General features: G+C 48.3%; 19 protein-coding genes and 1 long non-coding RNA gene across 26 annotated transcripts; 11 read left to right on the forward strand and 9 right to left on the reverse strand.

Moving 5' to 3' along the window:
- Window positions 1-4785: 4785 nt before the first annotated feature.
- LOC129592479 (uncharacterized) lies at window positions 4786-7014 on the forward strand. 2 transcript variants are annotated; one of them, XM_055488526.1, is made up of 2 exons: window positions 4786-5106; window positions 6486-7014. In XM_055488526.1, the coding sequence occupies exon 2, from the start codon at window positions 6490-6492 to the stop codon at window positions 6919-6921; it is 432 nt and encodes a 143-aa protein (XP_055344501.1). In that variant the 5' UTR covers window positions 4786-5106; window positions 6486-6489; the 3' UTR covers window positions 6922-7014. The 2 variants fall into 2 exon arrangements, with proteins under 2 accessions (XP_055344501.1, XP_055344500.1); XM_055488525.1 differs by having other exon boundaries at window positions 4786-4989.
- Window positions 7015-20658: 13644 nt separating this feature from the next.
- On the forward strand, window positions 20659-25226 carry LOC129592486 (eukaryotic peptide chain release factor subunit 1-like). Its single transcript, XM_055488531.1, has 7 exons — window positions 20659-21378; window positions 21983-22122; window positions 22348-22486; window positions 22549-22739; window positions 23131-23260; window positions 23668-23888; window positions 24542-25226. Exons 1-7 carry the CDS (start codon window positions 21108-21110, stop codon window positions 24782-24784), a joined length of 1335 nt encoding a protein of 444 aa, XP_055344506.1. The 5' UTR covers window positions 20659-21107; the 3' UTR covers window positions 24785-25226.
- A 5-nt stretch (window positions 25227-25231) lies between these two features.
- On the reverse strand, window positions 25232-27170 carry LOC129592490 (uncharacterized). 2 transcript variants are annotated; one of them, XM_055488535.1, is made up of 3 exons: window positions 26561-27170; window positions 26079-26477; window positions 25232-25626 (listed from the first exon to the last, which is right to left on the reverse strand). In XM_055488535.1, exon 2 carries the CDS (start codon window positions 26470-26472, stop codon window positions 26083-26085), a length of 390 nt encoding a protein of 129 aa, XP_055344510.1. In that variant the 5' UTR covers window positions 26473-26477; window positions 26561-27170; the 3' UTR covers window positions 25232-25626; window positions 26079-26082. The 2 variants fall into 2 exon arrangements, with proteins under 2 accessions (XP_055344510.1, XP_055344511.1); XM_055488536.1 differs by lacking the exon at window positions 26561-27170 and having other exon boundaries at window positions 25232-25702; window positions 26079-26538.
- On the forward strand, window positions 26685-28985 carry LOC129592487 (uncharacterized). Its single transcript, XM_055488532.1, has 2 exons — window positions 26685-28005; window positions 28512-28985. Exons 1-2 carry the CDS (start codon window positions 26898-26900, stop codon window positions 28685-28687), a joined length of 1284 nt encoding a protein of 427 aa, XP_055344507.1. The 5' UTR covers window positions 26685-26897; the 3' UTR covers window positions 28688-28985.
- LOC129592488 (uncharacterized) lies at window positions 28972-31762 on the reverse strand. Of its 2 annotated transcripts, none has more exons than XM_055488533.1 (5): window positions 31580-31762; window positions 31153-31400; window positions 30683-30893; window positions 29493-29810; window positions 28972-29426 (listed from the first exon to the last, which is right to left on the reverse strand). In XM_055488533.1, exons 2-5 carry the CDS (start codon window positions 31249-31251, stop codon window positions 29332-29334), a joined length of 723 nt encoding a protein of 240 aa, XP_055344508.1. In that variant the 5' UTR covers window positions 31252-31400; window positions 31580-31762; the 3' UTR covers window positions 28972-29331. The 2 variants fall into 2 exon arrangements, with proteins under 2 accessions (XP_055344508.1, XP_055344509.1); XM_055488534.1 differs by having other exon boundaries at window positions 31462-31581.
- On the forward strand, window positions 30457-32049 carry LOC129592491 (uncharacterized). Its single transcript, XR_008690981.1, has 3 exons — window positions 30457-30918; window positions 31125-31413; window positions 31477-32049. It is a non-coding gene; the product is annotated as an uncharacterized LOC129592491 (long non-coding RNA).
- A 1316-nt stretch (window positions 32050-33365) lies between these two features.
- On the forward strand, window positions 33366-39087 carry LOC129592432 (uncharacterized). 3 transcript variants are annotated; one of them, XM_055488471.1, is made up of 4 exons: window positions 33366-34309; window positions 34370-34623; window positions 34789-35409; window positions 35777-36274. In XM_055488471.1, the coding sequence occupies exons 1-4, from the start codon at window positions 33638-33640 to the stop codon at window positions 36063-36065; spliced, it is 1836 nt and encodes a 611-aa protein (XP_055344446.1). In that variant the 5' UTR covers window positions 33366-33637; the 3' UTR covers window positions 36066-36274. The 3 variants fall into 3 exon arrangements, with proteins under 3 accessions (XP_055344446.1, XP_055344445.1, XP_055344444.1); XM_055488470.1 differs by lacking the exon at window positions 35777-36274 and adding an exon at window positions 38576-39087 and having other exon boundaries at window positions 33366-34623; XM_055488469.1 differs by having other exon boundaries at window positions 33366-34623.
- Window positions 38914-41184, forward strand: LOC129592378 (uncharacterized). The gene is made up of 4 exons (XM_055488397.1): window positions 38914-39264; window positions 39320-39579; window positions 39642-40283; window positions 40581-41184. Exons 1-4 carry the CDS (start codon window positions 38914-38916, stop codon window positions 40894-40896), a joined length of 1569 nt encoding a protein of 522 aa, XP_055344372.1. The 3' UTR covers window positions 40897-41184.
- Window positions 41185-56822: 15638 nt separating this feature from the next.
- LOC129592464 (kelch-like protein 18) lies at window positions 56823-59614 on the reverse strand. The gene is made up of 6 exons (XM_055488509.1): window positions 59143-59614; window positions 58767-59055; window positions 58374-58665; window positions 57723-58288; window positions 57431-57514; window positions 56823-57340 (listed from the first exon to the last, which is right to left on the reverse strand). The coding sequence occupies exons 1-4, from the start codon at window positions 59454-59456 to the stop codon at window positions 57846-57848; spliced, it is 1338 nt and encodes a 445-aa protein (XP_055344484.1). The 5' UTR covers window positions 59457-59614; the 3' UTR covers window positions 56823-57340; window positions 57431-57514; window positions 57723-57845.
- Window positions 59615-60044: 430 nt separating this feature from the next.
- On the forward strand, window positions 60045-62806 carry LOC129592379 (uncharacterized). The gene is made up of 3 exons (XM_055488398.1): window positions 60045-61005; window positions 61256-62101; window positions 62594-62806. The coding sequence occupies exons 1-3, from the start codon at window positions 60349-60351 to the stop codon at window positions 62804-62806; spliced, it is 1716 nt and encodes a 571-aa protein (XP_055344373.1). The 5' UTR covers window positions 60045-60348.
- A 2854-nt stretch (window positions 62807-65660) lies between these two features.
- On the reverse strand, window positions 65661-69858 carry LOC129592455 (plasminogen activator inhibitor 1-like). The gene is made up of 3 exons (XM_055488500.1): window positions 69731-69858; window positions 66510-67664; window positions 65661-66157 (listed from the first exon to the last, which is right to left on the reverse strand). Exons 1-3 carry the CDS (start codon window positions 69846-69848, stop codon window positions 65982-65984), a joined length of 1449 nt encoding a protein of 482 aa, XP_055344475.1. The 5' UTR covers window positions 69849-69858; the 3' UTR covers window positions 65661-65981.
- A 117-nt stretch (window positions 69859-69975) lies between these two features.
- Window positions 69976-73959, forward strand: LOC129592416 (uncharacterized). Its single transcript, XM_055488442.1, has 3 exons — window positions 69976-71234; window positions 72156-72800; window positions 73321-73959. Exons 1-3 carry the CDS (start codon window positions 70282-70284, stop codon window positions 73559-73561), a joined length of 1839 nt encoding a protein of 612 aa, XP_055344417.1. The 5' UTR covers window positions 69976-70281; the 3' UTR covers window positions 73562-73959.
- LOC129592417 (uncharacterized lipoprotein YgeR-like) lies at window positions 73809-74545 on the reverse strand. The gene is made up of 2 exons (XM_055488443.1): window positions 74374-74545; window positions 73809-74272 (listed from the first exon to the last, which is right to left on the reverse strand). The coding sequence occupies exons 1-2, from the start codon at window positions 74422-74424 to the stop codon at window positions 74060-74062; spliced, it is 264 nt and encodes an 87-aa protein (XP_055344418.1). The 5' UTR covers window positions 74425-74545; the 3' UTR covers window positions 73809-74059.
- A 1153-nt stretch (window positions 74546-75698) lies between these two features.
- On the forward strand, window positions 75699-80002 carry LOC129592438 (uncharacterized). The gene is made up of 3 exons (XM_055488478.1): window positions 75699-76998; window positions 78265-78915; window positions 79428-80002. Exons 1-3 carry the CDS (start codon window positions 76004-76006, stop codon window positions 79687-79689), a joined length of 1908 nt encoding a protein of 635 aa, XP_055344453.1. The 5' UTR covers window positions 75699-76003; the 3' UTR covers window positions 79690-80002.
- On the reverse strand, window positions 79967-82265 carry LOC129592440 (hatching enzyme 1.2-like). The gene is made up of 7 exons (XM_055488480.1): window positions 82034-82265; window positions 81929-81975; window positions 81785-81869; window positions 81583-81706; window positions 81271-81368; window positions 81065-81187; window positions 79967-80785 (listed from the first exon to the last, which is right to left on the reverse strand). Exons 1-7 carry the CDS (start codon window positions 82164-82166, stop codon window positions 80340-80342), a joined length of 1056 nt encoding a protein of 351 aa, XP_055344455.1. The 5' UTR covers window positions 82167-82265; the 3' UTR covers window positions 79967-80339.
- Window positions 82266-82723: 458 nt separating this feature from the next.
- Window positions 82724-83881, forward strand: LOC129592441 (uncharacterized). The gene is made up of 3 exons (XM_055488481.1): window positions 82724-83249; window positions 83303-83518; window positions 83583-83881. The coding sequence occupies exons 1-3, from the start codon at window positions 82820-82822 to the stop codon at window positions 83624-83626; spliced, it is 690 nt and encodes a 229-aa protein (XP_055344456.1). The 5' UTR covers window positions 82724-82819; the 3' UTR covers window positions 83627-83881.
- A 92-nt stretch (window positions 83882-83973) lies between these two features.
- LOC129592439 (uncharacterized) lies at window positions 83974-89481 on the reverse strand. Its single transcript, XM_055488479.1, has 9 exons — window positions 88568-89481; window positions 86197-86274; window positions 86036-86089; window positions 85779-85841; window positions 85258-85429; window positions 84961-85199; window positions 84739-84902; window positions 84444-84672; window positions 83974-84378 (listed from the first exon to the last, which is right to left on the reverse strand). The coding sequence occupies exons 1-9, from the start codon at window positions 89012-89014 to the stop codon at window positions 84370-84372; spliced, it is 1455 nt and encodes a 484-aa protein (XP_055344454.1). The 5' UTR covers window positions 89015-89481; the 3' UTR covers window positions 83974-84369.
- A 6176-nt stretch (window positions 89482-95657) lies between these two features.
- LOC129592355 (alpha/beta hydrolase domain-containing protein 17C-like) lies at window positions 95658-103299 on the reverse strand. Of its 2 annotated transcripts, none has more exons than XM_055488366.1 (5): window positions 102799-103299; window positions 99822-100123; window positions 97609-97982; window positions 97291-97544; window positions 95658-96255 (listed from the first exon to the last, which is right to left on the reverse strand). In XM_055488366.1, the coding sequence occupies exons 2-5, from the start codon at window positions 99997-99999 to the stop codon at window positions 95988-95990; spliced, it is 1074 nt and encodes a 357-aa protein (XP_055344341.1). In that variant the 5' UTR covers window positions 100000-100123; window positions 102799-103299; the 3' UTR covers window positions 95658-95987. The 2 variants fall into 2 exon arrangements, with proteins under 2 accessions (XP_055344341.1, XP_055344342.1); XM_055488367.1 differs by lacking the exon at window positions 102799-103299 and adding an exon at window positions 100756-101271.
- A 250-nt stretch (window positions 103300-103549) lies between these two features.
- On the forward strand, window positions 103550-108153 carry LOC129592354 (transmembrane anterior posterior transformation protein 1-like). The gene is made up of 9 exons (XM_055488365.1): window positions 103550-104363; window positions 104507-104634; window positions 105083-105424; window positions 105481-105631; window positions 105691-105788; window positions 105846-105996; window positions 106662-106834; window positions 106896-107041; window positions 107512-108153. The coding sequence occupies exons 1-9, from the start codon at window positions 103721-103723 to the stop codon at window positions 107891-107893; spliced, it is 2214 nt and encodes a 737-aa protein (XP_055344340.1). The 5' UTR covers window positions 103550-103720; the 3' UTR covers window positions 107894-108153.
- A 2610-nt stretch (window positions 108154-110763) lies between these two features.
- On the reverse strand, window positions 110764-111348 carry LOC129592381 (uncharacterized). Its single transcript, XM_055488399.1, has one exon. It carries the CDS (start codon window positions 111346-111348, stop codon window positions 110764-110766), a length of 585 nt encoding a protein of 194 aa, XP_055344374.1.
- Between the last annotated feature and the right edge of the window lie 4520 nt (window positions 111349-115868).

Consider the following 115868-nt stretch of genomic DNA (forward strand, 5'->3'; position numbering starts at 1 on the left):
ATTGAGGCGCCGCGCGAACGCCTTAAGAAGGCGGTGTGATGATTTTTTTACTTTGTTTTGTTGTCGAGTCACCGTACACATAAAAACCGAGATCAGGATGACCGATTTTTCACGTCTTATTTATATTAAAAACGATGCTCTTAAAGGATCTCAAGTGGAGTTGCTTATACAGCGTGTGAGCGGAGAAGCGGCTAAAGTCTTTCAAAGGATTTCAACGTATTGCGCCGTGGTGCAGGGGTACTGCCTACGCGGATCTAACGACGTAGCCGGGGGTCGGTTCCCCCATCGGCGCCTTTTTCAGCCGTATCTCGGTTTCCAGTGGACAGCGGCCTGGTTTTAAGCGCTTCCAGGGAGCAAATCGACTGTTCCGGTTGGAAAAGGGATGCGAGGTCACGAAGCAGCTAAGATTACGATTACCAGAAGCGAGAAACACCAGTTCACTGTGCGGCCAGATCGCAGGCCTAATTTATTAGACGGCGTCCCGTACGAACGGCAGAAGAACCATAACTAAAATCAGTTCAGAAACAGAAATAAAAGCGCCAGCCGATAATGCGAACTACACAATAAGATACACCAAACAAAAATAAAATTGTCATTTATAATAGCACAGAATCTGATGTTTTTACTGTGTTTAAGCAGAGAGAATCAGTGTTGCTTTAATGCGAGGCAGTGCTGCCTGTGTACAGGAAACGTTCTGTATCGGTAAGAGGTTGGACGAAGTGTATTACGTACTGAACTGATTTACTGCGTGATTTTCGGTTTCACCAATGTATACTTATGTTAAAAATGGATTTAAAGGTACCTTTGTTATTTAATTGATGGATTTGACCTGAATAACAGACGGACTCAGTACCAGGCGGGATGAATCCATATGGAGCCTCCGGCCCGCTTCATGTCGAGTCCCGGGCGGGATAGATAGGCCAACGAGCGGAGTCGGAGACTATCCTAGTCTCCGACTCCGCTCGTTGGCCTATCTATGAAGCGTGTGAGGAGCCGGGACTTTTAAAACGAGCCAAACTATCCCGAAAGTCGGGTTTCTTCCGATAACGGCTGTTCACGTCACGGATACCATGACGAAGAAAGGGTACTGGTCTTTTTGAACATATCCACAAGTAGGCCGAGATGTACGCAGAAACAAGCTACCCTTTTCGACTTGTCGAAAACATTCTGCTCATGACCAACACAGGCGCAGAAGAACGGTTGTTGTCGCCAGGGGAAGACGGACTACAACACCTGAAATCGTTAAGAATTCCTCGGAATAAACGCAGATATTGGCCGTCATAGGCTATAACGGCCAATATCTGCATTCATTCCGAGGAATTTTTAATTGCAATTGTTTTTAGCTATAACTTATAGCTAAAAACGGCGATGTATATACAGTAAAACCTCTCTATAAAATACAGGTACGGTTCCATCAGTTTCGTATGTTATACCGGGGTGTATTTTATAAAGGAAAACTGCCCCCAGGGGCGCTGCTATAATTTGGGGTGGGTGGCGTCGAAATACACGTATTTTATAAATGCAACATAAGGCAGTAGCAAGAATCTGTAGTACATTACGAATTTGTATTACATACGAGTATATTAAAAATACAAACTTCGTTTTGACTTTATCATAAAATCTCATTAGTACTTGAAGACTGGTAAAATAAAACTATTCTGTTGAGATGTACTTCTGCAAATAGTAATTACCATTTACACATACAACGTTAATGTTGCTCCATATTAGTTCAGGATGTTGAGATAACATCGCATTGCATCCGGCTACCTGTATGCAGCTGTATTTATCCGGAGCTGAATGTTGTTCATAGGTTCTTTGCACTAGTTAAACTGCATTCGGTTCCGCGGAAAGTGTATGTAAGGCTTATAAAGAGGTGAATGTTATAAAGAGAATCTCCCCTATTTATAACATGCGAGCCAATTCGGTTCCTTACAGGTTGTATGCTATAGAGAAGTGTATTTAATAAAGAAGTGTATGTAACGAGAGGTTTTACTGTAAGCAAAAATAGTCTATGTGTATTGTGTGCGCAAAAACGAATGTTTTCGTGCATGAATGTACTTACACTTGTACACCAAGTTGGCATCGACGTGCAATTACCTATACAATGTACCGAGTCAGCGGGATCGCTTACTTACTTCCCTGAAAACGAGCGTTGGCTAGCTGTGTCGCTTGTCTGCGCAGTTTTGTAGTTGACAGTTGCGTTTGTCAATTGTCTTGCTTAGTGAACCGGCGCCGAAGCCACTCCAAAGATGCAAAGTTAGGCCTTCTTCTGAGAATGTTGGCAATATATCGTACCCGACACTCGACAGGCTTTTTTTGCTTTTTGCATACTTGCTGTATATAAATCGTAGTTTGTTTTAAGAAATTGTCAACATCCATGGTTAGTTGATGTCATTTTCCAAGCTTTCCACACGCATTAAGCCATCTTCCCCCTGTTTCGGTAATTCTCCTTTTGTGTTGAACAAATCAACAGAATGCGTTCCAAAGGATTAATTATCTGCACCTTTAATAAGTATCAAGTCACAAGTACAAACTTAGTACTGAAAAACACTTCCTCAATGCTATCCTGATCGGGAATTGTACCCATTACACAAATCGCATTCCCCGTTGTACCTGGATAGAGAGTCGCTGTCTAAAAAGGTCTTTCGCACGTTTCTGGCCTGTGGCGGTGGCGATGCCGCTTCCAACCTTCTCCACAAGCCTTTTTGTTCCATCTCCCCACGGTCCGTAAATTTCGAGTGCTGCCGCCATGAAATTGTACCGTGGCTGCAGTCAGCTGTGTTTCGTCAGTTTCGCTCTTTCGGCGTGTTCAGCTGCGGCCCCGGCATTCACTGAGGTGCGATCGATATACGAGGCAGCAAGTGTGTCCACGCAAGTCACGTCGACAGCCAGCGGCTTTCTGCGTTCCCATGGTACGAGTGTGATAACATCCGGCCTTTTGCGATCCTTCACTGAAAGACCTTTCGGCTCCATTCTGGCTGGGAAACCGGATGTCTTTAGTCCTCGGGTGAGCTCAAAGATGAATTATTTTGTTTGTTATAAAGTCGGCCTATGTATCCTTGCGAACCAGAGCATGGATGTTCACAAGGACATATAAATAAGCAGACTATATAATAACCGTTTTCATAAAAGACCCAATCATCTACATTACTACATAATATATACTCGTACAAGAGTATGCAGTTACATAATATGTACCTGGGATACACACCTCTGGGACTTATTTGTGGAACTCGGCCGGAAAACGATACGAGTATGGATGGATATCGATCGCTCTCCCGGCTCCTCACAAATCCCAGGTACGCCGCGCGCGGCAGGATGCCCGTATGCATGTTACGGCTGGGTAGGGCCTCTGCGAGATACACCGCCGTAACTGGACATTCCGCCGCCTTCCGTTTACACCCAAATTCGCTTCAACACCGTGGATTATCGTCCTACAGCCATAACTCCGAAACCGGATGCTGCGCGCGTAAATGTATTTACGAACGTGAATTAGGCAAATTCATGGCCGCATATGACATTACTACTCTACAGTGGACTTCATAAATGTGGTTACACTTAAAGCCGATAGCGCTATGCATACGGGTGGCTATGTGTAACCACATTTATGAAGTCCACTGTACTGTACATCATGCCACATCGCACAAGGAATGTGACTGTATATCTGGCATCTTTGTAAACGATATTAAAACGATGGCTCTTAAAGCATCTCAATTGCAATTGCTTATACAGATCTGTACAGCGCTTCCAGGGAGCAAACGACTGTTTCAGGTTGGATGAGGATGCGAGGTCACGAGAAACTGTAAGCGTTTCCACGATCTGGCCGCATACTGAACCGATGTTTCTCCAGAATTTCGAGAAACACCGGTTCACTATGCGGCCAGATCGCAGGCTTAGTTTATTAGAACAACGTCGCGTACGAACGGAATATATAAGAAACAAAACTAAAATCATGCAGGTTGAGGAACAGAATGGCCAGTGGCTTATGATGAAGTGGGTCGGCATGGCACGACGACATTAGTGGCGAGTTTAGTCGGGGATTAAAGACAGCCGGCTTCCCAGTCAGAATGCAAGCGAAAGGCCTGCCGGTTACAGCTGTCAAAAGACCGGATGTAATCACGCTAGTACGCTATCCTGGACACGCGGTAAACCTTCGGCCGCGTGGATGTTACCGGCGCATTATGTAGTATCTTTAGCGTACTGTTGTGTGTTCGACCGGAAGTCACTTGATTACCTACAGACTGTCTGTACGTCGTACATATACATACAGCGCCAATAGCCGGATTGTATAAATGAAATTGAAGTCGAAATGGCTCCAGTGTAGCACCATTAGCCAAATTATGTAGCGCGCTCTTTTAATCAGCGCTGTGGTTTCTGCAGTGTTTCATGGTTTTGTACTTTGTACAGTCTGTAGTGCGGTGTAATGGCATTAGCCGAAGCGTAAAACGTTTTCTGGAAATGAAATTGCAGGTCAGACAGACGACCAGTTTCTGTTGTTTCATGCCGCGTTAAAACAATCGTAGCAGTACAGATATAGTTATGAGGCTTGGGTATTAATAGTTCTCAATATGTACAAGGCGAGCTTCGCTCAACAAATATCATCAAATGAAGAATTTGTCCCAATCAACGTGGGAAGGGACATGTGCACAAAACACTCATAGCATTACCACGCATAAATCTCCAAACTTAAACGTTAAAGGCGTGTGTTATGCTTAGTGCGTTTCCTTGGCGATGGCAGTTGTTGGTTAGTCTCGTTGCAGTAGTGCTCCTGGTTAGAAGTATCGGTACACGCTGTACTGTATATCTATAATCTACTTGTGCAGCAACCACTGTAGTTGTCGTCACTGACGAACTCTACATCTCCAGGCTTTCCCAAACAGCGACCGTGCAGTTTCCATCGTGCCGTGCTGGAGATCCATGTGCCATACTAATCATTCGGCAGATATCTGACGATGCTGACGTGCAGATGGAGGAGCCAGCCGAGTGTCGGTCAGTGGCTAGCATTTTTCTCGCTCCTGCCTGCGCAGCTGCACCTGACTGCGGGATGTCCTCGTACGCAGCGGCCGCCGTCAGTCAACGCCCAGCAGCGACCAGCGGGGCCTGACTGTGAGTATTCCCGTTTAATGCTTTTAACGTCCGCACACATTCAGGGCAGAGGCCAGTTCGAGGCAGCAGACACTCGCAAGAGTCACAACAACAACAACAATTCTCCAGAATACACAGCATTTCAGGTCATGCTTTAAACAAGAATACCGCAGCGTATTTAACGCCATAACTCTTTCAACTCACCATGTCAGTAGCGTGTGCCTGTTCAACTATACGGGTTAACTTGGCTGCAGTTCAGCTGGCCCAGCCTGAGTGATTCCTGCCCTATAGGAAGCCGACACGACCGACACAACTCTCGTTGTCCTCAGCAAGAATTTTATCAAGAAGACACTTTAGTCGCATTTCCATAGTCCAGCAGTATACTCGTATACTGCTGCTGAAAACAACCTGCTGACCGACAGATTACGCACCGACCATTGGCTTTTCTAACATTGCTCGGCGTGACCTTTTGCACAAATAATTTCCGCCCGACATGAGCTTGCTTAATGGTCTGGTTTCTGCGTTTTTTCTGCTTTCCGAGTACTTTTCTTTAGTTTCTTAGTGTTTGTTAGGTCATTTGGTTCGCTTGGACTTCTTAGGTACTGTCTTACTGGTTAGGTTCTTTCTTATATTTTTTTTCTTAGGTTATCTTACGTTACTTTGATTCAATTCGTATGTTATTCTATGGTTTCTCATACTTAGTTTTTCTTATCTATGTCAACAGATTGTCGTCAGCAAATTTGTCCTTTAGCAGCCTGTCAATCATCGAATAACGGAAAATGAATATCAGGCACAGTATCTGTATTGTACTGATACTTACACGGTACACGCGATGCTATTGTACAAAATTAATGTCAAAGCGCAACCCGGGGCAAGACGTATTATCGCAATATCACTGAAAGCATTAATATGCCGAATATCAGTAGTATACCAAATAAGCATAATACTTTACAAGTATCGGTCGCGCTAGCGCGCGACCAGTTCTGTTCGAGGTATGGAAAAATGAAAGAAATACAAAATACACTTCGTACAGCAATAAAAAAGATTTTGAGAAATATTTCAGATAAAAGACCCCAGCGAGGCCAGCTACGAAAATATTTTAAACATGTGGAAATGCGGACAGTTTTCAAGCTTTCCGGTTAAATTCGACCAGTTTTATAAAAACTGACAACCTCCGTAACTTTTCTTTGCCTTTATCACGGTTCTTTTTCCCGTTTTTAATGTATATGTATATGTATATGTATATGTATATGTATATGTATATGTATATGTATATGTATATGTATATGTATATGTATATGTATATGTATATGTATATGTATATGTATATGTATATGTATATGTATATGTATATGTATATGTACGGTATATGCAATAATTACGCGTTTAATTATCACCAGGTATATGCTGCTGCCGTTGATTACGCGCCGCGGCGATGTACTGGCCCCGCTGGACACCTATTACCTGACCGTCAGCGAGGGCGATTACGTGGCGGTCCCGTGCCACATCCGGCTGCCGCTCCCGGAAGGCATCATCCTCAATCTGCGCAACCACGTGATGTGGGTCCACAACGGGTGGATCGTCCGCTGTCCCGCGCAGGTGCCCTACGGGGCACTGATGCCGTCCACCATCAGATCGTCGCGGGACGTCAGAGCCGACTACGAATGGGCCACGAACCGCCCCGGACAGCTCGTCTACGCTCGATTACGCTTGCGGGCCGTCACCCGGGACGATGAGGGGTACGTCCAGTGCCTGTTCCGGCCGCACCAGGGGATACATGAGTGGATTGTGCAGACGACGGTGCTGCAGGTGTTGCCCAAGAATAGCACGCAGTAGCGTCAGGGTACGCAGACGTTGACTAATTGTTATATATATGGGCCGATGCTGTTTGTGGCGCTGGAGGCAGTGCGGGGGGCGGGGGTGCTGCTGAGCTCGGTGACGCCCGGACTGGGTTGGGTGATGTTGGATTGGGGTGCGGAGGGACGCGGCTGGAGGTGGGCGACGGGGGGAGGCACAATTGGGCGCGGAGAAGGTGCTGCTGTTTAATCGGATCAACGCGCCACGGGAACGCCTCAAGAAGGCGGTGGGATGATTTTTCTACTTTGTTGTTTCGTGATGGAACAGTTTGAGGTCACTTGCATAAATAAAAACTACAGATCAAGATCACCGGGTTTTTTCGATGTTTTCTTGTTGTTGGTCTGGATCAACTCCATAAATACCAAATAAAAGAAACCACATAAAAATACAAATGACGTTCAAATACAATAATACAAAAAAATAAGAAAGCAAAAGCAGATTAAATGGAAGGGAAAACATGATGATGACCGGCGCGCGAGTTGGCTGCTTTGTGATTTATACATGGGTTCAGCGCATTCCGCACGTACATTCAGCCCGTTTGGCAGGATTCGATTCCGCCGATTTACGATTGTATTGGTTACAGTGACAGGTGTCATTGTTTATTGTACAGCAGGCAGGAAACCCATTAAAAGCTACCTGGCTAAATAACAGGCATCATAATGAAATCAGAGCAATTAGAGCAAAACCCATTAACATACACACGATTGACACGAAGAACTAAGAAATGAAGGCAATCAAGGAATGGTAGCATGCTTCAGTGCACTACGAAAAACAGCAAGCAAACTGCTACTGAGAATGTCGTTTCCGGCCTGGGTTAACTGGTTCCTAACTTTGTTCAGCCTCCACGCCAACGTGGACTTCCCTGTCCTTCGATGAAGGTCCTGTTTCCGCTTCGAAGGCTGTACGGTTTGGAATCGTGCTTTACGACGATCATTTCGATGAGATAACGGGGCACTCGGAACTCCTCCGGGTGACAGAATTTTGTAAAGCCAAGTTACTTCCTGATGTTTCCATCGTTCAAACAGTGGCGTAATCCCGTACTGTTGCATCAATTGCGTAGCGGATGTGTCGGCATAATTGGCAATAGCTCGAACGGCTTTTCTTATCTTTCACACTGTTCATGAGGGTGATTCCATGATAAGCACTTTTTTGAACCTTTTTAATTTTGGTCGGCCCATTTCAAATGCTCGTCAATTATCACCCCCAAGTGCTGCACTGATTTTTCCGGTTCAACTTTATGCCCATTCAATTCCACCGACACAATAATACTAACATTACTCAAATGTGGTAATTTTTATTTCAAACCGAACGCGTACACGGTTTAGAACAGCTAAATAAACAAGAGCTCATTAAACATTTCCGCTCTCTCTGCGGTGCCCAAAACAGAGGCGGCGTTGCCGCGTTGTATCTCAAGAGACAGTCGCTGCCGAAGAAATTCGTGGGAGCGGACTTCTCCTGAATGGGTCCGTAAACGCTTTCCAAGTTCTTTGATGATAGCGATGGCTGACGGTCCCCACGGGCCCATTGTTTCAAAAGCGATGGGCGCGAAAATGTAACGAGCAACCAAATAAGCATATAGATTGGTCTTCTTTTCCTCTGCCTGGACGGCGGCGGATCCCGCGTTTGCGGATGTAAACTTGATGTGACTGTATCAACACACGTGACATCCCATGCCAGACACATGCCCCTCTGCCACGCAAATGTTGTGCATCCATCTGGGCGTCTGCCACTTGTATTAGAAGTGCCGCGAGGCTCTAGTTTTGCTGGGATTCCGGCTGATACGAATGCGCGGCAAACGAGACTGTTAAGTGCACCATGCCCATGCCGTGGATGCCGGCCTGCGGAAAAGGAACAGGAGAGACCGTGATGGGCATAGCAGTCGACAGGCTTGTAACACTTCGCGCAGTTGTGCGGTTCGCAGATCTTGGCGCCAAGTCTAAGTCCGACGGAGATTTTTAGCGCGTCATCGTCGAGCAGGTTACCGATATGGGCCGACGGCAAAGCTTAAGCCAAATACCGGCTTCCGGTCTCGACTGAGCGAGTAGACGCGCCTTGTTAACCTCATCGTGGCGGAATACTTCTAACAAGGTAGCAAGAGACACGTTGCACAACGGGAGGTCCCACGCTTTCTGTGACTTTCAAAAATCTGGTGAAGGCAGTTCTGTCAACCGGGCATTGGTCTTCCAAATTTTTAGCGCTGCAGAGACATCGACGGACGACGGCCGGTCGGTTCGGAAGCAGTAATGACACCAGGTCGGCAACGGAGTGAATCGAAGCCAGAAAGGCTGTGAGTGCTAATTCCTCCGAGCGACGTAAGCCAATACAACCTCTGCTAACCGGAAGGCTTGCCTGCCGCCAGCTGGGATAGTCATCGTGATTGGTTCGCACATTGCACAACTGTTGGAAACAGGCACGCAGGACTTCGTCGATTTTATACAATTGCTCCGGGTATTTCCAGGCGTTGCTACATCTCAGCATATAGACGATCTTTGGTGCCCCAAGGCAGTGCCGTAGAAGAAAAAGCGCGTGGTGGCGCGGGACCAGCTGCATCCGTTCACACACCGCAGTTAATGATTGCGCTTTCTCAGCATACAAGGGGGCGATCGCGGCGTCCAAAACGGGAGCTCCAAGCAAAGTCAGACTGGAGCTGGACATGACACGGACTCCGGACATGACACAGACTCCGAGCAAGCGAGGTAAACATTGCTTACCTCGCTTGCTCGATGTCCTTCAGTTGAAGGCGTTACACACTGTTGATTGCGTTGGGAAGCGGAGAACATCCCGGCTTTCCTAGTGCGATCCAACTAGGGTCGCCGGGAGATCCGCCGGTTCCGCTCGGGGGCGTCCTATGCCGGGCATTTGGGAGGAGGTTTAACACCAAAGAAAGCTAGCTGCACCGGTACCATGCCTTTTCCAGGCTTATCAGTCACTTTTCCCCTACTCTACCGAGTAGTGGACGACTGGCTGATACGCCTGGAAAAATTTGACCGTAGACTAAATGCAGGTATTGACAGTTACCCAAACAGACGACGATTTAAGTATATATGCAGAACGGCCGTCGATTGCGGTTATATATACTGTATGCCAGCATTCTAAGAAGAATGCCCCTGCATGTTAATTTGGAGTGGCTTGATCTGTGGAGACAGCATATTTCTGTACCAATATACGTTTTCCTAGCTTTCCGGTGTCGGGTCACTTCGCAAGGCAGTTAAAAAACAGACGTAAACGACTAAACTGCGCACACAAGCGATTTGGCCGTAGATGATGCCAAATTATTCGTGTACATTTTCTTTTATTCGGGCAATAGCCTATTAACAGAACAGCAAGCCTGCGCTGGTAGATACTAATTAAAGATTCCAAATTTACACATTGAAGAAACAACCAAAATCATTGCACAAAGTGTACATTGCACAAAGTACATGCACAAAAACTTTCGCTCTCGCGCACACCAAAACCGGATTTGCATTATTTTATGGCACTGCAAAAGCAAATGAGTTGTATACATGGATTTTAAAACAGTTTATGCGCGCAACATCCGGCGACTGGGAATTATGGCCATACATGAGGCTATTCCAAAACGTTAAATGCACCAAAAGGCTCATTGTTAACCGACCTTACTTAAATTTTGCAGTACATACGTACATAATGTATAAGCATGAAGATTATTGATCCAGTGCTGACTGGTCCAGCACTTTTTGCAAATTTGATCCTCGAAAATTTTTGAAGTTTGCAAACAGGTCAGGGCGCTAAAGCAGTGGATCACCGGCACGAACGACCTTCACGCTTATGTGCATTTCCTTTAAAAATTTCATGAAGAACGACCCATAATCAATGAGACCTTTGGTATACCCAAATTCGTTTAAACGCTTGGGAATTTGTCTTACAGTCGATACTCCGCAACCGGATATTGCGCGCGCAAAATAAATGTATTTCAAGCAATGTAAAAAAGCATTGACTACATGATGCCGGAACACAATGCAAAATGGTGTGCCGGAGTGTGCGAAAGCGGAAGTTTAGCGTGTATGTACCGAAATTTGGTGCCATGTACCGGGTCACTTCGAGAAGTAACAACTTCGGTAAGCGTTACCGGCAGCATCTTTAGGAAACCTGCTGACAAATTCTGCCCTGAGAATCGCTGTTGGGCTACGCCTTAATTGGAGCAGCTATCGTCACTCCGCACCGTTGCATCTGCGGGGACTGGGTGGACGCCCGAGGCTACAATGGCCTCAGCTGCAAGAAAAGTCGATGAAGGAAGCCCAGACACATCAGCTTGAATGCTGTCTGTAAACGGGCATTCGCATCAGCCGGAATTGAAACAAAGCTTGAACCAGTGGGCTTAGGTCGAACGAATGGCCAACGCCCGGATGGCGTTACGTTAGCACCACGCAGGAAAGATGAAGAATGCTGACGTGGGATGTCACCTGCGTCTGTACGGTGGCATTATCGCATATCGTGGCAACATCCGTGCGAGCTGGAGCAGCGGCGGCAAAGGCTGAACAGGATATGGTAACCAAGCACTGCAGAACATCACCCCGGACTACCTGTTCAGCGCTTTGGGCTTTGAAACGCTAGGACCAAACGGAACCGGAAGCTTCCCGTCTGCTGACGGAAGTGGTAGAATGGTACGGCCAGAAACGGCCAGGGTCAAAAAGAGGGAGGGAAAAATAAAGGGAGGGATTTTGAGCGGTCGAAAAGAGGGAGGGAAAACTGAAGGAAGGGATTTTGAGCGGTCAGAAAAGGAAGGGAATTTGAGCGATCCTAAAATTTGAAGCTGTTTAGAGCGAGCAAAACAGAATTTCCAAGCACTACCTCCGGAAGCTGTTGTAAGATCTAGATACAAAGTACAATGGTGATTTCCCACTTCACACCAAATCATGTCATATTTTCTCAGCATGCTTGAGATTGGATGCTATATGGAATCGTTGGAACGTTTTTATGTTCAAAGTTCAAACTTCTTCTTACCTAAAACTAAAAATGAAATTTTGCCGTTGTGATTAATATAGCGTGTTCCTTTCTTTATTACCATAACTGTGCGATGATTATTAATAAAAGCGAAAAAGTCACTGCAAACTAAAATTCCTAAACATTCGTTGTAGTTACATGCTTAATTACTGAAGTTCCTCTAGATATTAGAAGCAATTTGTGTCCTTTAAATTTTTTAAAATGAAAGATTGTACTTTCTAAAAAGGTCTAAAAAGAAATCTACTCACTTCGATAGTTAAGCATTCAATTAATTTTTAAATCAGAATCTGGTTTTTATATTTTTTTTCGAATAAATTTTGTATCTAAGTCATATATGTAGTTTCCATGTTTTATACGTAAAATTAATTTCGTAATTTGCACCCTAATTCTCGATATATTGTCTTAGTTTGGCGATCAGATTCCAAATTTACGCCGGATTTTCACGCGTTAAGATTTGGACCGGTTTGGCCATTGAACAAGTATTTCAATTTTTTCTATTGCAGTCAGTAAAACAGAAGACGACTCAGGAAAGAAAACGTGAATGAAAGCAGCTAAAACGCATATCCTAAAACACAGCTAGCCGTGCTGTGTGTTTCCGCATAGGTACATCCAGATTCATTACATTTTGGCAACTCTTAACTCTGCAGTGTGCACATTAAAACTTGTACTTATGCAATAAACTTGACTGCAACGTTCTTGGATTTAATTAAATATATATCAACCTTTATTGAGTTCCGTTTGCTGTTATGCGGCAAAAAACCCCTATTACAAATTAGGGGAAAAGGCACGCATAACCTATTCTTTTTTAAAGGTTTTGTAAACAAAACTCGCGCAACGGAAGCATCAATAAGGTAAAGACCGCTTGCTCTCCTCTACATTACACATGAATCTTTTTTTTGGTAGTTTTAGAGAAGGAGCTATAGAATACAGAGATTATAAGAGTATATTATGTGGAAAGGACGATCACAATACAATTATGCGGGGTGTATGGCAAGCAACAATGCAACACACACCAACCACATATAAAATGAGCAAAATTAATAAACACACATCCATGCACCGTTCTTCGATGGAGACCGGGAGCGTCTTTGGGTGGTTTGCGCTTGGTGGTTACGTCGGCTGCACACTGTTACCGAGAAGCGAGTAGGGATAAAACGAGTCAGTGTGAAAGCGAGAGAGACGTAGAACAGAGAGAGTCAGTCAAAGATTCGACGGCAGTGGAATTACGGTGAGTGTAAACGCACTAGCTGATTACGACAAACATAAGGTTCGATTTAACTTTCGCACACTCTCCAATGTAGCAACGAAACCGATTTTTCCAACATTACATCGAAGTTTCTTCATAAACTTATGAAAACGTGAAAGTTTTTCAGATTTCACTATAAGACTATTTGTCAGACACCAAAATATGACTTCAGTTAAGTTTTGAAAAAAACTGAAATTTCAAAAAAATATGGAATATTAATTATTAAAATTATTTTGCACTACTACTTATACAGTGAAAAGCTTAGTCGGGCCAGGTGGGAGCCACAGTTTATCGGATCGTTTATTAAATAACGCATAACTACAACAAACAGCAATTTTAGCCATTTTCTTACAGATTAAAGATGAAGTACTAGTGTTACAGCCAGATATTTGTTTTAATAAACAGGTTAAATTATGGCTCGTCCTTTTGGGAATCATTCCCAATGATCCCACGGCAATGTGATGTTGTTTAACAGTCCACCCTAATGCCGCGAGATCGTTTTCAAGGGAAGCGTATCGTGTATTTTTCCTTAAATCAGCATTGCGAAAACTTTTAACAGTTTCAAAAGGTATTGTTACTTCGACAAGATCAATACGTTTCAAAGATCTATTAATTACAGTGAGATCAGGGAAGACCTTAGTTACAAGAATATCTGAAGGAATAGTATCAACATGCGAGGAATAACAGTCAGGCGCTAGATCGCAAAAGACTTCGGTGTTTTTGTCGGTGTCCTTGATTGCAGCGGTTAGACCATCAACCAGCGCTTTAACAACACTATTATGTCTCCATGTGAAACGGGCAGACTGTAATGAAACTTGACAGCCATTAAGAATATGTCCAAGTGTGCCCGCTGCCTGATCACATAAGGAACACAAAGGAGACACCAATTTGCCCCATTTATGGAGATTAGTAAAAGAAGGGGCAACATTCAGCCGGGCTTGGGAAAGAAATGAGCATGTGCTGCGAGGGAGATCGAATTTCAAGGAAGACCAATAATTATCAGCGTCTTCCTCATTAGCAACACGCAGCCAGGCACCTTGTTGTACAAGACTGGCCACGTGTTGCTCTCGCTTCAAAGTAATGATGGAATAAACATGGGAGGTTACACTGTCTTTGGCGGCGGCACGGGCATTGTTTATTGCGGTGTTACTGCCATCACTGGCCACAACAGCGGCACGGGCGTTCTGAGCTTCGGACTGGATTACTGGGGCAAATTGGTGCATAAGATTAGAAGGCGATTGTAACACTTCATCGGCAGCACACTGTACTACTGGGTCAGCACTGGAGATTAAACAGTCAACAATCAGCCCACTTCTGGCTTGATAAGCAATATTTTTAATTGATTTGAAATTAGCGCCTTGTGGCAAAAAAAGCGAATCAGTATTCGCACACTGAGGAAGACGAAGCCATTTTTTCAAAAATTTATTAGTTAAACTTTGCAATTTATCGATCGCTGCAGTATTTAGGTCATGCACAGTCAGAAGGAAACGCACTGATTGAACAATATAGTTATTGTAAATCCATAGCTTATATTCATCGCGCAAAGAAAGCTGGTCAGTTTTTAAAAGCAGATCCATTAAACAATTGTTAATGCTTTTTTGCGCGTTTCGACGTTGGTTATTAGAGAAGACATATGAGCCGAGAAATTTCATTGGCTCCGATTTAATATTGCGCATAGCAGTTCCGTTAATGAAAAATTCATAGTCAGAGGCAACACCGCCCGTCAGAGAAAAAGATCTGCATTTCGAAACTTTCAAGAAAAGGCCCATATTAACCATTCGCACATTTACATCACGCAAAAGTTTATCCATAGACCGCTTATTATTTGTTATTAAAGTCAAATCGTCAGCAAAAGCGAGCGCAACAACTTTTTCATCATCGATCTCAATGCCGCAATTGTTATTTTGTTTCAGATATTCGAGCACAGGGTTAAAACAAAGCAAGAACAGAATGCAGCTCATTGAATCTCCCTGAAATAGGATCAGTAATAAAATCGTTGTTTTGAACTTTCACAGATAAGCCATCATAATAAGCCAGAATATACTTTATGTAAGATGCACTGATTCCATAACGAGAGAGAACATCCTTTAATAGCTCGTGCCTTACTGAACCATAGGCATTCGCGATGTCCAGCCATGCTACATGTAAAGCGCGTTTCAGTTTACGTTGCTTCTCAATAATGTGTTGTAATTTTAAAGAGTGTTGCCCACAGCCGTTCATGCACTCGATAAAGCCTTTTTGCACTGAAACATCAATAATGTTATTCTTTTGAACAAACGAAAGGATCCGGTTGGAAATGACTGTATGCAAAATTTTAGCACAACAACTAGTCAGAGTATTTGGCCGGTAGTTAGAACAATCAGCGGCGTCGCCAGTTTTATACAAAAGAACGGTGCGACCGACTTTCCACGAAGTTGGTGGATTAGCAGACGATACGATTTTATTGTACATACTAGCTAAAAAATTATGTAACACTGGAAAGTTTTTAAAAATACCATAGCCGAGTCCATCGAGACCGGAGCCAGTGCGCCCTGATTTTTTAAGCAGTGCCCTGCTCACTTCCCTGCCCAGAATTGGAGATTCGTTAAAAGGAACACACACCTCTGGCATTTTAATTTCATTCAGCCAAGACAGATCGAGCGCTTCGAGATTATCCGGATTGTACGTCTGCCTGAAATGCGATTCGATCTCGGTTTTATTTAGGCAATTTGAATTAATACCTGAGGATTTCGAAAACTTTTCTTTTATAAAGTCAAACCGATTTTTAAGAAAAAACTTTTCATTAGACTGAATTTCAGAAGCTTTCTTTAGTTCAGCAATCTGATTACATAACCTTTTATTGAGGACGCGGAGATGCTGTAGAGCGAACAAATCCTCTTCAGGTAACTGAAAACCACGTGCCTGCAGTCGCCTACGTTTGCGAACAATTTTGGTGATACGGCCAGTTATTTTAAATTTTTCGTCAAGTAACTCACGAGGAACAGATCGCTTCAAAATTTTATCAAAAAAATTTGTTTTCGAAACAGTCTTACAGTTAAGAATTTTAATAAGATAACTGGCAAGAGACCAGGTTAACAATTCAATATTATCCGATGCAGAAATATGACCCAGTAGTTCAGCATTCTTAAGCCGAGAAGTAATATCGCCCAGAAAGTTTTCAAACCTGACGGAAACTTCAGGAGAGAGCGATTCCCAATCAGGCATAAGGATTTTAGGACGGGAACAATTTTCCTGGCAAATCTGGGCAATACTTGGTGCACGATCGTCATTAGAAATGATTCCGGACAATAAATGATACAAATTATCTACATTTTCAACGGTATAGTTAACAGTGCGGCTATTTGTGGAAGTCATTTTTTTTAAAAATAATAATTCGCTAATACAAATAATAATAATAATATGATCGGATGGTCACGAACGGGAGAGCAAGGGTGATTGGGTGGAATATTGGCAAATTTCCGTCGGAAACGCCGAATATTGGGCAATCACACGTTGAACGATGAAGTTAAGCAGTCTAACCGAAAGCGAGCAGCACGGTGCGAGCGATGGTCAAGATTGAGTCTAGCTTGGCTTCGGTCTTCTAGTGCTAGTCTACAGCGGTGCACTTTCCTAGAATAATATTTGGAAATATTTGGAAATATTTCGAAATATTTGGAAATATCTGGAAATATTTGGAAATATCTGGAAATATTTAGAAATATTTAGGCATGTTACCATGGTAGCGGAAGCTCTGGCGGCGATCTGGGGGATCCATGTTTAATGTCACCGGGTATTTCAGTTCGACTCACCATGTTGTGTCGCATAGGAATCACAAAGAAAATCGTCGGCGACCCTAAAGTTATGGGCACTCTCCGTTACAGAAACTCAAATGTCAGCAAGAAGAAACGTGGGTTCGCTTCGCCCGTCCTCTTGATAGAAGAAAAGCCTCGCTTTGCTTGCGTACTTGATTACAAAATGAACTAAGGGGCGCGTGCGCTAAGCATCTTCGGTAGCGATTACGAATCCGATTAAGACATTTTCTCCAGAAAAGTTCTTAATCGCTCGGGTTTTTAATCGGTTTATTAATCGATTTAACACCACAGGTGCGCCAAACCGATTAACAAATCAAGCGATACGAAAATTTCAAGGAGTCAAATAGAAAATTCGGCAATATGGACCCCCAAAAAGCACCCCGGATCAGTATCCCTAGTTAGGCTGTCAGACATCGTAACTGCTAGCGAAACAACCTCAGACTAACCGCTAACCGATTAAGGCGAGGTAATTGTTTTGCCTTCATTTTCAGAGGAGATACAATAGCTACAGTTTCCCAGGTAGAACAAAATGCTCTTTAAAATGAATGTTTTTTCGAAAGTCGAAGATCCAAATAAAAGCACAACTGTGTAAAAGATCAAAAGGTACCGTGGGTCTAAAACGACGCTCGGGTCCAGTAGTACGTTCGATTCACTTAACTGCCATCTCCTCTCAAACCGAACCGCAAACAACCGCACGCGGGCTGCGTGTCTGCGTTGCGCTGCTACCGCGCGCAGACTGCGATTTGATGAACGCTTTATGCAACCTGCAGGTCTGCGCCGATGCAGAGGACCATTTTCGAAAAACAAAAACCCATATTTACTAGAATTAAAGTTTGGACAGTTCTACGCGCCTTATAATCCATTGCCGCAATGGAATTGGCTGTTCTTGGTACCGTTGGAAAGACAAAATTATTTTACATACTGGGTTTTTTTGGTTTTGGAATTGAGCCATTCGAATTCCAACGATCAGTGGTTTTCTCAGTTAGGGGAATTAGTTTAATGTTTAAAAATTTATATCTTTACTGTTTTTTACACAAGATTTTTTCAAAATAAATCCAATATGTAAAATAATTATACGTTATATTTAGAAACAGCAAACTTGAAGTTGCCCCATTGGGTGCTTCAGCGCAGCTTTTTTTGGGGCACATACAACATAATATTCTATATCCCGTTTGCACTTTTAGGCTTCATTTTAAAAACTTATATGTTAAAAAGTGCAATTTATAAGGTTTATAATGAATCTTTGCACTTCGAGAACAGACCAACCAAAGGCGCACAACAAATTTTCAAAGTTGTCAGTAAAATTGGCATTTTGCAAACAATTACATCCCGTTAATACTTTTACCGATTAAGAAAATTCCGAAAATTTCTTAATCGCTTTTGCTCAACCGGTTGCGATTAAGATTTTGTGCAACCGGAAGTGTTTCGGATTGTCCAATAGACGCATTCGGGAGGTGCGGTCGCTTGAGTCAGGATGAAAAAGCATTAATCGGATCGGTTTCTTAATCGGTTTTGGAGCTTACAATTAGCGCACACTGCCCTAAATGTAGTTTAAACAGTTAAAAAACTAAATGTAGTTAAAAATGTAGTTAAAAAACGTAGTTAAAAATGTTGTAGTAGTTAAAAAACATTAAACCTAAATGTAGTTAAAAAACATTTCACGGTAACATATAGCATCCAATCTCAAGCATGCTGAGAGAATGTGACATGATTTTGTGTGTAAAGTGGAAGATTACCAGTATATCTAGATCTTACATCTTACAACCGCTTCCGGAGGTAGTGCTTGGAAATTCTGTTTTGCTCGCTCTGAACAACTTCAAATTTTAGGGTCGCTCAAAATCCCTTCCTTTTCTGACCACACAAAATCCCTTCCTTTAGTTTTCCCTCCCTCTTTTCGACTGCTCAAAATCCCTCCCTTTATTTTTCCCTCCCTTTTTTTGACCCTGGCCGCAAGAAACTGGCGAGGCACGAGCACCGGAATACCTACGCCAGCGTATCACCATAGAAATCCAGCGCGGGAACGCGGCCTCCGTTCAGGGACCAGCTCCACCGGGAGCAAGTTTAGATCAGTTGTTCTCTGTTCTTAGACCTCGCGAGGCTGTTTTCTGCTGATTGAGTGTACTGCGTTGTGATGTTAATTGTTTTCTTCTGTAAGCTAAAGCGCAACACATCGAAACTAAACGTTCTCCTGCATAAAAGTCTGTTTACAACTTCGATATAATGAAATTCTGTTGTGCCAATACTGTTTCGTCATATTCTGCAGTAGAGCCCTGCAACGGACTGGGAAATCCGATCCACTCGAACCCACTCCGATTTTCGGACCGGATTGGACGGATTTCAATCTGGAAAATTCGGAGTCGGAGTGGTTTCGGAGTTTTTGTGCACCTGATCGGATCGGGTTCGGATGCAAACGAGACTCCGAATAATCCGTAATTAAATAAATATTATTAATTAATTTTGATTGAATTTCACCGGCCTTCAAAACAAAAATTTTCGCCAGCGTCGCGCTTCGCGCGATGCTTCCATTTGCGCTTAATTTATTTGCACCGAAGTATCTGCTTTTGTTTAGTAGACTGTTGTTAATTCTCTTTCATTTCCTTTTATTAATTCTCCTGACACTTTTGAATATTTAGAGTGTTTTGCGATTGTTATGATGTCGTTATTTGTTATCGCCTTATCAAATAATTTTAGTATAACTACTACAGTACGTTAAATGGACCACATGTGTTGTGCAGCTCAGTCAGTTTCACTAGGCACCGGCTTCCCATTTTTATTTGCAGCGTTTGTAATTGGATTAATCCTGGAGATTAAGATATAATTTATAAATATTAATATTATATACGTTTAACTATTATATAATTATATACGTTTAACAGTAATATTATATACGTTTAACTAAACTTACTCTAAGGTCCTAAAGAATACATGAAACTACCAATTATTTTAGTTCCGGAGTCCGGACGTGTAGAAACATCCCTTCCTTTAATTTTCTCTCCCTTTTTTTGACCCAGGCTAATATGTGGGTAATCCGTGGGATGAACCGTATACAACAAAAAGATCTGATACAGATTCCCGACAGTGAGGATAGATAACTAACCTCCCCAGATGCTTCGACACTGTAGTGCTGAAAAACTAAATTTATCTAAAACATTCTTGTATATGCTAATCCTCCAGCGTACCCTTTATTATGCCCAAGAAAATTGTACTTCTGAATTCTGAAGTCTTTTTGCTACCGAAAACATGGCATTAAAAATTTTTTAATGTAGGGATGTGTAATAAAATCAAGTAATACGTGTTCTTTTCGAAAATTTTTCGGATCGGATCGGAGTGGGTTCGGATTGGCCAAAAATATTTTCGGATCGGATTGGTCGGAGTACGATTTTTAGAATTCGGAGTCGGACTGGGTTCGGATAAAATTTTTTAAGTTCGGATCGGACTGGACGCAGTTTCGTACTCCGTTGCAGGGCACTATTCTGCAGTTCACAGATTCTGTGAATGTACTGTACTGTAATGAAAAATGGGAATGGCAACGCCCACCAGCACATTAAGTACCGTACGGTAAAAATTGCAAAGCCAACCAACAAAATTTGAAGAATCAACGCAGCACCGCCCCACTGTCGATGGATTGGACAAAGCAGCTTAGTCAGCCAATCAGCGCGCCTGACCGCGATTAATTGCGGCGACAGCCAGACGAGCGATGTGCATCGTGTCATCTGTTTCACAGAATAGATTTTTCTTCGATTCTGTCACAATTTCATCATCTCGGGATTCTGAAGAGGTTTTTCCGTATTTTGTACAGATAGAATTTATTGTAGCGAGTTTTTTTCATGATCCCTGCGGATTACGGTGACATAACGTGAGACGGAACGCGTGTCGTGCGTCAAGGAAACAAGCTAGACTGCTACGTAGAGTACGGCGTTTGTGCATGTTCTGACACGTTTAACTGACTGCAGCGGAGACCCGATATCCTCTCTCTTTTTATCCCGAGTGATAGCCAAATCTTTTAGCAGTTTTGAATAGAAGATTTTATTGATAATATATTCTGTCAGTGTGCGCTGGGGTGTCTGCGGATCGCGGAGACCGCTGGAGGAAGAAAGAGGTCCTTGGTTGGGTTCGCTGCGCGTCTGCGCTGTGGATTTGATATTATTTGATTGAAAAGAGGAATTATGGCGACGGCGGGCGCGGGCGACGACAGCTCGGACCGGAACGTAGAGATGTGGAAGATCCGGCGGCTGATCAAGAGTCTGGAGGCGGCGCGCGGCAACGGCACGAGCATGATCTCCCTGATCATCCCGCCCAAGGACCAGATCTCGCGCGTGGGCAAAATGCTGGCCGACGAGTTCGGCACGGCCTCCAACATCAAGAGCCGCGTCAACCGCTTGTCCGTCCTCGGCGCCATCACCAGTGTGCAGCAGCGACTCAAGCTCTACAACAAAGGTAGTCTGTTGGAATGCTAGTCACGCGTTCCGCAGAAAATTCAATTTAATTGACTTGTGGATCGTTTTAAATTGATATAGAATTATGTAATAGATGAAGCTATTATTATCATTAATTTATGGCCATTGAAATTTGAAATATCTTAATTTTGATTTTTAAAATTGACAAATTATAATAAATTGTAGGTTGATTGTGAGTGTAAACTGGTTTAATTGATTAAAATTATGGAAATTGGTTTATATTATTAACTTGATCTATGTGTCATGTGGCGATTAATTTTAAATTGTTAAATGAAAATTGATAGAAATATTGTGAAAATAATTCAGTAGGAAAATTGGTTTAAGCTGTGATTTTTGAATTATGATGTCATAATTATGTGTAAATTTCAGTGTTTATGGAAATAATTCCATGCGTATTTTTGTACAGGGAGGATGGATACAGTCTATAATATAGACTCTATATTATTATTTAAAATAATCATGCTGTAATAAAGGAAGCATTAGCTGAAAAAATGGCGACGGAATCAGCTTGCGAAATCATCGATTTTGAATTTTGTTGTTTTGATGTGCATTTTTGATGGTGTGTAAGTGTGTGTTGGGTGCAGTGCCGACGAACGGGTTGGTGATATACTGCGGGACGATCGTGACGGACGAGGGCAAGGAGAAGAAGGTCAACATTGACTTCGAGCCCTTCAAGGCCATCAACACCTCGCTCTACCTCTGCGACAACAAATTCCACACCGAAGTATGCACAGTTCTTCAACTATTGATTTATTTTTGCTGTATTATTTTTTAATATTATTTTATTTTATTGTTGATGAGAATATTAATGCGGATAATATTTTATTTGGTTATTAATGCGAATATAAATGCGGATAATATTTATTTTATTATTAATTCGAAAAAGACCCGTGTAATAATTTATTTGGCTGCGAAATACGAATATTAATGCATAATTGTTGTTGGATAGGCACTCCAGGCGTTGCTGGCGGACGACACGAAATTCGGGTTCATCGTGATGGACGGGAACGGGGCGCTGTTCGGGACGCTGCAGGGCAACACGCGCGACATCCTCGCGCAGTTCACCGTCGACCTGCCCAAGAAGCACGGTGCGTCCGCTTAATGTGCATCGCGTGCGACACAGTTAAATGAATGCTGGTCCCGGTTGCAGGGCGCGGCGGGCAGTCGGCGCTGCGGTTCGCGCGGCTGCGCGTGGAGAAGCGGCACAACTACGTGCGCAAGGTGGCCGAGACCGCCGTCACCTGCTTCATCGCCAACGACCGCGTCAACGTCGCCGGCCTGGTGCTGGCGGGGAGCGCCGACTTCAAGACCGAGCTGGCGCAGTCCGACATGTTCGACCAGGTTAGCGCCGTCTCTGATTATTTAAATTATTATCAAAATTATTTTAAGGGTTTTTGAATTATTCCCAAATTTTTTAGTGATTTTTCTAACTATTTTTTTGCATTATTATTAATTATTATTTTTATTATTAATTTTAGGAGGCGAAAATGATTCAGTTAAATGCGGATTTATTATTATACGATGGAAATTAATTGTTAAAATAAAAAGAACAAATAGTGGTAAGGGTTATTATTTCTCCAGGTTGTTTGTATATAACCTAAGAATTATTGGGAAAATAAAATTTAAAAAGATTCGTTTGGTAAATGCACGTTTAATGTGAAAAATGGCCGGAAATTGTGGGAATTGTCAATTTTGTGTGAGTGAAACCGGTTGGTTGTTTTTATGTGTGCAGCGACTGCAAGCGAAGATCGTGAAGACGGTGGACATTTCGTACGGCGGCGAGCAGGGCTTCAACCAGGCCATCGAGCTGTCGGCCGACTGCCTGGCCAGCGTCAAGTTCGTCCAGGAGAAGAAGCTCATCGGTGCGTATAACTGTTAACTGTATCTGCCAACGGCTGTTGCTCTTCCGCTTCGCTTCGGCATAAATTGATTTTGCGTTGACACGTTGTCATGATGTCAGCGCCGCTTCTGGCTGATATCATTCTCGATGACATCTGACATCATAACATTCTGATGTCATTGAGGTCCTATCCAAGCCAGAAACAAAGCACAAAGAAAACGGCAAATTATTTATCGACAATTCCTGTTGATGAATAATCAGAAAATCAATTAATTTTAGTAATTAAATCGATAATTAATTCAGTAGTTAAATCAGTTAATTCAGTAATCAGTTAACTGATAATTAATTTACTGTGGATTTCGGTTAACGTTGAAACAAATAAAATGTAGAATAATGAATGAGTTGTTAATGTCGGTTGCACATGTGCAGGGAAGTTCTTCGACGAGGTGTCGCAGGACACGGGTAAGGTGTGCTTCGGCGTGGACGACACGGTCAAGTGTCTGGAGTCGGGCGCGGTGGAGACGCTCATCTGCTGGGAGAATCTGGACATCATGCGCTACGTCCTGCGCAACACCAACACCGGCGAGAAGAAGATCGTCTACCTCCGGCCCAACCAGACCCAGGACAAGAGCAACCTCACCGACAAAGACGTAAGTCAGGCGGCGAAATTCCTCCTCAATTCACCGTTTTCAATCAGGCATTTCCAGTGGTTTAAAAAAAGTTTTCTTGCAATTTTTATTTAATTAATTTTTGTACAGAAAAATTGACCAGATTGAATAAAGTTAGTATTAATTTTGTTTCTGTTTCTTCGTTTATAACACAAACATATTCGGAAAATATTCGGAAAATATTTCGGAAAAATATTTGGAAAATACCAGTTTAAATTTTGTTTTTAAATTTCCAGTATCATGCAAATTACTCGTATGAATCGCGCTTGGTGAGCAGTGGAAACGGGTCGTAAGGCAATTGCTGTTTTTTTTAAAAAAATTATTTAAATAATTTAAATGCAGGACTTGATCAATTAAATGTCCAGTGGATGGAATATATATTGGAATAATTAATTAATGTTGAAAATAAAGATTGCGGTAAGTATTCATGTAGTTTTGATTTTCTAGCACAAATCATAAACGAGAATAATTTTTTAAAATTCATTTACAATTGCATTTTTTCCGAAATAAATTTTCTAGCTACATACGAGTCGTTTATTTGGAAAAAAGCTTAACGCTGTGTGAAGTGGACTGGCTCATGGTGGCGGTTGTTAACTGGTTGGGGATGCTGGCGTGATGTGCGGTGCGTGTTGCAGACGGGTACGGAGCTGGAGGAGGAGGAGAAGATGGCGCTGCTGGAGTGGCTGGCCAACGAGTACAAGAACTTTGGCGCGACGCTGGAGATCGTCACCGACAAGTCGCCGGAGGGCTCGCAGTTCGTGCGCGGCTTCGGCGGCATCGGCGGCATGCTGCGCTACCAGGTGGAGCTGCAGCACTTCGACACCAGCCTCCTCGACGACTACGCCGCCGAGCACGACTTCGATCTGGACGACTACTAAATTAATTAACAATTTCGACGGAAGCGCTGCATGGGCTCGGGCCGCCGTACCGTTCTTTTCTTCCCGCGTTCGTTGCGTTAGTGTTTTTCTACATTTCTTTTTGAAGCTAATTATTGAAGGAATTTTACGCGAGACCGCACATGTGTCCGTTCATTGACTGATTGCAACGACTAACAACAGACTGGATTTCTGATGATTTATGACAAATTATTTATCGTAGAATTTATTTGTATATTTTTATTGTTTATTTATCATTCTCGCGGGTATTTTATTTGCTACTAATCTGGATGATTTATTGTCAGTTGTTTACTTATTATTTAACCGCAGTTTTTTTAAAATTATTTTATCTAAACTCTTTTTAAATTGCCACTTATTTCTGGATGATTGATTGATTTCATTTTGATGACTGATTTATTTTTTTTATATAATTTTCTACATATTCCGCAGTTGACGCTTTACATATTATTTTCGTACAGGCAGACTCCATTTTTGCAGTACGTTCAAAATATTTTCACGCAACAGAGCAGTCCAAACTAGGGAAAAAATCCCAGTGCTGCATTCTCAAAAAAAAACAGCACGTATTGTACGCTAAATTAGTAAAAAATAGTAGGCAAAAATTGCACTGGAAACAATTTTATCTGGCGTTCCTCCGCGAGATGTACGAACATTGTCCAGGGCTTCCCATGGCCGTGTGGCGCTTCACAGCGCTAATCCCGCAGCCGAAAGCATCCAGGAGGGGAAAACATCCGCAACAACACGGCCCGCGCGTTGAATCTCGCGGGCGGCCACATTTTGGCCTTCCCCAGGGGAATTTATTTCTCCATCGCCACATTATCAAGGACCTATCGAACAAATGACAGGCTTGATATTTCCAGCTCCAAATCAAATCATTTCCAAATCAAACCGGGCTTCCACAAACTGAAACGCTTTGAAATTAAGACAAACTAAATTATTCAAATAATTCTACATGGAGAAACACCTGACAAAATTAAATTCCGATATTTCCAGTAAAAATTACAACGGGAATTCTAACTGTTGAAAAATACGACGGATCAATAATTATAATTGTTAATTCCTTGTTGATATCACAGAAAAACTATTCGAAAAAATAAACGGATAAAACCTGAAAAATTCATTTTCTAAAAAATTGGCGATTTATTTTCGGTTTTCCAGCCAGTTTCTTTCCGAAACAGAAATATTTCAAAAACAGCCCAAGCTGCCGACATTGGAACTGTTAAAAAAATATTCTCGCAATCAACTATATCGGTATATCCATCGCAACGTGATTGCTTACCTAATCAAGACGCGGTGGAAGACTTCTTTGGAGCTGGTTTGTTGGCAGCAGCTTTGACTTTTCGCTGCTGCTTGCTGCGCTTGCGTCGCCAGCCGCCCAGCGTCCCGCGCTTCACCCCCACCACCACCTCCGCCTTCCGATTGCTGATGTCGGGGTTCTCCTGGAAAAAGGCCTCCAGCTCCCGCTCCTTCTCCGGCGTGATGATGGTGGCGCGGCCGCGCGGGTGCGCCGTCTTCTGCAGACCCGTTGACTGATCGTAATGCTGCATCACGCGTCCCACCCACGATTTGTGCTTCCCGCACAGTTCCCCCACCTTCGAATAACTCTTGAACTGCGCATACAGCCGATAAACCGTCTTCACGAGATCGGGATCAATTGCTTTACCGCGGGGCATCTTAACTGCGACAAACGTTTTGAACAAATAAAAATCCTGCAGTAAAAATTACATCTGTTTGCAAAATTTGGCAGACGAGTTTGCTCACGTTTGAAGTGTACAGGGAGCGGGCCACTTGCGTACAGACAGTAGTGCACGTCCAACGCGGCGGATACTTGAAATTGTGGGAGCCTGCCCGGATCCCTGTACTTCTCTTGCAGTGCAAACGTTAACTCAACGGATGCACATTTTCATTTCTATTTTTTATGTGAATGCTTTTCAAATATCTTTTGTGGTCTGTCTTAGACGAAAGATGCCACGAGGCAAACAGATTGATTCTGATCTTGTGAGAAGTGTGTTCCGGATGTACGCGCAGTTTCGAAGTTGCGCGCAGGTGGCTGAGCTGTGTGGAAACTGGAAAATCGGGGATTGCTCACGGTAAATCAATGCCCTGGAATCCTGCAAAGTCTCGTCATCGGACTGCTGATGCGAAGGACAGAGAGGAAACTTGTTGTGGCTGTTTTCCAATCTTCGCTTCTTTCCGCCTTCAAAACAGCGCGGGAGACGAGAAACCAAGGGAAAACATGGACAAGCATCCCGATGTGGCTGTAAAGATTTTCCAAGCCGTGGCGCAAGCGCAACCGCCCAGCGCCAGCAGCAACCTGATCGTCTGCCCCTACTCCATTCAGCACGTGTTATTCGCCCTGCTGCTCGGCGCCCGCGATCAACTGCGCCAGGATCTTCTAGCCCTGCTGTGTCCCGACGGGCGCAGCATTGAAGACGTCAGCGCGGCGTTATCCTGCGTCGCGGGTGACGCGGCGTTCAGCCAAGTCAACGCGGTCTTGTACAGCCAGCGCCTCACGCTGAAACAGTCGTTCAAAGACGCGATGCTCAACAAATCCGATGTGGTGTTTTTACCCGTGGATTTTGAGAACGCAACCGCCGCCCGGGCGGCGTATGCGGAGTTTCTGAATAAATACGCCAGTAGCGAAATGGCCGACCGCCTGCCGGTGGACAGTATGAGCAGCGTTCTTGATAATTGGCAAACCAGTCTGGTTATAATCAATCTGCTGACGTTCTCCGCGCCGTGGGCGCTGCAGTTTGAAGAGAAGGACACCCGCGACGGCGTGTTTACCTGCCTGGACGGCAGTCAGAAGACAGTCCCGTTTTTGATATCCGGGAATACGACGTGGACGTCGTTTAACGTGATGAAGAAGACCGCGGCGACGGATCCGCAGATGGTGATTATGGAGGCCGGTGAAAAGCGGTACAGCGTCATGTGTATTCTACCGGCGGCCGCGGGCGGGAAGGCACTGCGGCAGCTGGAGGAGAGTCTTAGTGTGGAGATGCTGCGCGGGTGGCGGCGGCAGAGTATACGCTATGGCATGGCGCTGTCCTTGCCGAAATTCCGGATTACGTGCGAGGTGGAACTGCGACGCGGTATGGAGGCGTTGGGGCTGGGTGAACTGAACAACACCGCCACCGGGTTTTCGGACATGTTCGAGGAGTGCCCGCTGCAGGGCGTCACCGAGTTCCGCCACAATATCGTGTTCGGTGAGTAGTTGTACCGGGTTTTTTCAAATTGATTTTCGATTTCATATTTTGGATTACCTATAATTTTTGAACAAAATTTTTAAATTATTTTTAGAATTATGTTCGGTGAGTGGCTCAGTTAACAAGGGTTTTTTTTTAAACTGATTGTTAATTTTTTCGTACTTATTTGTTTGATTTTGATTTGATTTTATTATTTTCGATTTTGTTTTTTAGCTTTTTGAATGATCTTAAGAACTTGTACATATTTTTGTGCGGTGATCGTTTTTTGTGAATAAATTTCGCCTCGTACTTACTACATACTTTTGGGGTGGATTTAATGCGTTTTTTGAATAATTTGAATTTTTTGGGGGTTGATTTTCCTTGAGCAAGATTCTTTTCAGACTATTTTTGTGAGAAATAAGTTGAATTAGGATGATTTTGTGAGGTTGAGAATTTTTTTAATATTTTGGGAATTGCTGTCGTACTGGGTAGGATTTAACGGGATTTAACGTTATACGTTATGGTAGAGGTGGACGAGCTGGGCGTGCGGTCGAGCGTGGCCACCATGTTTTCGGCCGAGTTCCTGTGCGTGCCGAGCCCGGCGTTCGAGGCCAACCGGCCCTTCCTGCTGCTGGTCTGGCACAACCAGCTCGACGTGCCGCTCTTCATCGGCCGCATCGCCGATCCCGCGCTGACCACCTGAAGAAATGCCGGCTGTCGGAGCGTGACGTTTGTGTTCATACAGATATATGTGCAATGATCGTCTGTGTATGAGTTCTATTTGTTGAAATGTTGTTAGATTGTTGTAAAGTGGTGTTCTGACTGTTTTCTTAGGCGCGATTATTCATCCGACTCATGAATTTGTATTGCGGTCTTGATAGACGCTTTTTTACGCTTTTACAAGTAAAGTCAGTACGATACTTATATAAATACGTTATACGAGGTACACGTATCTGTATAATGTATTTACGAAAGACGGACGATGAATTCAATGGCATTAAAATTACTTTCCATTTTATTTACAAAGCACAAACCGGAAGACTGAACTAGAACATTAGCAGAAGGCTGTTACAAGGAAGTCTCAGTGAATCAACGTCATTTCTGCCGGCTAAATTAAAAAAGTAATTAAGTTGATCCTCATGTCGTTGTAATATCAAATTATGCCATCTATTCGTAACAAGCGTATTATTATAAATCAATTATTAAAACACTTCAAGTAACTGTGCACGTATTAATATTTTCGATTTCAGACCACTTACTGACAATAAAATGGAATTAACAAAAATATAACCGGAAAAATACATTGGCCACTATTGGTCATCGAGCGGGTTCATCGGCGAGTGTCTCCTAACCGCCGCCCCACATGTGCACGCGACCGGCCAGTCCCATCTCCTCCGGGACGCCGACGTCGTCCAGCGGGCTGTGGGTGTCGATGCGCGTCACTAAATACACAAGAAAGCATAAGAAAACATAAGAAAAACTGAAGTTGACCCAGCGAATGTCCTTACCGACTTCCGTGGGGTGGTCGGCCACGAGGGATATCTCCGGCTGCCGCACACACCGCACCTCCACGACGTACAGTCCGGCGCGCTTAATACACACCCCCTCGAAGCTGGCCACCGACGGCTTCAGCGCCCCCTGCGAGCGCAACGAGACGACGCGCGGCCCGCCCACCTGCGCGGTGCCCTCGCCGTTGGTGTGCACCACCAGCTCCAGCTCGTCCGTGGCGTCCGCGTCGGCGAAGACGGAGATGGCGGGCAGCGGCGCGTTCTCCTCCACCAGCGCCACCGGGCACGTCAGCCAGCCGAGGGCTTTGACGCCGACACCTGCCGAATAGTCCGTGTACTCGCACTCGTAGGCGGGGTTAATGTGGCTGCTGGCGCCGGCGGTGCTGGCGCGGTGGGCGTGGCCCGGGGCGTTCAGCTCCAGCTGCACCTGCCCCGTGGAGTCCACCGAGCGGATGACCTTTAGATCGATCTCGCTCGGCCGCTCCACCGCCGCCACGCTGCCCTCCGTTATACTCATTTTTTATATATTTAATCGATATTAAATAATCCGCAACTTAATTGGAAAAATCAATCAGCCGGATAATAATCGGGTCAGAAAAAAATTAATACCGTATATATAAAGAAAAGTAGTAGAAAAAATTCCGCGATAGACGGGGAATTAGGAGCTACAAATGGGAAGTGAATAAAGAGGAAACTGGGTTGGGTACGTTGCTTGTTATGATGACAAGTGATGGTCGTAGTAATAATTAATCGCTGGTGTGCGAATGAAAATGCAGTTGTCTGTGTGCATGATGCGGCTTAATTGCGTTATCTACTGAGCGGCCGATAATTGCACTATCGCTGCAAACATATATTGACGCTGACCTATTGTCAAGGGAAAACGAGCGCGGCCGATAAGGCCCGGGACCGGAGCAAATTCGCCTAATCGAGCGTTATTTAACTAGCGTAATAACATGGCAGTACTGAACGGTATCTCGTTGTACGTGCTGGTAGCATGTTGATCAACAGTGCAGTGTTAATGTTATTTATAATTATCGTCAGACGTGTGATATATGCACTTATTTGAGCGTAGTCGGGAAACGGATGGGACACTGAGTAATTTTCCGTGTTTTCTTATGTTTTCTTATGCCGCTGTTCGGCAGTTGGTATGCGTGCCAACGTCAAGTGAGGACGAAGACAGGAGCACGTACCTCGGGGATGCGGTTGCGCCGGAAGTGGGCCCATCTCGATGCAGACGGCTTCGGTGTGGAGAGACGAGGGTCCGCTGGCGGTGGTGGACACCTTGGCGCAGGCGTAGTTGAAGTACTGCGAGGGATCCTCCGGGGACAGGCCCCCGGCGTCCGCCAGGACGGAGTGCTCCACCGTGTCGATGTGGTCGCTGGAGGGGTGCAGCAGCAACGCCTGCAGGGACACATATATAATACAGGTGCACATATTATGCTAATGCTGCGTAAAAAATATCTATACATGCAGTTAGTTATATGTAATGTAAAATACGTATATATAGCTGTCATTCTTAAAATGTATATACTGTATATGATATAATTTTATATAGCTGTCATTCGTAAAATATATGTACAGTACTGTATACGATATATATAGCTGTCATTCTTAAAATATATATATGTGCAGCGGGTGGACGTCCAACGCATATATGTACCTCGCTGGCGTCCACATGATCGGCGGCCCGGTCATGATGAATGTGCCCGGACAGGCTGTCCAGCGGCCGTCGGGCCACCACCACCGGGACGGCGTCCATCTCCGAATCCGATGATTGCAGTGGTGTACGCAAGTTCCGTTGGTATCGGGAGTACAACAAACCGGTTAATACCAGGATAAACGATGTAACTTCTGCTAACTGAATGGAAGATTGGCACGCTCTCCTTCCTCCAAATCAAAATATGGGAGCTGCAAAGAACAGGTACGCTATATTGCCTATATTGTACCGATATTTTTGTCAACTACGCACATGCTAAAACCCTAGGCACGCAGACGAACACGAAAATTAATACCATCCCCGCTTCGGAACGTTTCTTGCGCAAAGCTGTGAGAAGGAGGAGAGCCGCATATATAAACAGATACCGTACCTTAATATACCAGCGTCTTTATCCAGCGTGTTGGGGAGTATTGAATGTCCCGTTAAAAGAAAATATTGTTATTTGCGCAACGTTGTGCCGTTGCGCTGTCTTACGCTTAGAGTTTCGCACGTTTTAAAATGCAAGTACCGTGTGCTGCGCTGTACATGGTGCTACGTATACCGTGTATGCCTTGATGATGCTGATTGCTGTGTTTTCCATCCGATCATGTGCTGCGCCAACCAGTGTAAACACGTCTGTCGTGCCGCAGCGGTCTTGTTGAGCACTACAACGATAGCTGATATGAATCGCTGTGTTGAACGGAACGGGTTCCGCCGGTTATTAGCTTGCCATTTTCCCTCGTAGCGCGACACACCACTGCATTTCAAAAGATGGATTGTATTGCTTGTGATATGTATAGCGTCAGCTTCTTGTTATTCACGGCCGGAAGCTTATTAAACGCCACAGCCGGCATTCATAATGCAGGCAAATTATTCCAGTTAGAATGCCCTAACATTAAGGCCGTTCAGTCAGGCGCTTGTTTTGATAATTGTCTGGTATATAGTCAACGACAAGAAGCAACCCAAATAAATAATTACTCGCAATATTTACAGCATATAATCAGACAGTCGGTCAAGATATATCTGTATATCGTATATGTATATATATATTAATTGTACATAACTGATAACCTTGTAATGCTGTATATAAAAATTTTGCAGTCATATAATATGAAGGTCAATAACGTAAGCACTGTATGTAGTTTATAATGATGTAATTTATTTTTCAATATGTACATCAATGAGCGCCACTCAGTAGCCAGTATATACATACAATCAAATAAAGAATTTGTCCTAATTAACACGAGAAGGGACTGTGCACAATACGCTCATAGCATTACCACGCATAATCTCCAAACTTTAAGCTTATATATAGTAGTTATATATATTACATTTATATATCTATATTCTATATCAGTGTTTGAATTCAAAATCATTTTGAGTAGTGCATACCAGCGCAAGGTTTTTGCGTTATGGATGGGCCACTGCCAAGTAAAAAATATACAGTTTTATGTATGTAAAGGTCTTTATGCTTTTTATATCGTTGATGAAATCGGTTATATATAGAGTTCACTGACATAGATAATTACATGTCTCGATTATAAAATTATCTATGTACACAAAGGTCACTAAGAAAACGTGTAATAGTATCGGTTATAAAATGGGTTTAATTATATAGTTGCCATCAACATACTAACTGTACATAAAGCTTTTTTAGCAGCCAGTATTCTTCTACGTAACATTAACTGCAAGCGCAACCACAATACGTACGGCATGTTATGTACACGTGCAGTATATAAAATTTAAACAATGAAAAACAACCAAATTCTCTAATAATTTTCTCTCGGGGTTAAAAGTTAACGTAGTCAACAGACTCAACACAGCCGTAGCATTCCCGCCTTGACAGCGAGATAAATCGCTGCTGGAGAATAAAGCCGTGGAACGCGCTTCTCTGGCCAAATCCGAACTGGTACGATCCATGAAAAGTACCAGTGGAAAAACACAAGCCACTAATGGATGAAAGAGATATCCAGTTTCCAGAAATAAGCATTTCCGGCGATTGAATTTGCCGGCTGGGCTTCCAGATTTCCCGGAACTTGCGGTTACATGGGAGTGCCGCGGTACATGTGCAACATATCGCCCCAAACCATACTCTATTTGTTATATCGGTTTACCTGCCGTCAGGCCTTTTAGTGTCGTTACTTGATACAAGCTATGTACAGCTGTGATTGCTCCTGTAAATTATCGATTCCTTCGACGCATATATATTCAATTACACGGGTTATCTGTGTTCTGTACGTTCCCATGAAGTATAACTGCTCTTAATCGTCACGCGTTTATGCTCCGTGCGAGAAAATCAGATTAGGACCTGGCACGCTCAGTCAACCGTCACAAGAAACCCGAGTATATGTCGATTAACCCCCGGAGATTGGCGTCATTCTATCGCCCGCGGTGTTGTAGAAAATATTAACGGTCAGTTTATATTAAAGTGCCGGTTGTGCTCGACGAAATGACCACGGAAAACCAGCCCCGACGGTTAGTCTATGCGGAACGCTGGTTTCTCAGCGCCCGTGACGCCCCGATCGCTCCGCCCCCGCCCAGCCCGGGTTCCGGGGCTGTCGACTGCCGGCAGATCCTGGCCAAACACCTGGACCCGGTGATCGTGGAGGTGGACGGCGGGAAGCACGCCCTGGGCTTCCTGTGCGATGTGGACCGGCCGGTGGGTCGCGTCCTAGTGGATTGGGGCTCTAACCGCCCGCCGCGGTGGTTGCCCTGCGACAAAGTCTACCAGCATGAGCCGCTCTCCCGGAGCGCCACCACCGCCGGGATGCCGGTCATGGCCGCGGTGCGCCGGGACTCCGCCGGCCCGTTCCTGTTTCGGCCGGGGCGCGTAGTCTGCACCGGTTCCCGGTGTCCTTCCGGTCTTGTTTATGTCGAGGCCGAAGCGGATCGGGAAGCGGGAGACCCCTCGACCCTTCGGCGGCACTTCGTCCAACCGGTGCAGCTCCGCCGGATGTGGCCGAAATCACGTGGTGAACCGCACTTACACGCCCTGTCCCCGGTGAGCGATTACGGCCTCCTCGGCATCGACCCGCAGGTGGTGCGTCTGGACCCCGACCTGCGTCCTGGACAACTGGATTTAGCGCGGTTGATGCGGGCCTGCAACGATTACAAGCCGGAGGTAAGTATACGCTTCGCAGAAAGTGTACAATTCAGGGCATGGTGCAGGTACGCTCTGCAGTGGGCCAGCGCGCTGCGCATCGCGGTGGAGGATCGGGACGTTCGGGTGGTCTTCGAGTACCACGCTACGCACGTCCGGTTCGCGCGGTTCCCGGATGGCGTTCTCCGGGAACTGGTCCGGGCGTCCTGCACGACCGCGGCGACGGCCACCGCCCGCGGAGGCCTGGACTTTTGGCTGCGGCGGCTGCCGTACGAGCTGCAGGTGACGGTCCTGCGCAGCATCCAGGACATCCACAGCGTGGTTAACGCTCGAAGGTGCGTTGCATATGTCAGACCTTCAATGATGTCGAAAAAGCCAGTTTCAAGAGATTTTACCGTGTAGTTATCGAGATCCGAAAACCATGTCAAAAAGGGGACGTTTTTTTAAAGTCACGCGCTGTCCGTTTGTTGCAAAGGTCACGTGCTATCTGTTCGTTGCAGGGTGTGTAGCGCGTGGCATGACACGCTGACCGGCCACCGTCGGCACGTGACCATCGATCTGCAAAGGATTGCAGGTGGTCCGGAGCCGGCGCCCCGGTGGGCGCACTTGATCCACGTTCTGGAACATTCCGTCGACCAGTCAACGCTGTCCTTGACACTGATGGACGGCGACCTCAGTCCGGCGCTGGAGGCGGTCGTCCACCGCTTTCTGTCGCTAAAGAGCGTCTGCCTTCCGGCGATCGTTCTGCGGAAGGTCACTTGTCAACATCCGCTGACCGCCATTTATCGGCAGCAGAGGTTGCACTGGGGCCGACTGGGCAATTTCAGCGTATTATGCCGGACACTGCATCTGCAAAAGGTCACGATGACGTCCCTCTTCGAGCCCATCGCTGGGTTGTGGTGCTCGCAGGAGCAGGTCCGCGCCGATCTGGATGTCTACTTAAGGAGGGTGTGCATCGATTGCATGCGGCCGGTCGACGATCAAGTGCGGGAGTTCCTCGGCGCGGTCAACCGCAGCTGCCGCGCCCTGACGCCCGCCGAATGGGAGGACATCAGTCTGGCTTGTGACGAGCTGGCTGTCGGCGCCGGCCATTCGTTCCGGGTGCCGTTGATGCTGAAATTGTAAGTACGCGCGAGGAGTTTGGTGCTTAGCGTATAAAGTTTGGAGATTATGCGGGGTAATGCTATGAGTGTGTTGTGTACTGTCCCGTCTCACGTTAATTCGGACAGATTTTTTAGTTGATTATATACAAAAAGTATTAATCAAATTTGCATTTATTTCCGGCGTACTGCAGGTGCGAGAAACCTTTAATATGTATCATGGTACGAGTACAAACTATGCACCAGAACAAAACGGCGTTTACAAAAGAAACACTTCCTCTATGCTATTCTGATCGGGGATCGTACCCATTACACAAATCGCGTTTCCCCGTTGTATTTGGATAGATATTCGCTGTTTAAAACTCTTTCGCCCGCTTTTGGCCTGCAGGTTGAACGAGCGACCACAGCCGCCGCTGTCCCGGTTGGCCGCGCACGCCTTCCTCTACTCGTACCCGCTAATTCACACCGCCCCCGGCCCACCGCGGAGATCCCCGGCCGGCGGCTCGATGGAAGCCGGCGTCGTCAACACACAGACCCACCCTCACAGCCACGCCCACTCCCGCCCCACGCGGGCCAAAGGGCGCCGGCACCTCAGCCAGCACGAGGGCGTCTGGAGCACACCTTCTCCCGGCTTCACCGCTAAACATCCCTCCCTCCCGTTCTTTCCCTTGCTGTGAAAGGGGCCGCTGCTTTTTATATGCGCATACGTTGACGATATGTTAATGCTATTAACAGTATACAGTAGCGTTTTACTATATATTATTAGCATCACATACCACCGGCATCATTTTAATTCCTTGTAAAGTTCTGCTCCACTAAAACTGCTGAAAACTGTTGCAATTAGCGCTAGAGTTTCACCGAGCATGTAGTCCGCTTATCCCTATTATTTTACTAGACCGGAAATGATAGTACATAGCTGATGCTGACTACTGCATGCCTTTTATTTGCGCCTTATATGAATTTGATTGCTGTACCCCTGCCGGAAATAAAATCTTCCGTCAAAACGAAGAAGTTCCGCTAGTGAGTTACAAGAACATCGTTATGCACGGTTCGTTAGGGTCACACTAAGGGAATAATTCGTACAGCGCCTGCTCGTACAAGTTCGGGCCACTGCACTCACTCGCACTAAGTGACGTGCAGCGCAGCGCTGAGCTCACACGGAGTAATGAGTATAACACGTAAAGGCACGTCGCAGTTCCAACGTCTGCACCAGTACAGCTGATGTTCAGAGTAGGAGCGATAAAACTTACTCATCTCATGCAAACATTCCACAAGTGAAGAACCTTCGCCTGGAATTCAACGTAGGAGCTCCTTTTATTCATGATGATTTCCATTATTATGAAAGGTAGATTTCAAGCTTTACATAGTAAGAACTGTGCGATAGCGTCTTCTAAATGTCTGAATGGACAGATAACTGGGACCACAACGACTCAACATACAGGAGCTCCTTGTTGCTGCCTTTCTTCAAACAGCGATTCACAAAGGTACGTTTACTGCGTTTATCGCTGCAATTTTGCATTTTTCTTTTAGAGACAACCACAGTGTAGACTGTTTATGAGTCGATGCTGGTTTTAGGTGCTATTCCGTCAGCGGAGCTCCGCACTAACTTGTCCCATCTGCACCGTATTCCTTTACGGATAAAAAATGAAAAAACAGTCTAAATAAACCACCAACACCAAATGGACAATTAAGTTATAAAGAAAACTAGGTCGCAACAAAAACTCCAACAAATTTTAATTGTTTTTACTATTAAACAATTTTGCAAGAACTGTTTGGCATTTGCTGCTTTTAAAATGCTGTGCTGTTTGGCTATTTATTTCCCAATTGGATAATATTGTGCCAGTTAGCGTTAGTGTTTCAATCCCGCCTAGTGGTTTTGCGCAAATACGGTTGGGTGAAACCTGGCCACTCACAGAGCGGATAAATGCTCGACAGGCCAATGCGAGAGCGGACATACTAACGTGCTCCGTTGATATGTGGAGTCATATCAACGCAACACGCTACGATCTCACTTTTTCCGGGAGGGTACAGCCGTTGTCGTTGTAATGTTAAATTAATATCATTATTAATACATACATACCATATTTGCCTCATAAAGGTCACCGCTCCGTCGACTACTTTAACCGCTGTTAACTGAATCGTGCAAGAAACCCTACCTCGCTCGCAACCGGAACTCACGCCACTGAAGAAGTTATAGAAAACGCTGAGGTGGTACAAGAACTTCAGTGGTAGAGTAAAGCCCGCTGAAAGGCTATTGTGGCTATGGAAACGCTCCAGCCGAATCCCGGGTCCCAATGCTGGGAACCTCGGAGCCACGACCCTCGCTCCGTTGGCTCTCGTACAGCCTGTAGGTAGGTTCCCTGCGCAGTACCTGGAAAGTCCATTCACAGAGCGCTGCGCCGCCCGGAAACGGTTACGGGACTACGCACCGACTGCCGGACTTGACGGCGATCCGGGAGCACCACGCCAGCCCGTGGAGGCTGCCTGACAGTTCTGGACGGCGTTATCAATCCGGGACAAGAGGAGACCGGAGGCGGAGACCAAACCGGGAGCCCTGTCTTTCCGGGGAGAGGCTCCCTCTGCCAGTGATGGTGCGATACAGCTGCGAAAGGTCACCTGTCAGCGCCACCCTATAGAAATATTTGGCAATTGTTTTATTCATAAACGACTCATGAAGGAAACAGAACAGATATCTCTTTCCCAGAAAGAAGTGCTTCCGGCGACTGAAATGTTTGGCAACGCTGTCAAATTTCTTGCAACTTCCGGTTACATGGGATGATGGGAATGCCGCCGTACATGTACGATACACCCGAGCGTTACGGGCCAGACTATCGGTTTACCAGCCGTCAGGCTTTTTACCGTGATTACGCGATGCAACCGTATGTACAGTTTTGATTGCTCCTGTAAATTATCGATTCCCTTACCGCATATATACATTTTATGCGACACGGATTATCCGGGCTTTGTACGTACAGTAAAAGCACAGTAAAGTCGGCGAATTCCCATGACACGAATGCGCTTAATCGTCACGCGCGTTGCTTCGTGCGAGAAAAGCAGATTAGATCCGGGCACGCTCAGTAAACGGTTAACAAGAAACCCGAGTATATGGCGAATAAACCCTGTAGACCGTCGTGATTCTATCGCCCGCGGTGTTGTAGAAAATATTAACGGTCAGTTTATATTAAAGTGCCGGTTGTGCTCGACGAAATGACCACGGAAAACCAGCCCCGACGGTTGGTCTATGCGGAACGTTGGTTTCTCTGCCGGGACGCCCCGATCCCTCCGCCCCCGCCCAGCCCGGGTGCCGGGGCTGCCGACTGCCGGCAGATCCTGGCCAAACACCTGGACCCGGTGATCGTGGAGGTGGACGGCGGGAAGCACGCCCTGGGCTTCCTGTGCGACGTGGACTGGCCGGGTAATCGCGTTCTGGTGAATTTGGGATGCTTCAACCGCCCCTCGCGGTGGTTTCCCTGCGACAAGGTCTTTAAGCATGCGCCGCTCCCCCGGAGCGAAATCACCACCGCGATGCATATGGAGGTCATGGTGGCGTTGCGCCGGGACTCCGCCGGTTCCTTCCTGTTTCAGGCGGGACGCGTGGTCAGCAGCGGTGCCCGGTGTCCTTCCGGCCTGGTTTGTGTCGAGGCCGACGCGGATGGGGATCCCGGAAGCGCTCGGGGTTGTTTTGTGCAGCCGGTACAACTCCGCTGGGGGTGTTCGAAATCGTCCCGGGAACCGCTCTTATACGGCTTGTCGCTCGTGAGCCCGAGCAGCCACCCCGACATCCACCCGCAGGTGGTGCGTCTGGATCCCGGCCGGCATCCGGACCAACTGGATTTACCCCGGCTGCTGCGGGCTTGCAGCGATTACAAGCCGGAGGTGAGTAAGCGCGCCGTAAAAACAGCGGGAAGTTGAATAAGTCGTTGTTTTGCAGTGGGCCAGCGCCCTACGCGTCGCGATGGAGGACCGGGTCGTCCGCGTGGTCTTCGAGTACCACGCCTGCCACGTCAGGTTTCCGCGGTTCCCGGAAGTCCTCCTCCAGGAGCTGGTCGAGCGGTCCTGCATACTCCCGGTGGGCGGTCGACCGCGCGTGAGCATCCCGAGTGACTTCTGGATGCGTCGGCTGCCGTACGAGCTGCAAGTGGCGGTCGTGCGGAGTATCCAGGGCATCCACACTTGGGCCAACGCTCGCAGGTCCGTAGTGGCGTTTACTTGGGACGTCCCAAAAAAGGTCACTCGCTGCCTATCCGTTGCAGGGTATGTACAGCGTGGTATGACGCGCTGGCCGGCGAGCGCCGGCACGTGGCCATCGACGTGTGGCACTTCCAGGGAACGGAGGTGGATGAACCGGAGCCGAGTCAGCCGACACCCAAGTGGGCCCAACTAATGCACATCCTGCAGCACACCGTCGACCAGCGGACACTGTCCTTGACGTTGACGAACGGCAGCGTCGGTGCGGCACTGGAGGCGGTCGTCTACCGCTTCCTGTCGCTTAACAGCTTCCGGCTGCCGGAGATTATTCTGCGAAAGGTCATTTGTCAGCACCCGCTGACTGCCAATCACCGGGAGCAGCGCCTGGACTGGGGCCGACTGGGGTGTTTGGCAAAGGCGTGCCGGACACTGCATCTGCAAAAGGTCACGATTCTCTCCATCCTCCAACCGATCTCCGGGCTGTGGTGCTCGCGGGAGCACGTCCGCGATGACCTGGATGTCTGTGTCGGGAAAGCCGCCATCGATTGTATGCAGCCGGAAGCCGGTCAACTGCGGCAGTTTCTCAGCGCGGTTAACCGCAGTTGCCGCGCGGTGACGCCCGCGGAATGGGAGGACATTAGTCTAGCCTGCGACGAACTGGCCGTCGGCGCCGAACATGCGTTCCGTATGCCGTTAATGCTGAAATTGTACGGGTAAAGAGAGTGCCTGTTATTATTGTTATTATTATTATCGCACTACAGTAGCCAACCCCTTTTAATGGCGATATCTTACCAGGCTACTGGAAAATTTTATACTTTTTTTGGTTTGATTTTATGGGATAAAAGTTACCCAACCTAGAATACGAATCGAACCCGGGACATACAATCCTTAAAGCCAGACTTACTACCACCAGACCATATAATATTATATGGGCCATTAACACAGTAAATGTATGATTATTACTTCGCATCCGCTGGTTGCTTCCGGTGTATATATAACTGCAGGTTGAACGAGCGGCCGCAGCCGCCGCTCTCCCGACTGGCCGCGCACGCCTTCCTCTACTCCTACCCGCTAATTCAGTCGGCCCCCGTCGCGCCTCAGAGGTCCCCGCCCCCGGCCGGCAGTTCAGAGGAAGTCTGCTACTACGGCCACAGCCACGCCGTTATCGCCGCCAGACAGCCCCATCGCGGCCACGCCCAGTCCCGCCGCCGGCGGGCCCACGGGCGCCGGCCGCCCGACCATCCCGAAGGCGTGTGGAACGTTAACACACCCGGCTTCACCGCTAGACATCCCTCCCTCCCCTTCTTCCCCTTAATGTGAAATGGGCCGCTGTTCTGCTCATCCGTATACCGTTAGACGTAGGATACATCATACAAACCGGTATACTCGTAATTCTCCTTGTATTTCGCTATGAGCTTGTGCTGTAACGGACCTAGTTTTAGTTCTCTTGTAGTTAAAACTGTTAGCATATATCGCTTTAGTAATTAAGCGGACATGTACTGCGCACTGCATTCCTCATTTTTTTACTGTACCGGCCGGAAATGATAACACGTATGACGTATCTAATACTGATTGCTGCATGCCTTTGATTTGCGCGCCTGAAAACGAGAAGCCTTACTTACATTTATTAATTTTCTGCTGATAGTTGTTAATGTTCTGTAAAGAATTTGTCGTGCTGAATGTCGCCCAAGATGAACAACGATAAACGCTTTGGGTTGCCGGACTAAATAACGATAAACAAGACCAGCCAAAAATAATGAGTCTTATTATCAGCATCGTACATACTATATAGTAAAATTGCTACATTTTATTCAGACACGGCATAGTTGCTTTGTAAAGGTCACCCACGGCAGCCACTTACTTGTTCGCTCTTACTTGTTTTAATCGCTGCTGCTGGACTGAATGGTGCAAAAAACCTCACGCTCGCACCAGAAGACACACCACTGAAAAAGTGATAGAAAAGCGTTGGTACCAGTACAGCTACGAAAAGTAATACTTCGAAGTATAGATATTCAGGTGTAATTGTTCCAGCTGTCAATTATCGATCCCTCGCCGCATATATAAACATGTGTTGTGCTGTATATGGCACACCTGCATTTTGTACGTGCAGAAACAATTTCCTTGCTGTTCGGTATGGGTGCGCGCGTTGCTCCCGCTCCCAGCGAAAAATTGCTCTTGACCTCCGGACCCGGAATCGGCCGCCGGAAGCCCCCTGCCGCTCGGTGTCACCGCGTCCAACCGCTACAACCGCCGTCCCAGCAACGCAGCTACGTGATCTATTTCCGGTAAGCTGTATCATTTATCAGCATATATGGATGCCATGCGTCGGCCGGCTTCCCCACCATTTTGATCGTTGCGAGCCTCGAGGCCGGTGGACGCTGTCCTTGACACTGATGGACGGCGTCATACATCCGGGACTGGAGGAGACCGTCCACCGCTGCCTTTCCGCAAAGGAGCCTCAGGTTGCCGCTGATCGTGCTGCGAAAGGTCACTTATCTACGCCCGCTGACCGCCAATTACCCTCAGCAGCGTCGGAACTGGACCAAAGTGGGATACTTTGTCAAAAGCGTGCCGGACGCTGCTCCTGCCAAAGATCACGATCATGTCCCTCTTCGAACCCATCGCCAGGTTGTTGTGCTCGCAGCCGCGCGTCGCCAGCGACCTGCACGTCTTCTTGAAGGACGCCTCCATCGACTGTACATTGCGGACGGAAGTCGGACAGCTGCGGCAGTTACTCAGCGTCGTCAACCGCATTTGCCGTCCGCTGACCGCCGACGAATGGGAAAAGGTCAATCGAGCTTGCGAGGAACTAGCCCGTGAGGAAATAACCGTCGGCACCGGCGGCCACTGGCTGTACGGGCGCCATAATCCTGAAACAGTACGATGTCATACAATTGGAATTTCGATCACAACGGCGGCCGGAACTGATGACGACTAGCTGACTCTTACAGCATACTGCACGCCTTTAATTTGCACTTCTAAACGGGAAGCCTGAGGAATTTCTGTGAAAGCGTTGCGGCGGTGGAGTAACCAGCATATTAACAGCATCATCTGCTTCCAAGGGCAAGCTACCGATGCTGACGCTGCGAAAGGTCACCGGGCAGCACCCGTTGACTACCCATCTACCCACAGCAATGCCTGGATGGGGGCAGACTGGATTATTCGACTCCGACGTGCCGGACACTGCACCGGCAAACATCATGATGGCAGGCATCTACGCCGGGCTGTAGTGCACGCAGGAGAGGGCCTTCGGCAACCTCTCTGCCCCAGGAAAGTCTCCATCGACTGCATGCAGCCGGAAGGAAGCTAACTTCCCGCAACAGTGCATTAACGGCCGCGCCGCCGTGGAATAAGAGCAAAACCAGTCAGTCCAGCCTGTGTCGAATTGGCCAGAAATGGCAGGCGTGTGTTGCGGTATCGTGTAGAGGGGAAGGTTGTATGATGAACGTAAGGACGGGCGACCTTTCCTGCTGACACATACGGTAAGTAAGGTTCTGCGACACTGATCTGTTTACATCGTTACCGACCACGACAACATCGGTAGAGCGGCTCTTATCCCAATCAGTTGCAGTAAAACCCGGAGTGGAATTCTATATTTTGGAATCCCTGTTTGGAACCCTGAAGAACCCGGTGTGGTTATCCAGTCGACGTAGAAAAGACGAATCATACATCCGTGGCGTGTCTCCAGATGGTAGCCGAGAAGTAACACAACGGCAGGCTCAGATGGAAGCAGAGGGCGATCAATAAGACTTGTGTGCGACCTAAGCTCTAGCAAGAAGTGACCTTTGATCTCGAATAATGAGAGTGAACTGCAGATACCTGTGTACCACTTAGTGTAGTCCGAGAACAACTACGAGTAACAGCTAGTGATGTACAGGAAACTCTGTGAGAAATCCGAATAAAAAAGCCGGAGACGTCCACAGGTCCAGGAAGGCAAAAAGTAGAAAAGAAAAGTACGATATTAATTCTAAGTGGAGAATTTTTAAGTAATTTCATACTTCTATGGCTCGAAGAGATCTGCATTTGTCATGTTTGGAGCCAATGCACTACGAAATGCTACAAAAATATAAAGACTAACAGCTAATGCTGACGCTGATCGTCATTTTAACAGAGTATAAGCTATACGCCAGTTGATTATGCCATATGAAGCTATACGCCATATGAAGCTGTACGCCATATGAAGAAGGCACTGTACTACGATCAGTCGACGTTTTTTGCTGAGTCGTATCAAACACGTGTTTAAGCCAGTTGAGTGTATATCAAGTATAAAAGTATCGTACAGTAAATGTGTGCGGCTGTTTCCATACATGTACTGATGTACGTACATGGAAGTGCTAGTGCTGTCTCAACGCTCAATTTAATTCGTAAACTTCCGGCAAAAATTTACACCAAACACACCCTATTCGAGTGTCAAATCTTCGCGAAACTACATTTGCATGTGCCGAACGCGGAGGGATCAGTGCACATTGTCAGTAAACAGGCAGGTCAACACTCTTGCTTAAACCTGGGTATTCTCAAGGAATACAGTCCGTGAACCCGGATACTTTTTCTTGTAACGGGAGCTGATAGATCGGTAACAGCGGAAGCGTATACAAATACTGCTATTTGTTTTTATTAAGCCCACGCATCATGAATGGCATTAATCATGAATGGCATTAACGTTACATCATGAATGTCATTAACGAATTTGGGTGCGTGTTCCTTCTGTTAAAAATCTAGGGTTATATTTGCGCAAGAATATTTACTGCAATGTGGACGGACTGTTGCCGAATAAACTTTTTCTTAGGCAATTTATGCAAGGCCATTAATACAGGAAAAGGCGCATTCGCGTGGTACTACTTCGAACGATTCAGAGTCGACGGAGGAATGTTAGAAGGAAATGCTGCTGCTGTTTTAGAAACACTGGATGTGCGACCTAAGATTTGATAACACCAACGATTTTGGCTGTTTTTGCAGTCTTTAAATATGTATCATATTAAGTAGCGTCTACCAACTCAGGATTTTTTCGTTATCCACAAAAGGCACCATACGAAAACAAAAAAGCAGCGCCGTTATAAATTAAAGGTCATAAATGCTGATGATGCCATTGCTTTCGGACGAGCGCGGATCCGTGGTCGGCTGTATGTCATCTCACACCCATTGCGCAGCGGTTAATTCAAGCTCATAGTCAGGGTGAGGCCCACCATGTGGAACTTGTCCAGATGGATCCCGGGATGCTCCCCTCCCACGTACTTAATTATGTCCGTCAGGACAAAATAGTCCGTCGTCTGGATGCGGCGGACGCGGTCATGGAGGATGAGGCGTTTGGTGGCGGGGCGCAGGCAGTGGAAGACGGGCGCGGTGAGGGTGTAGTGCAGGTGGGGCTCCTGGGCACTGGCTGCGCTGGTCTGCAGGACGAGGTTGGTCGTCAGCGCCGGCGCGACCAGGATGTCGTCCCACGCGGAGCAGACGGCGCGCAGCCGGGTGCGCGTTAGTGTGTCCAGCTGGCTGAATACCTCCTGCCACTCGTCCACGCCTAACGCCCGCAATTCATCCGTCGTCGCGTATTCCACCGGCGCCGGCAGCATGTCCGGAATGCGGAGTACCAGCGCGGCGTGCAGCGGTTCAAGCAGTTTCTACCACAATCACAATAGCACAACGTAAGAAACCTGAGAAACATAAGAAAACCGGCGACGACAAACCATTGGCCTGTAGCCGCGGCCGACGGCTCCAACTGCCATATTATTTGCTTACTAGATTTTAAATTAACCTATCACTAAACTGCGTGTTTCTTTGTAACTCTTTCAATTAAAAATGGTGGAACAATAAAGTTTTGGTGTCTTTTAAAAGGGCAGTGTTAGGCATTCGTGCTTAGGTTTTTTGTACGCTTAGTATTCATGCTAAGGTGATCGGATATTTGCCGACGTACATGCACGATACACCCGAGCGTTACGGGCCAGACTATCGGTTTACCTGCCGTCAGGCTTTTTACCGTGATTTCGCGTGATACAACCGTATGTACACTTTTGAATGCTCCTGTATTTTAAATTATCGATTCCCCTACCGCATATATACACCTTATGTGATACGGATTATCCGGGCTTTGTACGTACAGTAAAAGCACAGTAAAGCCGGCGAATTCCCATGACACGAATGCGCTTAATCGTCACGCGCGTTGCTCCGTGCGAGAAAAGCAGATTAGTACCGTGCACGCTCAGTAAGCAGTTAGCAGAAACCGGAGTAAATGTTGAAAAAACCCCCGGAAACTGTCGCCATTGCTGTCGGAGGTGCTGTGGAAATTAAACATTCCTTGCGTGTTAAGCAATGTTATGCTGGGAAGAATGACAACTGAAAATCAGCCCTATCGCGAGCGCGGGTTTCTCACCGCCCGGGACGCGCCAATCCTCCCACGGCCGCGCAGTCCGGATTTCGGGGTTGCCGATTGCCGGCAGATCCTGGCCCGACACCTGGACCCGGTGATCGTGAAGGTGGCTGACGCGAATTATGCCCTGGGCTTCCTGTGCGACGTGGACTGGCCGGGCGGTCGCGTCCTGGTGGATTGGGCCTGCTCTAACAACCCCCCGCGGTGGATTCCCTGGGCCAAAGTCTACCAACATGAGCCGCTCCCCCGGAGCGAAATCACCGCCGGGATGCCGGTCATGGCCGCGGTGCGCCGGGACTCCGCCGGTCCGTTCTTGTTTCGACCGGAGTGGGTGGTCTGTGCCGGAGCCCGGTGTCCCTCCGGTCTGGTTTATGTCGAGGCCGAAGCGGATCGGGAAGCAGGAGACACCTTCACCCTTCGGCGGCAGTTTGTCCAGCCGGTGCAACTCCGCCGTATATGTCCGAGATCACGTGGTAGACCACACTTATATGACCTGTCCCCGGTGAACCTCCCCGACGTCGTCCCGCAGGTGGTGCGTCTGGATCCCTATCTGCGTCCGGACAAGCTGGATATGCCGCGGCTGATGCGGGAATGCAACGGTTACAACCCCGAGGTAAGTACACGCTGTGCTAAAGCTGTGCAGTGCGGGATATTGTCCAGCTTTGTTCCGTAGTTGGCCAGCGCGCTGCGCATCGCGGTGGAGGATCGGAACGTCCGGGTGGTCTTCGAGTACCACGCTACGCATGCCCGGTTCGCGCGCTTCCCGGAAGGCGTTCTCCGGGAACTGGTCCGGGCGTCCTGTGTGTCCGCGGTGAAGGCCACCGCCCCGGGCGGATGTTGCTCTTGGCTGCGTCGGCTGCCGTACGAGCTGCAGGTGGCGGTCCTGCGCAGCATCCGGGACATCCACAGCGTGGTTAACGCTCGAAGGTGCGTTGCATATGTTAAGGTTAGGTCAGCGCTTACAGTAATGTCTAAAAAGCCAGTTAAAGCGATTTAGGCATGTAGTTATCGACATCCAAAAACCACGTCAAAAAGGGACATTTCTGTGAGGTCCCGCGCTGTCTGTTCGTTGCAAAGGTCACGCGCTATCTGTTCGTTGCAGGGTGTGTACCGCGTGGTATGACGCGCTGACAGACCATCGTCGGCACGTGGCCATCGACCTGCAGAAGATTCGAAATGCGGAAGAAGATGGTCCGGAGCCGACGCCAAAATGGGCGCGCTTGATCCACGTCCTGGAGCATACCGTCGACCAGCGGACATTGTCTCTGACGCTGATGGACGGCGAACTCAGTCCGGCACTGGAGGCGGTCGTCTACCGCTTTCTGTCGCTAAAACACCTCCGCCTACCGGAAATCGGGCTGCGAAAGATCACTTGTCAACACCCGCTGACCGCCAATCACCGGCAACAGCGCCTGGACTGGGCCAAACTGGGATATTTGATGAAGACGTGTTGGACGCTGCGTTTGCACAAGGTCATGATAACGTCCATCTTCGACCCCATCGCCGGGCTGTGGTGCTCGCAGGAGAACGTCCGCGACGACCTGAATGTGTACTTGTGGGAGGCCTCCATCGACTGTATGCAACCGGAAGCCGGCCAAGTGCGGCAGTTTCTCAACGCGGTCAACCGTGGCTGCCGGGCGTTGACGCCCGCGGAATGGGAGGACATCGGTCTGGCCTGCGAAGAGCTGGCCGTCGGCGCCGGCGGACCTTCGTTCCGCGTGCCGTTAATGCTGAAATTGTACGCGTAACGGGACCGGTAACTAAATGAGCGAAATCTTTACTGCCGGTGCATGTAATTGCAGGTTGAACGAACGACCGCAGCGGCCGCTTTCCCGACTAGCCGCGCACGCCTTCCTCTACTCCTACCCTTTAATCCAGACCGTCCCTGCCCCGCCGCGGAGGTCCCCGGTCGACAGTCCGCTGGAGGCGTGTCCGCACGGCAGCCACAGTCACGCCGCTGCCCTCAGCAAGCAGCCCCGCCCGCACAACCACGTCCATTCGCGTCCAGGCAACCACGTCCATTCGCGGCGGACCAAAGGGCGCCGACCTCCCGATCATCCTGAAGGCGTGTGGAGCACACCTCCGCCCGGCTTCACCGCTAAGCATTTCTCCCTTCCCTTCTTTCCCTTGCTGTGAAATGGACGTCAACGCTGCTTTATATGTGCGTGCGTGTATATTTGCAGATAATAAAGTTCTGCAATGTACAGAGTAGTGTTCTATCCTTTTAATATTATTACACACAACCGGAATGATTCGATTCTGCTGAGAGGTTGCGCTCCGACAAAGCAGCTTATTTATTGTTGTTTTTACTGTGCCGGAAACGATAGCATCTACCCAGTAGTTGATACAGTGATGCTGCTTGCTGCATGCCTTTAGTTTGCGCCTATAAAGTAAATCGGAAGTCTTAGATTTGTTTGTCTCTGTAAAGCCGTTGACGTGATGCGAGCCCATGACAAACGCTTATAAAAGCTGTAAATTGCCAGAAATTAACAGGAAATTAATTTTGCTTAGATGGTTGATTAATATTGTGCATAAGCAATGCGAGCCTGCGATCAATTAGCAGATAAGCAGAACAGCCCATTAAAAGCATTCTTTCTTCGCCAGTAAATCTGGCGCACGTGCTAATGTATTTCTTTTGTCTCAGTCACCAGTGTTATTGGCCAAATCTCATTAAAACAAAAAGAACGACTGGTCAGGAGATCTTACTGACCAATGGGATGCTTCGGGTGACTTCCACCAAGAAAGTCAGCCTCGTTGCTCAAAACGGCTAGTCAACGAAGTGTTAATACACAGTACAGTTGTTGCGTTATAAAGGTCACCAGCGGTCGCTACTTGTTGGGCTGCTGTCAGTTTAGGGTTTAGGGTTTATTGCTTAATGTCTACAGACACAAGGAATCACTCCTTATCAAGACCTATAGACAAACATAACATGAAACCAAAACAAGAATTTAAAAACAAAGCAACAACAGTGCTACAACAGCTACAACAACAACTGGAATATTTTAAAGGCTAAAATCAATCGAGAAATGATCGGTGATCCATGCAATATTATCCCATTGGACTTCATCAAGGGCTTTCTGGAAGGTCCGTACAGAGCGATAAGATGTTGCGTCTAGGTCCAATTCATTCCACAATTTGGCTATCCAACTTGCGAACGATTCATCACTAGCCGGAACAGTTATCCCAGAGAAGGTCGTATCTGCCGCTTGAATCGGATACGGATGTCGGGCCATTCGATTTCCGTGGCGCGTATTGCCTGCAATAGAATCAACGGCAGTAACGGGTTCATAACGCACGAAAACACATTCACCACACGGTGCAGCGCCAAACCACAATTTGTACGTAAGAACCAGGGAATGCTTTAAACGCCGCAACTCTACGGCGTCCCAACCCGCATTCTCGTAAACGACCGTAATGGTCATCGCGTGCACTTCCCAGCCGTAGACGTTTCACGAATTTTGACACGCACTTCTCAAGGGCGCTTCTGTTAATTTTTAAACTGGGTCGAACTACTGGGCTACAATAGTCAAACAAGGGAAAGACAAGAGCCTTGAACAGGCAACCGCTCATTCCATCTACATTTACAATACGACAACGCTCTCTGTTCGGGCTCGTAATTCTTGAAAATATTCACTCATGATAACATTCTAATTTCAAGACCAAGACGACCGCTAGGATAATGATCATGTTCTGCCGTAACTGTTTAGTCGAACACGGCCCATTCAACAGGATGAAGAATTACGGATGGCCGAATGGTACAACTTACAGCGGCCGTTTTCTCTCTCAGTTAACATCACAATAATTCATAATCCGGCACACCGTGACCCGGTTCAGCCGATCAACAGAATTGCAGCAACAGTCACAACTGCCCCTTCTCCCTTTGCCCTTTGACAAGATGAAGCTGTTCTGTCAGCCGTTGTGCTTCTGTCTGACGCGAATCACTACGAAGGTGGCTATTGGAAAGCGGCAATGCCTGCCTGGGCTCGTGTGCAGATCAACTGCAAGAAGCAAGTACTTACTTGGTCTTGCACAACCGACTTGATACAAGTGTTCGTTCTAGCCTGTTATGATTGGACGAATTCAAGTTTATTTACAGAGTACTTCATCTAGATGGACCATCGGTTGAAATGAGATGTGTGCATAGTTTTCCATACAGGCGGCAAGGTAAATCTTTCCCGTAGTAAAGGGAGGTGGAGTGGTTGATACTGGAGCGATAGAAGTTGTACAACCATAAGACCCCCCCAGTTATGTATGATTCATCATTTCGTTATGAATTTCTGTCCATTTTACCGGCTAGTTGTTCTTCTTCACAAGTTCTAGAATTCAGCCTTGCATTTGCTTGTTACAGCTTGCATCAGCTTGTTCCGCTTGTTGAACTCTTGCCTAAACCTTGCTCTTTGTCTTGCATTGTTCTTGTCATTAACATGCCTTGAACTTCCGTTGTTACGCTTGTTACGTCGTTAAGTCAGTAAGAGCGTCCACGACCGCACCGTTGCCGGTCGTGCCAACCTTTCATCCCAACAGCCCAGTGAGCCCACACAACATCGTGGTACGGTCAACACGCCAACCCACTAGAACAGCAGCCAGATCGGCTACTGTTACAATACCCATAGTGTCGACTGTCGACAACTTGGCACTGTGTTCAGTGTGCGCACGCACATATACTGCTTTTGCAGGGTGTTTTGTGTACATTTCAGGTGACCAAGGATTAATAACCTTGGTGGCTATCAGCTGGAAATCAGTTGGATAGCACACCGGACACGTGCCATTGGCCGAGGCGCAGCCCGCAGAGCGGTTGTACAGTGGGCACAATGCATGTATTCTGCGGCGGTGTGATGACGTGGAACGCCGTGGAAGTCCTCGTCGACGGCCGACTGCAGCACGGCCACGTGGTCAACGTCGTGGACGGCGGCATGCTGATTGACTGGCAGTGTGTCCTGGGCCCACAGCGCGTACATGTGCAGCTGGTGTAGTACGGACGTATCTTCCAGACCCGCCAGCCAGCCGAGGGACGCCCCCCACTCCCAGTCCCACAGGACCCCCACGACGACGAGAGTGCAGCGCGGATAACGCCGAGCATGAGGGCCTGCCGGTGGAGGTACTGCTGCGCCGCCATCCCAACGCCGCCTGGACCTGGTACCCTGGAACGGCGGTCCCCATCGCATCCTACCACTACGAGGAGTTTGTGTGGGTGCAGGTGCCAGTGCCGCACGGGCACGGCACCGTGGAAGAACTGCTGCCCTGGATGCAGGTGCGCGCGGGTGCCGACTGCCGTCCGCCATGTGTAGCGCCGGGCGCCTACGTCATCCGCTCGTGTCATCTGCCGGCGTCCAGCCTGACCGGCGGCGTCTCGGCCCAGCTGCTCAAGCAGGTTCTTGGTGGTGGATGGGGCAGAGTCTTGTTCGTTTCCCTCTTCAACCAGACACTCCTCTACCTGCAGCGCGCGATGGACACGGCGCTGACCGCTGAGCAAGTGGTAAGCCGTCTGTTCGACTTGACTAATTGCACTGGTAATTCTCTAGCTGTATATACTGTCCTGTAGCGGTATGGATAATCCTGTACTGTAATCGAAATTATGGAATTGTTCCAACGAATAACATACAGTAGGCTGTTAGGTGCGCACACGGTAGGTTTTCCGGTGACGATACCGGTAGGCTATCGTGATGGTTTCCGTCATCGTTAGAAGTTAGAAGCTAAGCACAACGATAACCTCGATACAAAGTTCGGCTCGGGCTCGGTCCGGTCCCACTAAATTAAAAATTAGTGTGAAGTGAATTTGCAAGAGCGTGACCAACCGCTACACTATAATTTTAGTTCACAATAGCATGATAACAATATCAAGAGTTAGTTTCACTTAAACAAAACAACATTTTCTACAGTACCCATGACAGAAGCGGCATTATCCCTTTGAATTGCTAAAGAAATATTCTGCCTCAAAAACTCGTGGCTGCGAATCTCGCCTGTTTGTAACTCGATCCTATTTCCGACCTCTTTAAGCAATTTCTTGGCTGATGTACCAAAACTTCCGAAAGTTTCGAATCCGACGGCAGCAAACTCATACCGTCCTGACAGGAAGTTGTATTTTCGCTCTTTTTCGACTTCGGCTTGGTCGGCTGCCGCTCCGGCTTTTACGCTGGTGTGATCCAAGTAAGACCGGGCAACGGTGTCGACAACGGTTACATCCCACGCCAAACACAGCCCTCTGGCCCAGGGAAAAGTGGTGATACCATCTGGACGTGTGTCGTTATCGTGGTGCATTCCTCTAGGCTCCGTTCGCGCCGGAATGCCTGCTGAAACCAGAGCCCGTCGCAGAATATCATTAATGCAGTCATGTCTGGGCAGTCTTCCAGCAGAAAATTTGCAACTCAATCCATGGTGGCCGTCAGCGGCGACTTCGGCACCACACCTGCACTGGTGCTCGGAAGATGCAGGTGCGCTTAGTCGAATAGCAACGGCAATGCGGAAGGTTTCGTCGTCCAATAAGTTGCCGATTGACCAACCGCTTGTGGGGAGGCAGTCTGAGTGAACCGACGACTTCCGGTTTGTTAGTCCCTCACAAAATAAATTGTTTCTAAATGTTATTTCTCTTTTACTGCTCGAGTGCTCGACAAAATATTTTATTATATAGAGCGATGTTTCAAATGCTTATTTCTTTTGACAAAACGGTAATTCAATAATTCCACGGCTCACAAGATTCTACCGGAGATGCCCAACGATACCAATGCTTTCTATCGTTATCTACGATACGGTACAGGCATGTGAGGAGAGAAGTCTTTCAAACGGCTCACGTACAGCGATAAAGTCTTTCGAATGATTTCAACGTATTGCGCCGTGGTGCAGTGGTACTGCTTACGGGGATCTAACGATGTAGCCGGAGTTCGATTCCCCATCGGCGCCTTTTTCAGCCGGTTTCGGTTTCCCTCGGATTGCGCCCTGCTTAGAGGCAGAAAACGGTAAATTTGTGGTGAGTCATACCGTTATCGTTACCGGAAAACCTACCGTGTGTGCCCCGAACAGAGACTAATATTGTTGAGCGAAGCTCACTTTGTACATATTGAGAAATAAATTTTGGATACCGGTACATAGGCTACAGCTTACAAGGCTAATTTCTGCTGCATGCTGACGATTAATACCGGATTACTTCGAACTACAGTCAGCCAACAAATCGTTGTACTTACACCAGTTGCATAGATATGGGAGGATGTCTTGTAGCTGCTGCCACGGATAATCCTTGTAAGGCGTTGCTTTCACTTCGCTGCAGGAAGGGTTCTGTGCTAAAGAGGATGAACGAAGAAGGTCCTCTGCGTCTGCAGGACTCTCGATTTGGCTGTGGCAGCAGCTGGAGCTGCAGGGGGTGTCGGTCATTAGGCCACGCAGTCGCAAAGTCGCGATATCAGCGTCCCATGGCAGCGATGCAGTGCCTTCCTTACGCCTGCCACTGCCGACGGAACTGCTGCTAGAAGTCTTCCGCTGCCTGGACTCCGTCGGGCGCGTGCGCTGCTGGCGGGTGTGTCCCGCATGGTACCGCCTCCTCCGCACGGTCGCCTTCTTCCCCGATGTGCGCGTCTCCGCCACGGAGGGCGAGTACGGCCCGACGCCGTGGTTCTGGGAAGCCGTACCCAATGCCGGCGTGCCGGGCCAGTACTGGGTGGTGGCCTGCCTGCTCAAGTGCCTCACCGCCCGCACCCAGATGGCGGTCTTCGTTAACCTGCAGGTGGACCACGCCCGCCACCTGGTCGCACCCCTCCAGCACGTTCTCCAGCCCAGCCGGCGCCGACTTCCGACGCTGGTGTTCTACGACTGCGATTTCGGCGGTTGGACGGGTCTCGGCGGGCTAATCGGCCGGGCGGCTGACCTGGCCGTGCGGTGTAACTGCGAGCGGATGGTATGGAAAGAGTGCCGCATGGTGTCGGCGGCGGCGGACCAGATGCAGGAGGTCCTTGTCCCGCTGCACGCCTTCAGCACGCCATCACAGCCGGAGATGGAGCGGCAGTTGTGGGATGTCGCGGAGAAGAATATCGTCCTCCAGCAGCCGGTCAACCGCCCGCTGTTGTCCGCCTGGATTGCTGACGCCGTCGCCCAGCAGCGGGACAGGGAGACGAACGCCATTGTGCGGGTAGGCAATTTCTTCCCGGACGCACCGACATGAAACTAAAAGCAATGCATGCCGGTACTAACTAAGGCTTCCATGTACAGATTCTCAACGGCTGCCAGAGCGTGGATCCCCGTTCGACCACGCATTACCGCGATGTGCAGTGGACGGCGGCGACTCTCGGCAATGTGGACGTCAGTCAGCTGACGGGAATTGCGGCGGCGCGTCTGCACGACGCCATGGTCAGACTGCAGACTGACCCTTAGTTAGACCCTGCTGCTTTTAACCATCGTCGTGGTCATCCTGTCCGGACGGCATTCGGCAGTCGCAACAACACCGGCGTAGCAACAAGCATTTGCTCATAAATATAGGAAAAGCTGACTGTTGATTCCTTTTGCGTCTTTTTTCCTTTTCATATAATTCAGTATCCTTGGTGCGCCATTGACAGCAAAAGCATGTGACGTTTTCCTGCGCAATAAATGTGAGCAACTGGAATTCTTCATATCCCGTCTTAAAATCATTCCAGCACATTACAGTCTATATCTCCTGAAAAACTGCTTGCTGATACCGAAGTTACTCTACGGGTTCCGCACAGGCAGATGTTATCAACATGTGGAATTGACCGAAACTATAGATAAGATCGTTCGTGGCGGTTTGCAATCCATTCTGAACATCCGCGTGAACGATGCACAGTGGAGCCAGATGACGCTTCCTATCAGGGACGGAGGAATGGGACTACGGAGTGCCAAGTCGCTAGTGTTTCCTGCCTTTTTGGCATCGGCGTACTCGGTGATCTCTTTGGTTTCAACAATCTATCGCCCTGCAACGGAAGAATCGCTCGATCCGATTGTGCAGCGCTGGATGGAAGAGACAGGCTGTGAACCCCCTGTTACAGAGCAAAGGAAATTCCAGTTTGCATGGGATCGGCCATGGATCGATAAAGAAGTGGTCTCAATGAGGCTGGCCATTACCGACCAAACAGATCGAGCGGTATTGTTAGCTGCGCAACACCGTGACTCAGGCGCATGGCTGAATGCGTTGCCTGCACCAAATTTGCGTGCGTTTTTGCGGGATGAAGAAGTTCGAATCGGTGTGGCACTTCGTTTCGGACTTCCAGTAGTAGAAGAACACGATTGCGTAAACTGCGGAAGCCATGTGGAGACGAATGGTCACCACGGTCTTTCTTGTACCAGCAGCAGAGGCAGATGGTCCAGACATACGGAACTAAATGCCGAAATAAAGCGGGCTTTGGAACATGCGGGGTATCCATGTCAAAGCGAGCCACTCGGACTGTCAGGCATAAACAACACGCGGCCAGACGGCATGACTCTCGTCCCGGTACGGGATGGTAAGGCGCTGGTATGGGACGCTACATGCTGGGACACGGTAGCCGCATCGCATGTCCGGGCAAGTGCGAGTGCATCCGGTAGTGTTGCGCATATGGCCGAAGACGTTAAACGCCGTAAATACGCTTACGTGGAAAGGATGGGTTACCTGTTTTACGCTCTGGCAGTCGAAACTTTTGGCACTTTTGGTTCTGATTTTATGGAGCTCATTCGTTTCGCTGGCAGAAAGATTCGCGACGTGACAGGGGAACCTCGTTCTACTGCGTTTTTGAAGCAGAGATTAAGTCTAGCTGTAGTGAAAGGAAATGCTGCTGCTGTTTTGGGCACCTTGAATATGCGTCCTAGGGTTTTTGATAGCAATAACGATTTTGGCTGTTTTTTTAACGTTTAAATTTGAATCATTTTAAGTAGTATTACGCGAATGCACTTTTTGTAACACTGATGGCCTTTGCCCAATAAACTCGACATTCAGTATCCTTAGCAAATTAACCATAAAACCTTCGAACCAGTTGTCAGATAGCGTAAAGCTACTGATGGTTTATGGTGGTGAGTGACCTTTACTGACTGTCAACTACAGACACGACGCTAACCCAATCGTTCTGGTAACGTTGACCTTTATGTAAACTGATTGAAGCTAGCACTGCAACAACATCAAGGCTAAGAAGACATTCTAGAGAACACTTTCCAAGACCAGATATTCCAGAGCTGCTAGCCGTGCAAGATGACATTAATTCATTCACAAGGAGTTCTTCTCCCTCAAGCACTCAGAAGCGATTTCTGATCCAAAATATGAAAGATGACAGAACACGCCTTCAACTTAAAAGCACTCATAGACAAACCATGAGACAACATTTTATTGATTGTTTTATGAGAGATCAAAGTACACTTAACACTTTACTAATTGGCTGATACTTTCTGGCCACTTCCTTCCGTTGCAAACCACATCACAGTATGACTGTCCATACAAAATGTACTTCTACCAGTCGTACTCGTGACACAGTTAAAAGAGTGTGTTAATAATCGGGCCCGGTTATCTTCGGGCCGTTTTGGTGGAAGTCACCGGCTGGCGGTCCCATGGAAGAACAGCCGGTTCTGCCGGTATCCCCCATCACACAGCCCTCGTCGTCCTAGCTACGTCCAGTCGGTGCAGATCGAAGGCGTATGGAGCACGTCCGCTCCTTCCCTTCCTCTCTTGCCCTTGCTTGTACAATTAACCGGCCGGCGTTTGCACCAACTGGATGCACAGCAGCTGTCTAGATCTCTGGGGTCAAATGCCGATATCTTATGCCAGTAGCGCCACTGGAATGTGCAAATCACCAAATTAATCAGCTTGCGTACCAAGTTGAACGGTTATCTGTAACTTCCGCCGGAATGCCAACAACATCACACTAGTAACTTTATGGCCCTCTACGTGCCTTAAAACAGTCAAAATCGCCGACCTGCTTGTACAAAAGTATCTGACCACTAATCAGTGAACAGCGTAATCAGTAAATGTACAAAATAAAAACTGTAGACAATCACAGCAAAAACTGCTAGGAAGATGCAAAATCGCCAAAAGAATGCAACCCATCTCAGTTAGCTCAGTCAACATGGCGGCGTACCACAAAAAAGGCAAAAATAATTGTATTTACTCAGGAAGAACCCACGGTGTCACGGTCAAGACAGCGACTTGCAGAGTACAGCGTTACTCGGTCTGTTAACGCGAGGTAAACGCTGCCCAAGTGATCCCTTTTCGCAGCGGCAAGATGTGCTTCCAGGCCAGGAGTTTTTGGATGGCGACGCAGGGAAAAGCGCCGGGAGGGACATCATCCGGTGCGGCCAGCGGACCGGGGGTCCACTTGTCGGTTGCGGGATCATAGCTCTCCATCCAAAGCCCGCCCTCGTCGCCGTCAAGTCCCCCCACCGCCGTCAGTCGGCCGTCGATCAGCAGGAGCCCGGACTCGGCACGTGGTGTGCCCATGTCGGCTATATCAGTCGACGCACATATATATAGTCACACACCATCCCACAACATCAACACACGCAGCAGCAGTGACTGTGTGCACGCAGACTCACCTCGTTGCTCCCACTGGCCCGTCTCCACATTGTAGGCCTCCACACAGCTCAGCGGCACTGCGTTGCCGGGGCCGGCGTAGCCACCTGCGAATTAATATTACTGCGGTTAACGTCCATTACATGCGTAATAAACGCGTAAATGCTTAACGTCAGCCTCGTCCCTATACAGATCAGTATACCCGCGCTGATGGACATTAACTGCGTAATCCTGCAAAGTATTCATGGCAAATATCGCTACTGACGAGGTACCAGCATGACCACTGTACAGTGTGGTACAGCGGCCACCACTCACCGACAACGTAAATCCACCCGTCTGGCCCGACACAAGCGGCTGGCCGGCAGCGGGCTGTCGGCAGGGGCGCCAAAGTCTGCCAGGCGTTCTCGTTGGGGACATATCGGAGGACATCATCACTTGTCACTCCACACTGCTGACCACTCCGCTAAACAAATACAGAAATCCGCCGTGCGCCACGATCCCACTCTCCCAGACAGTCGTCGGCTTGCCGGCCTTCAGCTGCCACTCCTGTAGCTCGTCGTAATAGCAGTACAGCTGCTGTCCGCCGACGGCGTACTGATGTCCCCCGACAACAGCCAGAGATGCCTGGTTGACGTCCAGACCACAGGTGCCCATTCCGGACCACCGGTCCACGCTGGCGTCGTACGTCATGACAACCATCCCGCCCCCTTCAGCTGGCAGCATCGTCGCAATGGCGATCTGATGACCACGTGGAATGTACAACGGTGGGAATGCGCAGTTCGGTGGTGGTGGAGCGAAAGGGACGCTCTCGCATTTCCCGGTCTTCGAGTCCACGCAATCAATCATGCCCGACAGGTGATGGACGGCCACAATTACGGTTTCTGCAAGGTTATCATTACAGTACAGTGCTTGCAACAACAGTGTTACACTTGTTCACAGTGTGCAGTGAATCGAAATGTACCGTACCATACGAAACGCGCAGCGATGGACGGCTGTTCGCAGCGGCATCGATATCCGCGAGAGCAGCCTCGGTAGCATCCTCGGCCGCTTTTGCCAAACGTTGCGCCAGGGGATGTTCAGGAAGACGAGCTAGGAAACCGTTAGACAGCAAAGTCAGTCGCAGGTGCTGGAACAGTTCATCCGCCAGCGGGTGCCGCTGCTCAGCACAATCCGGAACTGTCAGCCACCGCCAAACAGCATCAGCCACCTGGTCCTCGCAAGCTACGTACAGCTGGTCGGAGCGGATCAAGTGGATCATCTGTCAAATTCAATACGAGTACAGGACAGTGCATGACAAGAAACAAAGCAATGGCTGTTGACAAACGGCGGAAGGTGTTCGGGACACTGCGTAACACGCACCGCGTCGCTTGTCAGAGATGCCAAATCGCCACGTAAGGTCATCACAATGAAATGCTCCCCAATTAAGGCGCGACACTCGTCCGCCAGATCCACCAAGGCCAGGCGCACCGCTTCATTGTATATCTCCAGGCGCGGGTTGTCCACTTCCAGGCGCGTCCGCAGCAGCGTCGTGCATGCTCGCACAATCTGCGGAATCTCCAGATAGTCCGCAGCTTGTGCCAGAGCGAATGCACCGCTGTCCTCGAGGCCCTCCAGGCTGATGGGGTGTCCGTACATTGCGCCGATGATCCTGCAAGTCGCCAAGAACCGATGGCCATGTTTAACTGGCCGTACAGATGCATGGTTGCCACTGCGATTCTGCTGCATGTGCACTTACTGCTCTAGAATGCTGTGGGGGATATTCGGCAGCGGGAGGTCCTTCTTCTGCGATTCCATCATCTCAGAACGGAACATTGCACGGAAAAACTGGCTGCGGGCCATGAGGACGATGCGGTGGCAGGGAATCCATGATGGCTCTGCTGGAGCATCGGAAGGTGGGGCACCTCGCAGTTCCACATCGCACAATTCGGATCGGACGTCATTCAGGCCCTGCACCAATCCGTAGGCATCCAGGGAGACGGTCGCTCCGTCCTCGGGCAGGCGCAGTCGCTTTCGAGATGGTAAGGGGTTCGACGGACCAGCTTCTGCCATAATGTGATGCTCGCCGTGTACAACCTGAACAGCGCCTCGCGACGATTGGGCGCCAAAAGACGAATGATGGGAGAACGGGCGCAGATTGTAATACACTAAATACAGTATGAAAGCAACATTTCGCACGATCTAACAGATTTTGATCCACAGAATCACAAAAAGAGTTTTTTTCCGTAGACCGTATTCACCATCTGCCTGTTTGTTTGGGTTTCTCGCATCCTCATGACGTCACGGTGGCTGGCCAGCCGGTCCAAATGTTCTGAATGGCTTGCCACCGCCCGCTGTGGTCAACTGCTTGGTCTGGTGCGTGGAGTGGCGAGGTATACGTAAGTGACTTCCGCTGTTCCTCGCGTGCTGTGATACAGTCCAGGCGCTACTGTACTACTACCGTAGATTTAGAGTGTAATACAGTCAGTAATAAATACTCTGACTCGGTACTCGATACTCGATAGTTCCCGCAAGCAGGTGAAAATCTGGAAGTTGTAGAACAGCGGTTCAGAAGTTCTGAATCAGAACTTCAGAGTTGATTTTGCTGCTGTTCATAATTGTATCAATCCTGACTTCTGAATTATGAAGACAATTATTATTTATTCGGTTAGTGTTTAATTTTATCTAGAGCTTGCAAGGATGTCACGACGTGCAGGAGGGTTCTGCTCTTTAATATAGCGCAAACTAGACCGACTCAACAGCGACAAACAAATTTAATACGACAAAGAATTTTATCTCGTTATATGTTTCCATGCATCCTGAGTCCTGACTCAGGGGATCTGGATTAATCTTGCAGACGGCAGTGCGTAATATTATCTTTCCGGCACTGGCCAGTTGCCAGTGATCTGATCAGTGATCTAACACGGGCAGACAGACGCAGTAAATAATAATCACGAACGGCGCAATGCTGATTTACGGCGATCGGGTGTACGCGTGGAACGCTGTGGACGTTCTCGTCGACGGTCGACTGCAGCACGGCCGCGTCATCAGCGTGGTGGACGGCGGCCTGATGATTGATTTCCAGTGGGGCACTCACAGTCAGCTGACACAGCGCGCGCAGCGGGTGGAATACGGACGCATCTTCCTCTGCAGCCAGCCGCCTCCGGGGCTCTGCCAACTAAACAACGACGTTCGTGTACAGTGGGTGCAGGTGTTGTTGCGGTATGAACCGGCGGCGGCCTGGATCTGGTACCGGGGACAGGTTCGCTCCGTCGCCTCCTACCGCTACGAGGAGTTTGTCAGCGTCGTAGCGGAACTGCCGCTGGCTCTGGTTCGCGCTGGCTGGCCCAGGAGACTGCTGCCCTGCTTTGTCCAAGAACTGGTGCCTTGCCAGCAGGTGCGCGAAGTGCAGCCATCCGCGGGCGTCGATGGCGGTCGGCCACGCGTGGAGCAGGGGGCCTTCGTGATCCGCTGCTGCCCGCTGCCGGCCACCGCGGTGGCCAAGCGGCTTGGACAGATCTTCGATGGTCGACGGCACAACGTCTTGTTCGTTTCCCGCTTCAATCAGACCCTCCTGTATCTGCAACGGGAGACGGGCACGGCGCTGACCGCCGAGCAAGTGGTAAGGGCGCTGCTGGTAGCCATTCATTTGCATCGAGCGCGAGGTGCTGCAGTTAAGCCTTCGTCAAGAGCATAAAACTTGTCTGACGCCACGAAGAGCGTACGTTACGCTTTTCCAATTCCACGACCCCTATACCATTTCCCAGGGGTATTGGCGCTCGCGCTCGTGCAATAATGTTGTTCGCGACGACCGCTAGCATTATCCAGTTCAATTGTCCGTAATCAGCTAGAACGTTGCTGGTTCGTTGCAGGAACGTCTCTGTGCAGACCGCCGCCTACCCGAAGTAGGCTTCCGAACCGCGCCGCTCCTGATGCCGCGTCCGGTGCCGCTGTTGATAGCCAGTCCGCCCGCTCCACCGGCCTGGAAGCCGACCAGCTACCCGACCACCGGCCGTGCGGCGGCCGTCCCTCCCGTCAGCCTGCCGCTGCCCGTGGAGTTGTGGCTGGAAGTGCTGCGCTCGCTGGACTCCATCGGGCGCGTCCGCTGCCGCCGGGTGTGTCCCCTGTGGAACCGCCTACTGGCCCGCCACGCCTACTTCCCCGATGTGCGCGTCGCCGGCACAGAGGGGGAGTATGCGGCCGACCCGGTGGGGCCGTTGGAGCTCGAGGGCCTCAGCGTGTACTGGGTGGTGGCCTGCCTGCTCAAGTGCCTGACGCCGCGCACCACACGGGCGGTCTTCGTCAACCTGGCGCTGGACGACGCCCGCCAGCTGTCCGCACCGCTGCGGCACATGCTGCAGGAGCGCCGCCTACCGCTGCTGCTCTTCTACAAGTGCCGGTTCGGTGCCGCCGACGCCGGCATCCACGAGGTCGTGGCCCGTACCAGTGAGCTGGCCGTGCAGTGTCAGTGCGAGCGGATGTTGTGGAAGCGGTGCCGCCTCGTGGAGTCCCAACTGGCGGCACTGGTAGTGCAGCACTCCTTCAGTACGCCGTGTACAAGTCAGCCGGAGACGGAGCGGCAGTTGTGGAGTGTCTGGGAGCAGCATCTCCGGCACCAGCAGGCGCCAGCCAGCAACCGCCAGCAGCTGGCCGCATGGCTGGCTGACTGCATTGCGCACCAGCGCCAGCGGGAGGTTGAGATTAACAAGATTCTGCGGGTAGGCCTTTCTGTTTCTTAGGTGGATCTGTACTCTGTAGTGGCTAGTGGCTGCGCCGGCCTAACGTAATGTACTGTTACCCTGCACTTGCCGAAATTTCGTATAGTGTGCGCAGTTAGCTGTTGTATGCCGTCCATGTGAATCGTGATAGCGAACGTACAACGTACACATGGCTGCACTAGTGAAACTTTCGGCAAGTGCAGGGTAACAGTACAGTAATCATAATATTGTGGTAATTGTATGACTGTGGGTGCCTACTCAGTAGCACTCAGCAGTACGCGGTATTTGTTTGCATCATCATTATTAATTCTGACTAATTTTTTTTAGTATGTACTTGTACTTAGCCGGCAATAAGCCCAGTAAATACTCGTATCAGGTGCTTCACGACGCGATCGTTTCGTTGACTATAACAGAGCAGGAGAATATGTAAATGACAGCCTGGCGCGTGCTGCTGATTACAAATAGAAATGGCGGTTTGTCGTTGGTGTGCAGGGCCTCAACTGCTACCAGAGCCTGGATCCCCGCGAGTCCACGCAGTACCGCCATGTCCAGTGGACGCTGTCCAGCCTGGGCGACGTGGACGTCAGTCGGCTGAGTCCCCTGACGACGGCGTTCCTCCACGCGGCCCTGCTCTTCTTCCAGCGGACTCAGCTGAACGTGTTCCGTGGAATCCGCGCAATCCGACCCCGGCCGACGGAGACGTGATGGACGATCCATTGCGGTCCTTCCTCCCCGGGGCCGATGTCGATGTGTAGGTGCGCATCCCGGCCAAGCTTCTGCCGGCTTCGTAATCCCCCTGCAATCACCGCCCGCTCTTCCATCGCGCATGGATGCAGCTGCTCGGCGGCCACGAGGCCGGCCGAGCGCGACTACCGTCCACCAGCACACTGTACCTAGCACAGCCGACAGATTACCGGTCGGCTGGCAGTTAGCGGGAAGGAGACACCCGCGCTATCCTCGACGCAGTCGCCACAGAATTATCCGCATTGTACGGAACCCCTGCTGAGCTGCAATGGCCAGATCGGTGCAGGCCTGATTCACAGTACAAGTTGGCACTGATAGTGATGGATGATTCACTGCAGCTGGTCACGCTTTCACCCAATTCGCATCAGTTCGTACCAATGCGGCCTGTTGGTGTTAACAACTTTAGCGCCATATAAAAATTAATGAGTGCAAACAACACTTGTTTTTGTTGTAAAATGTTCTCTTTTCTTGTTTTTCTTATGTTTTCTTGGGCACTTTAAAAATTGTAAGGATTCCAGTATATTTTATACGCATGTCGGCAGGTATCTGTATAAGGATCAAAGCGAGGCACTAAGAAAAGGTCTTTCGATCACAGACACACTCTGTCATATGGCTCAACCATTCTTTTGATAATTAACAACATATCTTAACGCAATTAATGAAGAGTCACGTAAGACGCAGCAATTGAGTTAATCCCAACCAGCAGAATCAGCAATGGGATAGATTATGGCGATAATCTTAGTATTATTGTGCACAGGTGCTGACGCCTGTTGCAGCGTGTCTTGATGAATCCATGTTTGTAATCTGTATCGATGCTGTTAAGTGTCTAGCGGTTAGAAGCTCTCTCTCTGGTAGCGATGCGACCTGATTCGTAGATGCCCACTGGGCAGCCACCCGTATATAAGCGATTAATCGGCGAATACTCAGCGTATTTGGCGCTCAGTAGTTTGCGCATTTTTGATTTTTCTTTTTTCTGTGTCTAGAGGTTGTTTTTCCCTTGCGGTTGTGTTCAATGAGAAATAAATAAGCCCCCTTTTGAGTTGTGGTGTCGCACCGGAAACAATAATGCACTGCAACACCACAACCCACATTAATGCAAACAGCGGTGTGATAAGCCACACCACACAAACAGCACCATGACGTTGTTATGCAGTGTTGTAGCGCTTTCCTCCGAACACTGCACTCTGCAAGTCGTTGTCGTGACAGTGACGCGGGTTTTTGCATGTATTTTATGCATGTGCATGCATTTTGGCCGGTGTGAAGAACGCCGCAATGTTGAATACAGGGAGTGGTTTTGGCGATTTTGCGTTCTTCCTAGTAGTTTTTGCTGTGATTTTCTGCAGTTTTTTTTTGTATGCACCTCAGCACATTACGAAGAGTCGGACATCTTTCTCTGTTGGCTGGTATACGGCCAGTGCAGCGCACCATGGTGCAGAAGTTATGATTCATAGAAATAAGAACGGGTATGTTAAAAACGGGGATGTGCAGCGCGGTATCTTGAATACGTGCGGTATAGTTGTTATGACCATTCAAAGCGTAGATAAGCTCCGGATCGTGATGACACACGTTACCAGTCGTTATCTACTGCGCATAATGCACAAAAAACCTACTCGTACATAGGCGTTGGAAGATACCCGCATGCCTGAATCTGAGCAACTGATTACGCTGTTCACTGATTGGTGACTGGATACGAGTATTTTGTACATCCAGGTCAGCGATTTTGACTGCTTAAGCCACGTATGGGACTATAAGTTACGAGTACGATGTTACAGATAACCGTTAAACTTGTACGCAAGCTAGTTAATTTGGTTATTTGCACATTCCAGTGGCGCTTACTGCGTAAGATGTCTGCATTCGACTTCAGAGACAGCTGCTGTACAGTGTACATCCAGTTGTACAAACGCCGGCCGGTTAATTGTACGAGCAAGGACAAGAGAGGAAAGGAAGGAGCGGACGTGCTCCATACGCCTTCCATCTGCACCATGCTGGACGTAGCTATAGGAGGGCGGAGAATAAATTAAAATAAATAAGAGATGTTCGGCAACGAGGGCTGTGTGATCGCGGATGCTGGGAGAACCGGCAGGGCTTCCACCGGACCGCAGGCCGGTGACTGTGGCGGCGCGACGGGTGAGCCGGGGGCGGTCGAAATGAGCGGGTCAGAGAAGAAGGCGTGCGCGGCCAGTGGGAATAACGGTGGACGGGGTCGCTCGTCCAGCTTTCAGTATACACACCGGAAGTTGCCAGTGCATCGTTCTTCCCAAGAAATCTTAATGTGGTCGGTCGCCCGGCAGCTACGCCTAACAGCACGCCTCTGTCCGTTTCCGGACATGTGGCTAGAACGTGGCCGTTGTCGACAACGGACTGGTCTTCTGTGTGGCGGGTACTGACTACTGGGCGCCGAGAAAGTACTGACGAAGGCGGAACGAAAATTACGGAAACCGGATGTTGCGCGCACAAACGGTTTTCAGTTTTCACGCCAGTGTATACAAATCATCTGGCTAGAGAATGTCATAAAACAAGAGAAAAAAGAGTTTGGAAGTGCGCGAATGTGAAACATTTCGTGCATGTACACGACTTTGGTACCATGTACCGGCCCACTTCCCTTAAATAATTCCAGCTGCTATCCCCGGCAGGAATGCCAGCCAGTTTATCCAATACAGAAACACTCATTACAAGAGGAACTGTTAAATAGCGAGTTTGTTCTGCAAAGTGCGAGTGTCATCTCTCCATGTACATATTATTATAGCCAAAGTGAAAATTACAGCAACGTATGCTGTATCTGCGACATTTAATTAAGTACTAGTACTCCCTTGAATCTGAGCAGTCTTTCGTCGATATAAATACTAGATAATAAATGGGATGTGGGTATGCTGAGCATCTATAGGCTGCTGTGAATTTTCACAAACTTGACTGCTAGAAAGCGTAAAAACGTTTTCCACCAAGGGCGCAATAGAATCCAGATCAGCGCCAATTCTCAATCTCACAGAACACAACCCAGCACGATAGCACGACACTAGAACAAGATCAACAAACAAAATCTTCGCAACACCCAGCGTATCCCGGTAACGGTCATAATTATGAGACTAGACCTCTCAGAGGAGCTGACAGCTTTCTTTCCGGTGCAGCCGGCATGTATTCAGATGGTCAGCGAGGGATCGGCGATGCGGCCGATGAAGAGCGGCACGTCGAGCTGGTTGTGCCAGACCAGCAGCAGGAAGGGCCGGTTGGCCAGGAAAGCCGGCCTCGGTACGCACAGATACTCGGCGGAGAACATGGTGGCCACGCTCGACCGGACGCCCAGCTCGTCCACTTCTACGGAGAGACACACATACACTTCTCCGCAAATTAATTCACAAATTATCAATGGTCAAAATGCAGGAATTTTCAACGTGCTAAAATCTCTCCGTTAACGGGTTTTCTACTGCTGTAGCTCCATAGTACTAAAACCAGGGCGCTATCCACTGGAAACCGAGAAAGTAGAAACGGCCGAAAAATGCACCGATGGGGGAATTGACCCCCGGCTACGTCGTTAGATCCCCGTAAGCAGTACCACTGCACCACGGCGCGCATTACGTTGAAATCCTTTGAAAGACTTTGTCGCCGTACGTGTGTCGCTTCTCTCGTTACAGTAGTATAACAAATAACAACCGGCCAAATTACTCACCGAACACCACGTTGTGCTGGAACGCGGTAGCGCCCTGCAGCGGACACTCCTGGAACATGTCGGAGAAGCCGGTGGCGGTGCGGTGCGAGTATAACTCCGCCAGACCCAGCGCCTGCATGCCGCGCTCCAGCTCCAGCTGGCAGTTAACCCGGAATTTCGGCAAGGATAGCGCCATACCATAGCGAATACTCTGCCGCCGCCATCCGCGCAATAACTTCACACTAAGACTCTCTTCCAGCTGCCGCAATGCCTCCCCGCCCGCGGCCGCCGGTAGAATACACATGACACTGTACCGCTTCTCGCCGGCCTCCATAATCACCATCTGCGGATCCGTCGCCGCGGTCTTCTTCTCGACGTTAAACGGCGTCCAGGTCGTGTTTCCCGATATCAAAAACGGGACTTTCTTCTGACTGCCGTCCAGGCAGGTAAACACGCCGTCGCGGGTGTCCTTCTCCTCGAACTGCAGCGCCCACGGCGCGGAGAACGTCAGCAAATTAATCAGCACTAAACTGGTTAAAGGATTATCGAGAACGCTGCGCATATCGCCCACCGGCAGGCGGTCGGCCATATCGCTGCTTTCATGCTTTTCAAGAAACTCCGCATACGCCGCCCGGGCGGCGGTTGCGTTCTCAAAATCCACGGGTAAAAACACCACATCGGATTTGTTGAGCATTGCGTCTTTAAACGACGGTTTCAGCGTGAGGAGTTGGCTGTACAAGACCGCGTTGACTTGGCTGAACGCCGCGTCACCCGCGACGCAGGATAACGCCGCGCTGACGTCATCGATGCTGCGCCCGTCGGGACACAGCAGCGCCAGAAGATCCTGGCGCAACTGATCGCGGGCGCCGAGGAGGCGAGCGAATAGAACGTGCTGGATGGAGTAGGGGCAGACGATCAGGTTGCTGCCGGCGCTGGGCGGTTGCGCTTGCGCCACGGCTTGGTAGATCTTAACGGCCACACCAGCTCCGCATCGCGGCTGCTGCACGGCATTTTTTAGCTTTCCCCCTGGCCGTTGTATGCGTCGCGCTCTACTCTGCCGGGAGAAGAAACCAAGGAGGGATGAGCAGCCGCAACAGCTTATTTCCCGCCCGTCCTCTCCATTCTCACACTGAGATGCTTTCCACGGCATTTCCTTGTGCAATCCACGCGGACAATCTTCAAAATTACTGGATACGTATACAGGATTTATTACAAACAATATTACTGCATAAACACGCTCGTATATCTGCTTATGGGGGTTAACATAAAACCCTGTTGCAGGGACATTAAACTGCACATAATTATTTCATGAGCCCTTATTCCATACACCCGTTAAGCCGTCTTGCTAAGGTCTAAGGTAAAAAGTATATATATCAGAACTTGCCTTGCTCCTGGTTCAGATTTACACAACATGTTCAATATAATCCGAATGATACAGAATGAAAATAAAATCGTAACTGACAGAACACTCAATTCGGCTGCATGGAGACATTTGAGAACGTTTTCATCTGCCGCTGGCTTGCAGGCCTATGACGATCGGTTGTTAAGTACTCGTACTTGTTACCCACTGCAAGCTGCCATGCGGCTTGCCATGCCATGTGGTTTAATATTGCATACAGACATACAGTGTAATGCAGCTCGTATAACTGATTGCGCTGTACTGAAATCTATTATACAAGTGCTTCACAGATTGTCCGGCGCCGTGTACTGACGGCTGGGCACGTGTGCGAGGAGACTTTGGGTAAGCAAAAGTCGAGCCAGGCTGGGAAAGTGGGATCGACGTATAGTGGAGCCGGGCGAGCGGTCACGATTGGCATCCGTGGCGTTAACTGCTACAAAAATGTCAGCCCTGGCAAACGTGGCAATCGGCACCACGGCGACCTTTGTGTTGCGCGCACCTTGTACAAGTTAGTAATTGTAATGGTGAATTAATGTTAATATTTTTAACTCAGATATACGTTACAACTTGATAAAACTAAGTTTTTAAGTATACAGTTCACAATAAAAATTCTGATTTTTATAAACAATTTCTCTAATAATTATTAATCAACACGATCGTTATTGGCATTATTGTTTTCGCAACACTTAAAACGCTTAAACGCAACACTATGCGCTCCGGATTTACGGCGTGCATTGGAGAAGGTGTCCCCAACGGCTCCGTCGCTGCAGTGTTCCAGGTGCGCACTCGCGTAAGTTGACTGATGACTGCAGTCTTCTGATTATAGACGTTAGTTATCCTTGTTACTGCAGCGGTGCCCAGGGATACGCTGAGACCGCCTACTGACGTTGGTGTCCTACAAGAGAGTGGTCTGGCCGGACACGCAGGGCGGCGGTTAGGTTACTATTGCCAATAACCGGCATTGACAGCTGGATATCAATACTGGGCGCGGGTATTTCTGGTTTTGGTTTTGTAATACTTCTTACCGATGTCAGAAAGTGGCATCGGTGGACAGACAACTGCGTACGGCAGCGATAATACTGTATACAAATATAAATATATGCCAGTGCCACTAATTTTCGAACGTTCTTGCTTTATTAGAGCTCTCTAGAGGTCGCAATGGAAAAAAACTGGAACGTCGTTTGCTGAGAACTGGTCGGCCTTCCGGTGCCAGCTTAACAATGAATAAATAAATGAGCAAATTAATGTATTGTACGAACATTAATATCATGTACAGATAGCAGCGTAAAAATAATAATTGTACGAGAAATCATATATCGTACGAATATATCGGATTACCCAAGACGCAGCATAAATCGGAGCTGCAGGCTCATACTGTAACTGTTAGAATTAATTTACACGAATTGCCGTTTAAATTTAAAGAAAACACAACAGCAGCTAGAATGCGTTACGGTAATCATCTACTGCAAAGCCACAGAAACAAGAGCTGTTTTTACGAGATTATGTACGTAGCAGTATGAAATTCATATTAATATTATTAATGTACTTTTACAATTAACACTGCATGTGTACACTGAAAAATGGTGTACTCTATATGTTACCCTTGCGTATACGTGTGTGCATACAGGTATAATATTTAAAATATAGAATACTTACATGTAATTGTCGTGTATCTATATTATTTATGTACACACATGTAGTACACATATACATCTACGAACTTGCGCATTTACTATGCGCGCCAAGATATTATTAAATAAGGCTAATGATATTGCCTGGCTTTCAATGATCACATTAATTTGGAATCCTTATGTATACAGTGGTGCACTTATTTCCCACATACCGGTGTTTGCGTCGGAAACAATAAGAACTGGCGGACACCGATCATCGCTGACACTGAGAGCATTTTCATTTGCGACGCTAACGATCAGCCGTATAAATTTCCGTGAAGCGCTTCCCATGATGGATCGCTTCCCATTATAGCGCAATAATAAAAGCTTGATGTTGGCGGAAGTTAGCAGGAAGAGGTTATATTACGATTATGTTAGCGTGGCCGGAGTTAGCGGAAGCCGGCGGAGTAGAGAACACTCCAACGGGATTTGCCGGCAGTCAGCCGTATCATACACCGGCTGAGCACGGCCTATATGCGCGCGTGACTCACCCACTCTTTGCCGAGAAGAGCAGCCGCGCCTGTGCGCTGCTCGGCATCCTGTCATGCGCCGGCACTGCTCCTCCTCGAAACTATCGATCCGCCGCTCGGCTGGCGCTGCGGTTAAAACGTGCTGCATCGCCGTTTAATGTTCACACTCGCGTTATAATTATCCGCATCCGCGGAATTATTTCCTCCCGTGCCTGCTGTGCATTGTACCCTCGATCGCTCCCATTCCCGTCGCCATGGCCGACGACACCCAGTCCCCGTTGAAATCCCGCCGCGAGCGCTGGATCAACAAACCCTGGAAGAGCCTGACGCTGCTGCGTCCGCGCAGTAAGGACCGCAGCGACGCGCCCAGCGCCGCCTTCCGGCAGGTCTTCTGGCCCAGTCAGGAGGCGGTGTTGGTGGAGCAGCTGCCCGGGAAGTTCACCCTGGGCTACGCCTGCGACGTGGACACCCACACCCACCGCGTCATGGTCGATCTGCGCTGCCACAACACGCCGCCGCAGTGGGTGCCCGCCGACACGGTGTGGGCGCACTTCCCGGCGGACCGGGAGCACCTCCGTCCGCACACCCCCGCACTGGCCGCGCTGCGCCGGGACTCCGCGGCCCCCCGCGTCTTCCAGCCGGGCGTGGTCCTCTTCGCCGAGCCGAAATGCCGCGCCGGCCTCCTGTACGTCGAGACGCAGGCCGACCGCCACGGGCCGCGACTGCGCCGCTTCGTCCACCCGGTGCACCTCCGCGTCGTCGTCCCAGGCGCCGACGGACGCCCCCGCATCCCGGATCTGGAGCTGCTGACGCAGCGCCTGACGGGGAAGAGCACGTGGCGCTTCCACCACGTGGCGGTCGGCCTGGAGCCCGGGCAGCACGAGCTGCTGGATCTGCAGCTGCTGCTGGCCACGGTGCGCAAGTACCGCACGGTGCTGCGCATCAGCGTGGAGGAGGAGCGCGTGACCTTTGCGCTGAAGGAGTGGAACAGCTGCGAGCCCCTCACCGAGACGCACCTCAAGACCTTCGTCAAGGGGGCGCTGCGCGGCTACGTCGATTCGCCAGAGCCGGTGCGGGCCAACCGGCGGGCGGCGGTGTATCCGCTGGAGGATAAGAGCAGTGTCGGCTTGGGGCGGTTGCCTTATGAACTGCAGGAGGACATCCTAATGGAGATCGAGGACATCCACAGCGTCGTCAACGCGCAAAGGTCACCACTGTTAATTAAAAAAATATTTAACTATTCAGCAATAACAAAATATAATTATTAATTTTTAGTATTTTATATAGGAAATGGCTATAGGCACCCCCTTTCACCCCCGTTATCTATAGGCACCCCCTTTCGCACCCACTTAGACTATAGGCACCCCTTTTCGATTAACTAATTCCTGCACCCCGTTGCACACGAAAACAACACATGACCAAGGACGATAAAGTGGAACTAGACAAAAGAAAAGAAGAGGGATGGTCAATCATGTGCTAGCCAAAATCCTAAGACAGAGGCCGGGCGAATATTAACATCGTGGTGTCCGATGCCCCAAAAGGTCACAAAAACTACCATCATTGCCCTCAGAAATGCAAGAATATTTATCAAATCAGCCAAACCGGCACATTGTCGGATGGAGTGCTTAGTATCTGTACAAATTTTATGTGAATGACCTAAAAAAAAAGATCGTCAAAAAAATCTTCAAAAAAATCTTTGTAAACCATGAAACCTGCTAGAAAATCTTTGTCAGGCTTGCGGGAAAAAAGTGAAAACAGGAAACAAGTGCGTGTAGTCCGCGAGAAAAACGGGGTGCTAGATTTATGTAACAGAAAAGGGGTACCTATAGTACAACAGGGTGCAAAAGGGGGTGCCTATAGCAAACGGGGGTGAAAGGGGTGCCTATAGTCTCACCCTTTTATATAATATGTTTATGTATACTCAGTATAGTATAAATAAAATAACAAATAATAAATAAATAAAAAAATTAAACAAATAAATTTTTAACTAAATAATTAAAAAGAATAATTATGATAAATTTTAACTAATTTTTTAAAATTTAAATTAAATAAATTATAAATAATTAATAAAAAAGAATAATTATTATAAATTTGTCAATAACATATATATGTATCATTATTACTTTAGGGTGTGCCGCGGCTGGCACGAAGCCCTGACCCGCAACCGGCGCGCCAACCACGTGGCCGTCGACCTGAACAAAACGGTAACGGCAACAGGAAGCCGGAAGCCGGACGAAAAGTACAACCTACCGCACCTGGTCAACCTGCTGGACAACAGCGTCAACGAGGCCACCGTCTCCTTGACCCTCATCGGCGACATCAACCCGGCAACGGAGCTGACCGTCGTCCACTTCCTCACCGCCCGCAACATCCGCCTGCCGCTCATCATCCTCAAGAAGTCCTCCTGCTGGCGCCCCCTCACGCAGAACCAGCCGGAGCAATCGCTGGAGCTGGCCAATCTCAGCCAGTTGATGCGCGTCTGCCAGACGTTGCGGCTGCAGGAGGTGACCTTTCCGGGACTGTTCGGGCCCATCGCCGGGCTGTGGTGCTCGCCGGCCCGCGTGCGCACCGACGTGGATGTGCATGTGCGCCGGGCGGAAGTGGACTGCATGGACAGCGCCGAGCAGCGGCTGGTGCGCTTCCTGCACATCCTGAATGACAACTGCCCGGAGCTGAGTAGCGGCGAGTGGGAAGTCATCAGCGCTGCGTGTGATGCGCTGGCGGCGTGTGCCGGACATCCCTTTCGCAGCCGGCTCTTCCTCATGCTGGCGCTGTACGTATTTCTTAGACTTCTTAGGCTTCTTAGATCTCCTAGATTTTTGCCAAATTTTTGCCGGATTTTTCCCCGGTTTCTCCCATATTTTTCCCTGATACTGCCGGATTTTCTCCCTTTTTTTTCCAAATTTTTCCTAAATTTTTCCTAGATTTGTGCTTAATTTTTTCTTCAGCCTTTCTTAACTTTTTAAAATTTTTCTTACATTAAGGAAAATGGCCCGGTACATAGCGTCAAAAATGGGATGCATGCACTAAAAGATTTCGCTTTCGCGCACTCCGAATCACTATTTTGTAATATTTTATGTCATTCTAAAGCTAAATGATTTGTGTACATTGTTCTGAAAACCAACGATTTCTTAGGTTTCTTAGACTTCCTAGATTGTTCTCCGGTTCCCAGATTTTTCCAGACTTTTCGTAAATTTTGCCCAGATTTTTTTTCATTTTTTCTAAATTTTTTCTTAGAATTCTTGGGTTTCTTAGATTTCTTATACATCCGGCATTCAATCGTTGCTGTGTAGGTTGAACGACACGCGGCCGTGTCAGCCGCGTGCCCTCGTGCACCAGCCGGCACTGTCCCGTTTAGCCGCGCACGCCTTCCGCTACTCGTATCCCGGCGAAGTGCCCTCCAGCGGCCGCAGCCAGGGACGCGCGCTGCCGCGGGCGCACAGCATCACCTTCCAGACGGAGGGCACCTGGAATATCGCCGTGCCGCAGTCCCGCCGCACCATATGTATGCTGCCGGGGTTGCCGTCCTTCTAGGGCGTGTACGAGTACAGAATACCGGACATGTCCCATTATTCGCCTTACCGGATGTGTCGACTATTTATATGTATGCTTGCAGGAAAGTGACAGCTCGCCAAAGCATTTATTTATTTTATTTCCGCTACAGTATTTATTGATAAACCAAAGCAGATTACACTACCAAAGCAAATTTGTTTATTTTAACTGTTAATGTAATCAGTACGTACGTGCATAATTAACTGGTTCTGTTTGTTTTACGCAGAGCGGATACAGTTTATTCAAGCCCTCAAGAAGTGTTTATTTATTACAAACTGTATGTATAATTTTTCTGTATAAATAAACAGAGATCACATTCTATCAAGAAAGTGCACAATGCATGTGTCGCATAAATAAAACCGCTGATAAATAAAAATAAAGATTATTGTTTGTATTAATTAATATAAAGATTATTATTTTTATTAGCGTTATTCCGCAAGAAAACGAATCTTCCATTATGTAGTCCAGTAAGGCAAGTAATTAGCTGGGAATGGTCAGTTCGTCACCGGGATAGATGCGGTCGGGATTGGTGAGCCCGTTGATCCGGGCGATATCCCGCCAGTCTTTGCCGAATTTCTTGGCGATCTTGAAGAGCGTGTCCTTCTCCTCGACGGTGTATTTAGTGGCCTGCGTCTGTCCCGATGATCCCGCACCGGAAGTCCCGTGGCGGTGCCGGCAGGCGCAGTAGCAGCTCTATAGAAAACATAAGAAGACATAAGAAAGCATAAGAAAACCTAAGAAAAAATGAGAAAAGCTTTATATATCGATTAAGCCGGCTTTGCGCGTTAACTGACCATGATGAGACTGCTGATGAGCATTACGCACAAGAGCGCTTTGGTCTCCATCCAGCCGGAAAGAAAGACTGCCGGGAAATTGGTTTATCTGAGGATTAGCGACGCCGGTTGTCAATGGAATGCGCTGGACGCAAGCGGCTTAATTGAATCGCCGTGCTCGAGTGCCGGTTTTCTTTTATATACTTCAATAAGCGATTACAGCGCGTGCGCAGTACCTGCGCAGTCCGGAATTGTCGTCAATTTCCGCGGCATTACCGGACTCGTTAGGCGGAGTGATAAGCGCGTATATACAGATATTGCGCCATCTTGATTGATGGCAATCTCCGTGCCGTTGTTGACCGGCTTCCGCTTCGCTTAATTTCCAGTTATATATACGGTGCCGGCAATTAACTTCCGGTTCGCGGTAGAAAAGGCTAAAAACGGCCGGTGTGAGTCAGCCGGGAATCTGCCGCTTAATCAAGCGCGTGCAACTGCGCTAGACAGCGGCCAAATTAATACGCGCACTATTTCACGCTCGATTTACGCCGCATTTTTCTATGTGGCGCTGTATGGCTCCAGCCAACGCATTTACAACCTAGAACGTTTTTTTTAAATTTATTATTAATTTTGCTTATACAAGTAGTGCAGAAAAAATAATTTCTTTATAACAAAAATGAAAAAGGAATTTTTTAAAAAATTGCAAGATAAGTTGAAGTTGCGCCGCCGCACCGGGCGGGTGCAATTGCGGTATGCGCCGAAAGTCCGTGAATTTCGTTCATTTAAGGCTTTTTGCTTGGAGATTTTCGTGATACGTAAATTATGTTAGGCAGGAAAATGATTTCCGCGGGAATATAAGTTGTTATAAGGGAAAACTGTCCTGTGCGTTAGGCGATATGCGTATTGAAGCAACCGTCAAAAAAATCAAGCGGTTGTTAATCAAGCGGTTATAATTCGGCCCGATTAACTGTGGCGCGTCCTTCACGCGTGAGGGCGCACATGCCAGTGCTGCTAGGTCTTCCTCTAGCCTATAGGGTCCCCTGCCGCGCCCCCGCCTCATTAGCCGACCTGTCACCACCGCTTTCCACTGTCTTCCATCAACTGCGCTCTTCAGCGGCCGCTCCGCACAGAAAAACACTGTACAGACCATTGTGCGGCCGGCGCAGTTAATGACGCCCGCTGACCTTTGCAGCTGCACAGCCGCATTGTTGCCGGCACGAAGTCAGCTGGAATCGGCTGGATGTAATGCGCTTAGCGGCCGCCGCACGCGCCTATACACTGGGATTACGACGCTCCATTAACCGGCACACAATCGCAGTGACGGATTGCCGGCGCAGTGGATTGAACGAGAGCGGCGGTTAATGCCGGTAAACAGCTAACGCTGTTAGCGGCACTTTAGCCGCAGCGTCTAATCCGCTGCCGACGTATTATCTATCGATCTATCCGCGGATTGCGCACATTCCCATCCGCCGCCGTTCACTTCCGCGGGGCATGTAGCTGCTGCTGCGCGCTGCGCTCTTCCCAGCCGACCTTCATAATCTCGCATTAATCCCGGCTGACTTTTACCGCGGTAACCTTTTCCCGGGAATTAATTTTCCATTTCTCCGCCGTGGCACTTTCCACGTTCCTCCCGAGGTCATCTCGCTGTCCGACCATGTCGGCGGAGAACCACAACCTCCTGACGGCTAGTAGCCGGCGCGAACGCATCGACCGCTGGTTCAGCTCCCCCTGGAAATCCCTCATCCTCCTGCGCTCCCGCAGCAAGGAGATCAGCGACGCCGACCTCCATTCCCCCACGCCGGCACCCGACACCGTCCTCCCACGCCAGATCTTCGGCCCGAACCGTGACCCCGTCCTGGTGGAGGACGTCGAGGGGGGCCGGTACACCCTGGGCTACCTCTGCGACATCGACGTGCCCAGCCACCGCATCCTGGTGGACCGGAAGTGCCCGCACACCCCGCCGGAGTGGATCCCGGCCGACCGGGTGTGGGCGCACTGCGCCGTCCCGCGGGACACCATCACGCCGGACACGGCGCTGCTGGCCGCCGTCCGCGCCGACTCCGGCGCGCCCTACGTGTTCCAGCCGGCGCGGGTGTTGTTCGTCGGGAGTTTACTCTACGTCCAGACGCTGCACGACCACCTCCGCCGCTTCGTCCATCCGCAGCAGGTCCGCCTGCTGGCTCCCACCGACGCCGGCGTCCCCGGCATCGCCGACCCGGTGCGCGTCATGCAGTCGATTAAATCGGCGCGCTGGCGGTATAAAAAACGCGCCGTGCATCTGGATCCGTGGCAGGACGCGGAGAAGATCAATATGGAGAAGCTGCTGGACGCGCTGATGGGATACAAGAACACCCACGGGGAGCGGTCGGTGGTGCGGATCCGCGTGGAGCGCGAGCGGGTGCATTTTTTCTACCGGGAATACACGGAGCATTCGCTGTCGGAGTCGGAGCTGCGCGAGCTGGTGCAGGTGGCGCTGCGCGGCGGGGTTCACGGCTCACCGGAAGCGCTGCGCAGTCGGCCGCCGCGGGTCCTGCACAGCCGCAGCAACTCCGGCGAGGACGGCGCCGGGCTGGCCGCGCTGCCGGCCGCCATGCAGCGCCGCGTCCTGGCGCACGTCGAGGATATCCACAGCGTCGTCAGCGCCATGCGGTACGTGTATATATGCGGTAAACAAGTAATTAATCATTTCCCCGTATAAGCATCACGTTGACTTCCGGGCAGAGGGGATTATGTTGCGACAACACGGTATTTATAGGGATTCAATTAATCACGCGCAACACTCATTAATTTCACCCGGCATAAATTGCTGATTAGTGATTAAACAACCGCTACTGCAGGATTTACAGGATTTACAGATACTGGTCTGATTATAAATAAAATATTTTAATTTAATTAGCAGACAGCGGAGTAGCGATATCTGCCGGCATAAACGGCAGTAAAACATAATTATTAAGGGTATATTTGCGATATACATCCACGAATCACGATTGTCTGGAATAACCGGTTAACTATCGGACAGATACTTTCTGTATATAAACACGATTTATTTTTAACGGTACTTAAAATGAATATTTAAATTATTTATGTTGACGCGATCCACCGGGATATCCTCGATCGTATCCGTAATCTGAAAATAATCAAATAAATATTTAATCGATTCGTCATTTTATATGGAGCAAGCCGCTTAATTAAGAAATAATTTATAAAAAAAAACGGCTTTAACTCGATTTACTGGAGTAGTCACTTACTGTACTAATGACTAATAATTGAAATAATAATAATGCATTATTATTATTTATAAGGCTTATAGTAACTTTCTGATTGCAGCACCAACTTAATAAAAAAATATTTTAAGGAATATTAAATATTTTGACGAATTTTTTTTGATCATTATTATTAATTTAATAATTTTATTCAGTGTACTATACATACAATCTGCGATGTGGCTGATGCCGAATAAACCACTATAATGACTCTTTAATTACTGATTACTTAAACAAATATTTGCCGGTTTTATATTAATTAAATTTCCGCGACCACCTATTTAATTAAAGTAATGGTACAACCATACTTAAACGGTTTGTATTTAACCGATTGCCCGGTGTAACCACTTGATTACTGTAATTAATCACTAAACTCAAATGCGTACGCACAGCAGTTAAACGCTTTTCTAATATTATTATCATCTCAATTCTCAATGTACGGAGAGTGTATCACGCGATGATGGTACGAGTATTACGTAAGAATATTTGTGTATAATTATATAAACTCAGCACGTTTATATTTGTGTACATGCATTATATAGATAAGTAAACGGCATGCAATCGTCGAATGCGGTATGTGCGCGTTCCGTGCCTGGTTGATTTAATTGAATTAGGGAACGCGAGACGACATGGTAAACATATATCTGCGCAGGGTCTGCCGGCTGTGGCGGGACTGCCTGCAGGAGCACTGGCCGTCGCCGCACATCGCCGTGGACGTCAGCCGTGCCACCAGCGTGCCGAGCCACAGCCGCAAGCAGGAGCAGAAGGACGGCCTGCACCAGCTGGTCACCATCCTCGACCACGCGGTCACCCCCCACACCGTGACCTTTACCCTCTTAGGCAACCTGAACCCGGCCCTGGAGGTGGCGGTGCAGCAGTGTCTGCGCTGCAAGAACATCCGCCTGCCGCTGCTCGTCCTCAAGCAGTGCACCTGGTGGCGCCCCCTGGCCCCCGACCCCCACCGCCCCGCCCTCCACTTCGCCGGGCTGCAGCCGCTGATGGCCGTCAGTCAGCGCCTGGCCTTCCGCCGCGTCACCGTCCCCGGCGTCTTCGGCCCCATTGCCGATTTGTGGTGCTCGCCGGCCAAGGTGCGGACGGACGTCGACGTGTGTTTGCAGCGGGCGCTGCTGCACTGCCAGACCGCCGAGGAGGAGCGGGTGCGGTGTTTCCTGGCGGCGCTGAACGAGAGCTGTCCGGACGTGGCGCCGGCCGACCGCGACCACGTCACCGCCGCAGTCAATAACGTCTTGGCGCCGTTCTCCGCGCATCCGCTACGGAACCGCCTCCTCATTATGCTGAAACTGTAAGTGCCTCAAAATATATTTTTTTATTATTTATTTAAATGTTTTTCTTATGGTTTCTCAATTTTTTTAAAATTATTTTTAGATATTTCCCAGTATATATTTGTTTTATTTTATATATATTTTCTCAATATATATACATTTTTATATATATGTATGTTTTGTTTTATATTATTTTATTTTTTATAATTTTTTGAATTAATATTTTTTTATTTTGTACGTATTTGTATATGTTTTTGGAGAATTTGCGATGCGTTTTGATGGCGCGGGCACGTGCTATTAGCGCCTCGTAAAGCGATCGCATTACGCGTGACCTTTGGCGGTTTTACGAGCCGGCGATTGGCAGTGCGTGTGACCGAGTGCGGAGTAATTGAATTTCTCTAATATAATAAATTGCGTGCTGCCACGTCCGCGGCGCATCGATCGCCGGCTGCTCACTTGTCTCCCTGCCGGCGCCATGAAAGGCTTATTTTGATGATTCCATTATCTCGCAATTGAATGGCCGTATTTTTAGACTGAATGACACGGATACCGCGCCGGCATCCGCGGCATCCGCTGGCGCTGCGGGAGGCCAGCCGTCCGGCTTGTCCAAACTGGCGATCCTCGCCTTCAAATACTCCTTCCCCAACGAAGTGACGCCCCGCTCGCAGAGCCCCATCCGCGCCTCACCCAAGCCCCGCCTCCTCGGCCACGACAATGAGGGGGACTTTTCCCGGCTGGCGCCCGACCCGCGCGCCATCCAGACGCGCCTCCCCAAATTCCAGATTTTCATGTGAAATGAAACACCGCCACCGGAAATCATAGGAATTAAATGGTTTTACAAGGAATCGATACGTATTTTTGCTTTCACGAATTTCTAATTAATTGTATAACTGTTCAAAGTATTAACACATAAAGGTTTTTGATATCAGTAATAATTCGTTTTATTCTTATATACATAACTGATAATGCTGAATTGATTTTATATTACTGTTTTTCATGCCAGATTTATTTGTGTACAGTTAATACTTAATACAATTTCATGTATTTGCCGCACCAGTGTTAAATGATTTGTAGAATTTATTGTGCATTTGTCTGTGCAAAAATCAGTACTTCGAAATACTGTACATGTTCTTACCGAACTAAAACAACAAATAATTTGTACAATTTATTGTATATAAAAATTAACACATGTATTTTTCAAATCAAAGTATTAGATTAATGCTGTTTTTTTTGTATTTCTAATTCTCGAACAAAAGAAGCAAAATAATTAGTGAACTTCAATTTGCACACAATCGAAGGATAAGTATACAAAAATATAAAAATAACTACAGTCTACATGTATTCCCTGTACCACAGAATTAAATAATTTGTAAAAACCAACAAGCTAGCGTATCGTATCACAGAGTAAAATCATAACTGAGAAGCGGCGTCCCCTTCCGGCGGCTTATTTAATAAGCAAGACCTGTCCTTCATGGAGATAATCCGGATCCGTAATACCATTATCCCTGGCGATCTGCCGCCAGGTTTTGCCGAATTTGGCGGCGATTTTTGTGAGGGTGTCGCCGGACTGCACCGTGTAGCGGGTACCGCTACCTTTGCCGCCGCTGGGGGCCGGCGTTGGGGCGGGCGCCGGTGCGGGTGCGGGAGACGGCGAGGGCGACGGCGCGGCCTGGCATTTATATAGCCGGTTGATCTTCTGCACGTCGACTGGGCTGAGGCCGTGGCGTTGGCCCAGCGTCTTCCCGTGGAATTTGGCTTTGGGCCGGATGGTGTCGAGCTGGCCCGCCTTGCGGGAGAAGGCGTCCTTGTGGTAGTGCATCACCGAGCCGAAGTCGTACGGCGTGCCCTGCGCGTCCGAGTCCGACTGCTTCCGGAACTGGTCGTCCTTACCTAAAGGTCATGCCGTTATTAATTAACGCCGGCAACTTGTTTCTAGATTATTATGAAGTAACTGCTTAAATTATTATAATAAATTTTTATTAATAAATATATTTTATTACATGTTATTAATATACAATTAATTATTTTTAAATATATATAATTATATATACATAATATATACATATTTGTTATTATATATGCATATAATATACGTGTATATAATATAATAATTAGTAATATTTGTTAAAAGTTTAATTGTATTTTATGCATTAATAAAATGAATTGTACCGGGTTGGATGTTCTGCCAGAGGATGTCCACGTAGTCATCGCGGTCTTTCCTGGATTGCTCGTGTAAAAAGCCGACGGTGTGCATCAGTTCGTGCTGGATTGTGCCGTGTCCTAAGCAGCCGTCTGCAATTATACATACGTACAGAAAAAAATCAGCGCGCGGTAAATCATACGTTCGGCGAGGAGTTTAATTAAAAGCCGCCTACTTCTCTGCAGATTGACCAGCTGCTGGTTGCGCAGGCCGGTGCCGCGGTTGTGGTAGCGCAGCTGGCTGTGCGTCTGCCGGCCCCAGAAAGCGAAACACCTGGGAAAAAATTGGACCAATCAGAACAGGAGAAATTAAACACTGGATTCGGCTTTTTCGTCAGCGAATTACCCTAGAAAGTGTAACTGAAAAGAAACTGGTCGACCGGTTTTCGAGAAAAAAATCGGGTAATTAAAAGTAATTGATAAGTAATTAATTGCTGAAATTATTGTAGCCATTATTGAGTGAATAAATAAGCGATACGTTGACGTACCCGGATCGCATGTGGTCGATGTAGATGGAGTACTCGTCGCCGGCCTGTTTGGGCCGGAAGCGGATGCAGGTCTTCTGCTGGAAGTCGTGAATGGCGTTGAGGATTGTCTGCTTGTCCTTCGCCGCTGCAACAACGTTAATGAACAGTATTAATCAGCGGTACATTGCAAGAACGCTTACAAACACGAGGAATGGCTACTCACAGTAGACGTTGGATATTTCGTAGGGAATCGTCCGGTCCGGCCACAAGTTCTCGCCCTTGGTTACGCCGCTGTACAGTGCGCCTTCCTGTTTCGACGGAAAATTGATTAAGCAAGTTGTTAATTGATACGGCGTGAAATGCTCACCGTTGGCTGGTAGCCGGCAATGTCGCCTTCGAACAGCGAGAACTGGTCTGCAAAAAAAGAGCCGGTCAGGTCGGAAAAGGTCACACCGGCAACGAACCCACTGACCTTCGTCCGCGCCCGCGTCCACCTCGTTTCCGGTGCTGTGCGTGTCAGCGTGGGCCAGCGCCAGCGGTAGATTGAGGCGCAGCAGCAGCAGACTGCTCACCAACGACACAACACTATAAAAACTGTGCATCATTCAGCAATCAGCAGTAAAAAAAGTAAGTAATAAGCAGACGACCGGTGAGTTGAATAATCCTAATTCTAGTACAACTGCAAATTACACTGGCACTTTGGACAGCGCAGCTGACTGGATCAATTTCTATACCGTATATTAATTAAGAGACTCCTTATATTATACTGTACAACATGTACAGCCAGCTTCGATCCGGAACTGACCGATTCCCGCTAAGGGAGCTGTCGATGCGCTGATAACAGGGAAATCGCGTCATGTTGTCGTTTTTGTATGGCCATGCCGGCTGTTGTGCGTGTCGCGGCTAGATGCCTATCCATCGCGATAACGGCGTTGCCGGCAATGACCAGCCGGCGTCGGAGGAAATTTCCGGCTGCGTCCACATGGCGTCGGCGCTTTACGGACACTGTACACCGGCAACATCTGATCTAAGACCGGCGTGGTGATTAAGCACCTATCTCGCCGATGATCTACACACTCTGCGCGTCATTTGGACGTGTTCGGCAGCTTTTCTATAAATTAACCAAAAGCTGCACGTAGAGCGCCACCAGTGGGTACGCGCGTTAATAAAAATTCGGCTTGTATTTACTCGCTATACGTGCATAAATATTAGCCTTATATATACAATCATATATACGACTGTTATAAAATTATCGACAATGATTTGGCTGATCCGCAGCGCTGTCCTCCTCGTCCTGTCCGTCACCGCTCATGCCAACGGCAAAGGTAAAACCAACAAGCCGGTGTATTTGGATTTAAGCGTGCCGTATTATTTCCTGAGCAGCGGCGCGCAGCCGACACCACCGCCGCCGGCGCCGACAACGCAGCGGCCGCTTAACCGCATTTCGACCAGTCTCCCTCCGACCACCATTGCGCCGGTGAATATCCCCGACGGCGAGCGCGAACCGGCGGAGGAGACGCCGACGTACCAGTGCTTCTACCAGCGCGATTTAACCGCCTACTGCCAGAAGATGGAGCGGTGCCGCGGCGTCCAACGCAGCCAGTTGCCGCTGCCGGGGAATCGTACCTACACCGGCTACGCCTGTCCCGCCGCGCCCCTCACCCGCCTCAAGTACCACGTCAAGAGCGGTACGTCCGGGAATGTTCTTCTCTTAACCGGAAGTTGAAAAGGTTTCTCTTAGGCATCGCGTCGCGCGGTTTCGCCGGGCTCTTGTCGAAACCGGCCGCCGGCTCCGCGGAGCTGTTGTTCGTCTGCCACTTCTTCGCGCATTCTACGCCGGGGGAGCAGTCCTTCAGCTGCGCCCCGCCCATCGACTGCCGCACCCCGGGACTGCACGGGACGTCCTGCTCCGCCGGCGCGCCGTGGTTCGGCGTGTGGACCGGTGATTTGCAATTAGGTACGCAAAACAATTTCGGAGAATACTTCGTATAGGTACTTCGAGTTAATCATGTGCTTTGTAGGTTTGTGGGGCGTGGTCACCAGTGAGGCCCTGGAGAACGCGTAAACGTGCGCCGAATCCGCGTTTCGGTTCCGGTCGGTCGCATCACCGGGGAATTTTGTACGCCAGCGGGCAGTCATTTTCTAAGTGGCGTCTGTGGCAGACTACCAACTGTGATCTAACATTTAATTACACTTAAATGTCGCCAGCCTGTACAGTGCTTAAGGCTTCTGTATTTTTGCCTTTAAATCGCTTTGCGGATGTGATATTTCATCGCCGGTATTTCAGCTTACAACGAAGCTGAAATACAACGACAATAAAATTATTGAATTAGATACAACAAAATTATTAAATCTGGTTATGTGCACAGCATGCATATGGGTGATTCTTTAATTTTATTGTCATAGTTAAAGGTCACCACTAGTATTATCTACACAGCCGGTCATCGTTTGATCAACTGAGCATGAGACTTAATTCAGATCATAAATTCAGATCATAAACACAGCAGCGATTCAAGTTTGTACGTTATAATTATTATTTTACCGGAATATTAGATATAAATACTGTCGGCAATTAAAACCAGATCAGAGCGCTAAATTAGTTGATTCCTGCTATTCCAGCAATGAGAACTTTGATGCAATAGTTTGAGGAGGCGGATCAGATCACCGGTTTTGAGACTGTTCAGGTTAACGTTGAAAGGTCACTGTTAAATCGCCATTTCATTCTGTATATACACTGGGCGCAAGGCGGCGCCACCGACTGCTGGAACCGGCGTGAAATGGGGACGGATGAGCGTATTGCGCATTACCTTAGGTCATCTGCACATAAATAAGGAATTTTTATAAAAGGATATTTTTTATTTATTTTTATATGCGTGTCTTACATCGACCATCTTCTGCTTGGCGAACTCGATGCGGATGCCCTGGCCGTTGGCCGGGGAGCTGGAGAGCTTGACGCCCTGCAGCGCCAGCAGGGCGTTGCTGGCACAGCGGATATCCACGAAATCCACGAAAGCCACGGCGCCCGGCGCAGGATGGCCGTTCTGCAGGCTGCCGGCGGCGGCGCCCAGCATGGCCTTGCTGCTCACCCGGCACCGGCTGAAGCCCGGACAACTACGAGAACCAAGAGTGTCTTAGCAGCCTGCCGCCTGCGGGCGGTGGGCAGCGGTATAGGCCTACCTGGCGAAGAGGTGGCGCACCTCCAGGTCGGAGGCGTTGGCGCCCAGGTTGGCCACGAAGAGCGTATTGCAGGGCGGATTGGCGCCCAACGGGAGGGCGGTGGTGAGGAGGGCCGGGTTGACGGGGGACGACAGGTTCAGCGGGGACGGGACGGTGCCGGCAAGCTGCAACACACGCCGCATTGGATTTATCGGCAGAGGGTGAGAAATAACGGGAGCTTACGTGGTTGGTGAGCGAGTGAAAGTAGTTGGTCGCCGGCGGGAACGACCCGGCGCCGCTGTGCAGGACGCCGGCCAGCTGCTCGGCGCTCAGGTACTCGCCGCCCGCGGGAGCAGCGGCGGCGGGCGCCGACGCGGCCGACTGGTACATGTGCAGCGCCGCCAAGTGCTGCAGCGACCACGGCGGCCAGTTGACGTTCTCGCACCCGAGGGCGGCCGCCTCGCAACCGGTGGGATATCCACCTTTAACGACCACTCCATTAGAAATCAAAGTACAGCCGGCTGGACAAAATCTACGCACCGGGAAAATGCGGGCCGAGGAACACGTTGCTGGTGTTGTTGACGTTGTGGCAGCCGTTGGTGGGCGGGGCGAGGACGGTGGCGGTCGGTGCTTTAGGTTTGGGCACTTTGGTGTTGCTCTTGGCGAACTCTAGGCGCAATGTCTGTGGTGCGTCGGGGTCGAAGCGGATGCCCTGAGAAAGAGGAATATGAATAATTCATATACCGGTAATATCTGCACCGACTGCACGTAGTTTATTTATACATAGCAAATTTATGTAGAATTATGGAATCATATATGCCGAAGAAATAATTTAATATGATATGCTCTATAGAATAGCATTCAGAACATATACAAAGGCCATAATGATATATATCTTAATAAAGGTCAAATTACATATAAAGCTCATCATTGTTAATTTTATATGCTATATATATATATATATAGCTGCCGAACGCCGGTGTAAGGCGGCAATGCATTAAGAATTGTCAAAGCTATGTTGATACAACGAAAATAATTGCCAGCCGTGCAAATACACCCACCTGCAAATCCTGGCGCGCAATCTCCGCCAGAGCGCGACTGGAAAAGGTCACGAATCCCACGGGCTGAAGGCACAACAACAGCGTGGTGTCAGCACGTGCTATCCTATTCCCCGGTGTACATTTCGCGCATGGATACCCCGTGCTCATCAAATAATATCAGGTCGTAATCAATATTGTATTACGTTAAGCATACATTTTGATTATTCTACAGAACTGGGCGCTGGCAGCGCCTGTTTACGATGGACGCTGTCGCTCACCGATACGGATTTGCCGATCTTCCCGGTGGCCTTCAGCATGGAATTCTCGTAACCCTGCTCAAGGAGAATATGTGTGAAAAAGAGAAACAAACTGCAAGACGGCGATAAGGAGAATGTAAATAAGTTAAATGCAGCGTTAAAATGACTGTATAATTACGTGCCTCGTAGCCGCGGAAGAGCAGGTACAGTTCCCGGCCTTTGACGTCCATCGGCAAGCCACTGATGAAAAGCGTCCGCACCTGCAGTTTAATCGCATAATTTAATTTAGCAAATTAAACTAAATACAGCACCCCTCGCTCGTGTATATCCATAAAAATGCATTTAAAGGAACAGAAAAAGTAATAGATAAATAAATAACTAAAAAATAAATAATACTTAAATAACTAAAAAAAAGGGCGGGTATAAATGGAGTCTAATTGTGTTCTTCATATTATGCGTTTGTGTGTCATTGCTCAGCGGTAAAATTAGTTTCATGTACGTACGTATAGTGAGACGTACATGCATATTGCCAGGGAATTTGGTTGAATTTCTGGTTGAACCGGCAATAAACTGGCTTTATGTGTATATGTACCACAGCGTACACTATCTGTACGCTGCTTTGCGTATGGTGAGAGCGCGCGCGCAATAACGGAAGATGTTATGGCAACACTGCCGCGTCTGCTGCAGTGTTGGGACCGGCGGTAAAGACAACATTTACCTTAGCGGTCGGGACAATGCCGGCGCGGTCTTCCGCCGGCAGTAAAAACAATTTACGCTCCCATGCGCCATTCACCTGTCGCTACTTTGTTGAACTGCCTACAACAGCCATTCGGCGCCCAGTTCAGTGTTATTTCCCTTTACGAGCCTCTTCAGCCACGCTGTTTATCTGTCGCCAAGTTGACCTTTCACATATTTATGGGCATGTATCATCTCATATCAAAAATGACGTACGATGTTTATTTATCGATAGCCAATAAAATATAAGAGAAGCTGCACAAGAAGCGCTATCGATATACAGAAAATCAATTTATATACAGTATACAGTACCGGTATACATCTCCTGGTATCGAAATTGCCGGTACATGCATATATAAAAATGATTGATAATTACTCCCGGTTGTATATGCCGGTGCAATTAGCGGCCGGCCACAATTAGCTGCCTTCGGTTGCCGGCATATATGCCCCGGATGTCGGTGTGCGCAAGGGGATGAAAGACGGGAAGAAAAGCCGGTGGGTGGCCGGTGTGGGCGCGCGCTGAACCGGCACAGTGCCTCTCGTGATTAGCGCCACATGGCGCTGGCTGGCTGCGTTAAGTGCGCGTGCAGATGTACCTGGCGGAGCGGGAATTGACCCGAAAACAAGGCCGCATTAACTGTCTCATTCCCGTGCATCCCGCGCTCTATCCCGACCCGTCCCCACCGGGCCATTATCGACGCGGGCGTAATCCGCATTATTGCATCCTGTCCTTCATCCGCCGCTGCAACAGCGGGAGTCACTGCTTACCTGCGCTGACAGTGACAGCGCGGAGCGGTTGTGTGGAAGAGCGGGAGAGGAAATGCCTACGCAAAGTAGCAACAGACCTGCTCGATAATTAAAACTATCGATCCATCACGCTCGTCCCGCTGCATCCGCATCCGGGCCGAACGCGGCAGCCCCCGCACTCCACCGGCTTATACCTGCGCTCTAGCTAACCAGGCGCTTTCAGACCATTCTACGCCTGTCACCGACGGAATACACCTCGCTCATTTCACAACAGTCCCTCTTTTGTAAGCTGGCTTGTTTATCAGGGACAACTCAATGCGCGCTTTTATACGTCTTTTGACAACAAGCTTCCCAGCTCGTTTAACCAACCGGCACAGACCACAAAAATTATATTGTACATGTCTTTGTTTATGTACATTTATATATCATGTACATGTATATTTGCAGGCCTTTTATAATAACAAAATTCAAATATACAAGCGAATGTTAAATAAATCATTTATAAAAAAATTACACAGCGAGTACGAATATGTGGTTTTATCTGTTAACAGCAATTACCGGTATGTGACAAGCAATAAATTTTCCTAGGAGTTGGTTAATTAGTACCTGAACTTTCCCCACCAACCGATTACTCGCGCTATCAATTTACAGCTGATCACCACGTGGTGATTTCTGAAGGTAGAAAATTCCCAAAATAACTGTTTTACATTGTCCTGACTTTCGTTTAACTTTTGTGCATAATTGATTATGTACAAAAATGTAATGATTGTGTACATTTTATGTGTAAATGTTATATGTATTATGCAAAGTGAAGATTATCTATATGTACAACCACTATTAATAATTTTTTGAAACCTTTATACCTTCAGGAAATCGGAATACCTGGGAAATCAAGTGCCCAAAATGTGCGAATATACCAACATACAAAAATACATAGCGTAATAAACATATAAAATTAATAATACACATAAAAATGTATATGTATAAATATAGCGCAGCTGCGCAAGTGGCTGTTGAGAAAAGTCCAAGTACCGCTAGAAAAACAGATGCAACTTCCGTGTGCCGACTGACCTCTTGGTGTTCGGCGACGGCGCCGACGAAGGCCTCCAGGCCCATGCCCATCCCGCTGCCGGGCGGACTGCTGCTCCTGCTGTACGTGACCCGTTCCCGCTCCAGCGTCCCACTCGTCGGCGCCTCCTTCCGGCCCTCCTTGGCGCCGTCGCCCTCCGCGCCCTGCTCCCCCACGGCCCGCTTCCCGTGGCGGACGCCGTTATACATCCGGCCGCCCTCCGCACTGACCAGCCCCGGCGTCGGGGACCCTCCGGTGTCCTCGCGGTAGTCGCTGGTGTAGCCCACCCGGCGCGCTTGCTTGGCGGCGCTGTAGCGGTTAGCCAGGTTGAGCGGGAGGGGATTAGGGTCGTGCGGGGCGGCGGGCAGGCGAATTGGGTCAGGCCGCAGTGCTAACGCCGGATTATCCTCGTCCATCGACACCAGCACGCCGCATTTACTCGCCGGCATCCCTGATGCAGAAGTAGAGTGAAGATGCTGCGCAGAAGGAGTGAATTATCTATCGCGGGGAATTATGGTGCATTAGCGTGTTGTGCCGGTAGCGCGACACTGTCCTGCCGCATCAACATCAACCTCAGCTGACTGCCGTTCTCCCAATGTTCACACAGTCAGGCTAATCGATGCGTGTACAGTGTACACAACAGATACATTTTGTTCTTGAGATGTATGCGCTGGCGGCGGCCAATGGGAGCGGTGGAAAGGGAACAGGTAGAGCGGATAAGGAAGCGGTAATTAGAGTGCATTAGACCGGCAGCGGATACCGGGCTATACAGTCTGTATACAGAGATACTGCTCACTTGTGGCGAGTAAACATTCCGGCCGTCAATTGGCGCTGGGGCAACATTTGTTTAATCTCCGGCTTCATGATCGGCGGGAATGATTGCAGTCGGAGGGAATGCAATCGAAGGGAACCGGACGGATGCCGATTGTGTATGTTGTGTAGCCGGGTAGATGAAAAACGGATGGATAAAACGGATGAACAAATCCAGTGGCTGCATAATACCGTACATTCGCTCGATGCCGACGTTAGACGTACGAGTGCATGCGCGACTAGTGCAGGTGTACGAAAGGGATCTACTCGTACGCCGATGTACCTGTGTTCAATGACGGCATGCGTACGAGTATGTACGTGCTTTTGTGTACAGTGGTGGGCGGAACTGTGCGGCGCGGATCAGGCCTGATTTGGCACCTGTTTGTAAACACCGGTACATGCGCGGCAGTTTGCATTGCATGCGTAGCTAGCCCTGCATACAAGGTATTCGTATACCAGGTACTTACTGTATTAATGTTAATTACGGCTACTGCATCACCAGGAAGAAAACTTGGGATCAAAATTAATGTCGTCTGATGTTCACTGGCTACTGCATGTAATGTGCTGCATCTGAGTTATTACTTATATTTTTTCCGGTGAAAAGTGCATGTTATACTGTATGTACGCATACCGGCCACTCGCACACTGCTGTGGTACGGAATTACGGAATACGGGTATTGCAGTGATATTAAATTTACGAATGGAAATAACTATTGAGCAAAGATTCTCCGTACGCGTTTTATAGCTAAAAATGTTATATCTATACGTAATTTTATGCTGCTGTACTGCACTGCACATAACGGTGGGCATTAACTGGTAAAATTTGGTATATCTTGCCGGCAATGAAGAAGATGATGGTACGAAAGCTATCGAAAGCAGGTGAACGGAGGTGCCTGTAAAATGCAATATAAAATATATAATTATATGTATATGTGTAGTGTACATCAGATATATGTATGTAAGCGTATAACGTCCACGGCGCAATCGCATACTGCGTAATTAGAACTAGGGTTTTCGGGAATAGCCGAACAAATGTGGACGAGTTTCGCCGTACAAGCAGCGTCGTTTCGGTTCGGGACGGTGTTTTTTCTTGGAACTGCAGCCTCTAAATCCCACGGTATCCCACGTGTACAGATATCCTTTTAATAATTTTTCTTTTGTCGTCGTTACGGGATCCGGCCATATGCCTGCGGACCTGCGGTATCCCCTGTGTACACTGTACACCCATTTTATTCAATGATTAAAATTACCGCCCAGAAAACCTAAGGAGGATACGCGAGGGTTATCTGTATTATACAGTCACCGTTCAACTTCACTACAGTTTACATGCCGGTTGCACAGAAGGATACGCTACAGATCCGTTGTACATACGTTAATACAGGGAACCAGCAAAGATGAAGTTCTAGAGTAGGCAGGATATACAAGTACAGATTTGCAGGTAAATATAATTATAACAAAATTTAATAGAGTGATCGAATGATGGAACATTAGAAACGCCTGGTTCGTAATACAGTATTATAACTAGTGTTAGAAGTTACACAACGACTAGTAATGAAAATTAATTAGTCGGTGAAAGTGTTGCCGTACAGATTATAATCTGGTTTAGACGAGATAACATTCGTGAATGATAAGTATTATTTTCACATCTTAAATCTAGTATCATAAAATGATAATTACTGCCGCCCATCGCAAGGCAGTTACGGTCGTGTTGAATAACCAACAAATGAGCGATTCGTCATTTGATGATCATATTTCATCATTCTTTTCTCGTGCTTCACACTTCACACTTTACAGTTGAATACTGCTTAGTGACTTACTGCATGTTCCGCAAACTTTTTCTTGTGAAGTTTGTTTCCGTTACGTCATTATCGTTAGTGTTCTATGTGTACGGTAGGTTTTGAAGTCGCGAAACCGGTGTGATCGTGTGCTAGCATGTGCCTGAGCCTTCGCTTCATCGAGCGTTGTGGAACGATTATCGGGGGGAAAATCGGCGCTACGGCGGGTTTCGTCTGGGGATGCGTCAGTTTCTGGGATGAGAGGAGAAACACGAAAGCGCGGGGCCTGGGGTTTATTACCGGCGGAATGGCCGGGGGAGTGGGCGGCGTGGTGGTCGGGAGAGGCGAAGCGCGCAAGCTGCAGCTGAGCGCTGTCGCGGGGCAAACGGGGATCATTCGTGCGTGGAATGCGGGGACGATTGCCGGCGCACTGACTGGTTATGTCGTCGGGGGATTCGTCCACTACCGTTTGAAGGACTACTACGACCAGCAACCAGTCACTCCACCAGCGAGTCCTGCAGTCTCATGGCACTAAGGCTGCGTCGCCAGTTGGCAGCCAAGCCACGTAGCTGGTTCGTTAGCAAGGTTGTTTACTGCGCTTGGCAGTTATTCGCCAATCGATATGCATCGTGTATGTTCGGTCGGTCCTAGTACTTTTTTTTGGGGGGTTTGGGTTGGCTTACTACTAGTTTGTTTCCCTATGTGTTGAAATGTCGTTTAATATCGTGGGACTATACTGTATGTGGACTCCGTCCAGGCGTGTGTCGTTTTCGTGGTGCATGCATGATTCCTGTGCGTTCCGTGCTCCCTGGGGTGCCAGTTGCCAGCGGAACCAAGGGCGCTAAACGGCGTTGATACGGTCGTGTCTTGGCCTTCTTCCGACAGGAAAAGTGCAATTGGATTAGCAAACGCATGCAGCGTTGGAACGCGGCCACTGTCGAGGAAAGCGCACCACCAGGAATAAAGCTAAATGGAATTTAACGTTCTCGGATGCTCTCCTCCTTAGTCCTTACTGCAAAGTGCTGCAACTATTTTATTTTTTTTTTTTAGTGCATTTGTTTTGTTTCACAGAGCAATAAAACCTACCTGTTTTTTATTCGCGTCAGTAGCAACAAAATTTTTCGCACTTTTTACGTAAATCGTGAGAAACTAAAACACAAGCGAGTTACACAACATCTACAAACACAGGCGGGCGAATGACAGAGAATATTTCGTCTAAATTCGCCGCCGGTGGTGCTGTTCCCATTATAGATGCTGTGTTTCCCCGCTGTATTTCGATGCTGATCCGTTGACGCAGAAACTCTAGTGCTCGCGGTTCGCCTGACTGCTGCTGGATCATCTTTCCTAGCACGTTCAGTAGCTGGGTGGTGGCACGACCGGCAACGGCGCGGTCGTGGACGGTCTTACTGACGTAACACAATTACTGAACATAACAACGGAAGTTCACGGCATGTTTAATGACAAGAACAATGCAAGGCACGGTAAATTATGACGCCAAAACACCGGTACATTTCGGTATACGGCACTTGCTGCTGATTGCTGATGCAATACGTAAGTACTTGGTATTACGAATCTTCTTTCTTAGATTTTGTTCTATCGAGGATCGGTACTCCCCCCATCGCAAGGCAGTTTAATACTGGCTAACAAACCAATGTGGCGATTTATCATTACAGTAACTTATCATATTTTAGACCTTATTCTGCATTTTCCAAAACTGTTTTCTGAAATTCGTCTCTGTTAACTTGTTAGGTCATTATAATTATCATTAGCGTGCTATTTCTACGGTAGCTTTTGCCGTCGTAAAATTTGTGTACAGTAATCGTTTGCCAGCATGAGCTTAAGCCAGGCTGTCAGATGTCGCTTAATGGAGCGGTCTGGAATGATTATCGGTGGAACACTAGGGGTGACGGCAGGTTTTGGTTGGGGATTCGTGACTTTCTTCCATGGGATGGAAAATCTGGAAGCTCGGTTCTTCGGGTTTATCAGTGGCGGAATTGCGGGTGGAGTGGACGGCGTGGTTGTCGGGAAACTGGAATCGCGTAAGTTGCAACTGGACGCTGCAGCTGGGAAAGCGGGGATCGTTGCTGCGTGGAATGTGGGGACCATTGTGGGAGCACTGGTTGGATATACCGTCGGAGGATTCGTCCACTACCGTTTGAAGGACTACTATGAACACAAATCACCAGCCAGTCCTTCATTCTCACGGCACTAACCAGGGCACATACCGAGGCTATAAATTCAGAAAAATCTTATTTTTGGCAGAAAGGTAGAACAACTATGTAGGATGTTTAAAAAAATTATTTCATGTGCCATGGCCAATGGGCGTAGCCAAAACAAAATTTCAAAGTTGATCCTACACCGTGCTGTAGCCTATAGGAAATGCACCGCATCATACGCTATGAGACTCATAACATAACGTTACTGGACAATCTGGCAGCGAAGGCAGCTAACTCGTACAGAATATGTATTTGTCTAAGCATACTTTATATTTATCTGTACGTTTTCAGTAGAAACGATGAAACGATTTACTTTGATTCGTGTAAGCAATTTTTCGATTATTACGGGGAACTTGTAAAGTCATAACACACAGAAGCATTCCCAGTTCAGCCGCCTGCATGCGAAATGGTGTGCAACGCATGCTTTAAGTTGTTTAAGTCGGGATAGATCGGTACGCGCGTGTTACCTAGAATTTGTAATAGTCGAAAAATTCCTCACACAAACACAACTACAAAATTAAAGTTAAGAGCAGTGAGACTGAGAACCGGTCCTGCATCTAAAGTTCTAAACACAATCTGGAGATATTTCCTATAGGCTACAGCGCAGTGTAGGATTAACTTTTAACTTTTGTTTTGACCACGCCCATTGGCCATGGCACATGAAATAATTTTTTTAAGCATCTTACATAGTTGTTCTACCTTCCTGCAAAAAATAAGATTTTTCTGAATTTATAGCCTCGGTATGTGCCCTGGTAAGGCTGCGTCGCGAACTGAAAGGCAATCCACTGCTCGACGAAAGACCTCGTGGATCTGTTGGTTAACAGTGCTGTTTACTGCGGTTTGCAGCTATTCGTCCATCGATATGTATCCCATATGTTCAGTCCTGGTAATTTTTTGTCGTTTCGGTTAATGGCTTATTGCTGGTTCTTTGTTGCCAAATGTCGTTATCGTGGAACTGTGGACTTCGTCCAGGCGTGTGTCGTTTTCGTGGTGCATGCCTCTGAGTTCCGTTCGCGCTGGGATGCCAATTATAATGCCAGCGGAACTAAGTGCCCGGCGAAAAACGTCGTCTATACGGTCGTGTCTTGGTCTTCCGGCAGAAAAGGTGCATTTGGGATTAGCATAAACATGCAGCCTTGGAACGCCCCGAACGCGGCCATTGAGGGAACCGCACCACCAGGAACAACCCTCAATAGAATTGAACCTTCTCGGATGTTCACCTCTTACTGCGAAGCGTTGTAGCTGTTTATTTTTTGTTCATGTTTTCGGATAGGTGTTCATATCTGTTATTGTATGTACTATCTGCACGGTTGTACATGTACATTTTCTTAGGTTGCCCGAGGCTGCATAATCAGTATACCTTTACTTTTATAGGAACATTAAGCCTTTTGTACTGTATTGCCAGTCTGAATAAATATTATTAGTTACCGGTACTTAGAAAAAGCATACTAAAGCGTGTCTTCATATACGCACACCGGCAATACGTACCGCATAGGTAATCGTGAACAGTATTGTACATATGGTTTTGGGGGCAGCGGAATTTTGAATTTTATAATTTTATTATCTTCTACTGGAAAGTTACAGTTTGATCCAGCTGTATTGTACAATGTGCATGACGGTTGACATCTGGGTAAAATTATACGTACTTATTAGTCGCGCATATTAATATTTGTATATGCCGGTACCGTACAGTACCCGTATGTACACTACTGTTCGGTTTTTCGGAATATGTTTTTTTTCGGTGGAATACTGTATCGAGCAGACAGTATGCCACCGTGCCTGTCCTGCATGTATCCTCCTGATAATTTTTCTTGTGTGATCGTGTTCAAGACAAAGGTTTAATTTTTAAGAAACAAAGAAATTCATCAAACTATTTGAAGTCAGACAGCCGAGCCGCACTTGTGTGGCGGTGACTGCAGATATCGTGGTGTAGTGTAGTGCAGTGGCTCGCGTGGCGTGGCGTGGCCTAAGTGCGTCGTCACTCTTTTTAACGACGCCATTGCTAAAAAAACGGCTCAACATTTTTTTAAAAATTTCAGGTATCCTGCAAAGGGTGCGATCTTCCTAAACAGGTAAAAAAGAAGCCCGGAAGAAAATCGGTTTGGGAAATGTTTAATTGACGATTGTCCAACGGAACGTCCATCGCCCATTCGCTCACTTGCTATAGCTGGCCAACCGAACGACCGTACGAGAAGTGATCAGGTTTTTGTCGGCGATGATTTCCTGCAATCTCCTAGTCCTACATACGTACATATATTTATCGACATTTTGGCGATCAGTTGTACGACGTATCTGGTCATACTGATAATTTAATGGAAAACCAACCAGTCCAGCGCAGCGCAACCTGGTCCGCAGAGAACACAGCCAGCGGCGCCGAGCGACGCGTGTACACCGCCGCATCGTCAACGCACCACCCGCCACCCAGAGAAATTAACTCGGCCCAACCAATCATCAAGCAAACAGCCAGAACCTCAACTGGTCGGATCATGCATCCATCCATCCGTTCAGAAATCAACGCCAATTAACCAACAAACATGGAGAGTAAGAAAAACCGAAAGCATCAAGTCAACCGCCCACGGGGTGCGCTTTAACGGCTCCCCAGGGAACGAACGGGACAACCGCTACAGCGTGGGGAGGACCTCGGGGGCCGCCGGTCCCGGGGCGTCCAGTGGGGCCTGGCGCAGTTCGTCGTTGATGAAGCGCTTGAGGCGGTCGTAATACTGCGCGAAGAGCTCCACGTCGTTGTGGCCGGCGCCCTCGATGAAGAGCGGGTCCACGGCGGCCGGCAGGCGCTCGTAGATCGAGATGCCGTGCGCCACCGGGATCACCTCGTCCTCGCTCCCGTGGATCACCAGCGTCCGCGAGTGGATCCGCTCCGCCTTGTCAATGCTATAAATTAACACATTTCACACCATTATACACCGCCGAAATAAGCTTTACTTTACTCTCAACACGAAACAAGCACTTTTTCGCACACATTATGTAGCCATAATTTAGCTTTTACCTGAAGGATGCTTCCTTATAACTTATTCCGATTTTTCTTACATAACGTTATTGCAGGGGAAGTATTTTTTCAAGCGAAAATCAGAAAGTAAAAGCACAGGAATTTTGAAAAACTGTCAAGGTAAATTAGCATTAATTGTTTCATGCGCCGGAAGTCCCTGAATTGCCTTCATCTAAATTGTTCAGTTTTATATATTTTCGTGAAACATAAACTATATTCAACAGGAAAATGAATCGCACGGGAATACAGGTTACTCTCAAGAAAATCACTCTTGTGCGTTGGAAGCAGTGCATCTCGAAGCGCTTTCCAGACAGCCAAATGGTATAGGAAGAATTAATAAAAAATTCCAGGAAAAGAAATAATAAATTTTTGGAAAAAAATGTGTACGGGATTTTCTGGGATGGAGTGATGGTGGGAGGGAGTGTATCAGAGTTAATTCCGGTGGGCAAGTGGCCGGGTGAGAGTGCGCAGGGCGAGTGTATTCTGTATTATGGCTGCGTTGATTTAGTGCAGCCACTTGACATCCTGTTATCGCGGGAGAGGAGGGATGGATGTGTTTTGACAAGCAGCTAATCGATTGATCTTTTGACTAGCCATCACGGCATTCAAATGGCCTGAAGGGAGCACTTCGTCGGTCGTCCATTACACAATACTGCCTTCCAGCAGTAGAATAATACGGACTGCGCCTACACAGGCGCAGTCCTTGTCTACCGGGAACCATTGCTCGATATGCATTCGAATATTTAAAAGTCACAATAATATTCTTTCAATTATTTATTCTAATTTAATTTATTATAAAATAAAAAGATATTTTAGTATTTTAAGCCGGATTATGGTTATATAAGACGTCCTAGGATTATTTTATCAATTCAATTAAATTTAACTACGTAAAAAATTAGTAAATAAGTTTCAAGAGGTACCTTTTGAAGACGTCGAAGAACCAGTTGCGGCGCGTCTCGGGGAAGGCGACGCGCAGCCCCGAGGCCAGCGTCCCGTGGAGAATGACCCCACCGAAGCGCTCCTTGGCGGCCAGGTCCACGGCGGCCACGGTGCCGATGCTCTGGCCGTACAGGATCACGTTCTCCGCTTTGATCCCGTAGCGCGTCTGCAGCTCGCGCCAGGCGGCCTCCACGTCGGCGTACACGTTCTTCTCCGACGGCGTGCCCGTGCTCACCTATACCAACGACAAACCTTTGCTAATCTGTATCAAAGGGACCGTCTGTCGCCCGGCCACCCACCCCGTAGCCCGAGTAGTCGTAGCTGAAGATGTTGACGCCCAGCCGCTTGCCGAGCGCCCAGTAGAAACTGCACATCTGTCCGAGATCAACGGCGTTCCCGTGGCTGAAGAGCATGGTGAAGCGCGCCTCCGGGCTGCAGCTGCGCATGTACATGCAGGCGATCTGCTGGCCCTTGGCGCTGCGCGCGTAGAACGCCTCCACGGCCTCTAGTTGCGAGGGGACAAAGTGCCAGTCCAGTGGGTCGTTTAAGACGATGCGGAAGCGCTCCCGCGGCCCACTCCCGCCCACCGACGCCGAGGAGGCCTCGCACTCGCCGGGAGTGACCACGGGCACGAACTTGTAGCTGGCTTCCGGGGGGACGAACGCTAGTTTGGCTGCAATGCACGCAAATTCATTATTACTAAACAAGTCACGATATATCTGACTGTTTGTCGAAAGTGCTATTTTGACTGCCTGGGAGGAGCTTCAAGACGCATAGCTCCTAACGCGCATGAGCGATTTCCTTCAAAATAACTTGTACTTCTGTGGAAAACACTTTTCTATCGAACACCATGTACGTTTAACGAAAATCTCCCAGCTGGAAATTTCAAATAAAAAAATTCCGGCACTTCCGACGCTGGAAGCAATCGTAACCGCTCGGTGATTCAGCCTAATGCTAATTTTAGCTAGAATTGTTCCAAAATTCCCATTCTTTCCCTTGTTGATTTTCGCTATAAAAAATTACTTTTCTCTGCAATACTTCTATTCAAAAAATTAAGAGGAAGTTCTTAAAAATTATGCAATTTCTAAATGCGACGTTGAAACCTGACTCATGCAAAAGCAACATGATGCAGAGGAAACTGGGACGTAAATCGAACGTGAAATAGTGCGAAAATTCTCAAGCACTGATCAGTGAAAAGGAACAGCCAGGTTTTTCTATGACTTCCGCTCTAGTTGTACAGCATAAAAAGCGCACTACGCCGGCACTCCCCCGGGAGCAAGTGGTGTGGAACGTTTTTCTCGCGTGCAATGTCAAAGAACGCGGATGCGCGGTTGAGGCCGCTGAGCCGCTTGCACAGCGCTTCATCCTTCGTCGAATCCGTAATTCCTCACGAGTATGCGAGCGCTTTATCGCCGCTGCGCTCCCGGGCCCATCATCCCATTCTCATCCCACTCAAAAGAAACCCCATCCCTTCCGACCCCATCCAGCCAACTAACCCCTTTAATCGGCCGGCTGCCGTGTCTCTGTTGACACTACTTCTGCACTTAATCTTTCCGCGAAACCATTTGCCGCACTCTTCCTTTTTTCAACCGGATGAATTTTCCCGTTCGCTGAATTACCTAAGCGGCTAATGATTAATCCATTAGCGGTTGCAGCAACCCGCTGAGAAATTGCCAGGGAAATTAAAAATTAAATTGTATCCTCACTGAAAAATATGTCAAGATGCTCTCATTAATCTAATACGCTTCCGGGACGGCGCTAACAACATGACACGCGGATTATGTGCTGAACGGAGGGAAATTGAAACGTTTCTTTCCCTCTTGACAGACGCCACCGTCAGCGCTGTTTGCCAACGACAACATGCACCACAAAACACCGTCAACACGTCAACAATGCCCCGCACAACGCAGCACAAACACTGGCTATCGACCCACACAGTCACACAGCGGCGTGACGAAATCAGCCGACTACACACAAATTTCTTTTCCGACAACAATACGCAACGAACGCCGCTGTGAATAGCGCGATTGTCCGCGGAAGAGACGATGCTATTACTTTGCAAAAAGGCTTCCGTAAACCGATACACTTTCAGCGAATTATTTCCATTAAAATAAATTAGAAAAATAATTACACGTCCTTTATAACTGAAGCGCTTTCCACGCTGAAAATACAGCAAAAAATGAAGGATATTCCATTATTATTTCCATTAAAAAAAATTAATAAATCAGACACAATTTCCAAAATGGGAATTTCCATTAAAATAATTAAGGAAATTAACTTCACGTTTTTATATAATTAATTGATACACTTTTTATTTTTATATAATTAACTGATGATGCCACTTCCAATAGAAAAAATTTCATAATTTCAATAAGATAAACAAGTTAATTTCCATTAAAATAAACGAAGAAAATAAATGCTCGTTTTCAAAAACTGATGCGCTTTCGACGATGCCATTTCTAACTAAAAATACAGCAGCAAAATTAAGAGGAAAGTTGATTGATAGACTGACCAGCAATGGAAGAAGGCCAGGGCGGACAGCAGAAGAGCCAGCAGACATCGCGGCAGGTGATGCCGGCGTTCTGGCGCTGCTCGGCGTCCAGCAGCGCCCGCGGGCCCTGGGCGCCGGGGGCCGGCGCTCCCGGGGGATTCTGCGGCACGGCCTGGGCGCTCATGCGGGCGGCCGGCATCCTCAGCACTCAGATCCCGGTGAGATTAATCCACACTCCACACCGTCACATCTCCCGTAACAACGAAATTTCAATCCAACAGATACAGATGATTTCCACGCCAGTTAAAATCCCTCCACGCTCACTGTAAAATAAAATTTAATTCCGATTATTCCAATTAAACTCTAACCAAAAATAATCTGAGTAGCACAAAATCGAAATTAGAAACGCATACAAAGTACGGAAAGTGGCACAGTGAGTGCTACAGCGGACAGATGGGTGCAGCATGCGGAAAAGCATCAATTTCTACTGTTCATCCACGCCGACTGCTGGCTGCACTCGCTCGCTCTCTCCCTGCACAATTGGATTACTGCGCCGGCCGCGGGAACCGGGAAGGGAAGAGGGGAACACATGCGCGCATTTTATTCCCTATTCATCGGGTCAAATCAACTTAGAATGCCCATCCATTTCCCCTCTCCTCAATCGCATACAACGACGCAGTCTGATCATCTTAAACAAAGTTCCATCTACACGCGCGCGCTCACTGAATTAATCACCACTGATTTTAGGCTAATTTTTTCCCGCAGCCGTTGACTTCATTGCATTACAAATGATTAAAGAGCTCAGTTCTCTGCCTTTTCTCGTTCGTTAGCATACAGGAATCAATCTTCCAGCACACATTTATTTTTAACAAAAAAACTCCTTCAAATGTATCCACAAAAATAATCATTAATTTAGTAAAGTTAAAAGTTGATTAAATATTAAATTAATAATTACCTTAAATTCAAATCACTACGCCGCACTGTCAGTCAACATTAACCGGAAAGACTGAGCGGATTAAATTGCATTTTTATAATGAAATGGCCATCATGATGGAATTTCTGCTGATTGGCAATCAGCGCAGTCATCACGTTGCAGAACGCATTAAAACTGACCGAGATTTCGCCAATAAAAAACTCTGCGGTGCAAATGACGATACGGAAAAAAAGCACAGGCCGATCCGTCTGATCAGAAATGATTTTTCGCGTTTACGACGCGAGCGGCAGGAGGCCAGCTGGCATCATCTCGGAGGCCGGCGGGCGCAAGTCGCAGCAACGGCCAGCGTATCGCGGCGTAATATAAGCAGCAGCCGGGCCGGTAATTGACTGGCCAGTCATTGGGGCTGCATCAAAATGATCGAATGACGAAGCGACTGGTTTAATTACAAGAATGCTCGGTCGTCAAACAGCGCGAGCAGGAGCAATAAAAAGGACGCCGGGGATGCGATCATGCGGGGATTGTTTTAAGCGGAGGGTTTGATTAAGCGGCGGGGTTATTACGGTGTGCGCGCCGTGGCGTCCAGTCCGGCGCATGCTCAGGGGGCGGGGACGGGATGCAGGCGGCGGCCAATGGCGGCGAGCGGAAGCGGCTCGGCTGGCGGCAGCTGGCAATTATCGCCGCACGACAAGACAAACACGGCCTAGCGGGCTGATTGCGGCCGTGCAGAGTGTGCCTGTACAGGCACTAACTGTAAAGTATACGCACACAGCGCGGATTCATTTCCACGTCCTGTTTACACTCCCGCACCCCCGCGTCAACAGGCCCGTACTGCGCTCTTCCGGGAAATCATGTAACCAGTAACCACAACCAACCAACAACGCCTCACGTTCATCATTCTACCAACACTATTTTACACAGCAAACGCTTTTCCCCAACAAAAATATAGCCGCAATTCCCCAGCTGCAAACCGGCACAACTACGTATTAACAATAATTAATCGGACTTATGTGTAAATTGCATCTGCCTGTACAAGATTGCAAATAAATTGCATTAATCGGACTGGTGGACTATTAATTAATTAGCGTGGAAAGCGCACAGGCTCGCTTCAAGTCGCACAGCTCCTAACATACACTAGCGATTTCCTTTAGAGTGACCTGTTTTCCTGGAGGAATATCTTTCCTGTTTAGCATCATTTATGATTCACGAAAATATCTAAACGGAAAATTTTAAATGAAGAAAATTCAACGACTTCCGACGCCTGGAGTAATTGCAACCGCTCGATACGGCAGCGTAATGCAGATATCATAATTATTAACAGTCTGGAAAATTCCCAGTTCTCTTCCTCTTGATTTTCGCCACAAAAAAATGGCTTCTTCTGCACTAGCTGCACTTATTACTTACTTAAATGAAATTTGGAAAATCACAAGAAAGTTGAAGAAACCATTCCAAGTTCCAGAAGCAAATTTTAACACACCAACCGATCTGCTTGTACGACGCGTAAAAATGCTGCGGAAATCGAAGAAGAACTGCGAATGTTAACGGGTTAACCAAAGCCAGCAGTTTTATTGCTGAACTGTTAGCTGTTAGGAATAAACTAGCGGTGGTTGTTAACCACATTATTGCACGAGCGCGAGCGCTAATACCACTGGGAAATGGTATTGGGATTGTGGAATTGGAAAAGTGTTACGTACGCTCTTCGTGGCGTCAGACAAATTTATGCTCTTGACGATCAGTTAATTGCAGCACCTCGCGCTTCGCGCTCGGTGCAAATTACAGCCCAGCTGAAAATTACAATTATTACGAGAACCAACAGTATGGATAGAAGCACCATGCTATGCATCAGGAACTGCAACGGCAGATAATCCCCAATGGAAAATTTCGAAATCAGCACAATTTCTCCCAACTCTCCAACAAACCACAATAACGCCCCGGGGCCACTATTAATATTTCCAAAATTATCATACTGTACTCAGTGTACTGGCATCCCAAAACTTGATCTGAGTAACGCTTTTTCGCAATTTTTCGTAGCCAGCGGAATGCCATCACGAACAGACCACGTACCTGCAAGAAGACACTCAGCCACGGCGTCCAGAAAATACAAAACCCCGGAGAGGATGCAGATTAGCCTGATTAGGGAATGCGACAGGTTGTAGATTCCTGCTGCATCGCTCCAACTGCACTCGACAACCTTCAAGATCAACCAACGCACACACCCGCTACTGGCACGCTCCACTTTGGACAATTATGATTGTCAACGTTGCCGTCTGGCGCTGGCTCAATTATACTGCCAACTGCGCAGCACTCAGATCGTTGAACGGATCGCAACACTCGCAACGTGACAGATGCAACGCACTCAATCTTCGCCAATAATAAATAATCATGCCATTTCCAATCCCCCACCATCTGTCATCCGCGCCCAACACACCGTTCACCGATGATTAATAATAACCATCATCCAATAAATTAAAAGAAGAAGGACGTAAATTAACAGATTCCAATTAAACTTAATTTGTTAGCATAAATTCGTGAATCAACGTAGTACTCCACAGTCCACACGCACTGTGATGCTTCTTCGATCCCGATCACACACGCGCTTGTATTTCCGCGATGTCAACACTTGACGGCGTGTTACGGGTTGGGAACTCCATTACAGTTAACTGGCTCAATGGAAGCGATCAAATCGACCGGTTCGCTTGTGTGCTATGTTACATCCGATTCCAATTCCATTTTGAAAATTCCGTGTGATGGAGTTGTGGATGCTGGAACGAGAGAGAAGAGAGACAAACTGTCACAAACATCACAACATGCTATAACGTGAAATTCAAAAAATATCAAAATTCTAAAAACTCTGATCATTGAGAATAGATTTGCAAATGTTGGGATTTTTGTAGAATAATTTAGTTGACATTTTAAGGTTGCAGAATCATTGCTGGAAAGGGACTGCATGTGAAATTTGGTGTAATTGGTTGTGAAGGCAGTGAGAATGTCGGTGAGCGTGGAGGACGTGTGCGTGGAAGACGACGATCTGGCGCTGGAGGACGCGGACGAGGAAGCGGACAACGAGAACAACCAGCCCCGCTTCGCCGTTTGCGCTTCCTGCCAGCATGTATCGCATCAGCATGCCAAGGTTGACGCTAGGAGAAGCAGTGCATCGATGCAGGGAGGGGAGTGTAACAGCACACAACAACGGCGCAGGAGTTGGCAGAGTTCGCACACGCATGCTTCTCCGTATTCCGATGACGATAACGCGTCTTCCCTGCACCAAACCGACTCCGAGCTCCTCTCCGCCAGTAGCCTGGAGCGGCGTCTACGCAATGTCCTCAAGACGCAGAACGCCGGGGACGAGGAGAATGCCGCGCAGTCAAGGAAGAAGCTCGCTAAGGAGGTTCGCGGAGGCGCGCCAGTTTCCGTGGATTTCGCTGTTCCGGCGTTGATGGAGGAGGATCTCGGGAGGAATCGCGGGGGAGACGAGGGGCGACGGGGGCGGGCGCGGATAAGGACGGAATCGGGGTGCCGGGAGGGGCGGGAGGGCGCGGGACGGGGGTATCCCGCGGATTTCGATGCTGTGATGGGTGGCGTTCCGGTGGCGGAGAATTTCAAAACAGGGGACTTTCCTCTGCAGCAGGGTAAGCCTTCGAGTCATGCTGAATTTTTAAAATAATGGTAAGATAAATCAGGTAAATATTAAATTAATGAATAGGATGGTTTCGCAGATGATTATTTGTTAGACTGATTTAGTGGTTTTGTCGCTTGACGGGGGTTTTTTCAGGGAGTTTTTGGGATTACGTGGTGCGGTCTTGCCGGCGAGACCAGGGACAACGCGAGGACAAGGAGCGGATGGCGGAGAAGCGCCGCCGTATTCAGACCTTCCTTTCCGTCCCCTTCGAAGTAGAAAAGGTATTCCTGAATTTTCCAATTTTGATTTGCTTGTTATGTGCTAAATATTAGTTTTTTGAAAATCTAATATGGTCTTCCTTATCTTTTATTTGCTGTTTGTTTATTTCTAATTTTATTTCTTAATTTGTATTTGTTTTTTTTTGCAATTTTGCTTCGCTTTGCTTTCTAATTTCTCTTCGCTTCTTGTAATGTTTGTTTATTTCTAGTTTTTCTCAGCTTTTGCTCAGTCTGCATTTCTTATTTAATTACCTAGAAATTAACAAATTACAGATTTCACTTCAGAGGGCTTGTTTATTATTTTTATTTGCCTTCTGTAAATTCTTATTTTTTAATTGCCATTTGATTATTTGTTAATTTTTGCCCTTGTTGTCCACGCCGACAGAAGTAGTTACTGAAATATGCTTGATTAATTTGCCATGTCTCTTAAGCATGGTTGATGTGATGGCAGGTGATGTCGCTGGGTACAATCCAGTGCGCGGACGCCTTCCTGTACGTGTTCACCATCTTCCCCATCCGGCTGTGCATCGCCTGGTGGCACGTGCTGCTGCTGGTGGGCAGGCTCTTCCGCAGTCTCCTGCACGTGGCCTGGCTGCGCCGGCGCCGCCTCCCGCCGCAGTCCGCCGACAATCCGCGGCGTCTGTACCCCACCACCTGCATCTGCGAGATGATCAAGGGCTCCTTCATCTTCCTCGGCGTCTGGCTCTTCACCTGGCTGGACCTCTCCGTCATGTATCACTTTCTGCGCGGCCAGGCCGTCGTCAAGCTCTACATCATGTTCAACATGCTCGAGGTAAGCCGATTAATCATTCTGCGTCAGAAGGAAGCATTATCAGCGTTAATTGGCAGGTGGCGGACCGGCTGTGCTCCTCCTTCGGGCAGGACATCCTGGAGTCCCTCTTCTGGACGGCCTCCCCCGCCGGCAAGGACCGGCCGGGCTACAAGACCATCAGCCAGCTGGGCATCATCCCGCAGATCATCACCGCGCTCCTCTATGTCAGTAAGTGTATTTTCCTTCTCTTTCTTTACGGATCGCGCGTAATTGTTTGGTTGTTGTAGTGGTGCATTCCTTGGTGGTCCTCGTGCAGATCACCACGCTGAACATCGCCATGAACTCACAGAACCGCGCGCTCCTCGTCATTCTCCTCTCCAACAACGTAGGTTGTTGCATGTGACAGTGGTGGGATTCTGATTTGATGGCAGTGGTTTTGTAGTTTGTGGAGATCAAGGGCAGTGTGTTCAAGAAGTTCGAGAAGAAGAACCTGTACCAGATCTCCTGTAGTGACGTGCGCGAGCGCTTCCAGTTCATCGTGTTGCTGCTGATGGTGGTCATCCGCAACATGACGGAGCTCGGCTGGAAAATGGGTTGGTTTCAATTAAGAACTTATCTCTATTTTTTGCTGTTATTTTTCTTGTTTACTAATTTATGATTTTCCCTGAAGAATTTATTTTCCTGTTCAGATATCTTTTATTATTTTATTAATATTATTTTTGTTCTGCATGATTAGTTATTTTCCGAATTTCCATTAACGTTTACACTTTATTGGTCAAATCAAAAACGCAATACATAAACATAAGAAAAACACTGAACTATAACAGAAAAATTTCGTTCAGCTTCTCCAGCCCTTCCATCGTGCCCAGCACCGAAGCCGCATTTCCCTTAGGATTATTCTGTGTTATACGATACTGTGTAGTGTGTATTTTATTTATTTTGTGATTGATACAGTAATTGTTATTCCCAGTATGAATTTATTTTCCAGTCCATTTCTTTTATTTATTAATTTATTATTTCCCATTGCGAATTTATTTTCAAATTATTTCTGTAATTATATTACTGGTTAATTTATTACTTTCCATGACGAATTTATTTTCTAAATTATTTCTGTTGTGATACGGATTAATTTATTTTTTTGCCACGGTTAATTTATTTGATAAATTATTTTCTATTTTTTGTTGTTGACTAGTTTATCGTTTTCCGTTATGAATTTATTTGTTGGTTGCAGTATTTGTAGTTTGCTGGTTAATTGCAGATAATTTCTGGGCGTGCCTGCCGGACGCGTTGCTGATCATCGTGGCGGAGGTGGTGGTGGACTGGACGAAGCACGCCTTCATCACCAAGTTTAACGAGATCAGCATGTCGGTGTACCAGGACTACACGTACAGTCTGGCCTACGACTTCGCCACCAGCCACCTGGATAACAACGTGAGACTCTCTATCCTGGCATCGTGTTGCTGAATAATTGAGTAATTAAGCCACCTTGCAGAAGTTCGCGGACCAGAGCGACTCGGTGGTGCGGCGCATGGGCTTCGTGCCCATCCCGCTGGCCATCATCGTCGTCCGCATCGTCTACCAGAGCTTCCGCTTCGACGACGTCCGCGACTGGCTCCTCCTCGGCCTCGGCTACGTATGGTAGGCCGGCATTAGAAAAAACATCCACAATTTCCGATTTTCTGACGACAGTTTGCAATCATTTCCAAATATACATTTTATATACATTTTTTAATGATTCGTACGATAAATTTTTATTAAAAACTTACTGATTTCTGTTTAAATACTCTCATCAACGAAAATTATAGAATTAAATGAGTTTTCGCTATGAAAACTGCAACAATAAATAATAATAAAGGGAAAATAATCGGGGAATTTTTATTTAAAGCATTGCAGTGCGTAAACGCAAAAAAATTGGTCGAAAAAGATGCCATAAATTTTTTTCGGAGTCTGCTTTCGTTTTATAATTAAATTGAAATTATTTTCAAGATAGCGTGAATTAACAAAATTTGTTTAGCTGGTTATCCGGTGCTCAAGTTGATGATAAAAAATGGATAATAATAAGTCATTGTTAATAAAAAATGGGATAATAATTAATTGGTGTGGCGCAGTCTGCTGACGACGAAGCTGCTGATCAACGTGCACCTGCTGCGCTGGTGCTACAACCTCATCACGGAGCACCGCAGCAAGCACCGCGCGGAACGCCGCTGCCACAGCACGCCGGGCACGCGCGCCGGCTCCATCAGCAGTCTGGTGGAGGTGATGGAGCGCACTGCCCGCAGCGCCCCCTCCACGCCGCCCCCCGCGCCCCCGCGCCGGCCGCGCGCCCCCTCCGTCGGGCAGACGCCGCTCTTCGCCAACAGCGAGCTGGAGCTGACGCTCATGAACGAGCACCTCCGCGAGCCGCCGCCGCCGCGGCCCCTCACGCCGGCGCTCAGTCGCTCCACCTCCAGCAACGCCGGCAAGATTGACAAGGACAAGGAGGAACGCTGATAGGGTCAAGGATGTTTTCATTAATCAAGAAGGAGAGTTTCTTCCGTTGTAATTTTTTTAACAATTCTTGTGATAACTGCCGGTTGGTTCGGAGAGGGTTTTTATTCGTCCGCGCTTGTTAGAGAAGCGTTATGTTTGTTTCTGGATTAATTCTCGCTCATTTTCGTGCCCGTATGTATGTTTTTTACCAGTAACTACGCTGCTTCCGGTGCCGAGTTACTTACTGTATGTTTGTTGAATAATACTGTAGTCAACGACAAATTGACGTTCGACGGCGCTGCCGCGTCCAGCGCCACAGACGCAAATTATTTACTGCCGACTGGTTAAGAAATTTGCAGTATATAACGCTGAAAACGGTCTAAACAGAAAATTCCTCCATGGTAGCAGCGCAGAAATATTAGTACAGTGTACTTAAGGGAAGTGGGCCGGTACCTGGTACCAAATTCGTGTACATGCACGAAAACACACTTTCGCGCACTCCCAAACACATTAATTTTCTGTTTCGTTTTATGCCATTCTATAGCCAGAAGATTTGTGTACACTGGTGTGAAAACCGTTTGTGCGCGCAACATCCGGTTCGAGAGTTATGGCTGTTAGAAATTCCAAAAAGTTTAAATGCATTTCGGTGCACCCAAAGTCTCAGTATGGACCAGATCTCCCTCAAGTTATGCACGTAAATGCGCATGTCCATGAAGAGCGTTCTTACATCGATCCCGACTTCCATGATTCTTTTTCAGATTTTAAAATGAATTTTAACATTTTTGAAATTCATTTTAAAATTTGAAAACATGTTAGAACAGTGGATCGGTGTAAAAACGTTTTTCGTGGTTATGTGCATTTACGTGCGTAACTTGAGGGAGATCGGTCCATATAAATGATACTTTTGGTACACCGGAATGCATTTAAACCTTTTGGAATGTTGTAACAGCCATAACTTCCGAACCGGGTGTTGCGCGCACAAACGGTTTTCACACTGGTGTATACAAATCGTCTGGCTACAGAATGTCAGAAACCGAAACAAAAATGTGTTTGGGAGTGCGCGAAAGTGTAAGTTTTCGTGTATGTCCACGTATTTGCTACCATGTACCGGCCCACTTCCCTTAAATGACTCGCGTTTGTACATTATACTTCTCTAACATCTGCAAGTGAATAAACCGACTGCTAGCCGGCTTGAGCCTCGTACTTGCTTGAAAAATCCAAAAGGGTTGAGTCAATTATTGTACATTATGACAATTTATTATGCCATGACCAAGGTGGTCAGCGTGGTAGCGGAAGCGGAGAAACAAGCGGCTGCTTATGATGCTAGCACTGTATTCGTTAAGTACGACATTAAATTCTTGTGGAAATTCCGTACACTCGAGCGGCAGCGGAGTTGGGCGTTTGCGGGAAGAACGGGTCGACGGCGCGGCGGCATACGCGAGATCGAAGGTGCAGGTGATGACCTCACCGGTTCGAGTCTCCGATATCCCCACTTCCGCCCGACTGCCCCCGTTTATTGCATTGAGTAACATAACAGTTGCGAAAGCAATAACAACAAAGTCCACCATGTAGGGTGGGCGGGTGGTAAACGAAAACGGTAGAGGAATAAATCGGCAAACTGAACGTATCAGATCGTCAGCACGACTGATCAGAAGGCGAGCAACAGAAAAATCGGGCCGTGTGCACGGCCGGCGGCAACATTAAACGTTCTCATGCGCAACAAAGAAAGTGGGCCGAGCCGACGTTTAACAAAGCAGTACAGGGAATTTGCCACGAATTTAACTGCACTTAGCTTGCTAACTGTTCTTTAAATTCTTGTGGAAATTCCGTACACTCGAGCGGCAGCGGAGTTGGGCGTTTGCGGGAAGAACGGGTCGACGGCGCGGCGGCATACGCGAGATCGAAGGTGCAGGTGATGACCTCACCGGTTCGAGTCTCCGATATCCCCACTTCCGCCCGACTGCCCCAAACAATCTATCCGGTCCGGTAAGGATTCAGTGGCACGGGTGGCCCAGCGTGGCGAATGTAGCGGGTGTAACAGTTGCTCCGCCAGCGTCCGGCCAGTTGGATGGCATGGTCAGGCACGTTATTGGCCGCGGCCGTAGTTGCCGCACCAATGCGGAAACTGTGCGTGCTGATCCGGTCTCTCCGGGTGATCCGTGAGAAGGCGAAAGAGGCACTTCTCCACGTCTGCCCTTGTCACGAACTTGCCGTCTTCGCGCTGCAACAGCGGCCGCTCGTTCGCAGGCTCGGGCACGCGAGCACGGTAATTCCGGTAAGCCTGCACGGGGCAGACTGAACGTCCAGTCGCCGTCAGCGCGACAGAACTACCCTGCCCCGTCTGGTCCGTCTTTGTGAGCTTCAGCTGCACCGTTAGGCGGTGGCCAACATCCACTATGTCCCCCCATAACAAAGTCCGCCGTGGGTCAAAACGGTTAGTAGCGGCTGCTGTTATTTCTCCAATGCGGAAGAAGCCGAAGAACAGGAAAGTGAACGTCGTCCAGTACAGTGACTGTTCGTACTCTGATATGCGGGCCACTCTCAAAGCGTCCTTCAGATATCGCATGTGCGCCAGTGTCACCGGGAGCCGCCGGTCTTTTGTGGCACTGCCAGACGGCGATAGCCTTCCAGAGCCCTAAGAACGGTGTCGTTGTCCGTGGGGCTTGCTTCATTAAATTCACGGTGGCGATTCCGGATGCCGGCAAGGTAAACCGTGGCTGTCCGATAACATTTACTATCTGCGTATAATTTCGCTACAAATTCCGCAACAGTTGCCGGCTTAGCGGGCAGGGATGCCTCCGATCTAACCGCGCAATATTGCTGGAACTTGTTGAATGCAGCATTGTACGTGGCTCGGGTAGATTCAGCAATATGAGCCTGTAGCAACTCATTCAGCTCTGGGGATGGCAGAGGGCTGCCCTGAGATCCGGAAAGATGTCGGGACAGTCCACCGGATGTAGCTCTGCCTGTGGCGCTAGTCGTCGGAAGCGGCTTTGCTGGAAACGAGAGAGCGCATCAGCTATTTCATTATTAATTCCGGCAATATGCTTAAGCGTTAACGTCATGTTCGCGACTGCTGCGGCTTTAACTAAGCGACGCATGATATCCAGCACCCCGCGGTTAGTTGATCTGAGGTTTTCCCAAGCGTGCGTGGCGCCGGCATTGTCGCAATGGAAGACAACTTTCAAGCCGGCCAGCTTCTTTCCCCAGACGATCACGCTCAGCAGTATCGGTACCATCTCAAGATACTCAATGCACGGCTGCAGTTCAGTTATCCACAGTTGCCAGTGGAGCTGAAACCACGCCCCCTGACAATAAGCGCCGAGGCCATGTGTTGCTGAGGCGTCCGTGTACAGGTGCAGCACATCTGACCGCGTCCAGTCCGGCTGTAAAAAGGATGCGGTGCCGTTCCATGTCGGCAGAAACTCACGCCACCAGCCCAGATCCTTGTGAAAATCGGAGTTTAAGGGGATCATTTTGGTGTTCCGGTGAGTAGATAACAGCATGATCATCCGGCGAGTAAAAAGACGACTTGCTGGTACGCACTTCGATGCAAACTGCAGGACTCCGAGCAGACTTTGAAGCTGTTGCCGGGTGCAGAAACGCTGAGATGACCATTCTTCAAGAGCCGCTTGTATCTCATTTTGCTTTCCGGTTGGGAGACTAAGGGTTTGTCTCACAGAGTCGATCAGGATGCCCAAGAATATCAGCTGAGTAGCGGGTCCTTCGGTCTTGTCGTGCGCCAAAGGGACCCCCAGCTCACTGCATATTTGCGACATGGTGCTCATGCACGTGCTGCACTCGACACTGCCGGGCTTTCCGGCAAAAAATAATCATCCACGTAGTGAAGCATTGAGCTTAGACCGCTTCTTCTGCGCACTGCCCAGTCAATAATCTTTGCGAATTGCTCAAAGATGTAAGGAGAAGATCGTAGCCCAAACGGAAGTACCACGTCGAAGTAGTACTGTCCGTTCCAGCGATACCCGAGCAGATTCCAAAGATCGCGCCGCACCGGAATCAGGCGGAATGCTGACTTGACGTCCATTTTCGCCATCAACGCGCCCCGGCCCAAGCTGCTCAAGATGGCAACAGCATCGTCGACGGAGCAGTATTCCAACGGAAGCTTATTGACGTCAATGGCATCGTTCACGCTGTCCCCGGTGGGCTGCGATAAATCCATGATGACTCTTACAGTGCCGTCCTTCTTCAGCCGCGCACCGAGAGAATTCGTAACAAAGTGGGGTAAAGGTGGTGATAAGAACGGTCCGACGCTGTGACCTTTCTCCACTTCTTTCGTGATGTATTCAGTAACGGCGGCGTTGTGGGTCTTAGCGGTTGCCGCATTGGGAGTGTACCGTTCTTTCTGCGGTCCATCATAGAAAATATGCGCACCGTGTGCCAGCGTGTCCAGTATAAACGACACTACTGACGCATCAGGATACTCAGTGAGCAGTTCGGCGAAAGCGGTGGTGCGCAGTGGTGTAGTCGCTCTCGCCGGCACTGTCAGCTCAGGTACCAACTTTGGTGCAGTTAACTGCGCGGTGGTTCGACTCCCCGCATCGCGAACAGGAGTGTTGCCGGCCGGCCTTGCAAGGAGTGGTGCAGCCGCCGAAATTGAAGTTACGGCAGATTTCTCCGTCCGCGGCGGAAGCGGTCCGAAAGGGCTGCCCGTACCCCGGCTGTCCTTTACGCGGTAGCGGGCAGCTCTTAATAAAATGCCCAGGCATACCACAGTTGCGACACTTGTCGTCCGCTTTCCGGTTTTTATCTTGACGACTACCAGCATCTGTGCGTTCTTTTTCGTGACGTGGAGGAGCATCCGTGGTGTTGCGGAGCGGATTCTGGATGCAGTCGATGTATGTGTCCTCATGCTGATGCGCCCATAGTTCATACTCCCGCGGGTGGCTGGTCATGAATGCACGGAACTGCCTGTCGTACTCCGGCCAGTTTGCGGTCGGGACCCCACGCTCGGCATACGACGCAATAATAGCCAAATACTTGAAAAATTTAGCGCTTAACTGCGGGGCGACAGTGATGCGATATTCCGAGAACACAGAAAATGCACCTGCCCACGATGAAAAAGAATCAATGCTGATTTTACCGTCTTCCGGGGTAATGGTCATCTTCCCATCCACAAAGCTTAGATTTGACTGCAATTTCTTGGGCTTTTCCACTCTGTTGCGTCGCAGCAGCAAGTCAAAATCCACGTATTCAGTGAGGTCCAGCAGTTTCTTCCGCAGCTTTTATCCGGTATGGCCGGGAGCTGGTGATTTGTCTGGTCCGAGACAAATGGCTGCGTAGAAGGTTGTCCCGAATGGCCAAACATATCGGGGCGGTTGCCATGGCGCTGCAGTACTGCACTGTCTTCTGGCAAGCTCTCATCGTCGCTACCCTGTTCGGAGGATGAGGTAACACTTTCCTTACCTCGCTTCCGACGCTTCGCCTTTTTTCCATTGTCTGCCTTGCTTGTGGAGTCCACCTGGTGCACGATTCTTCCGAAATCGTCGCCAAGCTGGATCCGCAAATTAGATGACGGCGAAAGCGGCCGGGCGGCCTGCGGTGGCTGGTTTTTACAATGGCAATCAACGAGTCCATCTGTTGCTGGTGTTTTTGCTGCTGCTGAAAAATGGACTGGAGAGTGGGCTCCAACAACTGAACTTCGGCAGGCTCAGGGCGAACGATGACGCTCTTCAAGCGCTTCGCGGGCGCTGTTCCACGAGGTTTTCCGACAGCACGACGCGGTTTCTTGGCTGTCTTCTTGCTTCTCGTGGATGGAGGCATCGTTAGTGGGTTTCACAAAGGAAATGAAAATCTGAATTGTAGACTTATCTAACTGTAGACTTAAACGAAAACGGTAGAGGAATAAATCGGCAAACTGAACGTATCAGATCGTCAGCACGACTCCGTGGCACCGTGGAGCCGACGTTTAACAAAGCAGTACAGGGAATTTGCCACGAATTTAACTGCACTTAGCTTGCTAACTGTTCTTTAACCGACAATCGCTCTGTCCTCGAATGGACAGCGCCACCGCGGTACAGTGCTGGTTCTCAGCAGTTACATTACGTGGGTAACGTGTATCTGGTGTTCCCTGCTAACAGCAGCACTATGTTCCAGTCTGACAATCGCCCGTTAACCACAGCATCCGCCGGCACCGACTGCCGGTTCTACCGCCTCCCCGGACCTCGACGCCGGGCGCACGATGCGGGACAGTCCGCAAAACAATCAGATGCTCTTCTGGAGCATTCACTCGACCTTCCTGTACGCGTCCGCGACACGCGCTGATCCTGACAATGTACGTGCTGCAATTCATGGTCCCGTTGCGATTCATTTCCGCTTAGCTCCCCCTGGCTTCCACGCGCAGCTGGGCTGACTGCACGACCCACTCATGGATGCCGACGTGCGGCCGGAACCAGCATTCCATGGTGCCGGTGTCGGCCTGTGTGGCGTTCGGCAAGCGGAAGGTGAAGGGCGCGGTTTCTCCGGGCAGGTTGTTGCCAAACCGAGCAGCCTGGATCAGCTGCTGGCCCGTCCCACCCGGCGGCAGCCGTGACGCGTACACTTCCTCGGTAGGCGCCCACAGCACCCGTTGATTCAGCCGCCAGATGAAGTGCTGCTGCGGGAAGTTGTCCAGCACGGGCTGCGCCACCGGCAGCCGCACCGCGCACAGGAACTTGGCGGTGTCGCCTTCTTTGACGGTTTGTGGCGCCATGGGCGGGTCGAAGACGTCCGCGGCCGACATGACCTTTGGCCAGAGGCTGTAGCGCTGCAGGACGGGGTCGGCGCCGTATTGGTCGCGGACATCAGCGTCCAGACAGACCACGGCGCCGCTGGACTGCAGTGACACGTTGGCGATGCTAAAGGTCATGGTGTTGTTGTCGCGGCGGAAGGCGTACTGCTGTCCGTCGGATACCGGCAGCGGGTGACCTTTGGCGAAGACGGTGCGCTCTTGGTGCAACCAGGACAGACTCCGCCAGTCGCTGCCGGCCGGGACGCGGCAGGTGAAGGAGACGTTCCCGCCCAGTTGCGGACTCCGCACGATCCCCGCCGCACTCGCCGAAGCGTTGACCCCGGGGAAATGCAGCAGCACCCGGTCGTCCTGTCGTCGGTTATTCAGGCCGTCTTGCAGAATATCGCTCACTGCAAAGATCCCAACGTCATTTCGTCGTTTATTTAGGAAATCGAACGATCAGATTACATAATGGACGGTTGACTTTGATGCGGGAAGAACGTCCTGCCGGGCAGGCTGCGGAAGGTTGTAGCGTAGCTAGTAGGAAGAAAACTGTAGCAGTTACCAGCGCCAATCCAATGCTAACAGTCCGCAAAAATCGGCACGTGCGCAAGTATAGAGACCAAGTATCCCCGCTGCAGATACTACGATGCGGCATACTTGTACAGTTAAATTCCATTTCTACTTGAGGTAGCACCTATGAACTATGTAAATAAAAAACCAATTAAAACCTCCGTAAGTTTTTACCTTGCTAATGTAACGGTTAAACTGCTACAATCAGCATCTATCTTTGAAATTAGTTATTAATTAACTGGAAAAAGATTGCGCAGTTATATTTGTCGTCCAGCTACGTCGAAATTGTAACTTGTCCTTATGATTATTGTTGCCAGGCCAACAGTAATCGCAGCTGCAGTTTCTGCGGAGGAAAAGTGTGACGGTAAAACCGGCATGTTGGTTGCCACTTGCCAGCACTAAGTTTGCACGGGAACAGAGCGCTTAATATAACGACAGTGGCACTGTTCACACTGACCTTTAGCTGTGTTAACAATCCATTACGTATAAGTATAACCTATCCTCTTCCTTTTCTCCCGATGGGAATTACGTCACGTTCTCATTAGGTGACCCCCTCCTCGAGACACACACACCTGCATGTAGAGCGACCGAAATTGGTGTCCAGACAACGAACACTAACACAGTAATGTACGTTCCCAAGATGCACTGTATATTGTTTGCGATCCAGTGAAGCGAAAAAAAAACAGCGAAGACCTT

The sequence above is a fragment of the Paramacrobiotus metropolitanus genome, unplaced genomic scaffold, assembly GCF_019649055.1.
Source record: "Paramacrobiotus metropolitanus isolate TYO unplaced genomic scaffold, Prichtersi_v1.0 Parri_scaffold0000052, whole genome shotgun sequence".
NCBI lineage: Eukaryota > Metazoa > Tardigrada > Eutardigrada > Parachela > Macrobiotidae > Paramacrobiotus > Paramacrobiotus metropolitanus.

Excerpts from the sequence above, each read along its gene's own strand:
- LOC129592479 (XM_055488525.1), top strand. The coding sequence starts at position 4,967 with ATGGAGGAGCCAGCCGAGTGTCG. Across the intron at positions 4,990-6,485 it reads GAGGAGCCAGCCGAGTGTCG|GTATATGCTGCTGCCGTTGA; the intron begins GTCAGTGGCTAG and ends AATTATCACCAG.
- LOC129592486 (XM_055488531.1), top strand. The coding sequence starts at position 21,108 with ATGGCGACGGCGGGCGCGGGCGACGACAGCTCGGACCGGAACGTAGAG. Across the intron at positions 22,123-22,347 it reads ACAACAAATTCCACACCGAA|GCACTCCAGGCGTTGCTGGC; the intron begins GTATGCACAGTT and ends GTTGTTGGATAG. Across the intron at positions 22,487-22,548 it reads CGACCTGCCCAAGAAGCACG|GGCGCGGCGGGCAGTCGGCG; the intron begins GTGCGTCCGCTT and ends TCCCGGTTGCAG.
- LOC129592490 (XM_055488535.1), bottom strand. The coding sequence starts at position 26,472 with ATGCCCCGCGGTAAAGCAATTGATCCCGATCTCGTGAAGACGGTTTAT.
- LOC129592487 (XM_055488532.1), top strand. The coding sequence starts at position 26,898 with ATGCCCTGGAATCCTGCAAAGTCTCGTCATCGGACTGCTGATGCGAAG. Across the intron at positions 28,006-28,511 it reads CCGCCACAATATCGTGTTCG|AGGTGGACGAGCTGGGCGTG; the intron begins GTGAGTAGTTGT and ends ACGTTATGGTAG.
- LOC129592488 (XM_055488533.1), bottom strand. The coding sequence starts at position 31,251 with ATGGACGCCGTCCCGGTGGTGGTGGCCCGACGGCCGCTGGACAGCCTG. Across the intron at positions 30,894-31,152 it reads ATCATGTGGACGCCAGCGAG|GCGTTGCTGCTGCACCCCTC; the intron begins GTACATATATGC and ends GTGTCCCTGCAG. Across the intron at positions 29,427-29,492 it reads CGACCACCCCACGGAAGTCG|TGACGCGCATCGACACCCAC; the intron begins GTAAGGACATTC and ends TTGTGTATTTAG.
- LOC129592432 (XM_055488469.1), top strand. The coding sequence starts at position 33,638 with ATGACCACGGAAAACCAGCCCCGACGGTTAGTCTATGCGGAACGCTGG. Across the intron at positions 34,624-34,788 it reads AGCGTGGTTAACGCTCGAAG|GGTGTGTAGCGCGTGGCATG; the intron begins GTGCGTTGCATA and ends TGTTCGTTGCAG. Across the intron at positions 35,410-35,776 it reads GTGCCGTTGATGCTGAAATT|GTTGAACGAGCGACCACAGC; the intron begins GTAAGTACGCGC and ends TTTGGCCTGCAG.
- LOC129592378 (XM_055488397.1), top strand. The coding sequence starts at position 38,914 with ATGCATATGGAGGTCATGGTGGCGTTGCGCCGGGACTCCGCCGGTTCC. Across the intron at positions 39,265-39,319 it reads GCAGCGATTACAAGCCGGAG|TGGGCCAGCGCCCTACGCGT; the intron begins GTGAGTAAGCGC and ends GTTGTTTTGCAG. Across the intron at positions 39,580-39,641 it reads ACTTGGGCCAACGCTCGCAG|GGTATGTACAGCGTGGTATG; the intron begins GTCCGTAGTGGC and ends TATCCGTTGCAG.
- LOC129592464 (XM_055488509.1), bottom strand. The coding sequence starts at position 59,456 with ATGGCAGAAGCTGGTCCGTCGAACCCCTTACCATCTCGAAAGCGACTG. Across the intron at positions 59,056-59,142 it reads CCCCACAGCATTCTAGAGCA|GATCATCGGCGCAATGTACG; the intron begins GTAAGTGCACAT and ends GGCGACTTGCAG. Across the intron at positions 58,666-58,766 it reads CATCTCTGACAAGCGACGCG|ATGATCCACTTGATCCGCTC; the intron begins GTGCGTGTTACG and ends TGAATTTGACAG.
- LOC129592379 (XM_055488398.1), top strand. The coding sequence starts at position 60,349 with ATGCTGATTTACGGCGATCGGGTGTACGCGTGGAACGCTGTGGACGTT. Across the intron at positions 61,006-61,255 it reads CGCTGACCGCCGAGCAAGTG|GAACGTCTCTGTGCAGACCG; the intron begins GTAAGGGCGCTG and ends GGTTCGTTGCAG. Across the intron at positions 62,102-62,593 it reads AGATTAACAAGATTCTGCGG|GGCCTCAACTGCTACCAGAG; the intron begins GTAGGCCTTTCT and ends GTTGGTGTGCAG.
- LOC129592455 (XM_055488500.1), bottom strand. The coding sequence starts at position 69,848 with ATGGGAAGCGCTTCACGGAAATTTATACGGCTGATCGTTAGCGTCGCA. Across the intron at positions 67,665-69,730 it reads TGTTTCCGACGCAAACACCG|ATTGTCCGCGTGGATTGCAC; the intron begins GTATGTGGGAAA and ends GTAATTTTGAAG. Across the intron at positions 66,158-66,509 it reads CCAGCACAACGTGGTGTTCG|AAGTGGACGAGCTGGGCGTC; the intron begins GTGAGTAATTTG and ends GTCTCTCCGTAG.
- LOC129592416 (XM_055488442.1), top strand. The coding sequence starts at position 70,282 with ATGGCCGACGACACCCAGTCCCCGTTGAAATCCCGCCGCGAGCGCTGG. Across the intron at positions 71,235-72,155 it reads AGCGTCGTCAACGCGCAAAG|GGTGTGCCGCGGCTGGCACG; the intron begins GTCACCACTGTT and ends TTATTACTTTAG. Across the intron at positions 72,801-73,320 it reads CTCTTCCTCATGCTGGCGCT|GTTGAACGACACGCGGCCGT; the intron begins GTACGTATTTCT and ends GTTGCTGTGTAG.
- LOC129592417 (XM_055488443.1), bottom strand. The coding sequence starts at position 74,424 with ATGGAGACCAAAGCGCTCTTGTGCGTAATGCTCATCAGCAGTCTCATC. Across the intron at positions 74,273-74,373 it reads TCATCAGCAGTCTCATCATG|AGCTGCTACTGCGCCTGCCG; the intron begins GTCAGTTAACGC and ends TGTTTTCTATAG.
- LOC129592438 (XM_055488478.1), top strand. The coding sequence starts at position 76,004 with ATGTCGGCGGAGAACCACAACCTCCTGACGGCTAGTAGCCGGCGCGAA. Across the intron at positions 76,999-78,264 it reads AGCGTCGTCAGCGCCATGCG|GGTCTGCCGGCTGTGGCGGG; the intron begins GTACGTGTATAT and ends ATATCTGCGCAG. Across the intron at positions 78,916-79,427 it reads CTCCTCATTATGCTGAAACT|ACTGAATGACACGGATACCG; the intron begins GTAAGTGCCTCA and ends CCGTATTTTTAG.
- LOC129592440 (XM_055488480.1), bottom strand. The coding sequence starts at position 82,166 with ATGATGCACAGTTTTTATAGTGTTGTGTCGTTGGTGAGCAGTCTGCTG. Across the intron at positions 81,870-81,928 it reads TTGCCGGCTACCAGCCAACG|GAAGGCGCACTGTACAGCGG; the intron begins GTGAGCATTTCA and ends CCGTCGAAACAG. Across the intron at positions 81,707-81,784 it reads CGAAATATCCAACGTCTACT|CGGCGAAGGACAAGCAGACA; the intron begins GTGAGTAGCCAT and ends ACGTTGTTGCAG.
- LOC129592441 (XM_055488481.1), top strand. The coding sequence starts at position 82,820 with ATGATTTGGCTGATCCGCAGCGCTGTCCTCCTCGTCCTGTCCGTCACC. Across the intron at positions 83,250-83,302 it reads CAAGTACCACGTCAAGAGCG|GCATCGCGTCGCGCGGTTTC; the intron begins GTACGTCCGGGA and ends GGTTTCTCTTAG. Across the intron at positions 83,519-83,582 it reads GACCGGTGATTTGCAATTAG|GTTTGTGGGGCGTGGTCACC; the intron begins GTACGCAAAACA and ends TGTGCTTTGTAG.
- LOC129592439 (XM_055488479.1), bottom strand. The coding sequence starts at position 89,014 with ATGCCGGCGAGTAAATGCGGCGTGCTGGTGTCGATGGACGAGGATAAT. Across the intron at positions 86,275-88,567 it reads CCGTCGCCGAACACCAAGAG|GTGCGGACGCTTTTCATCAG; the intron begins GTCAGTCGGCAC and ends ATTAAACTGCAG. Across the intron at positions 85,842-86,035 it reads AGATCGGCAAATCCGTATCG|CCCGTGGGATTCGTGACCTT; the intron begins GTGAGCGACAGC and ends TTGTGCCTTCAG.
- LOC129592355 (XM_055488366.1), bottom strand. The coding sequence starts at position 99,999 with ATGCCGGCCGCCCGCATGAGCGCCCAGGCCGTGCCGCAGAATCCCCCG. Across the intron at positions 97,983-99,821 it reads CTGGCCTTCTTCCATTGCTG|CCAAACTAGCGTTCGTCCCC; the intron begins GTCAGTCTATCA and ends CGTGCATTGCAG. Across the intron at positions 96,256-97,290 it reads TTCTTCGACGTCTTCAAAAG|CATTGACAAGGCGGAGCGGA; the intron begins GTACCTCTTGAA and ends GTTAATTTATAG.
- LOC129592354 (XM_055488365.1), top strand. The coding sequence starts at position 103,721 with ATGTCGGTGAGCGTGGAGGACGTGTGCGTGGAAGACGACGATCTGGCG. Across the intron at positions 105,632-105,690 it reads CACCGCGCTCCTCTATGTCA|TGGTGCATTCCTTGGTGGTC; the intron begins GTAAGTGTATTT and ends TGGTTGTTGTAG. Across the intron at positions 105,789-105,845 it reads TCATTCTCCTCTCCAACAAC|TTTGTGGAGATCAAGGGCAG; the intron begins GTAGGTTGTTGC and ends GTGGTTTTGTAG.
- LOC129592381 (XM_055488399.1), bottom strand. The coding sequence starts at position 111,348 with ATGATCCCCTTAAACTCCGATTTTCACAAGGATCTGGGCTGGTGGCGT.